The 121,896-nt window shown below is 37.5% G+C and overlaps 2 protein-coding genes and 1 long non-coding RNA gene across 6 annotated transcripts; 2 read left to right on the top strand and 1 right to left on the bottom strand.

Moving 5' to 3' along the window:
• Positions 1–3,555: 3,555 nt before the first annotated feature.
• Positions 3,556–80,514, bottom strand: ARHGAP29 (Rho GTPase activating protein 29). 4 transcript variants are annotated; one of them, XM_082476657.1, is made up of 23 exons: positions 80,380–80,514; positions 63,142–63,378; positions 49,710–49,844; positions 40,235–40,331; positions 39,794–39,866; positions 37,261–37,309; positions 36,691–36,828; positions 35,723–35,787; positions 35,188–35,298; positions 34,998–35,078; positions 34,202–34,390; positions 33,311–33,448; positions 21,176–21,333; positions 20,493–20,632; positions 20,108–20,212; positions 17,549–17,647; positions 15,750–15,889; positions 15,275–15,463; positions 14,868–15,005; positions 10,196–10,428; positions 8,645–8,975; positions 8,403–8,511; positions 3,556–6,251 (listed from the first exon to the last, which is right to left on the bottom strand). In XM_082476657.1, exons 2-23 carry the CDS (start codon positions 63,344–63,346, stop codon positions 5,368–5,370), a joined length of 3,807 nt encoding a protein of 1,268 aa, XP_082332783.1. In that variant the 5' UTR covers positions 63,347–63,378; positions 80,380–80,514; the 3' UTR covers positions 3,556–5,367. The 4 variants fall into 4 exon arrangements, with proteins under 4 accessions (XP_082332783.1, XP_082332782.1, XP_082332784.1 ...); XM_082476656.1 differs by lacking the exon at positions 80,380–80,514 and adding an exon at positions 68,635–68,771; XM_082476658.1 differs by lacking the exon at positions 80,380–80,514 and adding an exon at positions 68,631–68,765 and having other exon boundaries at positions 63,142–63,375.
• Positions 21,342–32,867, top strand: LOC309636606. Its single transcript, XR_014250100.1, has 2 exons — positions 21,342–24,742; positions 24,783–32,867. It is a non-coding gene; the product is annotated as an uncharacterized lncRNA (long non-coding RNA).
• Positions 63,390–68,683, top strand: LOC309656701 (uncharacterized protein; the record flags this gene model as incomplete). Its single annotated transcript, XM_082453418.1, has 2 exons — positions 63,390–67,816; positions 68,375–68,683. The coding sequence occupies exons 1-2, from the start codon at positions 67,685–67,687 to the stop codon at positions 68,681–68,683; spliced, it is 441 nt and encodes a 146-aa protein (XP_082309544.1). The 5' UTR covers positions 63,390–67,684.
• Positions 80,515–121,896: the final 41,382 nt, after the last annotated feature.

Genomic DNA, 121,896 nt, shown 5'->3' with positions numbered 1-121,896 from the left:
AAGAATATCCTCACAAAGTGCTTTTAACTTTACAATGGAGAAACCTGATAGATACTATCCTAACCAAGTGATCAAAGTTAATATCATCAGGAATGGGACAATTTGACATCGTGCACTTCCTGATATGATACAGTGAAAGAATACATCATTTTTGTAGTATTTTTGTAAAAAAAATGTATATCCTGAGTCTAATCATGAGGAAACATTAGGTAAACCCAAACTGAGAGACATTCTACAAAGTACCTGGCCTATACTCTTCAAAAGTATCAAGGACATGAAAGAAAAGACTGAAAAACTGTTCCAGATTGAAGAAGAAAAGAGACAGGACAACGAAATGCACCAGGTGATCCTGGACTGGGATGCTGGAGCAGAGAGGAACATTATTGGGGCGATCGGCAAAACCTGAATGTGGTCTGTGGATTAGATGGCATACGTCAATGTTAATCTGATTTTGATGGTCAGACTACGGTTATGTAGGAGTATTCTTGTTTTAAGAAAATATCACTAAAGTAGCGTTAATGGGGCATCATATCTGAAACTTTCAAATGGTTCAAAAATTATATTGGACGGAATCACATTGAATCTATAAATAAATATGAGGTATATGAACATATTTACAATATTGTGACTTCCAATCCATATAACACAGAGCACTCCATTTATTTAAGATCTCCTTAAATGCCTCTTGAGATAGCCTAAAATTTTTTCCATGAGGATCTTGTGTGTATATTGTTAGATTTATTCTTAGGTACTTCACATTTTTTATGCTATTGTTTAAGAGATCTTTCTAAAAACATTCATTTTCTGTTAGTTGCCGATATACACAAATACAACTGACTTTTGCATATTGATTGTGAAGGCAGCATCTTTGCTAAACTCTAGATGTTACTGAATTGTCTACATATATAATCATATCAACACAGGAACAATTTCCTGCCTCTGGGAAAGAAAAACCCAGAGAATTACGGTGACTATAACTTGTCATAAAAATATACAATGGCTGCCATTTAAAGAGATTTTTATAGTTGTACAAATACGGTGACATAATGTTAGCTGGGAATAGTGTAGCCATGGACCATCTTTAAATTAAATCACATCAGGAGGTAAGGTATGATTCTATTTGCTTCTGAGACCTCTAGGCAACAAGTCCCTTACAAGGATCATATCTTCTTTAGGTCTGTATCAAAAGAAATACATTGCCTAAGATGCACTCAAAGTAATTTTAAATACTTATAAATTCTAATTAAGTTCTCAGCATGTAAAACAAGCCTATCTAGGGAAGTTATGATCAACCCTTCACAAATGACTTCTTGGAAACCTGAACAATATGCTTTCCACAAGCTTTCTGGTGGTCTGGCAGCTCTGAAAGGACTCCTGACTTTTGCCCTCTCCCTTGGCTCACATTCTTTCCATGTTAAATAAAACAACTTCCTAAAGAATGACTGCTACCACATTACTGGGTAGCAGGGCACAGTGCACGCGAGGGTAATCTGGAAAGAGCAACATCTCAAGAGATACTTGCTTAATGTCCCAGGAAACCAGAAAGCATCTACAGACTAACAGCTTTAGCTGAACAAGATGCCAGAGAGCCCTAAAGGCAAAAAGGAGCCAGAAGTGGAACTCTCACTTGTGAGGTTTAAAAGTGAGGGGAAACAGAGAGCCCACTTGATTATGATATACTCTTTGGGTAGTCTCAGTAGATTAAAAGAAAATTAAGAGTTTAAAAGTGCATTTTCTACTGCGCGAAAGGTCACCAGCTGGTATTCCACACCCAGGTCAGTGACCTCTCTGCTCCTTACACAAGCGTGGCAGAAGGGACAGCTCACTCATGACATTACTTCTCCAGAGTCAGTGTGTTATGTCTCTGCTTTATGCTCCTTAGAAAGAAGATGAAGGACTTGAAAGCCTTGATGTGAGTTTTCCTAGTAGTTGCCATTGGGATTGGGCTGAGCAAGATGCTACCTGAGGACTTTATCCCGTGGTGTGCCCTACTCTTATTTTTGCTTTGTCCACACGAGAAAAATAAAGAAGATAACTTAGTGTTGAGATGTGAATTTGGGGGTTTATATGCTATGGGGAAATTTTAAAAAACAAACTCTATGTACATTATGAGGAAATTATGGAATAAAAAGTCTAAAAATTAAAAAAATACATTTTCTAAGTTTCAGTATGAAATGATGAGAAAGTCCTGGACATGGATAGTGGTCATGGTTGTGGAACAACGTGAATGTACTTAATGCCACTGAACTGTACATTTAAAACTTAGTAAAATTCTATGTTACGCATATTTTACCACAATAAAAAAATTTTAAAGGTGCATTTTCTATTGTTAAACACTACCTGATATTATTGAGTTGGCCAAAAAGTTTGTTTGGTTTTTCCCGTAAGATGGTTCTAGCAGCACTTAGTTGTCTTTAACTATATGCAAAACAATTTTGTTAGATTGTATTGCGACAGCTGTCATATCAGTGTGCATTTAAAAAAAACATCAAAATTGGTGAATTTTTGTGTACCCATTTAAATATTGAAGATGGAAGAAAAAAAGCAACATTTTCGGCATATTATGCTTTATTATTTCAAGAAAGGTAGAAATGCAACTGAAATGAAAAAAAAAAAAAGATTTGTGCAGTGTATGGAAAGGTGCTGTGACTGACTGAATGTGTCAGAAGTGGTTTGTGAAGTTTCGTGTTGGAGATTTCTCGCTGGACGATGCTCCATGGTCGGGTAGACCAGTTGAAGTTGATAGTGATCAAATCGAGACATTGATTGACAACAATCAACGTTATACCACGCGGGAGATAGCCGACATACTCAAAATATCCTAATCAAGCGCTGAAAATCATTTGCACCAGCTTGGTTATGTTAATCGCTTTGATCTTGGGTTCCACGTTAAGTGAAAAAAACCTTCTTGACCATATTTCTGCATGGGATTCTCTACTGCAACATGAAAACATTCAATTTTTAAAACAAATTGTGATGGGCAATGAAAAGTGGATACTGTACAATGATGTGGAACAGGAGATCGTGGGGCAAGCGAAATGAACCACCACGAACCACACCAAAGGCTGGTCTTCATCCAAAGAAGGAGATGTTGTGTATATGGTGGGATCGGAAGGGAGTCCTCTATTATGAGCTCCTTCTGGAAAACCAAACAATTAATTCCAACAAGTTCTGCTCCCAGGTAGACCAACTGAAAGCAGCACTCGACGAAAAGCATCTGGAATTAGGCAACAGAAAACACATTATCTTTCATCAGGATAACACAAGACTGCATGTTTCTTTGATGATCAGGCAAAAACTCTTATAGCTTGGCTGGGAAGTTCTGATTCATCTGCCGTATTCACCAGACATTGCACCTTCGGATTTCCATTTATTTTGGTCTTTACAAAATTCTCTTATTGGAAAACATTTCAATTCCCTGGAAGACTGTAAAAGGCACCTGGAACAGTTCTTTGCTCAAAAAGAGAAAAAGTTTTGGGAAGATGGAATTATGAAGTTGCCTGAAAAATGGCAGAAGGTAGTGGAACAAAACAGTGAATACGTTGTTCAATAAAGTTCTTGGTGAAAATGAAAAACGTGTCTTTTATTTTTACTTAAAACCCGAAGAAACATTATGGTCAACCATCAGAATCTGGCAGCCCTGTGTTTGAGACTTGACTCCAACTGTTACACCTGTGGAACCTAGAGCACATTATTTAACTAAGCGTCAGTTTCCTTATCCATAACACAGGAATAATAAAGTACTTACCTACCCATTATAGGCTGCTGTAAACTTGAAATAATTTATGTGGAACTTAGCAGAGTTCATGGCACGCAGAAAGGGCTCAATCAATGTTGGCTCTTATTTTCTTTTTAGGTTTTCATACCAATACAATTCTTTTATATTTTTTACAGTGAGGACTAAAAACAAGGCTCCAGCACAAAAAGATGGGTTATTCTTTCTTCCTAGTCCTTAATGTCATATAGAACTATATAACAACTTCCCATAAAATGAATTCCATGTTGTAGTCAAGGGACATATGAGCCCCAAGTGCTGACCACTAAGCCAATGGTTAATAAACCTTAAAGTCTCACACCCTAAGAGGCCACAATTTCAGAGAAACCACAAGAACTTGAAATAATTTAACAGGTTAATATATATATTTTTTATCAAGTATAACATGGTCATACAAAAGCATTTGTTACAAATATAATTCACACATATAAAAAGAGGGTATTTTATTTTTTTTCCCTTTTATATCCTATTTTACGCAAAATGACAAAACCAAGAAAATAACAGAACTATACTAGTTCTAAAAACTGGGAATTTTATGAATGAAATATATCCAATCATCTATACTTCCTCTCAAATTCCAAACAATGAGGCTTATTGAATTATACTTAGAATCAACTTAAATAAATCTTTGTATGATTCAGATGAAACATACATTGTCAATGGTTATAAACTCAGGTAGAAAAAATACATAAAATTATTCATAAGTGAAAACACTTCATACAAAAGAAATGTTTTTTTTAAAGAAAATCCCAGACAATATTAAAAGGAAAGGCACTGAATTTTAAAACATTGTTTTGGACTATTATATAAAATACCAAAAGGTTCAGAACTGTTGAACAACAAAAGTTTATGCAGAACAAAGCCAAGAAGTGAAAATTATTAAATGTATAATAGCTAAAACCAAATAAGACATGACTGAACTATACAATTTAGAAACATGTTTAAGTGCATTTTCTTTGTACAATTCAACTGACTATCACGTGTAAAATCTGGCAATTAATTAAAATGCAATTAAATACAGATTTGCAAGCCTTTTGGCCATTACGCAAATATGAAAAAGTTAAGTGACTCGCCAATTGAAAAATAAAAGGTTACACACATACCATAAAAGCACAAATGGTCAAAGATACACTATAAAATTGTGTGAAAAAACAATCATACCAAACAAAGATCTTTCAGGCACTTGCACTTGGAAACATTCCTTTTATAAATAAGCATGTAGTTTCACTTCAAAAAAATAAAGCTGATTTCCTCAATTGCACCTATTAGTTGAGAGCTGTATCATATATTAGGGATGCACTTAAATGGACCATATTATGGGGAATCAACTGAACTTTAAAAAACATGAGTCTATCTATTTATTCACAACTTCAAAAATACATATAATTCCAGTGAGGCACAGATGGGGCCCTATCAAAACATTCTGTCATTCAGTATAACCAACACAGGATAACACAACACAATGACAAAAAACAAAATCCACGATTTGGCAATCCTATACAAGAGAGGCTCTGTCAAAAATTTCTTCCAGAAAACAAATACACCACCACAAAACAACAAAACAAAAAAAGAAAAACTGAATTCTGACAACCCTACACAAACTGTGGGATTTCATCTTCAAGGTCTTCAAACTGCTGCATTCGTTTTAGCCTCGGTCTCTGACATGCTGGATGTACACCAGGTAAGTCACGCTCTTCAGCCTTCTCTTTAGGCTTGCTAACTGGCTGCACGGGACCAGCTGATGCATTTTCAGAACCGGGAACTGATTTCAGCGTGTGCTCCTGGGGAGCGTGAGTTGTGCAAGGGGGCACAGCTGCGGAGGTTGTCACAGATTTCTCCTCATCCCCTCTCCCACTAGCAGCAGGAGCAGGTGGTTTATAAAACGTGGTCCAGTGCTGGGGCTGCAGTGTTCTGGGTGCTCTGACAGGAGCAGGAGGGCAGGAGTCAGAAGACCGTCTCTCTGACACCTGTCTGGCTGACCTGATGGGGTCTGTGTATGGCTTACTGGTGGTGCTGAGTGGGTGGTCCCCACCACTCCTGATGCTCACTGACACTTCTCTTTCCTGGAATGCACTGGGCACAATCACTGCAGTCTTTGCAGTCAGGTCATTTTGTTCATACCGTTTCTCCCGAGTTTTCGGTAGAGGTTGCTGATCAAAGCCATCAAATTTGGAACAAACAATAGTTGGGGTGTCTTTTCTATTAACTCCTTCAAAGGTAGGATTCTTGCAAAACTTGTCTGAATTTACATTCCCCATATTTCTGCCATTTCTCTCATTAGGGGAGCTTGCAAGAAGTAGTCGTCTGTCTATAGGCAAACTTACAGGTCTAATCTTGGTCCTTGGAGTATGCCTCTCGACGCCATTTATTTCCTTATCGGACTTCAGAGTAGGCAGCTTGGAGGTTTTACAAACATCTTCCATCTTTTGTGATGCTGATTCAAGCTCTTGGTCTACAAGCAAACGCACTTTGTTGTCTGAAAAAGGAAAAGATTCATTTAAAAATCAAACTTTATGGCACGTAGTTAACAAGAGAGTCTAAATGAGTTATAGATGAACACCCTCTCAAAACAAGGGTCTTCGTATATTTTTTCCAAGTTATTGTCTGGTAAAGTACTCATAAAATATTAAAGGTGCACTTTGAATTAAAATGTTAGAATTCCGTATTTATTTAAATCAATATAATAAACAGCTACAAAATTCACTGCAGGTTAGTGAAAAAAAAAACCACACCTGCTGATGTAGCTTCCCTTATGTGCTGCGTATGAACAAGTATTTGCTGGCTGAAAGGGTTGTCATGATTTCAACAGGCAGATATTGGTGTATTACCCTCAGAAAAGTTACACCAATTTACATGCCAACCAAATGTAAGTATGTCCTGAATCCTAAGGCTTTTGCCAACTCAATCTGCTTTTCAGTTATGTTCAACCCACAGTGACAGCATATCATATTAAATGCCTTAGATGCCCTCATCTGATCAACTAATAAGTGGACTATAATATTCATCCTGTCTGATTAAGGTTGAATAGTTTAAGTAAAAAATGCCATTCTCCCTATTTGCTGTTTACTCCCAGACGTACTTTCTTCTCTTTCCTATCAAGTCTGGACCCATGTTTTCTCAAGCTGGGACCCTGAACTCCTTCAGACCCTACCCTTTTTTGTAGCATCTCCCCTAAAATATTCCCATTTCCGGTAAGTTCCAGCCTTCTGCTCATGCCCCTCTTTTGGGCAGCGGTCTGCAAACAGCAGCCCATCAGAATGACTTGACAGTCCTTACCTCATCTGACCCTTCTCCTTACCTGAGACTGCGGACCTCTCTTCTCTGGGCTTCCAGGGCAGTGCTCTCTTGTTTTGATTTCCCAGGTGCTTCCCCATGTGTATAAAACACCCTAAGGGACCTGACACACTGTGGTCAGGCCGTAGGCACCAAAGTGCATTCTTAAGTTCTAAGGGAAAAAACTTGAGTGTAATGGGTAAGAGTGCAGACTCTGAACCCCACCTGCCAGGTTTAACTCAGCTCTACCCCTTCTGCACTAGGCAAGGTAATCTCACTGTCCCTCAGTGTCTTCATCTGTCAAAAGGAATCATAATTTTATCTATGATGATATGTGGCCTAAAAGATCTAACCATGAAAAGTGCTTATTTATCTGGTATACAGTTAGCCCTTGAAAAATGACATTTATTTTTATTACTATTCCTAATTGGGAGACCTAGCTCACAGAATAGTGAAATAATCACAAACATAGGTTCAAACACTGAACACTTTATTGGGGCATGACCTCTGACATTACTTAACCTTTCTCAGACTGTTAGGCTATGGGTTGAACAGGGCTGTTACTACCTATTTATAGCACAGAATTTTTCTGAAGATAAAATCAGATAAATGGAATCAAACAATAAGCACGGTGCTTAGCACAGAGCAGGCAGGTACTTAATGAATGTTAGCTCCCTTACTTTTTAGACCTGTCAGGCTGTGATCACTAATACTTCATTACACTCAAATTTAAAATATATGGCTGCACTTAAAAAAACTGCAAGTTAGCTCTAGTGATGTACAGAATTATAGTAACAAGTGGAAGCCTTTCCACAAATGAATAGCTTGGTAGCTATCACTGCAACTAAAATTACCATACAGTGAATAAAATGATTACAGTCGAGGAAATTAAAAAGATATACACATAAGTGTGCTTAATGTGTTACAGGCAGGCGACAGGAAAAGGCATTTGAAAAAAAATTTTAGAGGTTTTTTTGAGTCTAAATTTTTTGAATTTTAGGAGTCTAGTTGACACCTTATGAGTAATGAGATCAATACAATGATCTATAGTAATAGAAGATGCTAATGAATCATCATACTGCTTAACAGATTTCGGCCTTGACTTTAACTAATGGCAAAAATAAAAATAAAAGAAGTTTTCAAAACACAAAACACACCTTTGAACTCCAAGATGTCTTTTTATAAGAAGGGCTACTGTAAAGAATGAAGGCAACTTTCTTAATGGCTGGCAAAGATGCACTTACTAATGAAGCTTCTTTCTCTGACTTCTCTCAACGCCACTCACCTTGGCTTTTAATCATGGTTTATCGGGCAGTTCTAAGTCAGCAAATAGGCATTTTACACGGCCACTCACCAGTGAGACACGCATCACATTTTTCGAATGCATTTTGCTTCCGTTCTGATTCCTCAAATGATGCAGTGGATTCAAAACTTTTGCTTTCACTACCTGCAGTATGGATATCCTGTTGATGGAAGAAAATTTTTAAACTGGAAGAAGCAAAACACACCTCAAAATAAACAGTTCAAAGATTCTTAACTTATTAATAACGTAAACATTACAAAGTTCCAACACAATTCCATAAGAGCAAAACTCACTTCCTTTGAAGAGAAAAACAGTGACTTCGCAGAATGTTCTGGATCTCTTTCTTCTGGTGATAACAGAGGCTTCGGAAGATAGCCTTGGTCAACCTGAGGTGCACCACCACCTGCACTACACACAGCTACATCTTGTGGCTGTAGGGACCCATCGAAGATCTTCTGTGAGTAGGTAATGAGGAACTCCACCAACCGCGCTTGATTTGAATAGTCAGCAAGAGAGGAGATGGTGATAGGAGCAGTTGTGGGCCTTGGCCTAATGAGACTTGGTCCAAATATCACCCCCAAGTTTCTGGAGTTCATTTTGTTTTCTTCTGCATGATCTACGACTCTGTGATGCAGAACACATAGAGCTGTATTAGATTTCCTTGACAGTAGTTTACTATGGGCTGGGAAGGGTGGAGGAAAAATGGGCTGCAGAAGTCTAGGGAAAGGATATATTTATTTGCTTAAATACTGACCACACACCAAGTTGGGTTTCACAGTATTAGGATTAAATTTAAGTAAGTAGAAGGAACCAGTACAGTTTTACCAGCAGAAATTTAAAAACACCCCTAAAAGCTGCTCCCACCTTTGTAAATATATATTACATCCTCCCAGGTCCATATGCTGGAAACTTTCTATCTCACTGCTAGTCCTCAAGCCTAGTTGAGCCTAAAGATCTCTCTGCTTTATTGCCAATCCCACTGCTCTGGCCTTACTTCAAGCTCTCATCACCTTTTATTTCTCTGGCTATTCAAAGAGATCCGAACTGCAGTAAATACCTCCCCTGCAACCTATTCTCCATATTGCTGCCATAAAGATCTAATAGGCAAACCTGAGCATGTTAAATTCCTGGCTTAAAATTCTTCACTGAGTACAGAAAGAAGACAGTCAACTCATCTGCCAGGTATGTATGACTTTACCAGGACTCCTCCAGCTCACTCTGTGCTACTGCTTGCTATATCCTGGCCTAACCAAATTACTTAAACGTCCTCAAAAGCAAAATGATCTCTTGTGCCTCTGTGTCTATTACCCTCTGTCTGGAATGCTCTTTTGTACATTCTCTGTCACCAAACCATTACTCAGTTCTTCAAGTCTGGCTCAGGGTTACCTTCTCTGATTCATGACCCCCTCTCCCCCATCTTCCACTGCATGTTGAGCAAAGTTCCATCAGAACAAGAATGATGCAGCGCTGCACTTGTGTGCAGGTCTGCCCCTCAAGCTAACAAGCACAACAGATTACAGAAATCTTGTATTTGCATCCTAATTTCCCCAGCCAGAGCCTGGCATGTAATTGGCATCTGAGGGAAAGATGCTGGCTGCATGAACATATATTCAATGTCTCTCTTTCCCTAACACATACTAGAAATGAAACATTCAATGTAAAAACACCACAAGAGTGTGAATGTACTTAATACTACTGAACTGTACACTTAAAAATGGCTAAAATGGTAAATTTATATGTTATGTGTATTTTACCACAATTTTTAAAAAAACCATAAAAGCAAAACCAAAAAACTGATCAATTATCCACCCACTAATCAATGTCTGTCTTATTCAAATTCTTACCGCTTAAGATGAACTATGAGGTAATGAAGGCTGTTAAAATTTGATGCTGGCAATTGTCTTAGAAGATCCTTGCTTTTTAGAAGAATTCGGTTTATTTCTATACACGTACTTGGACATTTTTTGTCCTCAGGATTATCCTTTTTCATCTCTTGTTCTTCATTTACATGTTGGATCTCTATTGCAAGGTCTATAAATTCCTTGTACAATCGGAATAAAATAAATGGTTCTGGGAGCTAAAGAAATAAAATTATGTTAGAAATATCATTCTGCCCATTTTTTCCCTGTTAATAACCTACTGAATAGCTACTGAGTGGTTTAGCATGTTCTTTTTAGAGTAACAGGACTTAAGGTCAATCACATTTAGAAATGTACATGTCTCATCACAAGGAAAAATACTTTTCTATTTCTTTAATTTTGTATCTGTATGAGATGATGGATGTTCACTAAACTTACTGTGATAATCATTTCATGGTGTATGGAAGCCAAATCGTTGTGCTGCACACCTTAAACTTAGACAGTGCTGTATGTCAATTATATCTCAATACAACTAGAAGAAAAAAAATTATACCCAAGAACAAGAAAAAAAAGAAATGTACATATGTTTGCTAGATGTGATCTATAAAGTGAATCCGATATCACCATACATTATATCTATATTAAAAATGACTTACCTGGTAATCAGTAAAACTCTAAACCTAAAGCCCCATGATATGATTTTAAAACTCTGATAGATATTCTATACCAATTACATTCATGACTGCCCCAAAGTTAGCATGATCTTCAACTATTTTATTAAAACAAACCCAGGCTAATATACAATATAAGTCAAATTAATTAGAAAACGCTTATTTTCTGTTGGTGTGGGGGAGAGAGAGAACAAAAAGCTATAGGGTGCTTGTGTTTTCCTTGGGCCAGATTGAAGATTAGCAAAAGACAATATGACTTACAAGAAAGAAACTGTCAACATTTTGTTTTCCAATTTTTAAATACCACTTGAATTGCCATAAGTAGGTCAAAAAAAGTTCCTCTCTCAAACTGTCAATGGGCATACCACCTTGATCTGTCTACTGGCATAACTGATTTCAATGATTCCACTGCTCAGCGATGGAAAATACAGCATCTCTCTGGCTAGCTGATGTCCTACAACATCTGTCGTGAGGTAGGCACCACTTCTCCAGTTTCCCCTTCTGTTCCCAGAGAGGGGAAGCCTTGAGATTAATTTCTACCTCTACCATCTTGGTCACTCTTGGAGCTTCAGATTTACCACATGGTAATGAGTAAATAAAGGCTACTCTCTTAACACTGTAAGAATTGAGCATGGCTTCCCACACTAAAGCTTTGGTCCCATGTATTCCTAGGATAAAATGAGAGCTGACAGTATTGGACCCCATTTATTTCCTCTCCTCGACTGACTAAAAGAAATAAAGCATGATTCATTATGAGATTAAAAGTCATTCAAAGATACTGTTTCTACTTCTCAGTTGAGAATCCTAAAAAATGTGATTGAAGAGATATCAATAGTTTCCTGGGCTAACGTGGCACATCCAACATTTGTAGCTAATTTCTTTCCCTCCTACAACCCCACTGAAATACAGTTAAGCCTGCAGGACTGGAAGAAGAGGAATGGGGACAGAAGTAACATTTCACAAGCTGAAGAGGAGGTGAACAAGTGCTCACTTAGCACTCCTGAGAAAGCTGAAATTCCAAACTGAGAACCAACATGATTTAGCGGATCCTAAGGAGACTCAGGGATTGTCAGACTAGGTCCTCTGATCTCGGGGAAGGGTGAGCTATCTAAACAGCATTAGATTTCTAGATCCTTGTCTCCACTCCATGCTCCTGAGCAACCTCAGAAGTCTGGGGATTTCTTCTCTGGGCAGTGTGAAACACAGGGTCTCTGGACGGGCAATGCCAAGCACAAGGAACAGGTGGGCAACTATCTTAAAATAAGGATTTAGTGACTGTATGCCTGCTGAATGCAGAGATCCTGGAGCTTCTGACCTAACATGGCTCCCAGAGTTCTGGAACCATACCTTTAGGCAGGGTAAGACCTTTCTCTTGGGTATCAGACAAGCCCAAGAGCAGAGAACTAGAGATACAGACATCAGGTACTTCCCAAACAGCTCTCCTAGATAACACTACAGTAAAGCTCAAAATCTTCAAAGCCTTCATGTATTCAAGAGCTTCTGGATAGATTTCAGTTCCCAAAGCTTTACTTTTAAGGAGACAACTATGGAAGACAGAGTCAAAATAAGTAGGGAAAAAACCAACTTGAAGGTCTACAACTGTGCTGTCAATATCGTGGCCACTAACCACATACGGCTACTGAGCAGTGGCAAGGTGGCTGCTCCAAACTGACACGTGCTCCAGATGAAAAGTATATACCACATTTCCAAGAGTCAGGGCCAAAAAGGCAAATGTTTCATTAATAATTTAAGAATATTGATTAGATGTTCAGATAATATTTTCAATATGTTGAATAAAATATTAAAATTAACTTCACCTGTTTCTTTCTATGTGGCTACTACATAATTTAATATTATATATAGGGCTCACATTATATTTCTATTGGACGGGGCTAGAAGCTAAGCAGAGGAAAGAATCCTCTTTAAAGAAAGCTACGGGGCTTCCCTGGTGGCGCAGTGGTTGAGAATCTGCCTGCCAATGCAGGGGACACGGGTTCGAGCCCTGGTCTGGGAAGATCCCACATTCCACGGAGCAACTGGGCCCATGAGCCACAACTGCTGAGCCTGCGCGTCTGGAGCCCGTGCTCCGCAACAAGAGAGGCCGCGATAGTGAGAGGCCCGCGCACCGCGATGAAGAGTGGCCCCCGCTTGCCGCAACTAGAGAAAGCCCTCGCACAGAGACGAAGAGCCAACACAGCCAAAGATAAATAAATAAATAAAATAAATAAATTTTTTAAAAAGCTACGAATATTTCAGGTAGAAGAGATGGTGCATTCAATTAAAAAAAGAATGCTGTAAAAGGGACAGAAAACCAGAATTCTTGGAAACTAAAAGATGATCTCAGAAATAAAATAGTTTACAATAGGAATGGAAAACAAAGTTGAGGAAGTTTCTTAGAAGGTGTTAAAAGAAAACAAAAACAAAAAGAAATGAAAATAGGAAAAAGGGAAACTAGAGAACGAGTGCAGTTGTTAAGTATCCAAATATAAGTTCCAGAAAGAAAATAGAGAAAAAATAGAGAGGAGGAAATGAGCAAGAAAATTAAAGTTCCAAGAACTAAAGGACAAGTAAGCAGAATGACAGAGCTTGTGGAGTGCCTGACACCACGGATGAAAATACACCCACATCAAGGCATACACTGGAAATTTTAGGATAATGGAGAGAAAAAGAAGATTCTACAAGCTTTCAGAGAGTAAACAATAGGCCACATAAAAAGAATCAGGAATGAGAAGGATTTCAGGCTTCAAAGAGAATTAAAAAACACCTTCAAATTTCTGAAGAAAAATAATTTTCAGCCTACAATACTATACACTTTCACAGTATTCCCATTCAGGAAAGCAGAATAAATACATTTACAGATCAAACAGTTTCAAATATTTACTCTTATTCCACCTTGCTCAAAGACGGGCATGACTAAAACAGGACAATAAATAAAAAACAGAAGACATGACACAGAAGACAGGTGTTCCCTCACAGAAGAGGGTAGAGAAGAGAGATCCCAGGATGACAGCTCTTCATCATATTAAAACGGACCCAGATGAAGAACAAAGCTCCTGAGATGGACACAATGAGGACCATCGTCACTATGCTCTCTGTAACTGTCTCTTCACTTTCACCCAAGGACAGAAAGTTTCACCCAAGGACAGAATGCAGCTGGGCTTGTCCCAGATCTTTTGTACTTGGCTTATCATGACAATGTGCTGCTTGTTTCTGTAACCCTTCCATGAACTGCTGCCTGAGCCGCTAAGGCCACTTACTTCACCCACAGAAGTGTTTTCTTCAGACCTACTCCTATAACATGCAGGTACAAGAGTGAGCAAAGAAAGAGAAAATATAGAGCAAGTCCACTCCCGACCACATTCCTGCTGAATTTCCAGTACCTAGCTTACAGGATAGCCCTGCCCCCCAACTAGGGTGAACTTCATGTTCCCTGAATGCATTCACACCTTGACTACTAACCTCCCACAATAGCTATTTTAAAATATCTATGAAAGTAAAGCCAAACTATGACCCAGACACTGTTCTACTGGCTGAATTCTTCATATAACAGTGTGAATGGTGGACTTTTCTTAAACAGCTAGATTTATGCTTTCTACTCAGTTTTCTAGAACTTAATGATATATTGTTTAGGAATACACAACAGGTATTAAAACTATTAAGAAAAGAGAGGGAGGTATTAACATGGTTAGGAAAGACCGCTGGGTAGAGCTGTGGGCTACAACTGGGGAGGGGCATACAGGGGCCTTCTATAAGGTATAGTGATATTTTATTTCCTTAAGCTAGGTGATGGAAAATGAGTTTTTACTATTATGGGTCTTTAAATTGTACATATATTTTATACACTCTTTGATCTGTACGTTAATAATTGGAAAGATATTAACATGGTCTATGTCAATGAAAACAATATGTGTGGCAAACGTTATCAGCAAACCGCAAATTATATTTTTGCTCTATTTAATGGTAAATTTCAAGGCTAAAAACTTTACCTGTCGAAGGTATAATTTCAAGACATCACAGATGTCATGTGAACTAAATTCTGAAATGTCTACCAAGTGCATTCCATTTTCCAATGCTTGACACAGTTTTTCAGTTTTTATTTTGTTTCCACATACACGATAAATTCCCTTGAGAAGAAAAGAGAAAAAATTTTGCAAAATTCTGCTTCAGTACAAATGATTAAATGCAGACCTCTAAATATACTTAATGTCTACTTCAATTCTAAATATTTTAGAAAAAAACTAGGACCAAATGAGGTAATATTTTCCAAATAAATCTGAATAAATTCAGTTATTTAGTAAAAACTGAGAGCATTGTTCTCCTTTAATGTCTCCTTATCATTAGAACAAATCACATTTACATTAAAAAATTTTTAATTTTAAAAGTTATAATGTACCTGTAGACATAAGGCTCTATTTTCAATCTCTAAGGCACATATTTTGAGTACAAAAGGGATGCCATCTGGTTCCTTTTTTGCAACTTGTGTGAATTCTGCTCCAAATAAGTGTATTTTCCCCAGAAGTTTCTGATGACCACAGATGATGACTAAATTTTCCAAACACTTTCGGTGACAAACAAGGAGACACTACAAGAAAATTAAAGTCTGAAATGGTTAACTCACCTTAAAACTATTCACAACTGGACGAACTACAGGTAGAGTGGTAACAGAACAAAAATGAATTTAAAAGGTATTACTTGTGTTTGAAATACATTTACTAGCAAAATGAAATATAAAATTATAGAAAATACACAGTGGTTCAATTTATTAAAAATACATTTGCAAAAGATCCTAATCGGTAAAATTAATAACAAAAAGCATTGCTCAAAGCAAAAAGCATAAAAGGGCTAATGTAATTCCAGAAAGATCTTACCTCTTCGCATTCAACACCCTGGAATACCACAATGCCTTCACAATCCCTGCACTTCGTGGGGGACCTCAGTTTGCGAAACTTGTGAGTGAGAGCTGCCTTTGACATCAAAGTTTTCTTAAATGTTCCGAGGGAATTGGGTCCTTGTAACAGAAGTAGAATAGTATGTAAGAACTGTAAGACTACAGAAAAATTATACCATATGATACTACATTTAAAAAAATCTTTAAATAAGATTACAAAAAGCTCTTACTATAATAACAAAATAAGCATCCAACTTACAGATCTCTTACAAGGCACACATATATCAAACATTTAAGCTACGAGTAAAAATCACCATCAGACAAATAAGATACTTCTAAAATAGCATGGCATAATGTTTCCAGAATCAGCGAATTTACACTGTTATTAACATGTCCTTTATTACACAGGTGGCATTACATTCTTAGAAAATGACCCTATGAAAGCTTGGAATAAAACTAGCTATATGAGGTTAGTGTGTCAGCATTATTTGCATTAAAGATAAAGCTATTCTCAATTCATTACAAAATTATAAGTAATACTAGCTAGTTATCTATCAATAGCCTACCAGAGGGCTTCCCTGGTGGTGCAGGGGTTAAGAATCCACCTGCCAATGCAGGGGACATGGGTTCGAGCCCGGGTCCGGGAGGATCCCACATGCCGCAGATCAGCTGAGCCTGTGAGCCACAGCTGCTGAGCCTGCACTCTAGAGCCCCCAAGCCACAACTACTGAAGCCCACGTGCCTAGAGCCCGTGCTCTGCAGCAAGAGAGGCCACCGCAGTGAGAAGCCCGCGCACCGCAACGAGGAGTGGACCCCGCTCGCCGCAACTAGAGAAGGCCTGCGCGCAGCAACAAAGACCCAACGCAGCCAAAAAAAAAAAAAAAAAAAAAAATCCTACCAGAGGTCAGATGTTCTTATACTATTTAAGAAAATGATACCAGAACAGGTATCTGGAGGTCTCAAATGAAGCCATTAACATGACTTCTCTTTTATATCCTTCAGCATCCACAACTTTCCCTGCCCCCAAGAAGTTCATGTATTTACTTTTCCCGCCTAGCTTCTTACACTCTTTCTTTCTTTCTTTCTTATTTATTTATTATTTATTTATTTATTTATTTATTTATTTATTTATGGCTGTGTTGGCTCTTCGTTTCTGTGCAAGGGCTTTTTCCAGGTGTGGCAAGCGGGGGCCACTCCTCATCGCGGTGCGCAGGCCTCTCACTATCGCGGCCTCTCTTGTTGCGGAGCACAGGCTCCAGACGCGCAGGCTCAGCAATTGTGGCTCACGGGCCTAGTCGGTCTGCGGCATGTGGGATCTTCCCAGACCAGGGCTCGAACCCGTGTCCCCTGCATTGGCAGGCAGATTCTCAACCACTGCGCCACCAGGGAAGCCCTACACTATTTCTTTTGAAGAGGCTTTTCTCATATAGAAATTCTCATGAATAGAATGTCTCATGTATTGCAACACTCTGAACAATTAAGTCACTATTAGATTTATGAAAGACCAAAATATCTAGCCTATTTTATCAACATGCTAATACATTTTGGCTCCACTGGTTTTGCTGTTTATTCTTATATTTTTACTTGTAACATTTGATTAATACATTATCAACCCATACTTGTATATAATTTGTTGGGATATATTTAAGTCACCATAATGCCTTTTTTTAAAATACACAGTAAAGGAATTCTTTAAATCATACTATTTTTTCCCTAATATCATGCAATGCTACTGATTCAACTGGTTTAGTGGAAACTTGATTCAGGTGAGTGTAATACCAGCTTCTGAAGGGGAAGGTGGCTCTCTTTCATCCAGATCATCTGCAGAAGACATGGTTCCACTGGATGGAGTTCGTGGAAGTTTTCGATGAAAGTCTCCTAAAAGAAAATTCATTGTAGAATTTAAGAAATGGGTAGTGACAACATTTTTTGAATAACGCAAGTCATACTATTATATTAGCTACAATGTAAACATTTGCTTCCATTCACAGACTTTGGATACAGGGGATTCTGATACTCTTGGGAACAAAAGAGAATTGAGCCAAATCTGACTTTTCCAAATAAATGTAAAATTGAGGATCACACATTCCAATGAACCTTACTGTCAACTTCTGGTAGTAAGTGCTAGAGATTATAAACTCAAGGACAGGGAGTATTTTCTATTCAAGCCTTATATCTAATGTCTGACAGAATAGCTGGCACAATGGTAAAGTTGTGATTAAATGCTTGTTGAATTAAGTGATAAAGAAATACTTACAATGTAACCTAAAGCTTTCTAAAAGAAACAAAAATCTACAAATATAGCAATACAATAGTACCGTCACACTTATGTTGCCAGTAAGACAGAAGACCAGGAACCAGGACCAATGATCCTGGCAGGGAGCAGAGCATGGGATACAAGCTGTCAGCCAAGGACTCTGCCATGTGTCTCAAAGCATGTTTGGAAGCAGCCCGACCAGGTAATGAGGTTTATTTGCTCCCTGCTGATATTACACACAGGGCTGTGTCTAAGTGGAGGGTTACACTTAACTCAAGGCCTTAACAGTCTTAGGTTCAGAGTTAGAAAGGGCTTTACAAATTATTAAACCACATCCTCTCTCTCAAAAGATTCCCCCCACTTCAAACTATGCTTAAAAGGTGGTGGTCTAGTTTTTGTTTTGAATGTGTCCCCCAATGACTAAGAAATCATGAGACCACATGTTCATTTTAGAACTATTCTAACTGTAAAATGACTTCCTTGTATTGCTGAGCAGAAACCTGCCACCTATAAATCCCAGCTCTTGGTCACATGTCTCCCTAAAGGAGCAAACAAGCACTCTGACTCTCACCCTTTTACACTTCAATGTCTGAGAACAGCTGTCACGTCCCCAGGTTTCCTCTTTCCCAGGCTGTGCATCCCTCAGTCTTCACCCATTTATCATGCGACCAGTTTCCAAATTTTTGTCTTTACCACATGAAGTCTTACAGGATTCCAAATAATTTAGAGCTGGCTCTAGACTGTCTCTTAATTCCTGGGGATAGCTAGAACCACTCTGTTTTTATAAAACTAATTACAAATATTCAGTTAAATATTTAGGAATGCATCTCCAGAGTGTCCCTGAACAGCAATAATTTTAAAGTAGGACTCAAAGTAGTTGCTGACAATCTGCCTATAAACCCCAGTACGGCATGGAGGTCATTTCTAACTTTAAATTCAAGGGCTTTATTTACATGAATAACATTTCTGTAATATGTAGAACACCAGAAAAAAAAAACAAAGCCTTGGACTCTGAGGTAGGTTAAATCCTAACTTATCTCCCGCAGTGCCAAGCTCTTAGGAGAAAGAAACTTAGCCAGGAAGAACAGGACTGGGAGAAGTCTCTGGTAGAAAAGTAGAGGAGGAAGAACATTGAAAGTAATAATCTCAAGGGTTCAAGTGACACCTTCTTCTCTTGCTAGCTGCATTACCTCTGGCAAGTCATTCTCTTTGCAGCCACTAAGGGAGAGTTCAAAGCATCTATTCTGCCTCTCTAAGGAGCATGAGACTATCAAAGTACCTTAAAGCACATTTATAAAAAATGAAATTATCACAGGCACAAGAATTGTTGTTAACTGTACAGTTCATTATAGTGATTAACTACAAAATAATCCAAAAGACAGATCACAGTTATGTTCATAAAATGGAATACTATATAGCATACAGTATACAGTATAAAATAAAGACAGCTTCTCATATCAATATGAATCTCAAAAAACAGATGCATGAAAGAAGTCACAAAAGAATAGTATGATTTCATCTGCATAATATTCCAAAATGGGCAAAGCTCAACTAGATATAAGTACTAAAACATTTAAAATAGCCAGGGAAAGATTAACAAAATTCAGGATGATGGCTCATCTGGGGGGTGATAGAGCAAGGTTATCAGGGAGGTATACACAGGGGCCTTCTAATATACTAATAATGTTTTATTTCTTAGGCTAGGTGTTGAATATATAAGGGTTTGTTCTATTATTTTTATTTAAACTGTACACATGTATGTACAAACTCCTCTCTATGAGACAGTTCATTATAAAAATAAGATAGTTATAAACAACAAGGATTTACTGTATAGCACAGGGAACTATATTCAGTATCTTGTACTAAACTATAATGGAAAGGAATCAAAAAAGTATATAGATATATACATAAATATATGTATAACCTAATCACTTTGCTGTACATTTAAAACTAACACAATATTGTAAATCAACCATACGTCAACTTTAAAAAAAGAAAAAGAAGGTAGTTAAAAATATCCCCCAAAAGGAAAATTTTAATCTGTCATTGAATTTTCACTCTAGACTTAAATACTTATGTACCTGGACTTATAGATTCAGAATCCAGAGATCTAGATTCACTGCTTCCTCCAGTGCTCTCAGAATCACTAAACATCCCAAATGTCCATGACCTTATAAAAGAAGGACCTTTAAGAAAAGAATATTTGAAGTCAAACTTGGCTACAGACAAATTTCATAAGTGTTTCAAAATACTGACATTATTTAAAACGAGACAAGTCAAACTTCTTTAACAGAGTTAAGCAACTGACTGTAAGACAAGCACAGTGCTCACAACTGTGAATAAAACCTCATAAGGTTACAATTCAAGGCCTGGTTTTTAAATTCCAGAGCTGCAATTCATTTAATGATCACATTTAAACAATTTGATCTTTCATAAATTAGTGCTCTCTTTAATGTGAAACACTACCTGATATGTCTGCACTGTTAGAGCACCTGTCCTCTTCCATCTTGTTAGAGTTGTCAGGAAGGCGCACAACATCTTCTAAAGAGTCGGAAGGTCCATAACCGGAAGTGTGAGGGGTATTTGTTAACTGTTTATTTACATTCCTAAGAAAAACCCAAATAAAACTCATCATTCAGAAGCATGACTACTTTATTCTATTTTCAGGAAAATCTGTTAATTTAATGAACAGAGTAGTTAAATTAACTAAATATTAGGAACAAACCATATTATACAGTTGAACTTCTTAAAAGAGATGTGAATAAAACTTATTAATCATTTGTATTTAATACAGCTGAAACACAGAAAAGAATAGCAAAAGTACAGTCCATTATTCATATCATGGTTAAACTCTTCTGGTATAACCTGTGTGGAAAATGTAGGTTGTTAAGTTTGTGGACATTCGAAATTGATATGACCATGATTTGCCATTCTCAAAGGATTTCTACATCTCAAAGAACTGAGCTCTGTGTTAAAATGGAAAGCTTTACTCTTAAGTGAGTCAGATCTTAAATAATATTTTAAAAATTCAGAAGGTTTTAAAGTCAATTCTACCAGTGTTAGAAAAAAACATCACCTGACACCAGATAGGAAACTTAGCAGTAAAGATTTTATGCCTTGAAATAACTTCACCTAACATTAATTCTCACCCATCAACTTTTTCCTCCTCAGCTGAATTCGTGGCCCTGACAAACTCACTGTACTCCTGGCCTGGGTCATAGAGTTTGGCACCATCACAGAGAGACTGTAAATTGTTCGCGAGGGAGGCAGCCTGCAGGTGTTGCATCTGGAAGAGGTTAACTGTTACCTGTGGGAACAGATAGAAACAAAAGGCAACGTAACTCATGTTATAGAGAATGCTGCGTAAATGCACATTTATTTCAAGTGACAGCACCAAGAAAAAGGTCACACAGTGAAGAGCTCAACAGTGAATCTCCTCGAGAGCACACTATGTTGCCTGACTCAGTACCAGGTCTAAATCAGAAAAAAAAAAAGAAAGTAGTTTTAATCCAATACCTAACAGCAATCATTTCTGGCAAAACTGGCTTTAATCTGAAACGTTTAAAAGCACAACTCCATGTCCCTAATGGTTCACAATTTTAGGAGACAGATATGTTTTTGAGGATCCCCAGCTCCGTACTGATGGTGTGACCACAACTGTCTAAACTGAAAAACATGGGGAAAAATATTCCAATCAGAACACTTGTTATTTTGACTTTCACTTCTTCAATCCTTTACAAATAGAAATGCTTTATACTTATAATGTGTCCTACAGCGCTCAGTTTTTATAATTAGGTACTATCCTGAGTCTCTTCAAAATACATTATTCCACTGAGTTTCTACAAATGCCTAAATATACTGTCACTACTGCCACTTATAGTAACAACAACAATAGCAGCTGGAGCGTGCTTACAATATGCCAGATCCATTCTGAGAGCTGTACATGAATTAACTACTCTCATGTTCACAGAAACCCAGGCTTCGGGTATACTACGACAAATAAACAGATGCGATCCCAGCCCTCATAAGAGTCTGCATTTTCCTGAGGGTGGTGTTGGAGAGAGAGGACAAACTAAGTAAATAAGATAATTTCTGGTACTGAAAACTGCTATGAATATGATATAATATTGTCAGGTTATGGAATATGACCAGGCATATGCTTGCAAAAGGGTACTTTTGACATGACAGTTTGGTGAAGGACTCTCTGAAGAGGTAACATCTGAACTGAGACCTGATATAAGACAGAGCCAGTGTGAAGTTTCAGGGAGAAGACCAATCCAGACAAACGGAAGAGGTAGTGCAAAGATCCTAGGGCAAAAGTGAGTAAGAAAGAACTTGTCATGCTCAAGAAGCAGATGAAAGGTCAGTGTGGCATTTCAGTTTGAGATGAAGCCAGAAGGGGAAGATGTAATCTAAACCAATGTAAGGGGTCTGGATTTAAGTACAACTGAAGGAAGCCAGTGAAGGTTTTAAAAGGGTGTTAAGAGCTATAACATGATCTGATTTATTTTTCTAAATGCCACTCCGGCTCCTGTGTGGGAAATGTGAATGAATGCCAAATTTCAATTGGCTTAATGTTGTTATTTCAAAGACTGCCATGTTTCCTCTTTCATCTCTCTTGATTATACCAGATGATATGTTGAACTTCTGATTAGCTTCTAAGTCCTTTCCAAGATAGACAGGCATTCTCCAAGGATAACTAAGAGTCAGCATAAATAGTATTTGAAAAGTGCACATAAATGAATAGCTTGTTTGTGCCCTCTTTCAAGGAACATAGGAAATGCAAACTGTGGATGGTAAAGTTTAAGTCCAGCAATTAGCTACAATCAGGGAATTCTCCAGTTAAAGGTAAACTGAACTTACTCTCTTGAGTAAAGGTAACTAACTGTATGTTCATTTTTAATACTTTTTAATAAGCTCTATGAATCTAGTTAGAAACACCAATAATTTAAAAAGCCAAATGAATATACTGGCATAATTGCTCATCTGTTGAATGTTTGTCTCTGGGTACTTATTAATAATAAAGACTTAAGCAATAATATATACTGGAAGCCCAATCTTAAAATCTCTTTTCCCTAAATGATTCAGCCTTCTCCCTCACCTAACAGAAATGCTAAAGATTGAGGTCCCCATGGGGTAGATCCTACGGGACTTGCTGGGCATCTTAACTGGGGTGGCTCATGGGTACCTCAACAACCATCATGCCTCTAAGATCTTTTTTGTCCCCCAATCCCTTCCTGAGTCAGGGACTTGGTCCTTTTTTTCTAGGTCCCCAATGTGTAGCACAGTGTCCTAAGTGCTTCATAAAGGGGAAATGACCAAATGAATAGTAGTAGAATGTGTTATCAGTCATGGTCATACTGAAATTCTGCACGTTTCCTGGTACTGCTCACTCAAGCACATAGGACTTCCAACTCTATGCCCAGCTTTTGTCACCTACATCTAATTTTTAGCTACTCCATGGGCACATAGATTAGCACACATTTTTCTGACAGTTGTTGAAACAGAATACGCCATAATATCAAATCAATGGGAACAGATTCTCCCATATAGATTAGCAATAATCTAAAAATTAATTTTTGTTCAATATAATTTTCTATCCTATATTTTTAAAAAGATAAATTTTTCTTGAATACTCTTTAAAACAAAAGGAAAAACTCTTGTGATAATGTTTCCCATTCTTCAAAGCCCATTGATTTGATTAGGTCTTTAGTGACTGACTTGGTAATTTCTCCTTTCTCTCACTTAGTAATGTAATTATGATTTACATCCCATACCCTTCAATACTTCATAATTCAAGACAATTTTGAATATTCAGGAGTAATTCTTGATATAATAATTCATGATATAACTTACAATTTTGCTGGGACATGAAACTGATTTGTGTATCTTCCTTAAGACAGTGAGTGAATATAACTGTGTCTAGCATCTTTACATCTCAAATAATTTTGTTTTCTCTGCAATGATATACACAATAACATATCCTAGAGTGAAAATAAAATTCTTTTAAAAACAATTGGAGAGATGGTGTTGAAAAATAAGTCACCAAAATCCCCCAATTCTCCTGCTTTGATGGAGAAGAAAACATAAAGAAATCTGAGAAAATTATGGCTCTTACCTGGGAAAAAACACCAATATTCAAGAACTCAATGTTGGATTTGCTATCTGCTTGGATCTTCATGTGAATAATGCCATACGGAATAAGTAAAACTGATTAAACTGGTTCAAAAGAACTCCAGCTAGTAAGAAATTCTGCTCACAAATATATATAGAGAAATTTTCTATAAACTGTCTCTATACATTACATGCTGCAGTAATTTTCAGGAGTTTGGGGATTTGTTCAAGTTTGGGGAACTTTAACCTCAAAGTCTACTTCATACACTGATATGTACTGCTCTCCAATTTTTCAGATGTATTAATTCTCTCCCTCTAAATAAATGCTAAACTCCTTGAGAGCAGGTATCTTATATTTCTTTTAAATAAATAGTAGGCATTAATAAATACAGATGTTATATACAAAATTAGGTAACTTCTTGTTTGTATCACATCAAATTAAAAGAAATCATAATTGTTGGATCACCAAATAGCATCACTTTTTAAGAGAGAGGTAGACAAGCAAGATTAAGCTCGTGAGAGAACTCAAAACCATGTTACATGAAGAAAAGTAATCAGATTTGGGGGTGTTTAGCCTGGAAAAAAACATCCAGGGAGAAAAGGTAATAACTATTTTTGGAAAAAAACATCCAGGGAGAAAAGGTAATAACTATCTTTAAATATTTAAAGTACTATCTTGTGGAAGAGGGATTATATCAGTACAGTACAACTTGAAAGGTCCACAAGAAAACAGATCTTTTTTTAGCTCAATATAAATATCACATTAATTTTGAAGCTGTTCAAATCCAGGCTAAGTAATCATTCAGCAAGACAGCATAGTATTTAGGAGCACAGGCTCTGAAGTTATTCAACCAGGGTCTATCCTAGCTTTACAACTTACATGCTGGGTGACCTTGGTATCAAGTTATTTATAACTTCTCTAAACCTGTATTTCCAAAAAAGTTAATGTACAAATACGTATTATAGGGGATCTTGTTCAAAATGCAGATTCTGATACCAAAAGTCTAGGTTGAAACCCAAGATTCTGCATTCCTCACAGGCTCCCAAAGGAATGAGAATGTGACTGGTCCAAGGAACACATTTTGAGAAGAAAGGCTTTCTAAGCTTTAGTTTCCTCATCAGTAAAATGGAGCTTAAAACAACGGTTTTTACCTAGTAGGACTCTGTGAAAATTAAATGAGTTAATGAAGGCAAAGACCTTAAGGCACTGGCAAGCACATAATCTTAGCTATCATCAGCTATTGTTTGAGGTGAAAAGGGCTTGTTAAAGGTAAAAGATTGGCTTAAATAATTTACGTGGGAATTTTGGATCCTTGGATTTTGTAATTCTTTTAAATAATTTTACTAAAATTGATTCTGTAAATTAACCACATATTAATTAATCAGAATTTGGTAAATAAATGAAATACAATCTTAAACACCCAGAAACATTTTAAGGAAGACTTCTGATTCAAATGGAATAAGCTCACTTCCCACAGTCTCTCAATGAATTTTCCTAAAAACCCTTGACAGAATGCATGGATTAGCTATCTGAGGGCTCTGAAAAGTAAATGGTAGCAGGTAGACTGTGGAAATAAACTACAAATCAAGGTATGACCAATTAGTGCTATGCTTCCTGTTATTTTTTTTCTGCTACTGTGTTTCCCAGCTAGTACACAGATCCTACTCCAATAAATGTGACTGAAAGAGTGGGGGAAATCCTTTGGTTTCTTTTGTATGTTTGTTTTCTCTCCTGCCCCAGTCCCCAAGCAACCCCCAAGCCCTAAGATGAAGTCCTGTGGCAGTGGCAGTGATGGCAGTAGCAGTAGAATAGACATCTAAAACTCTTCTCTATAAGCAGAGGGGAATTCTCTATAAGTAGATGAACTGTGGTCTGAAGAGTGAGGGGTCTGAAATTCCTGTTTTTTTTTTCTCTTTATCCTTCCCCTACTTGGCTCTTAAAGCAGCAGACTAGGTTGACTACAGCTTCCCAGCCAGAAGACCTAGAAGGGAGCCCTTAGGAGTTGAAGAGTGAACCTAGCTAGATCAAATGCCTGCAAAACTTTTTAAGAATCAACATTCAATATAGGTTACAAAGAAAACCCAGAGTCATATAAGGTAATATTGCAAATGTCTAGGATATCATCCAAAACTACTTGTCACACAAAGAACCAGGAAAATCTCAGTGACTCACAAGAGAAAAGATAATAAACAGATACCAACCCTGAGATGACTCAGCTATTTGAATTATCAGATAAAGACTTTAAAGCAGATATTATAATGGTTTCAAGAAATAAGGGCCAACAATATTAAAACGTGGAAAGACTGAAGTCTCAGCAGAGAATTGGAAGATATAAAAAAGAAACCAGAGGAAATTTTACTACTGAAAAATATAATATCCAAAACAAAAAATTTACTGGATTGACTGTATAAAAAATGGAGATAACAAAGGAAAGAGTGAGTGAACTTGAAGCTAGATCAGTAGAACAAGAGGAAAAACAGATTGGGGGAAAAAAAGGTCCCACATTCCTGTGGGATAATAACAAAAGGTCTGACATTTGAGTCTTTAGAGTCTTAGAGGAAGAGGGGAGCGTGTTACAAAAAAATATTTTAAGAAAAAATAGCCAAAAACTTCCCAAATATTGCAGAAGTCAAACTTGCAGATTCAAGAAGTTCAGGGAATCCCAAATAGGAGAAACTCAACAAAATCCACACCCAAATACATTGTAATCAAACTGTTGAAACCCAAAGATAAAGAAAAAATTTTGCAAGCAGCCAAAAAACCCAAAACAAAACAAAAAACAATGCATGCCACATAGGGGAACACTGATTCAAATGACTATAGATTTCTCATTGGAAATTATGGATGCCAGAAGGCAGTGGAATAACATTTTTAAAGTGTTGAAAGAAAATAACCGAATTCTATAACCAGTGAAAATATCCTTCCGGAATGAAGAAGAAGTAAAGACATTCTCAGATGAAAGACAACCAAGAGCATTCATCACCAGAAGACCAACTATAAAAGAAATGGGAGGGTTTCCCTGGTGGCGCAGTGGTTGAGAATCTGCCTGCCAATGCAGGGGACACGGGTTTGAGCCTTGGTCCAGGAAGATCCACATGCCGCGGAGCGACTAGGCCTGTGAGCCATGGCTACTGAGCCTGTGCGTCTGGAGCCTATGCTCCGCAACAAGAGAGGCCGCGATAGTGAGAGGCCCGCGCACCACGATGAAGAGTGGTCCCCACTTGCCGCAACTAGAGAAAGCCCTCGCACAGAAACGAAGACCCAACACAGCCAAAAATTAATTAATTACTTAATTAAAAAAAAAAAAAAAGAAATGGGAAAGGAAGTTCTTTAGACAAAAGAGAAATAATACCACAGAGAAGATGGAACTTTGGAGTGAAAGAATAATAACAGAAATGGTAAATATCTGGGTAAATGTAAAGACTATTTTTCTTCTCTTCTCTAAAATATGAGACTTTTGAAAACAAAAATTATAAGATTGTCTGGTGAGGTTTTCAATGTACATAGATGTAATATACATATATTAAGCACAGCCCAAAATGAGTAAAGGAACTTATATGGTGGTATCGTTTTTACATTCCACTTGAGCTTGGTAAAATATTAGTTCTAAGTAGACTGAAAAGTTCATATATATATATATATATCTCTAGTGCAACCATTTAAACAAAATACACTATACAAACAGATATAATCAAAGACCCAATAGATAAATTAAAATGTATACAAGAGATAAATTAAAATTTAGATAATCCTTTTAGATAAATTAAAATATAATTCTAATATATAAATAAAACAGATTAAATCTTTAATAAACAGATGAATTAAAATGTAATTCTAAAAAATTATCAATTTATACAAAATAAGGCAGCAAAAGGGTAACAGATGAAGGGAAACATAAGGTACAAATAGAAAACAAATAAAAAATAGTAGGCCTAAATCTAAACATATATTTACATTAAATAAAAATGGTCTAAACATTTCACTTAAAAGAGATCATCAAAATAGATTTTAAAAAAATCAGCACTGAACAATATGCTATATAAGAACTTCATTTAAAATATAGTGATTAAAAGTAAACAAATGGAAAAAGATATACCATACTAAAAATAATAAAAAGAAAACTTAAATACTTCTATCAATATTAAATAATGTAGACTAAAAGGCAAGGAAAATTACTGGGATAAAAAGAGACATTTCATAAAGATGAAAGGATCAATTCACTGAGAATATATAACAATCATTAATATATAAGCAACTGAGAGATTCAAAATATATAAAGCAAAAGCTGATAGAATTAAAAATGTACAGTATATTGAAAACTTCAAAACTCCTTTCTCGATAATTGACATAAATAAAAAGTAAATCATCAAGGATATAGAAGAAATAAATAACACCATAAACCGAAAGGAACTAATTGACATTTATAGAATACTCCAGCCAACAACAGTAGAACACACATTCTTTCAAGTGCACACACATGGAACAGGCACCAAGACAGACCATATCCTGGGTCATAATGCAAACCATAACAAATTTAAGAGAATTAAAATCATACAAAGTATTTCTTTCACCATAACAGAATTAAACTAGAAATCAATATCAGGAAGATATCCAGAAAATCCTCAAATAATTAGAAATCAAATAACAAGCTTCTACAATATCCACAGGTAAAATATGAAGTTTCAAGGGAAATTAGAAAATATTTTGAACTGTATAAAAGTGGAAGTATGTATAAAAATGGAAGTACAAATTCAAAATTTGTGGGATGTAGATAAGTAGTGCTTAGAGGGAAATTTAAATCATTAAATATTTGTATTAAAAAAGCAGAGGTCTTGATGAAACCTAAGCTTCTACCTTCAAGAAACTAAAAAGAATAGCCAAATAAACGCAAAGCAAGCAGAAATAAAAATTTAAAAAGACAACTAGAGAAAAACCAATGAAATCTAAAGCTGTTTCTCAGAAAAGATCAATGAAATTTATAAACCTGCAGCCAGACTAACCAGAGAGAGAGGAAGTGAGGGAGAAGGCACAAATTATCAAAATCAGGAACGAAAGAAAGGATATCACTACAGCCCACTGAGACACTGAAAGGATAAGAGTTATGAACAACTCTATGCACATAAATACAACAACTTAGATGAAAGGGAGGGACCTAATTCCACAAAATACCAAAATTCACCTAAAAAGAAACAACTAACTCAAATAGGCTTATATCAAAAGAAATTGAATACATAGTGAAAGATCTTCTAAAAATGAAAACTCCAAGCCCAGATGCTTTCACCAGGGAATGCCACCAAACATTTAAAGAAATAACATCAATTTTACACAATCTTTTCCAGAAAATAGAATAGGAAGGAGCATTTCCCAACTTATTTTATGAGGCCAAAATTACCCTGACTCCAAAACCACACAAAGGCAGTATAAGAAGAAAACTAAACTAAACAAAAACATAATACCAGTATCTTTCATTAACAGAGAAGAAAAAAAATACTCAACAAAATATTAGCAAATTGAATCCAGCAATATAGAAAAGGAAAAATGCATCATAACCAAGAGCAGCTTATCCCAAGAACGCAAGGCTAGATGAAATATCAAATGTAATCCATCATATTAAGAGACTGAAGGAGAAAAATTATATTATCATATCAGTCAAATGATGCAAAATAACCCTCATTTGATAAGATCCAAGATCTTCATGATAAAATTCTCAGCAAACTAGAAAAAGAGGAAATTCTTTAACATGATAAAAGGTATCTTTAAAAAAAACTTACAGCTATCATCATGTTTAATGGTGAGAGACTGTTTTCTTCCTAAGATCAAGAATAAGGCAAAGATGTCTTTTCTCACACTCCTATTCAACAATGAACTGTAAGTCCTAGCCAGTGCAATAAGAAAAAAGAAAAAAGGAATAGTTTGAAAGAAAGAAAGAAAACTGTCCCTCTTTGCAGACAACGTGATTTTTTATGTAGAAAACCCCAATGATTCTGCAAAAAACTTCCTAGAACTAATAAGTGAGTTTAGCAAGGTTGCAAGATACAAAATCAACATACAAAAATCATTTGTATTTCTCAACACTAACAATGAATAAATGAATTTGAAATTAAATAAGTGTGTGTATGTATGTATGCATAGATACATATACACATGTACACATAAATCATGTATGTATTTATTTATATCAATCACATTCACAACAGACCCCCAAATAAACACTTACATACATAAGCTTAAATCTAACATAACATGGGGAAGACTTATATGTTAAAAACTACAAAATGCTGATTAAAACTATCATTTACCTAAATAAATGGAGACACATACTGTGTTCATGGATTGGAAACTCATAGTTAAGATGCTATGTATATAGTCAATTCTCCCTAATCTGATTAAGATTTAACACAATTCCAATCAAAATGTTAGCAAGATTTTTTTGTAGATACAGACAAGCTGATTCTAACATTTTAATGAAAGTCAAAGGATCTGAAACACTCAAAACAATTCTGAAAAGAATAAAGTTGGAAGACTCACAGTACCTGATTTTAAGACTTGCTAGACAACACCACTAATCAACCTAGTAGTGTTTTGACAAAACGATAGACACATATATATATATCCATGGAACAAAATAGAGAAACTAGAAATTGAACTACAAAAACATGGTCAATTGATTTTTGACAAAGATGCAAAGGCAATTCAATGGTGATGGCACACAGTGTCTTCAACAAACAGTACTGGAACAAGTGGACATCTGTATTAATCATGTTTTCTTTTAAATTTTCTGTATTTTATGATGTTTTAATATCTTAAAAAGCTTGCTGGCTGGGGAGAGACTGCTCCATCCAATGCTAGCCAATTCTTAGCCGGGGAACAAGCATGTCTTTCATATGCAACTCCAACCATCTCTATCTAACTCTCACACACCAAGCCAATATTTCCCCCTGCCCTAAATCATCCCAGGGCCAGGTACCAAGCAATTGCAGGCCATCCCTATTCCCCAAAGCCCACTGAAATTACACAAACTAGCCAATCCTTTATTGCTTATCCTGTCCTGCCTTGCCTTTCCCCAGAAACCCCAATAAAGGCTTTATACTCAACTCTCCCCTCACTCCTGCTTCTGCTTCACCAAACCTGGTACCTTTATGGCCCTGTGTGGCATAGTGTGTTCCCTTCTCTCAGGAAATCTAAGTAATTCATTTTTCAATGACATTGACCTCTCCACGTCAACATTCAGTCACCTCTATAAATTAAAGTCCCGTGGGTATAATTTTAATACAACATCCATATGCAAAAAATGAATTTCAACCTATACTTCACACCTTATAAAAAATTAACTTAAAATGGATCATTTCTCAATGCCAAACTATAAAAGTTTTAGTAGAAAACATAGAAGTCTTTGTGATCTTGGGTTAGATGAAGCACTCTTAGATATAATACCAAAAGCATGACCCATAAAGGAAGAAATAAAGTTAGACTTAATTTCTTAAAACTTTCTGCTCCCTGAAAGACACTGCTGAAAGAATAAAGATATGCTTCAGACTGGAAGACAATATATGCCAGCTCAACAATAAGAAAACAAACAACTCAATCCAAAAGAATAGGCAAAACACAGATTGCAAACAAGCCCCTTAAAAGATGCTCAATATCATAAGTCATTCTAAAAAACACAAATTAAAACCACTACCTAAGAACAGCAAAAATATAAAAACAACAACTGACAAGTGTTGTCAAGGATGCAGAACAACTGGAACTCTCATACATTGCTGGTTAGAATGAAAAATGTTATGGCTACTCTGGAAAACAGTTTGGCAATTTCTTATAAAGTTAAACAGACATTTACCATACCACCCATTAATCTCACTCCTAGGTATTCACCCCAGAAATGTGAAAACTTACAGTTACACAAAAAACTGTAAATAAGTATTCATAGTAGCTCTATTCCTAATCACCCCAAACTGGAAACAATGCAACTGTCCAACAGGTGAATGGATAAACACTGTGGCACATTCATATAGTGGACTACAACTCAGCAATAAAAAGAAATGAACTATTGATACATGCGTAACACTGATGAATCTCAAAAGCGTTATGCTGAGTAAAGAAGCCAATCTCCAAAAGATACATACTATGATTGCATTTATATGACATTGTGGAAAAGACCAAACTACAGAGATGGAGAACAGACCAATACTTGCCAGGGATAAGGGGTGGGTGGAGAGTTTGACTACAAAGGGTCAGCTTGAGGAAATTTTTTTGGAGTGATGGCATTGTTCTGAATCCTGACTGTGACAGTAGTGGTTACACAAATTTATATACGTGTTAAAACTCGTGAAATGTACACCGAAAAAAGGTACAGTCATTCCTCAGTATCTGAGGGGAATTGTTTCCAGGACCACCCATGAATACCAAAATCCACGGATGTGCAAGTCCCTTATATAAAATAGCATAGCATTTGCATATATATTACTACGCACAACCTCCTGTATACTTTAAGTCATCTCTAGGTTATTTATAATACCTAATGCAATGTAAATGTTATGTAAATAGCTGTAAATACAATGTAAATGCTATGTAAATAGTTACCAGCGCAGGACAAATTCAAGTTTTGCTGTTTGGAAGTTTCTGGAAAATTTCCCCCCCGAATATTCTCAATCCATGGTTGGTTGAATCCATTGATGTAGAACCCGTGGATACAGAGGGCTGACTGTATTTTGCACATACATTTTTTTTATAAAAACCATGGTAAAGAGGCAAATGAAAACACCTGAGAACAGGATGCTTTGTCTTCAAATAAACCATTGGGTTCAATTTCAATATTTAGTTTACTCAAATTTTGAAGAAAGATCTCATACTGCTTATAGAAGTTCCAGGGATTAAATCCATTTTGTCAACCAAGCCGAGAAAGACAGTGGCATAGAGGCAATTTCAAACTCTCAGACTTCAGTTTTAACCGAACAAATCATCAATCCATGGAGTGGAGAACCAGATAAAAACAATGAAACTCAAACCACGTACCAGTATTAAAAACTGAGAGTCAACTTCTAAAGTCTAAACTTTCCATTAATCTCAGAAATTAAATCCCATAAGAATCATGACTCATCAAGCATTCCTCTCCCTTCTTCAGATACATAGACTTTTTTTTCCTCTTTAAAATAATGAAGAAATTACTTACAGCTTTAAGGGTAAGATCACACTGGAAAACAAGTTTTCGGAGTTGTGTTAAAATTTCTCTTTTGGTATTTTCTAGATCATTTCGTCTTTCTTCAACATTTGTCACACAAACTTTGTAGAGTTCATTTGCTTCTTCTACCTTCAGGAGTATCAGAGAAAAAAGTGACACTGGTTCACTGAATCTATATTTTAAAACAAATGCTTACTCTAGTAAGGCTTGACTTAAATAATTGAAAAGGCTTATGCATGAAAGTTCTGAAATATTCTGTATTTTAAGTAGAATATTTCTAAAGAGAAATATTCTGTTTTGGTCAGCAGTTCAAGGGCACTTGTCTTTCATGAACAGTCAAGTATGATTTACAATTAGTATACTGTTTGTCTATAAAATAAACATCCACTTCTATTTAATAGCCTTTTCTATTTATATTTACCATTTTCTATATAATCTTCTTACAGAATTTATCAGTTATATTTCATAAATAATACAAAGCTTCAGCCTAGTCTTGCTACCAGGTATTAGAATAAGTACACATATACACACAGTTGCCTAAATGGTGAACTTTCTGAACAATCAAGTAAAAAATATTAAACTACTGCTCTAAGATATATCTTTCACAAACAAACCCCAAAATTCAAAAGATAAGCAAAAATCTCTTAGCACAGTGGTTCTCAAAGTGTGGATCCCCGGCAGCAGCAGCACATGGGCACTCAGAAGTGCAGGTTGTCTGGGGCCAACCCTAGACCTGCTGAATCAGAAACTCTGCAGATGGGGCCCAGCAGTCTGTTTTAACAAGCCTTCCAGGTGGTCCTGACGCAGGTTAAAGTTTGAGAACCAAAGCCTTAGCAGATTATTGCTAATTCAGTAATAACAAATAACAAAAAAGATGATTACTTTTTGAAGAGCCTCTTCTTCCAGTCTTCGCTTTTTTTCTAGCTGCCTGTTGAGATTTTTTACTAATCCACCACTTGAGCACAGATGCTCCTCTTCTGCACGAAACATGGAAGATTTTGCTTTTTCATATTCATCTTGACGTTGCATGCACAACAATTTTGCCTTTTTAAGAGCAGTCTCTGTTTCAAGCTACACAGAAAAAAAAGAGTATTAAATACAGAATAAGAAAAATCCTAATGTACAAGTTTCTTTAGCATATTCAGCAAGACAGTTAAGACTGCATTTTAGATAACCTATAGAGTAAGATATGCATCTTCCCAGGGTAGATGCTTATAGACTGCAGATGATTTTTTTTTAAAGTCTTTTTTATTTTTATTTTTTTATTTTTTAATTAATTAATTAATTAATTTATTTATTTTTGGCTGCTTTGGGTCTTCATTGTTGCATGCGGGCTTTCTCTAGTTGCGGCGAGCGGGGGCTACTCTTTGTTGTGGTGCGCAGGCTTCTCACTGTCGTGGCCTCTCCTGTTACGGAGCACGGGCTCCAGGCGCGCAGGCTTCAGTAGTCATGGCACGTGGGCTCAGTAGTTGTGGCTCGTGGGCTCTAGAGCGCAGGCTCAGCAGTTGTGGTGCACAGGCCCAGCTGCTCCGCGGCATGTGGGATCTTCCCGGGCCAGGGCTCGAACCCGTGTCCCCTGCACTGGCAGGCAGATTCCCAACCACTGCGCCACCAGGGAAGCCCCCGCAGATGATTTTTAGATGTTCATAAATAGATGAAACTCTACTGTAATACTAACCATTTTATTTTGTTCCTGTTTCCAAAGTTCTTTTATTTCTTTCCTTTGTTTTTCCATTTCATTTTTCCTCCCAAGTAGAGGCTGGCAAGGGTATTTTTAAAAAAAGAAAGAGAGAAAAAAGCTGTTTTCTAAAGGTATACTGCTGTTGTTGTTTTTTTTTTGTAAGTATATTGTATTTATAAATTTTTACCTGCACAAATTTGTTGGCTTGGAGAGCTGCAATTGTTTGTTGTAAAAGGTGACTGCTCTCTATATCATTAAGAAGAGCATTGGTAAATAAAGACTGCAGTGGCATAAACTCCTAGAATTTAAAATTGAAAAGTAAATTTTCCAATAGAAATGTACTAGAGTTCTAGATCCTCCCCACCCCCACTAAACTTCTTCAAAAAGAGAAATTTTTAAGCTTAGATTTTTTTCAGAAAAATGACTATTCATAAATATGACCATATGAGAAAAATACTGAAGAAAATTAACGAAGTAATTCTAAACCTCGTTAGCAAAATTAGTAGCTAACAAGATAATCAACATTCATATAAAACTGTGGATTTCCTAGTTTCTTCATAATGGGTATCCTTATAAGTTTAAAAAGATTTTATTTTGTCAGTAAAAAGGTTATTTAGCATGTAAGTTCTTTCCTATGTTAAGTACAAAATTTTCTGATTTTGCAAGGCGCTCATCTGAGTAATCTCCCGGCACAGGACCCTAGTAGTTCACTGACCACTTACCTGTAGTCCAATGTTAGTTCTAGTTGCCTCTGCCAACTTGACAATATTTCTAGTGGACTCCAATTCTGAAAAGGTCAAAGAAGGCATCAGAAGGTAAATTCAACTTATTTTTTTCCCCCTCCATACTCTAAAATTATTTGTAATCTCCCAATTAAAAAGTGATCACAAATACTAGTCTGCATCATGATATGAAGTTATAATTCTTAATTGGAAGTACTCATCAAAATCAACTGGGAAACTTTCAAAATGCACTTGATTAGATCTCACTTCTCTGGGGGAATGGGACCTAGGTCTGTGTATTATCTGTTTCTAAGACTATTCAGGTGAATCTGATGCGCATTCCCTATTAAAAGCAAATAATGTAGTGGAAAGAGCATAGCCTTTGGGTAAATTCGATACTCTTCCAGTTACTACTATATGATCTTAGGCAAATCTGCTGACCTTAGGCAAATCCCCTGTCTCATTTGCCTCCACTGTAAAATGGCGATGAAAATCTTGTCTTGCCTACTTCCCAGGATTTGGTAAGGATTAAATGAGAAAATGGATGTTGAAAGCATTTTGTCAACTGTAAAACACTGGGAAAATATTAGCTATTAAGATGTTCCTTATATGTTTCCATTGCCTTCTGATCCGACAGCTACTGTTGTTTTTGTCTCCTTTAACCATATTATCTGATTGCATTTCTTTTCACCCACTAGAATATGACTTCTTTAAAGGCAAAGACAGTATACTATCTGTCTTGGTGCCCCCAGATCTAGTGGTTGGTCCACATCAATGTTCAATAAGTATATTTACTGTAAGAAGAGTCTTTCCTATTTTAAGAAGAGAAAATGGGCAATGATTTTATGTACTACAATGAAAGAGCTACTAATTTGGAATCATATTATTTATAGTCTGTAGAACATGAATCACAAACAATTCAGTTCTTACGTTCCAAAGTTAATCAGATGCCCCAAAGGGCAACTCACCCAAGCTCAGCTTCTTTTCAACCCATGCAACTATGTTCTTGGTATATTTTAACCATGTTTTAGCATATGACAAAGCCAATTCTATAGAGTTAGTGTTCTTTAACAGCATGCTGTCTAATTCTATAGGAGAAAAACTTCCTGAAAATAAAAATATCAAGGTAAGTATACATTAAATATGAGCTCACAACTCTAAACAAAGACACATTCATATCCTAAGATGTTCTTCAATGAAAACTGGTTAAAAAATATGTGACAAATTCATAATTAAAGGGTCACAGTTTAAACTGAAAATAATTGTAAATTTTATTTTTTAATCAATGTATATTTCTATTATTCATCAAGTTACAAGCCCTATATAATTCTTGATCAGTCTCTATCATCACATTATCTATCTACTCTAGCAGGTTTTTTTCCTTAAGTTTTATATGTAAAACTTCACACATCATTCATTTTATGTCTGAAATGAATACTTTAGGTTACTAAGCAAGGAGAGATTAAGTAATCCAAAACATTTATCAAAAAGTTAACTGTAAAAAGTTTGACTAAAGTTTTAAGTACCTCAAGCATTACCTTTTTCACTGGATGAGTCCACTGATTCCACAGAAACATTTTCAAAAGACTTAAAACATGGAAGAAAACAAATTTTAGATTAGAGCAGAAGATAACAGAACTTTGCTTCAAAATTTTTTCACTCTAATTTGTTACTCTGACATAATTCCTACTAAAGAATTTCAAGCATTTAGAACTCAAAGGGCCTGAGAAGTCTGTTTAAATGCCAGAACATTTAATAAGAATTATATAGCTTTTTACAACAGCAGTTCTCAAGGTCCAAGAATGAATAACCTCATTGTTTACTAACAGCATTAGTTAACATTAATGAATCCGTTCAAAACTTTAAATTCTGCAGATCTCAAAAATATTAGTCAGCAAGTTATAGAAGCAATCTAAATAGACTGCTATCTAAATAGAAGACAAAGACCTCTCTCTTTCAGCCATCTTTTACCATTTCATTGTATGATAAGCTGTCTCTGAAGGTCCATTGGATAGCTTAGTGCAGAAATTTCTATGATGATGGAAATGTTCTATATCTGCACTGTCCAGTAAGGTAGCTAATAGCTACATGTAGCTATATGAGCATTTGAAAAGTGGCTAATTTAAATGAAAATTAAAATTTTAATTTAATGAATTACATGTGACAAGTGGCTACCTTATTGGACAGTGCAGGAAAAGGTTATATACCGAAATTGTGAGGGTTTATATTTAGTTGGGCAATACGGAGTATGAAGGAATTCAATGCAACAGGAATCAAGTAAAACCTGGGTTTGAAGTCAAGCTCTATCACTTAGTAGCTGTATAACACTGAGCTATGTATTTATACTTATTTAACTTTGGTTTGCCCTTCCATAAAATGAGGATAAGAACAGTACTTCATAAGACTATTTTAAGGATTAAGATGATGTAGGTTTAGCACAGTGCATGGTTATCTATTAAGCACTATTAAATAAATGGCAACTATTATTTTAAAAGATATTTTTCAAAACTCTTCATTGAATGAAGTAATTTTATTAGTAGTATATCATCATGAATTTTTAGATTTCAATTTCTAGGGTAAATTAAAAACTGCAAAAAGGAAAAAGTATTATCCTATTAAGAATTAGTATACATGTGCACAACAGAAGTACACGAATAGGAGATATGATTTACACCTAAAATTTAAATTGTTTAGACCCCTTTTACACTGATATAATGTTTTATTACACCTTCTAAATTAGCAGCAAGCTTGAAAATATGAAGTTGAGGAAAAATCATAAATAACAGCAAAATATTTAAAGATCTTAAAATTCTTCATCATTCTGATATGGTTTCTACACTATCCTCCTTTAGTCCTTCAGTCACCAAATGGATGACTTCAGAAGTAGTCACAATTGTTTTCTAAATACTGTAGTACATATAACAAATGCCTTAAATAGTCATTCATATTTTGTATTATTTAAGAAAGATCTATAGTTTTTATATTATTTTGATATAATAACAGGTACTTGGCACATTTCCAAATATTTGTTGAAATCCTTTTGGATTCCAATCCTTTTTGGAAATCCTTAACAGGAAATGATCAACATATGTCCCTAATGCAGTTTGTTTAAATATCTTGCATTTGGTGAAAAAATTTTAGTCAAATGAAAATATTACTACTACAATTAGTATAAATCTTTAAAGCAATATTCTCCATACACTCCTAATGTTCTTTTATTTCATAGCAATTTTTCTTCCAATTAGGAATCAGAACCCCAGTTCTCTAACATACTTATAAGGATGCTCTCAGGGAGAATTCAGACCTTCAGTTCTGTTAATAAGTGTTTCATGGTAAGAAACAAACTGTAGGATGTGTGAAAAGATTAACACCCTCTTTACTTCTTTTATCATTTTTCTACCAGTCTTAAAATCTGCGACAATGTCAGGAAGGAAAAACATCTATGAATTACTTACTAAAATTTTGGACCATAGACATATAGGTTCATTACATAAGACACTATAAAATTACCAGCTATGTTTTTTTAAAAAGATGGTTCGGGACTTCCCTGGTGGCGCAGTGGTTAAGAATCCGCCTGCCAATGCAGGGGACACAGGTTCGAGCCCTGGTCTGGGAAGATCCCACATGCTGCGGAGCAACTAAGCCCGTGCGCCACAACTACTGAGCCTGCGTGCTGCAACTACTGAAGTCCATGCGCCTAGAGCCTGTGCTCTGCAACAAGAGAAACTACTGCAATGAGAAGCCTGCACACCGCAATGAAGAGTAGCCCCCGCTCGCCGCAACTAGAGAAAGCCCGCGCGCAGCAACGAAGACCCAACAGATCCAAAAATAAATAAATAAAATAAATTTATTAAAAAAAAAAAAAAGAAAAAGATGGTTCCACTTCAAAAGTACAATTAAATTTTTGGTCCAGAAACTGACCATAATTTATCATATTTAAAATGAACTGAGCTGTTTTTTTTGCTAAACTAAATGACTATCAAAGACTAATGCTGAGATTAAGATTAGGATATTATTAAAATATTAAGTTAAAAACATTAAAATCTTTGCTTTCATACAAACTTGGCCTACCTTACTTTCCCGGGAAACAGGCAGTCGCAATAATGAATCATTGCCTACATCTCCCATGAGGAAGTTTGTCAGGCTATCCAGGGGAATTTAAAAAAAAAAAGAGAAATGGAAATAAACAAGTCATGACACTGCTCTGTCACAAGCTTTACATTCAACATGTCATCTAGGTTAAATTTTTTAAAAGTAAGAACCTTAGAAATAAACTGCTAGGAATCTATCCACATAAACCACATATTCACTTGCAAATGGATGTTGCTTCTAAACAGCGATAAACACCTCCAAATACAGCAATAAAGCAACACAGAATGTAGCTTTTCTGCAGTTGTGATAATATTTCATGCTAGTTAATACTTTACTTTGCATGTATGTACTGAATTATTGTGACATACTCTCATTGAGACATCTAGGCCCTAATTCTTTAAATGACAATCCTCTACTTACATATTTCCAAAGGTAAAGGCCAAGGTTTCAATGGAAGAAAACACTTCTCTGAAGAGATCATTTTTGTTATCTTCATTTACTTCTGTGAAGTTCACAGCTTTAGGGAAAAGTTGGTTACGATAAATGAGGAGAAAATACTTTAAACTAGATTTATACAAAGTCATTTAATCCCATAAAAATCCACCATTACTACTAGAAGCATTAGAAGATTCAGAAACTGAAAAGCCTAATACACAAAATAAATATGATATTCAAGTTCTTCATTAAAGAAATCATACAAAAGAATCACCTTGCATAAAAGTAGCCAGCATTCCAACCTGACTCTTCCACACATTACATAATTTGACACATCTAAAAAGTGACTCAATGTGAAATCAATCGATCTTGAGTCACACAGTCCATGTTATACCAGCCTTCCCTCATTAAGAGTGCTCTGTGTTTTTTTCTCTTGCTTATTGCTTCACGGCATTTTTTAAAAACAGCTAAGTGCACTGTGGCTCACTTAAGTCAATATGAAGTACATTTTCCACTACAAATTACCAATATTTGAAGTCACATATACATTTGACATAGCATAAAACCTATATACAAAGCATACCAATTAGAAACACACAAAGCTTTAAAATTTTTCAATTCCTATTTATTTATACCCTTATTTCTTATAGGGTCTTGGGCTCTGAGGTCCATTTTAATTGATACATAGCTGTCTTTTGTTTATCACAGGGACAGTCTAACATTTTGCATTTTGTTAAAATTATGAAACATAAACTGAAAAAGGTTTCTTATCATAACTTCATCTGTATGCACCTTTGTTAAAAGCCCAGATACAATCTACAGAGACAAAATCTGAGGGTTGAATAGGTAAATTTTTTAAAGTAACTCATTCTACTCAGATTGAGTTCAAGGAGCAACCGGCTCCCTGTATCCCACCCTCCCTAGGATCCTTGCCAATAACTGGAAGGAGAGAAACCAAGTGGAGAGGAAGCTATCCTTTGTTTTAAAACAGAGTTGTTCTGAAGCTTGCCTGCACATCAGAATTACTTATGCGGCTTTAGAAACAAAGTCTGAGTCCCACCACCAAAGATTCAGATTTCACAGGTCTGGTGAAGCACATATATTTGTTCAACAGCTCTCCCAGGTGATTCTAATGTGCAACTAGGGTTGAAAATGTTTCCTGGAAAGCCAGGATTCCTAAGCAGGGATGAATTAAACCTTAAGTCTGGAAGCCTCATGAAATTACAACCAAGATTTTACACGCCTCTGTAGATATGAGGGGGTAAGGTCCACACCTTTCATCAGATTCTTCTAACTATCCCTGATACAAAGAAGAAGAAAAACTTAAGAACAGCCATAAATAATTTTTAAAATATTTTTTGATTTCTGCTCTGGTCAAGATGGAAAAACAGGCTTATATATCTGAAACAACTAAAAGAAATCTGTACAAAATATACAAAACAGCAGTTTTCATGACATTAGCTATCAGGCAACACAGAACAAAAATCCTAACAGACAAGAAACAAACATGGTGAGCTCTACAACTGCCCCAAGCTTACTGCCTAATAACACACAAAGATTTCTAAGCAAAGGAAACTACCAGAGATAAAGAAGGTCATTTTATAATGATGGATTCAATTCATCAAGAGGACATAATTTTATACATTTATGCACCTAATAAACAACTTCAAAATGCATGAAGCAAAAATTAATAGACCTGAAATGACAAATTCACAACTATAGCCAGAGATTTCAAAAACCCTCTCTCAATAATTGACAGAACATGTAGACAGAAAATCAGTAAAGGATGTGAAAGCCTTCAACAATACTATCAGCCACCTTGACGAGACCGACATATAAAGAACACTCTACCCAATGACAGCAAAATACATGTTCTTTTCAAACACACACTGAATATTTACCAAGATGGACCATATTATGGGCCATAAAACAAGTCTCAATGGGTTTAAAAGGATTCAAGTCAGGCAAAATATGTTCTGTGACTAGATGGAATTAAATTATAAAAATCTCTGGAAAAATCCTCAAATATTAGGAAACTAACACACTTCTAAATAAACCATGGATCAAAGAAGAAAAAGGGAAATTAGAAAGTATTTTGAACACAATGAAAATGAAAACACAACATATAAATATTGGTGAAGGTGGCGGCAGAGAGGCACAGAAGGGAGGTATGACAAAGGGACATGCATTACCTGGATTGTGATGGTTTCACAAGAGTATGCATATCAAAATTGATCAAATTGTACCCTTAATTTAAATATGTGCAGCTTATTTTAAGTCAATTATACCTCAATAATGCTGTTTTTAAAACTGCACTTGAAAGTAGACTTTAAATGTAATTTATAATGTAATACCAGCAAAAATGTAAAGCCTACTCCTATTTCCCAACTTTAACCTGTTAGACTTTAAAGAAAAAAATACTTTACAACACTTTGCAAAATTCTATAATTATTCTTCGTTTCCTATAAATATATTTTTCAAAGCACTAAACATGACTGGGAGATAACTGTAAGTAGTAAAAAGACTATTAATTTGAACCATCTTCAATCGCTATCTTCATCCCTACTCAAATGAGGTTACAGACATCTAATGAAAATTCCTATTATGGCCCTTGCCTCTACTTCAAAACAGTTCTATACTTCTAATATCTTTTCATTTTTTTGCTCCTGTCCAGTGTTTCAAAGAAAAGTCTTTGGCTCCTTTCCAATAATAAATCTTCCCATTCTCTCCCGCATTCTCCAAAACCCTATACCACCATTACTCCTCCCTCATAACTTCACTATTTCCTACCAACTGACATTTTTTCTTCTGCTACTAACAACATACCCAAATCTTTTCTACAGGAAAGAAATTAAATTTACCATATTTCTTCTTAAAGTTACCATCCTATCTAATTCAGCATTTCTTTACAGCTAAAACTTTATAAATAGATAATGACAATTCACCAGGATTTGGCTTTTCATCCAGTTTCATGGTTAGCAGGGGTTGGAAAACGTTTTCTGTAAAGGGCTAGATAGTAAATATTTTAGACTTTTCAGGACATACAATCTGTTGCAACTATTCAACTCTGTATAAAGTAGCCAAACATAAACAAATAAGAGTAGTTGTTTCCGATAAAACTTTATTTACAGAAACAGGCAGCAGGCCAGATTTGGCCCACTGGTAGTAGTTTGTGCACCCCTGGTTAAAAGGATGGGTTCCAAAGCCAGTCTGCCTAGGTTAAATCCTAAATCTGCCTCTTAACGAGGTTAAGTAACTTAACTGCTCTGTTCTTCAGTTTCCTCATTTATAAAATGGGGATAATAATATGTGTTTTGAGAAACACTGTGAAGATTTAATGAACTTAGAACAGAGCTTGTTACACAGAAAACGCTCAATGAATGTTAGTTATTTTCACTCAATACCACTGAACAACACTGTCAACAATAACCTCCAACTGTTTTAGTCAAACTTGGAAGTCTTTTTCCTTCTAAGTTTTCATCCTACTTCACTATTCTGCAACTCTGAACAACTCTACCACTTCATACATATGCAACCTTGGACAAATCACTCTATGTCCCAGCTTTCTTATCTGCAAAATGGGAGTTGAGATGATAATAATTTGCTGTGAAGATTAATGGGTAATCCATGTAAAGAGCTTAACAGCATCTGGCATACAGTAAGTACATCCTCAATGTATTATGTCAGCTATTATTAATACAAATATTAACCATTTCCTTCTATCTTGAAGCATTTTGCTTAGAAGCAATACATTATAGCAACTAGAAAATGCAAGGCTTCAGAGTTTCAAACCTGAGTTTAAATCTGACCCTTACCACTTCCTGTGTTACTCTGGATACATCACCTAACTTCAATTTCCCCATATGTAAAATGGCGTGTTACTGAAAGGAACAACTGAGAAACAAATGTAAAACACCTAGGGTACAGTGCTTGGTATTTAGTAAACATGAGCACCCCCATATTCTACATCTGATCTGTGCTTCATACAGTTGTCTCCACTCAGCTGGCAGTTCTCATCTGGCCTTCTTCTCTATACATTACCCCCAGAGAATCTCATCCACTTTCAATACCTTTAAGGGAATGAATCCTTAAACTACCTGTCTAGTTTTACCCTCTGAGCTCCAGACCCATATTTCCGATGGTCTGTTTGATACGTTCCTCCCCCTATTTCCCAATCTTTACCCACCAGCACTGCAATCTCAACATGTACCAAACTGAACTCTCATCTCTTCCTATCTACTCTGCTCCTCAAGCCTACTCTCTTCTGTACATTCCTTAGCTCATTAGTTTTGCTTCCAAAATGCCTCTAACTTTTTTTTCTTTCTTTCCATTCCCGTTGACACTGACTTAGTTCAAAGGCCATATTTTACTTCTAGTTTGGACTATTTAACAACCTGCTAAGTGGCCTCTCTCTTTCCAGTCTCTCCCCTCTACTAGCTGACCTTCGAAATCAAATCAAGATTTTGCTTAAAGTTTAAATAATTGTCTCCCTTGGGTTCCCTATTAAGTCACAACAATGAGCACTAAGACACATTTAGTATCTCTTTAAGAAAACACATGAATAGCTTTCATACATATAACCTATTAGAACAGCAACTTTCAAAAAGTTTTACCACAACCTTCGGTAAGAAATACATATCACATCATGACCAACTATACCATACACACATAATAGTTATCAGTTACATAACACCTACAAAGTTTCTGAAACATCCTTAAGTCTTATACAATGCGTGTTACGCTCCGATTTGTCTTTTCTATTCTCTTTCATATTTTAAAATGCTGGTTACCATTCACTAACTCGATATCATAAATCAAAGGCCAAAGTTTGAAAATCACCGAATTAAAAGATATAATTGAAGAAAATTTTCACCATTTGCACAGGGAAAATTCCTTAGGGAGAAAAACAAAACAAAAGCTACAAGATTTATAAACTGAAAACTTCACACTGCTTCTGAGAAACAAAAAAAGACAACCTGAAGAACTTAAATGCATACTATATTCTCAGACAGAAATGCTAAGTATATAAATTCTCCTTAATTTTATTTATAAAATTAATTATAAATTAACTATAATCTATACATTCATAAACTTAACTATAAATTAATTTATAAATTTACATATTTAACTCAAATCACCCTCAAAATACCAATAGGTATTTTTTGGAACTAGACAAGCCAATTCAAAAATCTTGACGGAAAAATAAAATCCTGAACAAAAAGAGTAATGGAAAGAGAAGCTACCCCAACCAGACACTAAAACATACTATAAAACCACAATGAAGACAGTATGGTATTGGATATAACTAAACAAATCAAGGGACAGAATAAGGTCCAGAAATAAATATATGTGACAATTTAGTGTGTTTATGCTAAAGATGGCATCTCAAACCAATGGGGAAAATATGAATTATTCAATAAATTAGCTAGAAACACAGATACTCTAGAATGTATCAAAGATTTAAATTTAATAAATAACACCATGAAAACATTAGAAGAAAAAACAGTGGAGAATGCTACTATAATCTCCAAGCAGGGAAGTCCTTCCCTAATACTCAAAAAGCATACAAAAGGCACATAAAAGATTGAGATAGAAATGCAAAATAAAACAAAATACCATAAGCAAATCAAAAGATAAAAAAACAAACTAAAGAAAATCTGCAACTTATATCAAAGATTAAGGGCTAATTTCACTTATATGAAGTTTCTATAAATCAATACTAAAAAAGACCAACTATCAAGAAAAAAAATGAATAAATAGTCAAGTCACATAAAAGGATGTGCAAATGACTCTGCAACATATTAAAAGATACTCAACTGTACTCAAAATGAGGCAAATGCAAATCAAATCTATACTGAGATACCAGTTTTTACTATCAGATTGGATAACCAGTTTGGTAACCAGCTTTGTTGGCAAAGGGGTAGGAAATCAGCTTCTTCAGCATGGCTATCAGAAGGACAGAACCTCTACAGAGGGCGTTTAGCAATATACAAAATATAAATGCACATGCGCTCTGTTCCAGTAACTACCCACGTAGGAATATACAGGGCTATTCATTGAAGCATTGTTTGTAACAAAAAAAAACTGGAAACAATCCAAACATCTATTAGTAGTGAACTGGTTAAATTAGTTATAGTACATCAGTATAATGGATTATCATGCAGCTTTAAAAAGCAAAACAAATAACAACAAAAGAAGACTTTTTATATACAGATAACTCAGAACAATGAGCAAGGAGCAGAATGCTACCCTTTGTGTAAAGAAGAGAACATATTGTGTTTGCTTCTATATGTGTATAATGTCTCTGGAAAGATACACAAAAAACCAGTAATAGTTGTTGCTTATCTAGGGAAAGGAATGGTGGCTAAGGTCTGAGGTAGAAAGACACTTCACTGTTTGAATACTTTTTTATACCGTTTGCACTATGAATCACGTGAATGAATTGCTTATTAAAAAATTAAGTTTCAAAACAGAAAGAAAACATGAGGTATCTACAATTTTGGATGCATAATTAAAGCTTATTTTTCTTTTTTGTTTCCAATTTTTAAATATAGGGCAAAATACAAATCATGAAAAACCTTAAAAATGGTCCTTTTAAATTATATTACAAATAAGATTTACCAGGATACTTCTAAATGATGAAAACACAAATACTAAGTACACAATAAACTACTGAGTGCTACGATGCCTTCATCTACTTCACAAATAAGCTGTATCTCTTTTACCATATTGCAAATATTTTGTCAGACTGAACTTCCTGCTTGGAAACAAGAGGAGACACAGGAAATACAAATCACTATTAGAATGAATGGGGAAAAGCTAAGGATTCTTCTTTTAAAGTTATTAAAAGGTAAATTCCACATTTAAAATAAAAAATAAGAGATGTTAAAAGATTCCAATTTTATTCCAATGCGCTTATTCTTATTATGCATAGGAAGTGGATAGATTTCATGCATTCAAACCTGCAGCAGCACAAATAAGATTAAACCTCCCTGATCTAAAGTTATTACTCTGTATATGTTATTTTTTTATGTTATTTTTTAATGGTTTGGTATATTTGCAAAATGCATCTGACAGTTGCAAGATCTCCAAAGCAAGTTAGGTTACCATTGTTTTTTAAATGTAATTAGGAGGTTAAGAAAAAATGATCACATTCCTGACAGCTTTCTGATCATAATATACAATAGTTTTTAAGTCTTCCTCTTTAATGTGGAAGTAAAAATGTACTTTTATAAGTTTTTTGAAAACATGAAAGTAGACAGTGTATGCAAAACATTTAGACTGCCACAAGATAGACATTCAAAAATGGTTTCTACCTCCCCCTTGCCTTTCCAGGGTTTGAAAACAAAATTACCATTCAATGAAAGAATTAAATAAGCTCCAATTTGACATCAATTTTCCAGGTTACTGAATATTTTTCATTTGGGGTATCAATGATATTTTTACATGGCCTCAACAATAAGATGGGGGGGTTATTTAAAAACTTAAACTTACACCAAAGAAAACACAATTTTTAAAGTTTTCTAGCATCATGGAGTCCCACTGAAACAGAGTTCCCCAACAACGAAGTAATTTTTAAAATTTCATCCAACAAAAAAGTAAAATCATAACAATAATTCCAAGGGTAAAGACAGTCTTAGAGGGAAATAATACTCAAAAGATTGCTTTACCTCAAAGAAAAAAAGATCTATAAGGCAGCTGAGAGGCCACTTTCTTCAAGTCTGTTTCTGGAATGTGGACATCAACAGACACACTCCTTCCCCAGGACATCCTGACTGCACACAATAGCTACTGACAACAATTGAATGAACTGTGGTCGCTATTTCCAAGCATGGAAATTTTACTATCTACAGACACAAATTTCCCTAACTTAAGTTAAATTGCACTTACAAACAATCTATTTTAAAACAAATTTGGTTACTAAGCATTTTTAAGAGTCACAACAGAAGCTATCCATTTTGAAGCCATCTACATTTTTTTTCAGTGCTTGAAATACAGAAAAAAGAGAACCAAGCAAACATGATTAATTTACATAAAAAGTAGGGAAGGCAGTTCTTAAGTATATGGACTATATTTTATTGACAAGGTTTTTATTTCCTCTCTCTGCCTCATCCCCTTGACACTTGCCCTTTGCCCTCTCTACATGTGAGTATGTTCATCAATCACATCCTGTTCTTCACATCCAGAGTTCTCATACAAGCACCCTTTATCACAGCGCCAATCCTCACTCTAACCCTGTTAATGCCCACCTGACCTTTGAGACTCAGGACAGGTAATCCCTCTCCCCAAAGAAGCCTTTCGTTTCCTTACTCAACCCATGGTGACTCACTTTTGTTAAACATTTGAATTCATATTACCTAACAGATTGACATTTAACTCTGACAATCACTTCCTAGAATATGACACTTTTAAAATGCCATAACATCTTTCTCCAGATCATCTCCCTACTTCTTTAGTGTTTCTCAGGTTCCTCTATCTTCTCTCTGTCCCTGGGATCGCACACTCAGTCCTCTACTTAGTCTGCACACTCTGAGTTGGCGTCATCCTCTTCCATCGCCACCCATAGACCAACAACACTCAAGTCCACGTCCTCAACTCCAAACTTCAACTTAATCCCTAACATTCAACCTGTCCTATGTTTCTTCAACAGCCATCCCCTCTTCTGTGACAAGCACATTGCACCTCTACCACACCCCAGCTTGTGCCTTAAATCAGACTATTAACCCTCATCTAGCCCATTATTTCTAACAATCTCCTAACTGAACTCCCTGGTTCCAGTCACATTCTTCTCAATCTTTATATAATCTTCACCCTCAATCTTTATATAATGCAGCCTAGGTTAACAGAGTCTAACAATTTTTGGTGGCAAATCATTTCATCAAAGGATAATGTCCCACTTCTTATTTCTTTTAGCACATGTAATATATACACACACACATATATATACACACACACATATATATACACACACACATACATACACATATATGATAAACTTATTTTCCAATTTTAGTTTCATTTTTCCACATTTGAAAATAAGGTCCCAATTAAGTCTTCTTTTTCTCCATTTGTTTCCCTCCTTTAAGTGGAATCACTACAAATGGCCATTTTCCAGCACCAACTGTCCTCAGATAACAAAGACTTTTTGTACCCTAATAACCTACTTCAAAAGAGCATACATTCTTTCAAAAAACTCAAAAATTGTAAACCTCAGTTGTTTAGTTCATTTCAGTTAGCATTTTTAGAGTGTTTCCTGCCAAATAAAGTTTTAATTTTTAAAAGAAAGAGAGTTTTAGGTGTGACTTAGTGGGGATATTTAAATACCAAAGTGTATATAACTCCTACTGATACACATCATATAGATGCCAAGAGAGATGGTTCTATAATCATTATAAACGAAAACGTATCACCTGGATCCTTTTTGCCCATGCCAACCCACTGTTAATATTATCTTTCTTACCTTTCACTTTTGCAGCAAGCATTTCTGCAGCATTTTGAAGATCAACAGAATTGAGGTTCTGATGTTTATTCATTACAGACTTTAAAACACGAAGAAGTTCGTCCAGACGTATATGAATGACTTCTTTAAAACAGTCTTAAGAAAAAAAAATTTTTTTTTTAGTTTGTTAAATCAACCATTTTGAAGCACATTTCAGGTAGAAGCAGTGGCTCCACAACTTTTGCCTACTGTATGTTCACTTTTATTTTCACTACTGCAATTATATGTAATTTATTTAGTCTTCAAAAATCCATAATCATTTTAATTCATTAAAGATTTCAAAGTCACTCACAGTCATGGTCAACTTAGCACTACCTTTTTCAGTTTTCTCGGTCTAAATGTGCTCTCCAGATTTCCCTTGAGGCAACTTTACAAGTTTTTCCTGTCTTACAGTTTTTACTATAATATACTTTTTAATATATATATGGTAACAGAGTTAAAGCCCTATAATGCCTGATATATTAACTCATATTAAATAGCACTTACATGTTAAGTTTCTACGTAAGAATTGACTCTTTGCATTAAGTTATCAGATGTTAGAAATGAGCAACTCACAGGCATATATATAAGGACCACCACCTGACCTGCACATCTTTAAAACTGTGATATAATTTACATACAATAAAATGCATAGATCTTTATATGGTTCAATGAAATTTTGTACTTTTTAGAAAAATTGAACTAATTGCCAATGACGAAAAATTGGGGGATCATTACAAAAGCTCCAGATTTATGCCTACTCTTGAAAAATCAAAATCTGGTTATACCAGGCCCACATCCTCCTTGGCCACAAGCAGCTGAAACAGAGCAGTACTGCTCTCTTAGGTGTGCTTCTTTCCCAGTGCCTACCTGCCTAGCCCTAGTCTGCTCTACCCATTTACAGCAGCCCTGGTCAGAGGGACACAGACAATGTTTTATAACCCCTGGAAATAAGGTGACCATATAATTTATCTTCCAAACCAAAATACTCTAGCAAGAGAAAAGGTGCGTACTACTCATAATCATGCCAGCAAACAGGCATATCCCTGGATCACCATCCCAGGCAAACCAGAAAGTATAGTCACCCTAACCTGTAAAACCCCTGAAGTAGGGACTTCCCCAGTGGTCCAGTGGTAAAGAATCCGCCTCCCAATGCAGGGAACATGAGTTCAACTCCTGGTCGGGGAACTAAGATACCCACATGCCGCGGGGCAACTAAGCCCACACACCACAACTACTGAGCCCGCGCACCACAACTACTGAGCCTGCGTGCCACAACTAGAGAGAAGCCCACACGCTGCAACGAAGAGCCCGGACGCCACAATGAAGAGCCCACGTGCCGCAACAAAGACCCGACACAGCCAAAAATAAATAAATAAATAAAATAATTTTTTAAAAAACCCTGAAGTAATCCTCAAAAGTTTGAAAAGACAACCACTTGAAATACAATACTCTGATGTAATGTTCATTTCTATAACCTTACACATAGCACTAGTGTTTAACAATGGCACATTTATTAAGCGCTTCCTATGTACTAGGCACTGTTAAAAGCACTTAAAACCTATTATCTCATTTAATTTTCACATCAATTCTATTAAGTAGATGATTTTTTAAATCTCCATCATACAGATGAGAAAACTGAGGCAAACCTAAGTTTACCAAGTCAGAATTTGAACCCAGAGAGTATAATTCTAGAAGCTAAGCTCTTAATACTGTCTCCCTATTGAAACAGCTTAAAAATCAAAAACATTTTTTAAAAGAGTGTTTTATAATTATGCAATTTTTTCCCAGAAATGTTAAAAGATAATCACTAGAAAGAAAAATTGTAGGATAAAAAACAAAAACAAGTAATTCTACTATCATCTATCAAATATTCCATTCATTAACAAGAGAGAGAAATAAGTAGTATAAGAGGAGCAGGCAAGGTGAGCGCAAGGTGGGGAGCTGGGTATATTAGGACAAAGAGTATCCCAGGAAGGGGTAAAGAAAGAATAGTTCAGGTAGTGATGGAAGGAGAGAGAACAGAGTGCCTTCAGGAAAAATGCAACTCATTCATCCAAAAATTTTAATAACAGAAAAAGAAACACAGGCGATTAGGTGCTGACTTAAGCAGCTCTGGAAATGACTGGAGTCTATAAGATTAAAGGCAAAGGAAATGCACATAAGCACTGTACTCTAGTTGATAAAGTGTTTTCAATGAAGATTCAGGTTAAAAATGTTGACATTGCTATACATGTATTCTGGAAGTGAACAACTAGGTAACTGGATGGTGGATGGTGGGAGCCAGGAATCTCACTGTTGGAATGGAAATTTACAAATAAGCAGGGCGAGGAGGCTATGATGATCCACGTGGTGATAGATTAGAGTTGGATACTTCCGTAAGAATTCATGTTTAGCTTAATATAGATATAGGTGGCTAGAAATATTTATAGATGTGTGTATATACACAGGTTAGTACACATACATATATTTCTTTTCTTCATCAGGTGAGACAGCCTAAAAGAAATGATGCCCCAGTAGCAACAAACACACCTAGCACCCTGATCTTGGCTTCTAATACCATTCTCCAATAAAAGGAACCAGGGCTCCTTAGAGAAATGGCTCGTTCTAGGACTGTGTCAGGAAATACACGAGATGAGTTAGGAGCATCTTGTAATGCCAGAAAGTAAGAGCTTAAAAAAAAAAAACCCTCACATTGAAGAGGGTATGCCAAGGGTGCACAGGAACCAACTGAAAGACCTCCCAATGGCCAAAGGTGGAAAAATTTGAGCAATAAATTTAAAAAGTAGCACTGGATTATAACTCAAAGTATAAAGTAAATATCCATGGGTCCATATTGATACAAATAAATGTCTGAATAAATTAATAAATGGAAGGAAAGAGACAACTCTCTTGTATAAAAGAATTCCAAATAATTTATATAGATATTTTGTCCTCAAGGAGGTGAAGCATGTGCACAGTGACTTCCTTCCAAAGAGTACAATATGGAAAGGGGGACGAAAAGATTAAACTAAACAAACTTGACAACTACTTCTTATGACAGGTGATCAAGGTCACCATTAACAGTGATAAATCATGTACTCTTGATAATGACATAAGAAATATGTCACTTTACATCTGTTAGCTTCTTCTCAGTATCCCACAACCCCAGTCTAATCATGAGAAAAACATCAGACAAATTCTAATCAAGGCGCATCCGGGACTTCCCTGGCGGCGCAGTGGTTAAGAATCCACCTGCCAATTCAGGGGACATGGGTTCAAGCCCTGGTCTGGGAAGATCTCACATGCCGTGGTCACATGCCATGGAGCAACTAAGCCCGGGCACCACAACCACTGAGCCTGTGCTCTAGAGCCCGCAAGCCACAACTACTGAGCCCGCGCTCCGCAACAAGAGAAGCCACCGCAATGAGAAGCCCGAGCACCACAACGAAGAGTAGCCCCTGCTCGCCACAACTAGAGTAAAGGCCGCGCACAACAACGAAAACCCACGGCAGCTAAAAAAAAAAAAAAAGGCGCATCCTACAGAATACCTGACCAGTACTCCTTAAAACTGTCAAGGTCATCAAAAATAAGGAAAGTTTGAGAAACTGTCATAACTGAGAAGAGCTTAAGGAGACACGACAATTAAATGTAATATGATACAATTCTGGAAGAGAAAAAGGACATTAGAAACAATTTATGGAAATCTGAATAAACTATGGGCTTTAAATAATAATAATGTATCGTTATTATCAAATACTGGTTCATTAACTCTAACAGATGTACCATACTAATGTAAGATGTTAACAAATAGAGGAAACTGGGTATAGGAGTATATGGGAACTCTCTGTACTATTTTCTCAATGTTACTGCAAATCTAAAACTGTTCTAAAAATAGTCTATTTAATAAATGAAATAGAAATGGACAAAAGATTTTAGAAATTTTATGTACTGTTGGAATTTTTCCCATAAACATATATTAATTTTATAATTAAAAAATTCATTTATAATTTTTTAATTCCTAAGGAAAATGTAAGCATGTAATTTCAAGAATTATCTTAATTAAATGATCACTATCTATTCTGTCTGTTTTATCACTGTGGATATTAGTTTGGTCGGTTTACTTAGCTGAGGCAATACAGCTTAGTGGTTGGTTAAAAGCATAGTTTCTAGAAACAGATTGCCTAAATTTGAATTCCAGCTCCATGGCTGATAAACCTTGGGCAAGTTATTTAACCTCTCTGTGCCTCATCTATAAAAAAAAAGAAGATATTGGTAGCTACGTCATAGGGTTGTTGGACTAAATGAGTTAAAACACATAAAGCACTTGGAACAGTGGCTGGAACATAGTAAGCCCTCCATAAATGTTGGCAGCTATTTTTTTTTAGTTTATACAGAAGTAGAAATAGGTTAACAACATAGGCTAGGTCTGAAATAGAATCAAGTAGCTTCGAAATGAAAGAAACTTCTGGGACAATAATATAATTTGAATACCTATAAAAAAGAATATAAATGTATTTTTTCCCAGTTTTGCATTGCAAAGTCTATCCTTTGTTTTATACATATAGTATATATATATGTATATATATATATATATATATATATAAAAAACTAAATAAAGCTATTTTATGGTAATACTTCTGCCTACTTGTCAAAACCAAGGCTGAATCTAATGTCATAAAGAGTTGTGCTATACTCTTTCTGAAGCCTAATCTATGTTAGTCTTAAAAAAGAGAAAGGTGGGAATTCTCTGGTGGTCCAGTGGTTAGGACTCTGAGCTTTCACTGCTGGGAGCCCAAGTTCAATCCCTGGTCGGGGAGCTAAGATCCCGCACAGCGCGGCCAAAAAAAAAAAAAGAGAGCCAGTCATTTCTATCCGCTACTGATGTTTCACAATAAAATCTACAGATACTAACATACTTAGGAAATAATAAGCAAAAATACTTTGTCTTATTTTGAGGTCTCAGGACAAAAGAACTTGATTTTTGTGTGTCAACATCATCAATATTCAAAATTAGGGTTGGATATTAAGCAAGAACTACAAAATACTAATGGTTTAAATGCCTAAATAAACCAAGTTAATAAATTCTGGTCTTCTCAGAGTCAAGGAAATTAACTATGTGGAATAAACATATTTCAAAATTATTACAGTGTTTTTGTATGTTTTAAAAACATATTATTATACATTTTTCAATGTTCCTAGTTTTAATTTCTAACACAGTAAATAGTAACAGATACAGCCCACAAAAGCAAAAACTTTTCTGGATTCTCAATAATTTTTAACAGCATAACGGGTCCTGAGGATTGCTGCTATAATTTTTCTTTAAAATCGCTGCAGAACATTCCAATAATTGTCAACATAAATGTTTTACCAATTTGAAATTCTTTTTTTCCTACAAGGAAGCCCTTATAAACAGATATTGAAGTTGTTTCAAAGCAAAATACTAGAAAACAATAACTGAGTTATTTAGTAAGAAATTTCAGAAGTATCTCAAATTACCCTATAAATAAGTCCAATTTTCTGTGATTGAACACATCTCTGAAGCCTATAAATCAACAGAAATGAACAAGACAGCTAAATTTAACAAGCGTTAATTACAAAGATTCATAAATTCTCCTATGTATTTGAGTAGATGAGTCAACTACTAGGACATCCGTATATTCTGATAATACTTCAGCTGGGACTCTATAAAATAGCAAGCCCTTAATTACATTTTATGAGTGGTAAAAATGTTCCAATGTTCTATTTTCTTATAGTAGAATAAAGCTACCTCAAATTATTTTTATGAAGCAAAAGCCTCATGAACCTTTTTTTAAGAAAGTTTTAAATTTAGGCAGCTCCTTCACCAACACTAAATATCCCCACATCAACAGCAGCAGCAATGAGCAAAGCAAAAGAGAGAGTAATTGTTCTTCCCTAATACAGAAGAAAGGTAAGTGGCTGATTGGTGTGGTAGAAAACAATAGATTTAAAGCAAGAAACCTAAATTCCAATGTTTGATCTGCCACTTGCTTGAAATGACCATAAACAAAACTCTCTGTTTCTCTGACCTCAGATTCATCATCAGTAAAACAGTTGTTGTGAATATCAAATAAATTAACAGAAATGAAACTGCTTTATAGTCTTAATGTATGTAAACTATTATTACTATTAAATCTGTAAACCATTCAAACTAAATATCTTTGAAAACAGAATTGTCTCACACAGAATTACACTCAGTAACAAATTACAGTATGGTCCCACAATATTTTGGCTAATGAAAAAGAGACATTAAAGTTAAATTTCAATTTAATTTTATATGTAAAGTCTAAATTAGTAAATTACTTAGAAATAAAATCATAATTAACAGTATATTTTACAAAAATATTTCTATACCTATCAAGTTATAGTATTTAATTTAGTCATATAATTACCAGATAATTTTTAAGTTTTATAGTGGCCACGTTATAAATGTAATAATTCAATTTCTACTACAAAGGTATTATATATGCAAATATTATAATGTTCAACCAGTCTTAACACCAGTTATATAGAAGAGTAAAACTCCTGTATCCCAATGTTTGCTTGTTTATCTACCATCCCTATACGGTAATCTGAATTTTAATTTATTGTTTCATTCATTTGTGCCATTTATTTTCTGCTTCATTCAGCTTATCAAGTGAGAACAGATTAGCCAGTTCCACTTTTTGGTTCTCATGCATTAACACAATACCGCAGTGTTTATATTGCAAACACTTCATGGAAATGCTTATGTAAATAAATGAAAAAACTACGGTGTTTTCCTTGATTTTTAAAAAACTGACAATAATTTTAAAAATCAGTCTTGTTAATTCAGCTTAACCCCTCTGGGAAAGCAATGAAAACAAGAAGCAAGGAAAAAGTTTCAGAACTTATCACTAGGAAACTCACTTTTTTTTTTCTGTAATGACTTCTGAATTTACAGGATAAAATGAAGCCTGAAGTGCAGCTTTCATTATCCAGCCACTTGGCGATTGTAAAAATAATAATAGCTGACATTTTAAAACACTTATTCTATGAGCTTTATATAAATGAATTATGAACTCATTTAATTTTCACAACTCAATAATGTAGGTACTATTACCTCCTTTTAGCAGATGTGAAACTGAGGCAGAGAATATAAGTAACTGGCTCAGGGCTATATACAAACAGTGGCCGAATGAGGATTCCACCTCAGGGTTCTGGCTCTAGAACTTTAACATGGTTAAAGAAGTTACAGCTTAATGACAGGTATACTCTGCAATCTGCAATTTAACAGGCTTTAACTTCCAATCAAATATGCCAGTTAACTACTGTAAATGGTAACATTATGTAAGCCATTCTAGGTAAGTGCAGAAGAGGAAAGCTACCTCCTAAGAGCTGGCACATGTGTAATAAATGAGCTACCTGTATTTCATACTTCATTCCTCAAGGATTCATTTTGTGCCTTCTAGGCACTAAGCCATAAACTACTAACCTTCATATTAGCTTTTCCTAAATGGTAACCATTGGAAATTACTTCTAGAGAGGTTTACTTCTGAAAAAACATAGCAGGAGGACATATCTGAGAGTAGCAACTTAATGTTTCCAATATTTCACAAAATATCTTGCACACTATAGAGGGTGAAAGTTAAGTAATAGTCAACAATGGTAAAATTAATACTCACTGGAATTTGCCTAAATAAATTTACACATCTTCCTGTATATTCATTTACTCTGGAAAAAAACCGGGGTAATCCACAAGACAGGATTTCAATTAAGACTGAAAATTTATACAGAACTTCCCTCTCACAACAGAAAATAATATTTAATGACATTAAAATTTTTACTTAGTTCCTTCTTTCAATAAAATTTGCTTTAGAAAGTTATATACCACTTCTGACTATAGTTCTGTCAAATTTAGGACCCAGAATTCATCAAAAGCTATCACTTAAGAGATCAGTTACATTTTTACAAATTAAAAGTGATACACTCAAATTAGAAATCATTTTTAATAATGAGAGAACTTAACTAGTTTATCTAAAACTGATGATAAAGTTTAATCTTCCTTTCTAGCCTATTTAAAAAACAAAACAGAAAAACAAGCCACCACTGTCACAACAGTAAACTTTTATTAAAATCCATTTAAAAAATAGTGTTACGTAATCAAAAAGCTACAAGAAGTATTAGACTAACTGCCAATTTTTCTTCAAATATATGTTATAATGGCAATGGACACTGCCAAGCATTAAGTACCAGACAAATTTGCACTACTCTTTCCAGCTCAATTAAAAGCCTTGCACTTTTCAAATTCCCCGATTTTGAACTTCCATGCATGGTGTTCCACCTGGGAATGGGAAGGTATGTCACAAAGAGAGAGTTTAAGATTACTGTATAAACTAGAAGAACATTTATGAATGTGTTCTTTGGAATTCAGAACACATTATTCCTCAGGGGGGCAACCATAAACCTGAACTGGTACTTAGACTGCACATACATTAATCTGCAGTGCTATATTTAAATACAAAGGACATATGCATAATTGCGTGCCTTCAGCATTTTAACATAAGATGAAAATTTTGCCCTGTAATTATTCATAATGCACCTTAATGACACTAGATGGAGATCTAAAACTTCAAATTCCACATCTGCTACTTATATAAGACTACAGGGTAACCTCCTCCTGGAAATAAGTAGCAGACAGAGAATCAACAAACTATCACTTACCCTATCAAAGTAAGCATGTTCATAGTCCTCTGATCTCCCACATTAAGCTCTCCACTTTTTGTAAATAAAAACAGTAGAGGACTTCCTTGGTGGCACAGTGGTTAAGAATCTGCCTGCCAATGCAGGGGGCACAGGTTCGGGCCCTGGTCCGGGAGGATCCCACATGCCACGGAGCAACTAAGCTCGTGTGCCACAACTACTGAGCCTGCGCTCTAGAGCCCACGAGCCACAACTACTGAAGCCCGCGCACGTACAGCCTGTGCTCCACAATAAGAGAATCCACTGCAATGAGAAGCTGGCGCACCACAATGAAGAGCAGCCCCCACTCGCCGCAACTAGAGAAAGCCCGCGCGCAGCAACGAAGACCCAATGCAGCCAAAATAATTAATTAATTAATTAATTTTTTTAAAAAAAAAAGTAGAGACAAAGTGCATACATATCTTAACTCTGTTGGGGGCAAAGAGTTCTTTGGCAGACAGTAATTTTCTCTAATCAGTTCATCAACACCTACTGCAATACGAGCTTCACGTTCTCACTTGGGAAAATTTCATAAACCCACACTTAAGAAAGTTATCATAAAACTCACATTAAAAAATCCTACAGACTGGTGGGAGGTGAATGTCCTCTAAAATGCATTATATAGTTTGAAAACAAATATGTAGCTGTTTTCTCCAGCCTTGAATTGTCAATATTCCGCACAACGTAGAATTTCCAACTCCAATCAATTTTTGGATCACAGAATTATAAAATCAATACCATCTGGTGTAAGCGCCTCATTCTTAACAAATTATTAAATGACTTAAGCCATATTCCAAAACTTGTTAATAGCAGAACTAGGCCTAGAACCTAGATTGTGTGATTCTCTTTCCTGAGCTCTTTCTGCCATTCCTTACTACCAATCTCACCAACTTGTATAAAATGCTTGGAAAGTGATCTGCTAGTTCAAATCAAAGAATGGCATGAAAGCTAAACATTCCAAAGGCAATTTGAGGGAGATTCCAAATAGATTCCAAGAGTTCCTATTTCTAGGTAAAATTTTCTTTAATTTGCTCTAATAACAACTTTTTCTAGGTTTTCTTTTCATGCTATACAAATCAAAAATACTTATAGCTCAAAAATTCATCTCAATATTCTCGAGATTGATAAAAGCCAAATGTCTATACCATCACTGTCTGATAGAAATCTCTGTAATGATGGTAATTTTTATAACTTCACCATCCAAAATGGTAGCCACTAACCAGAGGTGGCGAATAAGCACTTGAAACGTGGTACTGCAACTGAGCTGCATTTTAAATTTTAATTAAATTTAAATAGCCATATGTCTAGAGGCTACCATATTGGATAGTGCAGGTTGAGATAAACCCCAATGGAAAACAGAATTGGTTAATGAAATAATGAAAACTGAGCAGTGTTTTTATAGTACGTGCCACATGAAGCAGTTGAGATAGCAAGAAAAGAACACACCATTCTGCATTCATGACCTCTGGGTTCCAAATGAAACCACTATTTATCAGCAATAAGAGGTTGATGAAATCACATAATCTAAATTATATATACAACTCATCTGTGAAACAGGTCTAAAAGTACCTGCCTTTGTGGGGACTGCATGATTAAATACCGTTCGTATGTAAAAGTACTCTGTAAAATGTGAAGCACCGTATACAATTATATGTCATCTCTGTAACTAGCTTAGGAAAGGGAAATGTGGCTATAAACCCATCGCAAAGCTATTAACCTAAGCCTCGTCTCAACAACATGATTTAACACTTGAAGCAGTAGTCAAGTGATTTTGCACATCATTGCCTCATGACAGGTAAAGTACATAAAGAAAATGGTATTCAGATAACATCAAAAGGTGATTAGTATACCCACAGTCTATATTCTTAAAAGCTAACTTTTTAGCTTTTTAACAGCCAACTGACATGAGCTGAAAAGTAACAAACAATACCAAAAATTTGGCTTCCTTCTTTTAAGGAGGCAAAAGACAAAATACTGGCAAAGCCGCTGATACAATATTGACAAGGATCCCTCACTCCAAAATAAAAACAGTGGCCACAGTTTACAACTATGCTGGTACTAAAGAACAGCAGAAGTCCAGGGATATTTTTCAATACCCAGAGACAAAGGCATGGCCTATGTCTATGTCCAGTAACATATATAATAACACCACCTTAAATAGTTACAGAATTTAAACATTTTACCTGTTTTCCTGAAGATCTCATGTGATTGTTGTAATAATTCTATTAAATAAATAAATAATATGATACTCTAACAAGCTGAAAATCATGAGCAAAATTAAAGAAGCATATTATTATGTAGTATTTCTTGTCATCTATAATGAGGTTAATTTATATGTTTAACATACTCCCCTAAGGAAAACAACAAACAAAAAAGGTTCCATCAATTCAAATAAACTAAAGAATGTATTTCCAGATTTTGATAACAATGATGCAAAGAGAAAACAAATTCTTGTTAAATCCAAGATTTATTCTGAGATGGCATACATAAATCCTTTTAACTCTGACTGAAGAACCAAGCATTAAAATCAATCCAAAGATAAATTAATGAAAATACTCTGGCCACTGCCTACTAATGAGAGTTGGTTACCCAAAAGATGGTTTTTACATTTTTAAATTAATCTACCAATCATAAATGGCAAGCTTTTTTATTATTAGCAATATAATCAAGTCAAATTATGAAGTACTGGTTTTCTTATTAAAAGAATAACATCCTTTTGGATTTTTAATATTACATTTCTGTAAAAAATATATTTCCTTGAGTCGCATTGCTGTGCACCTGGAACTATCACAACATTGTTAATTGGCTATACTCTAATATAAAATAAAAGGTCTAAAAACAAATAAAAAATAAAATAAATTAAATAAAACAAGGAGACAAGTACAGACACACTCCTAAAATATATATATATATATATTTCCACACACACCCTTTTACCTCAAAAAGTAATCTCCTTTTGCTGTCTTATATTTATATATTATCAATTTTCTCTTTTGTTCTCACTTAGGATCAGCTTTCAGTCCTCTTTCCTCCTAACCTATGAACTGTTTACTCACAAATTAAAACTCATATAAAAAAATTGTGGAGATAAGGAATGGGTCCAACTTGTTTTAAATTACCATCATTTTAAATCTGTGAAACAAGGGATAAATATGTGAGATGAGGATTTCAAATGATATAAATCTCCTATGGAAAACAAATAAAAACAAACAGATATCCTAACTAAAAATCTTATTTATATTAATGAAAACCTATTTTTATTGATACATTAAATAAAATCAGATTTTACCCTAAAGTGAAGTAAATGATTTGTTAATTAATACATCATTTTAAATTTCAAATTCAAAATTAACCCAGCTACAACAAAAAGAGTACATTTTACTGTATGTAAATTAAAAAACAAATTTAAAACAAGTAACTCAGTTAAGAACAAGTCTTTATTACAAAGGTATGCTTCTTTAAATAAATGGCAGATGTGTCATTTTAGTATGAATTTGTTACCAGTATAATGCTTAATGTATTTAGAATATCTTTCCACACTAACAAGATAACTTTATTACCATTTAATTATCCATAATTAGACTTCAAATTAAGCTATTAAGCTATTAAAATGAACAGAAGTGTAGGTAAATTCTTTTCTAAAAACATACATATAGTGTCAAAAGAATGACTTATGTGATTGTCATTCTAAGGAAAATTCAAATACTAAAATCTTGAGGCTACAATTCAAGTCCAGGTATTTTGGGCATTTCAACTTGAAAATTACAATTAGGTTAGAAATAAACTCCTAAAAGCAGCATTTAGGACAAATAGAAGACATGGTTGCAGTTTCTGTTTTTCAGAACGTATGTCAGAAAATGAACATCTAATTTATAAACACAGAAAATATTTACGGAAATCTTATAAATGTCTATGAAGCCTCAGAAGGTCTCATATAAGTAACACTAGGAATCTTCATTTTTCTACATCCAGACATACCTTTATGAATATGGACTGAACTGCTACTTATTACAAAAGAATAGGAACTGTATGATTATTAATTACCATTGCCATCAAAATTAGATATAAAAGAGGCACGGAAAGTTGAAAGACTTAAGTACTAAGATCAAGTCAGGGAGTACAAATACATATAGCTCTTTACTTCAGGAGAATCAAGTCTCATGCTCCATTACCCATTTCTAACTAGACAGAGAATAAATTCTGTGATTATCTCTTAATTGAGGAAGAGAATAGCAAAACAGAATTAAGTTTGATTTTTGAGGAAAAAATTCACTCAAATCAGTGATTTTAGATTCTTTTAGGAACAATATTGAAAACTGAATCCAGGCAGAAATGTCAACAACGTAAATTAAAAACATCAGTCTGCTTATTAAAGACCAATCAATGCACTGTGTTACCATTAACAAGAAGGCTAAAATTCCAATTATCTAAAAATCTCCCATGTCAAATGGGTCCAACTTCTAAGAACCAAAGAATGATTTTTTTTTTTGTATTCTTGTTCCCTCACTTACCAAAGTTTCTACTATGTATTGCACTGTATCTGATTATAAAATACTTCACACTGTAAACATCAAACATTTGGAAAAAAAAAAAGAATAACTAAAGCAGAATACCCTGTTGCTACTACTGTGTATACACTTATCTGTAGCTAGGCTGGCATTTAAAATTTTACAAACTATTCAGTAAGAATGCTAAGAGAAAAGAGTTGACAAACCTGAAAGAATAGCTTCTTTCAAATATAGTAACACATGGGAGAACTTCCTGATATCATTCACCAACTCCTTGATGTAATCAGGATCCAAAATGGAGTTGGAATTTAAGGACTTGAGCCCCATTTCAGAAGTTGTAACATCAGTAGAGAGCTGGCCTGTTGACAAGACACGTTTTTTCTTTGTCTTTTTCTGTTTGTGAGCAATCATCCTTTCATATAACAGTCAAAAAACCAGAACTCCTTAAGGGGGTGAGAAAAAGAGAGAAACACAAATACTACATTAATCAGGAGACATTATACTAGATTTTCACAAATAGCCCAAAGCCCGCCTCAATATTCTATTTAAAACAATAACAACAACAACAAACCCTGTATTACTGATAAAGCAACTTCCGTTTATTAAGTGCCAATAATCTTGACAACTCTATGATATGCAAGCTACTATTCTCTTCATTTCACAAGTTAGGAACCTGAGGTTTGGAGGTTAAATAATTTGTTTAAGCTCTCAGCTGATAAATGAACTGGTACTTAAACCCACATCTGCCTTGTCACCAAAACCCATGCTCTTAATAAACTCCCTCTTAACTCCTAAGGTACAGAATTTTTTAAACTGTAAAAGTTATTTGGAAATGTCAATTAGTGGAAGAAAATATTCTCCCTCCATGACATCACCTTCAAAAATAAAGGTGAAATATGAGCTTTGAAAAAAGAAAGACCTGTTTTCAAAATCCCCCTCCATCACTTACTATGCGTGACCTGACAAGCTGTTAATCATCTCCTCACTTTGGTAAACTCATTTATAAAATGGAAATAACATCCTGACAATACCTACCTCATGAGATTATTGTAAGCATTAAAAGAGACAATGGTATAGAAGTGTCCAACACATAAAAGAAATTCAAGTACAGTATGTTCTCAATAATAATGTATTACTCATACACACAAACACATATTCTGGATTATCACCTTTCATGAAGAACATTTCTCTGCCGAAAACAAGTTCTAAAGATGTCCACTAATCTGACACACCTGGATTGGTTGAACAAATACATGTATGATCACTGGAGCAATATTTTTGGTAATTTCAGGGTCGTATAATAAAAACACAATCTTTGTTATGAGAAAGATTGAGAATTGAATCATTACTGAATACTTCCTAAATGTGTGACCTGTACAATTTGCTTACAGGCTGTGTGAAGATTAAAAGGGAACGCAAAGTTAAAAGACTTCGTATGTTAAAACACCTAAACCTTGCACATAGTTGGAACTCAAGAAAATCTTAGTTTGTTTCTGCTTCATCCTTACCTTTTACCTTTCTGGAATTAAAAGTCCTAATTTTGTTTGAAATCAAAAAGGAAATGACTGGAGGAATTAAATTAGCTCAAGCATTATCATTAAAACATTTTTCAAATGTTTGAGCTGAGATCAGAATGAGTAAACAAAGAGGAAGGTGTAGTCTAGCTGCTGTTACTAATTTCCTAATAATCTCTCCACATCCATTCTTGCCTCATTCCAAATGTAGTGAGTACATTTTCAAAACATGAATCTCATCACGTCATTTCTCTGCTCAGAACTCTTCCAAAAGACGAGAAGCTACCGTGCACTACAAGGCTCAGCCTGAGATCTGGCTCCTACCTACCTCTGCAGCGTCGTCTGGAGTCACAATTCCTACTCAACACTTTCAACACTCCTGCCACACACACCTCTTTCTCATTTTTCCAACAGTATTTGTTTACCGTGACCCACAGTGGAGCCAGTATACACATTAAGTTATGTTATGTTTGTGTGTGGTGTGTGTGTAGGAATGCGTAAACATAAAACAGATTCTGGCTAAGGAGCCAGGTGATGTACTCAGATGTTTTCTTTCCTATCCCATTTCATTTTTTAAAAAGCCGATTGCAACCCACCAAATTGGTCTGACTTATAATGGGTTCTGTCCCTACAACTTGAGAAACACCAACTGTTGGACTCAGGGTCCTGTCTATATGCAGTTCCATTTGCCTGGACTACTCCTTCCTCTTTGTTTACTCATTCTGATCTCAGCTCAAAGATCACTTCCTCAAAGAAACCTTCCTGGACCTCCCCTGCTCCCATAACCACCACCACCACCACCAAACTAGAACAGAATCTCCTGTTACATGCTTTATACCATCTTATACTGTTCATCACTGCACTTATCGAAGTTCCCATAGGTGATTCGTGTCTCCCTATCCAGACTGTAATCTCAAGGAAATCACAACCAATGTTTGCTAACCATGCGTTCTCTGCTTATAGCACAGTGCTTGGCACATGAGGGATAAACAACTCAAAACTGTCCGCAGAATGAGTGATGAATTTGCAGAACTAATAATGAATAATAATAAATAAGTAGTTTATAACGAATTTATAAACTTAAAAAATTTATGAAGTTTCAATTAATTTTTACAGAAATAAAAATGTTTAACTCTATATTGTTGCAGTGTTTTGAATGGAAAATAGAAACGGTTTTTAAAAATCTGTCTCTAAAATAGTATCTTAACCAAAAAACCAAGCATATGAAGTTGAGTAATGGCAAGAGTACATAAAACTGAAATCAAAGGTTGATTTCTATTATTGTTTCTCTACTTCTGATTATTAAATAAGGTGTCCTGACACGTCTTCAATGGCTTTTAAGATTCCTTTATTCAGTATTCTTATTAATCTCAAATTATTTCTGGAAATGCAATTTCTACATTTAATCTAGTTTCAAACCTATCTAACATTAATCCTTAAATGTGTAAATAACTTCTAAAATGAACTTAGGTGTAACAATAGTGCCCCCCAAATTGTCCTAAGTCTCCCCTCCAACAAAAACAAAAAAAACACTCAAGTGCCTTGTTTGGGCAGCTCTTTTACAAATCGTTAATTGAGAAGACTATTAGCCTAATTTATCAGTTTTGCAGCTTACTTAATAAAGTCACTCTGATTAATTTTGATGGCTTTTAGTTTAGTAAATTAGAAAATTGGTCATTGTCACTGGTAAAAAGATGGTTCTAAATTTTAAAGCATATATCACAAGCTTCGAATAAAACAATTCACCTATCTCAGTAAAAAAAAATTTATTTTAACTGTCGAATTAGTAGCCCAAAGTTGTAAAAAGTATTTCAAAAATGCTTGAATATATTTAGTCAAGACTAAGAATGTCTGTAAACGAACAAAAACGATGGGGAAGTGAGGAACTAAAAGGGGTTATACTCTACCTCTAGTCGGCATTACGGTGAGCAATGTACTACTTTTATTAATATACTTTACTACTTTTCATATTTCAAACTGAAAAAAGGAAACATTACAGTTGAAAAAAATGTTAACATAAAGTTAATCCAAGCTTTCACAAAACTGAACTATGATAATGAGAAAGTTTGGAGGTTATACACTTCCCGAGATCATCCACATTACTTTCTCATGTCCCAAAATGAACATCCTCTAGTTGGTGGTAACATAAAATGTAGTTACTAACAGATTGCAACTGGAAATTTAATTAAATGAGATAATAATATGGAAAGCACTTAGCACAACGCTTGGTTCATCACGAAGACTCAATAACTGTTAGCCATTATCACTAGCGTGCTTCACTGTGGGAGATTGTTAACATACATAAGTAATGAACAAAATGTGACTTCACTACAATATATCTGTAAATTGTGAGCAAGAAATATAGGACTGGAAACAATTCCAGAAACTTAACTGACTTCATGGAAGCCTACTAAATGGCTTCCAAGTGAAGTTTGAACTGTGCAAACAGACTGTTGAGCAAAATATTTGTGAAACTCTCCTAATTTTCTGCATCTCTTCCAACTCCAAACCATCAACATAAAATAAGCATTTTATCCACTTCGCAAAGAACTTTGTAGCAAAGAGAAAATCACTGTGCCAAACTACTTCCTCTATATGTTCTAAATTCTAAGTAATATGTGTATTAGAAATGTGAACACTAACTTCCGGTACCCTGGAATGTGGCTTTTCCAAGATTTCAGGAGCCTGTGTTAATCAAATGTTCTTGCCCCATGTTCCTCCTCCTCAAATGTATCCTTACAGAAGTATTTTCATTTTAGGCGCCTGGCTGCCTAATTGAAGAGTAAAACAAACCCAAACATCTGTAATTAATAGTTCCCTATCTTACTATTTCTACCTCAGGAAAAACTGCCATATATTTCTGAAATCTGCTACTTCAACAAATTTCTGATTGGTAAGACTCTATTAATACCTAGAGATGTTTCTTAAAAATCAGAAAAATTCATTCTGGAGGTCTTTGATTACGTTTTTTAAATGCACTCTTCACAAAAACAGAATGGGGCATGTTAAAAAGCTTTATCAATAATCTGCAAATACTAATTTCTAAAGAAAGGCGTGCAACGCACATACACTTCATTCCTGGGCAGTTAGAATTCAGCACGTTTAAAGAAGATGAAGCTGCCCAACCTCCCACGCCTCCAGAATGTCCAGCATTCCTGACAGGCAGGGCTCTCCAAAACTACCCAATGCCAAAGACCACGTTCCCCATCCCAGGATTTAAATACAGAATGGGAAAATGGAGCAACCAAAAAGGGCTGCAGGCACTGATAGCGATGGACAAGAGATACCATCTCGGAGACACCTGGAGAAAGAGGAAGGGGCGCTCAGCTCCCGCTTTTATCAACTAACAGTCCTCCTCTCCGAAGAGGTATGAGGCCAATTCCTTATTGAGGAAGAGAGTCAAAAAAGATGAATATGGAGACACAAGGCTCGTGAACCACTAGCGCTCCAGCTTGAAACGTCTCAGACTTGAGCTCACCCGTCAAAAAAAAAAGAGAGAAAAAAAAGTCAAGCCCCAAACACGTCCACAACGGATTGGGAAAAAAACATTGAGGCTGAAGAGGCCTCGGAACGAAACACCCCTCCCTCACAGGGACGAGAACAATGCACCACGGAAATCCTAAGATATCTCGGGACAGAGACCCAGTTGAATTGAGGGCTGCTGTCAGGGCGGAGGGGGGTGGGACAGCATCCGATCAGACTCTAGTGGTAGGGAGCACAGATTCTGGAGCAAAACTGTCCGACTTTAAATCACACTGCGCCAATTACTAGTCTGTGTGTTCCGACAGGTTTCCCCCGTGTGAAAAATTAGTTAAATAATCGTGGAACTCTCGTGAAGTTAAAATGTGTAGCGCTCTTAGAAAACTGTACGCCGAACGTGGGACGTGCTATGTGTTTGCTTTTACTATCTTCATCATCTGCTCAGGGCCACAGCTCGCGCCCTCGCCGCTCCTCCGCTCCTGCCGCGCCCGCCGCGCCCCACGTCCGGTCGGACCCCTCCCGGAGGATCAGGAGTTTCGGGGACACCGGCCCGGCCCGCCGCCTGGGCCCCCAGCGCAGCCCGCAGTCGCCTCCACTCCGGGCCGCCGCCTGGGCCGCCCGGACCCCAGACGGCAACTCGCGGGTGACCCCAGCCCCCTGCCGCCGCCGCCGCCGCAGCAGCGAGCGCCGCCACCCTCCACTCACCGCGGCGCTCCATCCCGCGTTCCGGACGCGGACGCCCGCCCGACACTAACGGCCGCCGCCGCCGCCGCCGCCGCCGCCGAGGGCTGGAGCTCGCCGCTCCCATCCCCCACGGCCCGCGGACGCCCGGCCAAGCCGCCGCCGCCGCCCCTGCAGCTACAGCCACGACCACGCCAGCCCCGGCCGCCCCGCCCCCGGCCTCGCACCTCCCGCCCGGCCGCGGCCCGCCCCCTGGGGCCCAGCCCATTGGCCCGCGCGCCCGGGGGGCGGGGACGGGCGCCTGCTGCAGGTGGGGCCGGCCGCTGGCTCTCGCGCGCCCGGAGCAGGCTGTCAGCTTCGCCCCGGCCCGCAAACTGTCCTGAGCCTTGCAGGACGTGTTAGCCGCCCCGTGCGGCTTGCGGCAGGACAGGCGGAGGAACCTTAGGAACAAGTCACCTGATGACTTCATCTGGCAAATCGGAATTTCTTGGATGAGCAATCTACATTTTTTATGAGGTACTTCTTTGACCACCTCGTTCCTCTCTCTCCAACTCCTTTACGAAAACAAAAACAAAAACAAGACCCCACACAGGTAAAGTGTAACACAGGCCTGGCTCCTTTCCGGAAGAATAAACTTCCTCAAAACCAGCCAACTACTCTGCCCTCTGTACAGGGTCGTATTTTCCACTTAGACCTATATTACTTCAACTGCACTCTCAAACTCGCTCAGAATGAGAAAAATTTCTGAGAAAGATGGAATAATTAAAGAAAGCAGCAGGGGCTGAAAGCTTCTACATCATTCTACTCACGAGAACAAGCCTCGTCATTAGTGATCTCAGTTCTGGAACATTCAGAAAGAACTGATGGAGAAACAGAGGGCACACGGGGAGGGTAGCTGGGGGTAGTGGTGGAGGCAGAGAAAAATATTATCGCGTGTGGGAGAAAGCAGAAAAAGACACGGGAGAGTGTGAGGAGAAGCAGGACGAAAGCGGGCTGCAGACACAGGGAGAGAGAGGGGCAAAACCAAGGAAGGCAGAAACAGGTGGAGGCAGAAAGAGAAAATATTGAGAAATAAAAGAGAAAGGAGAGACTACCTACTTACAGAGACAAAAAGGAAGTGAGCATGAGAGAGCCAACAATTGAAGTAGTGAGACAGGGAGAAAACACTCATTGGCACAGAGAAGAGGAACATCTCTCATATCTTTGAACCCTTATACTAAAAACAACGTTGGGGAAACAGCAAATTTAGCCCTTCAGGTGCTACTTGGAAAAGATAAATATGAAAATGCTCAGCGTCTTGGATATTTTACCTCCACACTGGAATTGTCAGACTCAACATACACAAATTTACCCCTTCAAACCCCAAACAGTACCAAGGACATGCCACAGGCACTAAGGAAACCTCAAAACCTAACTCTCCTTCTAACCACACTTAAAAAGAACAATGCACCATGGACTCTCACCATGGAAAATGATGATGCCCTGAACTGAAACAAACTGAGAGGTCAGAGGTCCCAGGGCAAAAGGGGGCTGGAGCATCCCAACCCTTATTAAATCATCAGGAAGATTTGGGGAAGAAATATAAGCCACTCAATCTCAAACACTCCTTTATATCTATTTTTAAATACCTGTATATTAATTATTTTGTACTTTCTTATTCCATTATCACCATTTTCTTAATAAAGAGGATTGTTTTCCTTATTAAAGTTGAACAATGTCGCGCACAAGATCCTCATGGGGAGAAAGCGTATGTGAGGTAGAAGTGGTGGTCTGACAGAGACAGAAAGGAGCACATGGGAGGGAAGGAGAGGAAAAAGCCGTGAAAGAGAGATGTGAGAAGGTGAGAAACAATTATGGAGAAGAGAGAAAGAAGACCAAGAAAGATGCAGAGACAAATGGAGGCAGAGAAAGAGAAAATAAGATACAGACAGAATAAGGAAAAGAGACAGAAATGATAGAGAGAGAGAGAAAGAAATAAGGAGACTACCCATGGACAGAAAAAGGGGAGACGGACACCTCTCACACCCAAACAATTCTGGACAAATAAACCCAATTAGGGCCCTAGGTTGTTACTTGGAAAGGATAAATATGAGAACCTCAGGCTCCTTGATTACCTGGGCTCTACTATCATTTTGCAGATAGTAGAGCTATCTTAATTTTTATTTATCGTAATTTCTTTTATCTTTGCTTAATTTTTAAAAACTTTAAACTGTGCCAAGATCAAACGCACTAAAAATGCTGGGAACACCTAACAATCAAATGTTCCTTCAAATCCTAATGGAGGAGAATGATGCACCGTGGACACTCACCATGGAAACCACTGATGACTAAACTGAAGGACACCAATGGGGGAGAAAGGAAAGGATTCTGAAGGCCATGGAAGGTAGAGGTAGGGTAATCCTCAGGGAGCTCAAGGGAGGAAAGTCTGCCCCTTGGATCTGCTCTGGGTTAATCTCAAGACCCTTCCCACCAGATCTACCTCTAAACCATCTCAAAACAACCAACTATTCTGCATAGAACCAACACAGAGTGAATCTTCAACGAATATTAGACCATTAAATTATAAGTACGGTTATCTGAGGGAAATTTTGAGAAGTCTCTCAATCCCAGTCCTCCTCTTATAGCTTTTAAAAAAACAGATTATCTGTCATCTTTTCTACTCTTTTTTCTTAGTAAGGAGGAATACAATATTTGGAAATATTAGCAAAAATGGTAGTTCACTTTTAAATTAAAAGGGTTGTTTTATTAATTCCCCCTAACTTGCATTTGTTTAAAGAAATTTTATGTCACACAAGTAAGTTTCAAGTATGAAAAGTACACTATTGAAACAATACCTTTCTGCAACTCCAAAATTCTTGGTTTATAATTAAATTATAAAGGGTTAAAAAAAAAAAAAGAAAAAGTAAAACCATCTGTATATCTATTGTAGAAGTCCAACATCTTAAAATTGTGTTTTTACCATTTTACGTTATTATTGTCTCAAGTATTTTTCCCTTCTAAAACAGAAACACATCCTCTGTGATATTGCTCTTCTGTCATTCTATGAAGCCTCAACTTGCATATTGTTAAAATCTTTTTCATGTGTTCTCTTCAGTGTTAACATAGGTAGTATTGCTATTTTTGCTGGGTAAGGATCTTCATATTCCTGAAGTTGATTCTGTAGTTTAGGTAGCCTATTTTTCATAACAGAATATGGTTCTAAAAACATTTTACAATGTCTGGAGACATCTTTGATTGTCACAACTGGGAAGGAGTTGTACTGACATCTAGTGAATAGAGCCAGGGACGCTGCCAAACATCCTACCTGCACAACAGAGCATGCCTCAGCCCTCCTACCTCTACCCCTAAGAAAGAATTACCCATCCCCAAATGGCCAAGAGTGTCAAGGTTGAGAAACTTGGCTCTAGACCCAATTACCACTTTATAAGCAATACAGAAGACAAGGGAATATGTTCAATTCACATCACAGGATGCACTCAGTAAAATCTAGACTGTGGGTCATTTTATAGAGCAAACAACAGTTTCTTAAACAAATAAATTGCAAGGAAAACGATGAAAAGAAAATCTCCAGATTTAAAAAAAAAAAAGTCTTAAAATTTGAAATACATCAAGTGCAGGAACAAATGAGATCAGACCTGCCCTTCCACTATATTGTTTTCAGACAGACTATAAACAGCACAGGACTGTGATCCTGGAGAGATGGGATCACAAACAAATGAGGTGATCCCTACAGTCACCCCAACTTTCTGCCTGGAGACACACTCTAGACCATGGCATGCAAGGAGGAAGCCAAACAGAGTGTGGTACTCTTGCTAGGTTGAGGAGAAAGGGATCATAGTTCAGGGAGACTGGGACAGCTGGAATCTGTAGGACAGAGTACCAGATAGGAAGAAGGTAGGCAGAGGAAGAGCTCCAGAAATTTGCATAGACAACTCTTTAATTTTCTTGCTGAATACAAAGCTATATAGGGTGAATCCCCACAAGGATAGACAAAGAATTTCCAGGGACCTGTAGCTGAACAATTCCCAGGGCTCTCGCAGGGCTGGGAGACCTCTGAGTGTTCATCAGCCAAAGTAGAAAGACCTGTTGAATACTCAAGGAGAGATCCCAGAAGGACATGTGTTAGTAGTATATCTAACCCAGCCCTACTAAAATAGTATTCTAGACTCACCCCAACAAATCTTCAAAACAAGCCTCATTTTGTAAATTTCTTTGGGAAAAAACCTGATATTTAAAACAAAAGTAATAACAATGTGCGTGGCATTTACAACATATGCAGGACAGCAAAAAGCATCACAATAGCAAAAATTAAGGGAGGAGGAAAATGAAAGTAAGGTTCTTACATTATATGTGAAATAGCATAATATTATTTGAAGGTACATTATAATAAGTTAAAAATGTATATTAAAATCTTCAGAGGTACAGTTAATAAGCCAACAGTGGACATAAATGGAATTTAAAAAAATTAATCCAAAAAAAAGGCAGGATAAGAAAAAAAAAAAGAACAGATGAGAAAAATTAAAGACAAACAACAAGATTATAGGCTTAAACCCAATCATATCAATAATTACATTAGATATAAATACTCTAAACACCCCTATAAAAAGGCAGAGATTGTCAAATTGGATAAAAACTTAAGACTCAACTACATACTGCCTGTAAGAAACAGACTTGAAATATAAAGACACAGATAGGTTGAAAGTAAAACCACAGAAAAAGATATACCACGCAAATACTAATCATAAGAAAGCAGAAGCAGATCTATTATATGAAACAACCTGTTTTACTAAGGATAAAGAGTAACATTTCATAATGATAAAAGAGTCAATTCATTATAAAGACATGATCTTAAAAGTATATGCACCTAAAAATAGAGCTTCAGAATATACGAGGAAAAACCTGACAGAAATGTGAGGAAAAACAGACAAATCTCAATGATAGTTAAGATTTCAACAATCCTCTTTCATTAACTGATAGAACAAATAAGAGAACAAATAAGAGAACAAACATATGGACACCAAGGGGGGAAGCGGGGGTGGGGGAGCTGGGGGGGGGAAATGAATTGGGAGATTGGGATTGACATATGTAACTAATATGTATAAAATAGATAACTAATAAGAACCTGCTGTTTTAAAAATTAAATTTTTTTAAAAGTAGATCAAATAAAAATGTGTGACAAGAAAAAAAAAAGAATAAGAGAAAATCTGTAAGGATATAGAAATTTTAAATAATACTATCAACCAACTTGACCTGATATACATTTATAGAAAATTCTACCCAACAACAGAATACACAGTCTTTTCAAATACACATAAAATATTCTCTAAGACCATATGTAGGACCATACAATAAGTCCCAATAAGTTTAAGAGAATTGAAATCATACAGTATGTTCTCTGACCCAAGCAAAATTAAATTTGGAATAAATAACAGTAGGATAATTGGGAAATCCCCAAATACTTGGAAATTATGTTTTTAACTAATCCATGGGTTAAATTTTCACAAGGCAAATTTGAAAATATTTTGAACTGAATAAAAATGAAAACACGATATTTCAAAATGGGTAAGTTACACAGTAAAAGCAGTGGTTAGAGAAATATTCAGCTTTAGTTGCTTTATTAAAAAGGAAGGAGGGAGACTTCCCTGGTGGCACAGTGGTTAAGACTCCACCTGCCAATGCAGGGGACACGGGTTGGATCCCTGGCCTGGGAAGATCCCACATTCCATGGAGCAACTAAGCCCCTGAGCCACAACTACTGAGCCCACGTGCCTAGAGCCCATGCTCTGCAACAAGAGGAGCCACCACAATGAGAAGCCCGCATTCAGCAACAAAGAGTAGCCCCCGCTCGCTGCAACTAGAGAAAGCCCATGTTCAGCAACAAAGACCCAATGCAGCCAAAAAAAAAGAAACAAATGAGGGCCTAAAATCAATGGTTTAAGCTTCCACTTTAAGAAGCTAGAAAGCAAAGAGCAAATTGAACAGGAAGTAAGTAAAAGGAAGGAAATAATGGTAAGAGTAGAAATCAATGATATAGAAGACAGATGACAGAGAAAAAAATGAATTCAACTAAAAGTTGGTTTTTTAAAAATATCAATTAAATAGATAAATAGCTTGCTGAACTGATCAAAAAGTAAAGAGAGAAAACACAAATTACTAATATCATGAATGAAATAAGGAACATCAGTACAGACCCTACAGATATTAAAAGGGAAACAAGAGAATGTTATAAACAACTTTGCCAAAAAGTTCAACAACACAGATAAAATGGAGAAATGTCTTGAAAAACACAAATAACCAAATCTAACACAAGAAATAGAAAATCTGGATACCCTTATATGTATTAAAGAAACTGGATTCATAATTTAAAATATCTCACAAAGAAAACTGCAGACCCAGATGGCCTCGCTAATGAAGTCTATTGAACCACATTAAATAGTCCTACAAAAACTCTCAGAAAATAGAGGAGGCAGGAAAACTTCCCAACTCATTTTATGAGGTCAACATTACTCTGATACCGAAGGCTGACAAAGATATTACAAGAAAACTACAGATCAAATTTCCTAACGCAGTATTAGCAGGTCAAACTCAACAATATATAAAAAAGAATAATACATTAGAACCAAGAAGGGTTTGTGCCAAGAATAAAGCTTAGTTTAATATACAATAGAGAAAAACCATGTGATCATCTTAACAGATGCACAAAAAGCATCTGACAAAATTCTTCAACCTTTCATGATTAAAGCAGTCACCAAAGTAGGAATAGAAAAGAATTTCTTCAACCTGATAAGAGACAGCTACAAAAATCTACAGCTAACATCAGAGTCAATAATGCAAGACTATGTTTTCCCCTTAAGATCAGGATCAATATTGTTACTGAAGGTCTTAGCCAGTACAATAGAACAAGAGAAAGAAATAAAATACACTCTGATTGAAAACGAGGAAGTGAAACACTTTATTACAAGTTGACATGTTTGTGCACCTCAAACATCCTAAGGAACCTATAAATAAGGTACTACAACTAATAAATGAATATAGCAAGGCCACAGATTACAAGGTCAATATACCATAATCAATTTTATTTCTATATACTAGCAACAAACAATTGGACAGTGACATTTTAGAAACTAATACCATTTATAATAACATCAAAAAACAAGATATTTTTAGGAATAAATTAGACAAAATATGTGCAAAATCCTAAATTTAAAACTACAAAACACTAGTGGCAAGAAATTTAAGAACTGGATAAATCAATAAGTATGCCATGTTCATGGATTGGAAGACTCAATACTGTTAAGACTTTAATTTCTCTCAAGTTGACCTATAGGTTCGAGCAAGCCCAAACAAAATCCCTCCTGGCTTTTTTATAGAAATTGATAGGCTGAGTGTAAAATGTATATAAATATGTAAAAAATCTGAACAGCCAAAAAATTTTTGAAAAAAGAACAAACTTGGAAGATTCACAATGCCTGATTTTAAGATTTACTATAGAGCTACAGTTGTCAAGACAGTGTGGTATTGGTATAGAGATAGACATAGATCAACAGAATAGAATAGAGTCTAGAAACAGACCCACAAATATAATCAGCTGATTTTCAAAAGGTGCTAAAGTAATTCAATAGGGGGAAAGATGGTCTTTTCAATAAATGGTGCTGAAATAACTTGATATCCATATGAGAAAAAAAATGATCCTTGATCCTTACTTCAGAGCATACCCTAAAATTAATTCAACATGTGTCATAGACCTAAACATATAACCTAAAATTATCAATCTTTTAAATACTGGAGTTGGAGGAGGCAGCTGCTTGTTTTTATAAATAAAAGTTATGGGGGGACACAACCACGCCCAACTGTTTATGTACTGTCAATAACTGTTTTTGCCCTACAACAGCAGAGTTGAGCGGTTGAGGTGCTGTAGCCTGTAAGCCTAAAATATTTATGATCTGGTCCTTTAAGAATATGTTTGAGGATCCCCATTCTAAAAGAAAACTTGGGAGAAAATCCAGGGAACAATTTCTCAGACACAAAAACCAAGAACCATAAAAAAAAACAACAAAAAAACTGGTAAACTGGACTTCATCAAAATTTAAAGCTTCTGCTTTTTGAAAGACACGGTTTGTGTTAAGCCCACAAACTGGGAGAAAATATCTGACAAAGGACTTGTATTCAAATTACATCAAGAACTCCTACAACTCAATAATAGAGTGAACAACACGATAAATTAATAAGTAAAAGATCTGAACAGACACTTCAAAAAAGAAGATACACAACTGGGCAATAAGCACATGAAATAGTGCTCAACATCATTAGTATCAGGGAAACACAAATTTAAGCCACAATGAGATACCACTAAATATCTACTGGAATTCTCAATTTTAGCTAGACTGAAATACCAACTTTGGTGTAGGAAGGATTTATAGCAACTAAAACTCCCACACACTGCTGCTAGACACGGTACACACCACTTTGGAAAATAGCCTGGCAGTTCCTTATACAGTTGAACATACATTTACCATACAATCCAGGAATTCTACTCTTTTATACACCCTCCCAAAATGAAAAATACATTCATCCAAAAACTTGTACAAAAATGTACGTAGCATTATAGTCAAAAACTGGAAACAACCCAAATGTCCATCAACAGATAAATGGTTAAACAAATTGTGATACAGCCTTACAATGAAATGCTACTTAACAATAAATATCTATGACATAGCAAAAAAACCATGGGTGAATCTCAAAAACATTAGGCCAAATGAAAGTCAGGCACAAAAGAATATATGCTGTATGATTCCTTTTACATGAAATTCTAGAAAAGATGAACCTAATCTTTAGTAACAAAAAGCACGAATGGTTGCCTGGTGACGGGGTTGTAGTGTGGGAGGTGGGGGGAGTTCCAAATGAGCATTACTTTTTGGAGTAATGGAAATGTTCTGTATCTTGATTACGGGCATTACATGAGTATATACAATTGTCAAAACTCACTCATAGTGTATAAAAAGCTGTTATCATTTTTTAGTGCTCAATGAATATTAGATAAGTAAATTAAAAGTAAAATTGTAGAAGGTTCTGTTTGAATAATCCCTCAAATTCAACTTCCTCTCTCCCTTAATATTTTTCAAAATATTTTCCATCTTCTTCCTTAGAAAGGAAAACTATGGTATTTGAAAACTTTCTCGGTGACAAATATTGGAACATTTTTTAAGAAAAAGAAAAAAACCTTATCCTAGGGAGGCAATATCATCAAATGGCTCTTTTGCTTATCAGAGTAATGATAAAGGCAAGGAAGAAAATGCAAGCCCTCCACAAAAATCCTCACCATATCGAAACGTGTTCCTGACCTTCCTTTTAAACCTCCTTGTTTCTTTACACATGAATGTGTCTTTCTGTTTTGTGGCTCATCATCATACTGGAGATGAGGTGGGAAATTAAAAACAGACAAAATAGCCTTCAAAGCAGAATCATGGAAGCTGATCAGTGACATCCTTGTATGGTATTAGAGATAACCAGCAATTCTGCCCCGAAGGATCCTTCTGCCTTCTGTGCTTATTAAAATCATTCTCTTAATTAACTTCAATCTCACACAAAACATCACTTCTTCCAAGAAGCCTTTTCATTCCCTCCACTGAAAATAAATCATCCCTTTAACTTTCCCATAGGACATTCAACATACTTTCCTCAGGTAACCCAAGATACTATGCCTTGGGCCCTATTTATTTGGAATTGTCTCCTTCTACCCAATAGACTGAAAGGTTCCACAGGACCTTGTCTAACACGGAGTGGGATCACACTAAATTTTCTGAGCGAATGCTGAATGTATCACCAATGGTACAGGAATGAAAATCTTTCCAGGGTACCTTCTGGGCATGAGCTTTGTTCAATGCAGTACTAACCACTGGGACCAACAGCAGTGGTTGTAGAAGCACACATTCCTAGGTCAAGGGCTTTTACAGCTGGGAAGTGAAGGTGCTGATAATTTAGGTGGATGTTCTATTTTAGGGAGGTGGGCAGAGCAGGAATGACCAGCCACCATAGATTTGCTGAACAGTGCTTTCTTCATCTCAGCCAAAGTTTTATCTCCTGCCAATTTGGGGAGTGAAACATTTTCAACCCAGGTCTATCTTACTTCCCTTCAAATTCACTCTAAAACTTTCCTCAGAATCAGGAGACTAAAGCAATTTGTACCATAAAGCTAATGAAGCTTAAGTGTCCGGGTTCCTCACTTGCACAGTTCCTACAATCAGGAAGCATTTCTAAGTATGCATTCTTGGCAACTGCCTATAGAAATCTCTGAAGAAAGGGATTTAAATCTCCAAGACTCATGATTTGATTTGTGATTTCTTGACTCATTCTAAATATTCACTTTCATATTTAATTATGAATTCTTTTTCTTGAACAGGAAACTCCCCTCCCTCAAACGGAACAAAGGGGCGAAACTAATTGTCAACAAAGAAGAGAAAAGGAAAAGGTAAATGTGAAACAAAAAGTTCCTTGGTTATTTTGGCTCCACCGTCGTCTTGGAACTTTCACCTCCTAACAGCTCCTAAAAGATCCACGTTAGAAATAGATAGAGGATGTCGTAAGATCAAACAAAACAAAACAAAAAAAACAAAATACCATCAGTGGGGGTAGTTGGTAAACAAACCTCCCCCTCGTTTCTAAAGAGGAGTGGTGATGAAAAAGCGAGATAGACCCTGGAAATGTCAGAGGGGCTCAAAGACAAGGAGAGTCCCTGGCTACTTTGTTCTGGCCTTCCCTCGAGCTGAGGTTTGGAACAGGAGTCCTGGGACAGCCTGGGAAACAAACTCACAGGGATACGCTCTCCTCTCCTCTTAGTAGCTGCAATCCCCAGCCTGTCAACTTCTATTTCGCAAAGCACAGGGCTTGCCCTAGGACCAGGCTGGGTTAGCGAGCGCGTGCGTGCGTGTGTGTGTTGTGTGTGTGTGTGTGTGTGTGTGTGTGTGTGTGTGTGTAGGACGGCTACAGGGGTGTGAGAGACAAGGGTCGGGTGGTGGGAGAGGGAGGGAGGAGTGTGAAGAGAGACAGAGATGCACCAGAGTAGGGCACTTGGGTAGAAAGGGGAGTGTTTCTCTACTTTTCATTCCCGACCCCCCAACAAAAATAAATAAATAAATAAACAGCTGGGCCTAGGTGAGACGAAGTGTGATAAAAGGTAGACAGGGAACACGAGGTGTTTGTTATTTTATCTCAGCCTTTGCATTTGTCAGACTAAAATTTCAGAAAAAGGCACCAAACTTCCATAAAGATCCCAAGTAAAGAAGACGAATGTGAAGACCCGGTTAAGGAAATCAAAAGGGGGGCGGGGAGGAGTAAAGGAGCCCCCGCCTGAACTCCGCTTAAAGGCAGATGAGGGCATGTGGTTAGAAAAGGGAGAGGGGCTACAGACGCTCAAGGGGGACTTGGAAAGGGAGTAAAGTCCGCCCCGAAAGCCTCTCCCCAGCGGCCGGGGCGGCGTCGCCTAACTGGGGACAACGGGGTCCGACGGTCCTTGCAACGCCCGCTCTTGCCCTCCCCGCTCCTCCGTTCCTGCCGCGCCCCTCGTCCGGTCGGACCCCTCCCGGAGGACCAGGAGTCCCGGGGACACCGGCCCGGCCCGCCGCCGCCAGCCCCCAGCGCAGCCCTAAGTCGCCTCCACTCCCTGCCACCGCCTGGGCCGCCCGGACCCTGGACGGCAACTCGTGGGTGGCCGCCGCGGGTGACCCCAGGCCCCGGCCGCGGCCGCAGCGAGCGCCGCCACCCTCCACTCACCGCGGCGCTCCATCCCGCGTCCCGGACGCGGACGCCCGCCCGACACTCACGGCCGCCGCCGCCGCCGCCGCCGCCGAGGGCTGGAGCTCGCCGCTCCCATCCCCCACGGCCCGCGGACGCCCGGCCAAGCCGCCGCCGCCGCCGCCCCTGCAGCTACAGCCACGACCACGCCAGCCCCGGCCGCCCCGCCCCCGGCCTCGCACCTCCCGCCCGGCCGCGGCCCGCCCCCTGGGGCCCAGCCCATTGGCCCGCGCGCCCGGGGGGCGGGGACGGGCGCCTGCTGCAGGTGGGGCCGGCCGCTGGCTCTCGCGCGCCCGGCGCAGGCTGTCAGCTTCGCCTCGGCCCGCAAACTGTCCTGAGCCTTGCAGGACGTGTTAGCCGCCCCGTGCGGCTTGCGGCAGGACAGGCGGAGGAACCTTAGGGATAAGTCGCCTTTCGCACCCTCCAGTAGGGAGCAGGTCCTTGTTGTTTAAGTGGACATTTCTCAGGTGGACATTTTGAATTCCTTCCAGGCAGGAATTTGGTCCCCAACTTGTTTAGTCCTACGCCTTCCCACACCCTCCTTCTCCCTTTAGGAACAAAAATACATTTTGTGCTTAACTTTAAAACTGCCACACTCTTTTCTGTCTTTGACTGATTGACATTTTCAGAAAACTAAATTACCCAAAACGTCAACTATTATGTACAGTACCAGGCTCGTGGGAGTTGCTCAATAAATACTAGTCGAATGCATGTCCCCCTAATCATGCTACTTGGTTCTTACCATTAAATGCTCCTTTACTGATGGGACTCATCAACGCTATAGGGAAAATGAACAACAAAAATTAAAGCATTTATCTAGATTTGGATCACACATCATAATGAAAAAAGTACAGCGTTTCTATTGAATAGTTAGAGTACATAGTCGTAACACGTAACTCTACCAAGAATACCCTTCCTGTCATCTATGCTGAGACATAGCAGGCACTCTGTGAATATTAGCTGAGTAAATAAGTAAAATTATGGGAAGGGAATTTGGAAAAGTTCCTCAATCTCTTCCTCCCCTTAAACCTTTTTCAAAATACATCAAACATCTGCCATATTCTCCACTCCTCTTCATTAGTTGGGAGAAATATATTAAAAAACATTCTCAGAGGAAAATGGTAACTCATTTTTGCAATAAAATAAATACGATTAACTGAGAATAAACATTAAAAATCTGTTATCTGCTGTAAATCAACTATAATTCAATAAAATTTTTTAAAAAGGAAAAAAAGTCTGTTATCTGGGACAGGAGGCTCATGTGTTTGGTAAAGGAAAGAAGAAATAAATACCTCCACCAAATCCTATAACACTGTCACAGCATTTACCCTTATAAGCCAACTTGTTTTTTACCTATAAATGTTTCTTGGTTAAAGTGGCTCAGGGTCACGTCTTTGGAGGATGAGGAATCAGAGACAAACAAACAAAAATCAGAGGCATAATTGGATGCTGGATCAATAAGGAAACATTCATGACAGACGGTGTAGTATTGCTATTTTATAATTATAGTATTTATTAATAACACATAACTACTCTGCCTATTGAAATGTTCTTCATTCTTTCTGTGATAGAGAGAATACAACCTCTGCTCTGAAGCCTTCTGTTCTCACTGAAAATTAGTCATCCCATTTAATATTATATGGTACATGGAACCTTATTCTTATGGCACTTTTGATTTTCATGCAGTCTTTTACTTTATACTAATACCAATGTTTATTTATATTAATTAGATTGTGGAGGTCTACAGTGTTATGTTACCTAAGTCTGTGTCCAGTACACAAAGGGTCCCTACTAAGTATTTCTAGAGGAATGTTTAGGGACTGACCAGTGTGTCCAGAAATAAAAATTTCTTCTAGGATGCATTTTTTTTTTTTTTACCTTAAGCTCTATTCAATTTGTTGTAACTAATGAAATCAAGTGCAATGGCCACAAAAACCACATGTCTAAGCAAAGACAGTCCCAGGTACCCTGTGCCCAGAGGTGAAGGGGCTGATAATGAAGGCAGATGTTCCACGTGAGTGATGGAGGTGGGAGCCCAGCCCCAAAGGAGAGTACAATGGACAGGTGCTCTTCCTGTCAGTCACGCTTCAGTGACAGCTTGTTTAGGAGAGCACAACATCATCCACCAGACAATATTTATTGAGTACCTCCATTGTGCCAGGCATTGTTCTAAGCACATGGGTTATATTAGTGACCTCTCAATCCACTTTCAGACTCTCTTCAACCATGGCTAAATGCCTGGGAGAGGAAAAGAGGTAACGGAAGTAGGCATGTTCCCAGTCACTGAGGCTGTCTTTGCCCCTCACTGCTGGAGCACTCAGAAAGAACCACGGAGAGCCTGATGGGCCACAGTGAGTACAAAGGCTCCAGATTCCAAAGTGGACGAAACTCACCAAGCAGGTTATTAATCTTGATTCTGTGATGGTTGTAATTGAGAAACAAGGAATCAATTCAGACCACATGCTGGAAATGAATGTGAAAGATGTTGTAAACATCCAAGAATTCTGTGTTGTCTTAAGGAGTGGGAACTGAGTAAGATTAACTGAAAAAAATAAAGAAAAACTCAAGTGAGTATATGGATATGATATCATACTCGTTTTATGTCTAGCTTAAGGTATTAAATTTTAAGCCCCAATTTGTTTATGTTATTTTAAGCTCTCTATAAGACATTTGATGACATAAACCTCTGTGCTTGAGTCACCGCATACCATGACTCTACCTAATGTCCTAACAGGTGTAAGGAAGCTCTGCAGAAAATTAATGATTGGTGCCAAATTATACTATTGGGCTAAAAATTGAATTATTGATATTGTTGTGAATAAAGAGATGATGATTATGATGATAGTAATACTAAGTAGCCCTCCCTGGTTTACTCTGTGCTAGACACTGTCTTAATTATTCTTTATATTTAGTAAGTCATTTAGTCCTCACAACAACCCTATGAGATACTATCATCCCTATCTTATGAATTAAAAACTGAGGCACAGAACAAGAGAAGTTCAATAAAGAGTTTCTTTCGGATTTTATGAAAATCGATCTTAAAATGAAGATAAATTTGACCATACTTTTCTTAGAAAAAGATAGTGGGGACTCACTCTTATTCTTCCTCTGCCTCTCTGGCCTTTTTGCTGTTCCCCTGATACCCCAAGGTCTCTCTTGCCTCTGCTGTTCCCTCTGCCTGGAAGGGGCCCCCCTGCCCCATATATGTGACTTGCTCTTTGCTCCCTTCCAGTCTCCGCTCAAATGTTCCATGTCATTGACGTGTTCCCTGACCGCTCTGTAGAAAAGAGCATTCCCCTCTTTGATACTCCCTAGCTTCCTTACCCTGCTTTATTTTTTTTACTACGATAGTTAATTTTATTTGTTCAAGGACTCATCTTGCAAGCATTAAACCAAGCCTGGGCTTTGATTCTGGGAGCCCAGATTCACATACTTAGGAAGATAACAGCAAAAACTGCCCCATGTACATGGATGAAAACTAAAGGCTCATGGTTAATCACACTGTAGTTTTTAAGTTTCTACAGCCTAGAAGCCAGAAGTCACCGGTCCTTTAGGTCCATCTGGATGTCCCACAGGGTTTCTGCACTTTTATTGAGTTGGGCAAACTTATCACTTACCCTGCTTTAAATGCCATAAAGTGCCATAACACGTATCCCTCTACTGACTTGGTATAGTTATTAATTATTTGTATATTTTTCATTTCCTCTCACTAGTGTGGAAATGTCAGTGCCATGATGAAAGGGACTCTGCCTGTTTTGTACACCATTGTATCCCTAGCCCCTGGAAAAGTATTTGGAATTAATCAAGAAATAAAATATTTGAAAGAAAATAACAGTACAGCCCAAATACTAGATTTATCTTTCAAAAAGATTAGTTTAACATTTTGAAAGTTTTAATCAGATAAGAGAAACATATTGCTTTGTTTGACAAAAATTTTACATTAGCTGCTTATAACCGACATACTAACACATGCCAAGTTTAATTACTTCACCTACTCTTTATCTGAAAGAACCATAAATAACTCTAGAATCTTAAATTATTTCCTTCCTTCTTTAAAGTGAAGGGGTGAACATTTTCTGCTATTGTTTTCTTTCATCTATTCCACCAGATGCTGACTAGATAAGTAAACAAATACTGCTACCCCTCACCTACATATTCTATTCAGTGGATGACCCTGTGCTTTGGAGTACATCATGTCATTTGACCCTCACAAAAACCTTTATGAGATGGGAAGATGAGATCTGTTTTCCCCAAAAGAATATTGTAATTTTCAGAGTCAGAGGATGTTAGAGCTCCTCTACTACATTCTCCTTTATTTTATTTAAAAAAAAAAAAAAAAGCCCAGGTGAGTTTTCCCAGAGATCACACGGTTAGTCACTGGCCTAAGTAGACTGGAACCAAGACCAGGGCTCTTTCTATACCAACTGATAAATTCAGGTTTTAAAATGTCCATAAGTCTATGAAATTAGATCAAAGCCCCTACCTGAATCACTCTTAATTTATGTGTAAATATTTAAGCTATACTAACATGTTTAAATGTGAATTTGTTCTGCAAATTTACTCCTATTATTTCAGAGGTCTGACTTATTAAGTTACTAAAAAATGATGGCCCTTAAAAAATGGGTGGCTTAGCATGGAGCCAATGAGGAGCTTGGTTTGCTCTTGAAGTAGAAAGTTGTCCTGAAGCATTCTGTAAAACACGCACAGATTACTGCCTCTCTCCTAGGGAGAAGGCTGGCTGGCTTCAGGAAGGAGTAGAGCCCAATGGAAACATTGCTAATCTCTTTCTTTATCTACACACTGAGCAAATATTGCTGAACCCTGAGAAACAATGCAACCACTAGGGACTTTAATGAGTGTTTATCTTTCTAACTGCGTATTTATATAGGGGTGGCTGCCTGTGGCACGCTTGCCAGTGGATTGGGAAGGGACTGCTTGTAAAAGCTGAAAAATATTTAGTTATATGAACCTGTTTCAGCAACATCTCCTTTTACGTTCATTCAAGAGGACATTACATTCCATAGCAACAGAAGAACTATTATTACTCAATCATTTAGATATCTGGATTTAAATGATTTTATTTTGAAACTCAATATTATTAATTAAATTAATATTGAAATTAACTCAATAGCTGACAATGTATGACTTAAATTAGAAGAAATGAAATACAGGAAAAAATAGTATTGTATGACTTAATAATCCTATAATATTGGCATCTTGAAATGTCTGTAAACTTTTGTGTCAAAGACCTTGAAAAATAGTAACTGAGAATCATTGATGGATTGACATCCTTTGCTGCTGATGGATTTGACATTCTTACTGTGCTTGATGACATATTCAGTTTAGGATGTTCATCAGTGTAATTAAATTTTCCTGGGAGCTACATGGTATTAGACTATAGGAGGTCACAAGCATAACATATATCCTACTAACCAAAAAGCTGATGAAATACCTGTTATGTAATATCACTGAAACCATCAGCTTAGTATACACAAGGTGGAGAACAGATGGAATGACAAACAAGCTATTAAGACAGTCAGTTGCCTTGCTTCGGAGTTAGCTCAAGCTGGGTTGCAAGGTGAAATGCTTTAGATCTTTCCTGTGAATAGATGAAGACAATCCTCATGGTTAGAATGAACAATATCAAGCTGACTTCTAATATCTTCCTTCTGGGTAATAACTAAGAACCAAGAGGAAAAAAAAAGAGTTCCACTCTGGAAAAGTTATTGAAAGATAAACAAGCTTACCAAGAAACCAGAATCTAAGGAAATGAATAGACCAGTAGACAAGAGGTCTTGATATAAACCTTGGAGTTACTTAGGGACTAAAAATTTAGAAGCATAGGATGTGGATCAAGGAACAGTGGATTCTAGAAGGACTCTTTAAATGTGTTTCACAGAGAACTGGTATTTAACTTACACAAGCTTTTCTTGAACACCAACAAGTCAGTGAAATGGAGCTGCCAATGCCAATGGCGTTGTTGTATTTGCGAACCAATGTTTGAAGTGCAATGAAAACTGAAGGGGCTTTTTGTAGTTTTGTAGGTGGTAGGTGGTTTGGTAGTGGGGATGGGGCAGGGCTATGGGGAAGGGGAAAAAATAATGGAGATAGCGATTACTGGGAAAATTTCTCAAGAACAAAGTAGATCACTGATTTATCAGACAAAGTGCTGTAGGCTGAATTTTATCCCCTCAAAATTCATATGTTGCAGTCTTAACCCCTAGTACTTCAGAATGTGACTGTATTTGGAGATAGGGTCTTCAAAGAGGTATTTAAGTTAAAATGAAGCCATTAGTGTAGGCCCTAATCCTATATGACTGGTATCCTTGTAAGAAGAGAAGATTAGGACACAGACACACACAGACCACATAAAATACAGGGAGATCAGGTCTACACCATGCAAAAACACAGAGAGGACAGCCATCTACAAGCTGAGAGACACCTCAGAAGAAACCAACCATGCCAACACCTTGATCTCAGACTTTTAGCTTGCAGAATTGTGAGAAAATACATTTCTGTTAAGCCACCCAGTTTGTGGTACTTTGTTACGGCAGCCATAATAAACATATAAGACAACATCGTTTAAGTTCCAGGAATCAAATAATAATACCATTAATGGGTTCTAGTTGGACCCAAGATAATTTCCTTCCCCTACCCCATAGAAATATTAAGTCCAAGTCTGGCTGAAAGTTGCCATAATCCAACTCTTTAAGTGGACCATTTCTTCTTCATAATATTCATGAGAAGCAATAAGTCAATATCACTCCTACTCTGGGGTGTAGGCCAGGATAGAGCATCATATCCATTGTAATATTATCATTAAAATCAGAAGGCAGGATGTTTACAAGCCTGGTGTTCTGTGAGTATTTTCAGTGGGAGGAGGCTGATTGGTTTCTGCTCAGAGTGGAAGGGATGCCCTGGTCTCTTCATTTGTATCCAGTAGAGGAAGATTTGAGAGTGGCAATTTTAAGGGTATAATTTTAAGCCACTGCAAGCAGTATTAGTGGCTAGTTAACACTAGTAATTTCATCACAGTGCTTGGTTCATAATAAGAGCTTGGTAAGTGTTAATTTACTTTTCTATTATTTTTGGTTCTATGGCATTTCACAGTGTACAAAGCTACATTATCTCAATTTATCTTCAAACTAAGTCAGTGAAATATGAGTTATTGTGATCATTCTTATTCAGATTTCTCATAAGAAAGCTGTATCTTAATGAGGGTAAGTTATTTACCCAAAATTGCACAATGAACTAATAGCAGAGATTGAACTCAAAGCAAGGTCACTGTCTCCTCAAGCAGGACTCTTTCCAATACCCCACTAGCTCTAAATAAGTTTAGAGCTGTAAGTTTCAAATAATCCACTGTAAGTTTAAAACAATCCACTTTAATCAAAAAACGACATATTCTGTATTCATCAAGTATTCTAGGTAGTAAAGAGCTTCGATATTTATTATACAAATTGTACCTATCCTACAAATACTACATGAATAAATACTTTGCACATGCAAATGGGCAGAAGAGGAGACTGTCCCCAAAACCTCCAAGTAAGTTACTTCTCACACCATTGGCCTTGGTCCAGAATTCCTAAAGAATGAGTGTTTTTTAAAAAAAGAATACTTAGAAGATACTTTTCCTTATATAAATACAGAGTTCCATCTACTGATACCCAGGGATCGATTAAGATCCAGTACTAATCTTTAGATATTCTATAGTGTATTTATTTTATAATACAGATAGAGTATTTTATTTTGAGTGTGTATATGTGTGTGAGATGGGGAGGCAACAACATTGTTCCTATAGGGATATGCCTTTTGATTCTTTATGCTAGACTTACAAGCAAACTTTTGGAATACAGTCCATTCATTGGATGGGAACTCCTTGAAAATTAAGAATTTTCGGAAAATTTGTTTATATTCCCCTTAAACCAATCCTTATATGATTCAGAAGGCACTTCAAGAATCTTGCATTGTCTACAAATGATTATTATGACACATGTGACATAGCCCAATGATAAATGCTCTCTAGATTCAGAGAAAGACTAACTAATAAGACACCAGATGATGATACAGTGTTAATGACATTACATAGGCGTTGCTATGCTATAGGAAATTCTATCAGAAACCATAATAGCACTGAATGAAGTCCAGCATATGCACTGATTGATGACTCACCCCACACTCTTTCCTTCTAAGAGAAGGAAGATGATAGAAGCCCAGTTCAGAGATGTTGAATTCTGAATGATGGAGGACCAATTATTACATGTGATATACAAAGGTTAGTTAAAATACAGGTTTAAAACTCAAAACCCTAGAAGTAGGGGCAAACTGAGAGAGCCAGGTCCCCTCCAGGAGGTATTCACTCTTACTTAGCTCCAGATCACTGAAGTCACAGGTAGGGTAACCAACCACATATTCTGATTTGCCTCAGGCAGATTCAGTTAATGCCTGTTGTTCAGGCGTAATTATTAATAGAGCCTCTTCTTACTCTCAGAAGTGTGCCAATTTGTACAATACAGTATACGGACACTCTAGTTATAGGAAAATTTAGGTATAGTATTGCCTGGTCTTTTGGTTTTTCAAGCCAGAGATTTGGGTTTTAAAGAACATCTTTGGATTTTTTTAATGTGGCCAACAATTTCAAATTTTTAAAAATTTTGTTCAGGTCAAGGAAAATTCATAAGGAGCAGGATCTGGCCTGGGAGTTGCCAGTTTGCAACCTCTAGGTTAAAACCTCTGGTTAATATGAGAGTGCTCTTTGGTTTGCCTTTTTGGAGAACATTTCTCTCTTGTAGCTGGTGACAAAGGGTCTTCGGATGTCTCCTACATGGGAGGGCCTTCTTGCTGTATGAAGTTCCAGTAGAAATCAGTGTGGAGTCAGGACATATGATATGAGCAGCTTAAGCCTGTTGTTCTAGGCCTTCGTAATGATTGTAGCTAGCACTTCCCATGTACTACATGCATTGCATAGATTATCTCATTTACTCCTCACAATAGGTCTGTGAGGAAGATATTACTATCTCCATTGTTCTAATGAGGAAACTGAGACTTAAGTGACTAATTAGTTTGAACAAAGTCACTTAGCTAGTAAGTGGTGAAACCAGGATCTGAACTCCTGACAAACTTAACTCCAAAGCCCAAGCCCTTTCCCTCTGTGTCTGCTGCTTCCCAAGGTAGAGAGATCAACTTTCTCTTTCCCTTGGGACATTTTTCATTTGAGTAAATCCTTTTTGACCTCTTGTCACTATGGAAAATTATAGTCTTGACTCTGGGTCTACAAGAAGACATTTTCTTGCTTTTATTCGGGCTTTAAGTCAGAGGTCCAGTGGTTCAGCTCACATCTCTGGGAATGGGGGACCCCAAAGGAGTTTAAAGCCAAAGTCCCACTGAGTCATAAGCAGTGTTCATTTACCAGGTGTCCCCTTCTACTCAGACCCTTTGAGAATCTATAGTGATGCTAGGCAGCTGGTCATAGATTTAAGGTTTCATAACCCCAGTCATCTCTGTATCCCATATCCATTTTAGAGATACAAGTAACAGATAGACCTCATCTAATGGGGACTAAGAAAAAGCATAGGATTTTCTTTCCATTATTAATTTGACCAAAGATTGGGAAATGTTTAACATGTTATACTGGGTTGAATAATCCCCACCCTCCCACCCCCTGCCACCTGCCAAATTCATTTCTGCTTGGAACTTCAGAATGTGACCTTATTTGGAAATAAGTTCTTTGCAGCCAGTAATTAATGAAGATTAGGTCATACTGGATTAGGGTGGACCATAATCCTAATCTGATGACTGGAATCCTCATAAGATAGAGACACAGAGACCTACACAGAGGGAAGGTGGCCATATAAAGATAAGTAGAAATTAGAGCAATGCAACTGTAAGCCAAGAAATACCAATGACTTCAGGCAATCATCAGATGCTGGAAGAGGTAGAGGATTATTCTCTAGAGATTTCAGAGGGAGCACGGTCCCACCAATGCTTTGATTAGCCAATGCTATCAGAACTGTGAGAGAATAAGTTTCTATTGTTTTAAACTATCTAAATTTGTGGTAATTTGTTACAGCAGCCACAAGAAACTTGTACATGTAAAGAAAAAATTGTGAGTGCTGTAATGCCCTTTCAGGATGCAGCAGAGGAATCTGTATTGAATATTTAAATTCAGAGTTCACAAGTCAAAAGTTCAAGTATTTTATGACCCACTATTAGTTAAAGAACAAACTCTTCAGAGAGGAAAAGTTCTCTCCCTATATAATACAAAAGCATCTGTGGAATTTCTACAGAAGACAAAAGGCATCCAGTATGTTGATTTAATATGGCTCAATTCTGTGCTAATCCTGACCAAGACTGGTTGTGTTAGGGAATCCCTCTACCAATCTACCACCATTATTCATCCTGTCCTAAGCTTGAAATCTGATAGAACTGGGGTGAGTCATAGGCACTGGAGTGTGCATTACGTGGTAGTTTTTTCCCATTCTCTGCCATATTTACCCTGTTTATCTGACTGGTATCTGACTCAGTTTCTCTCCTGGGACTATGATTCTGACAACATCACCAGCTTTTATTTCTCTCTAAGGGCAAATCCCTGCCTTACTCTAGCCTCTGGCTGGGGTCTGCCTCAAATTGGATGGACTCTCTGTATTGGGGGGAAATCTCTTATACTCTCAATTCCTGAAATGCCCATTGCCCCTTTTGAGGAAAGCTAGTCCCAGCTCCTACATTCTGACCTCAGCTGATTCAACCAAATTTGGATGTCTTATCCAAGGCCAGCCCATCCATAAGCCTATCAGTGTTCTATGAAGCAGTCTGGCAAGTGAGCTCTACTCAATGAGGGAAAAGATAAGCAACAGCACCAATAGGACCTTCTATGTTGGAGAGTTTAAATAAGAGGCCTTTGGAGAGCCCCTGCTGTTGGTAATACGGACAGAAGTTGAAAAGACACACAGAAAAAACAGACACAGAAAGCAGAAACCATGAGGTAGAAAATGCCATCAGTGAGGAGAAATCAAGAGATAAAAAGAGGAAATCGGGAAGTTGGAAGTAAGTGGCAAGAGCAATAAAAACAAAGACCAAGAGTAGCTGCATCATTGTAAAACTTGCAGAGCATTAGAGTCAGGCTGGCAGATGTCCAGGGGCGCAGAGGATAACCCAAACTGCATTGTATTCTGAAGTGGCTTCTAGTTCTTAAATGATGGTCTGGCCTCTGAAGCACAGCTGTGCAGCTGTTAAGAGTGTTCCCTGACTTTCTTACATTCTACATCCCTACACACCATCTTCTTATCCCCGTCTCCCCCACCATTAGCTGAGGTAAATGGGTCTCTATTCTTGAAACGTTAAAAACCATGCCATGAAACCACCAACTGCCACTGCTGAATTCCATTAGATTAGAATTCTTGGATACCAGTCCAGTGATCCTGAGTATCCAGTCTCCTGTGAGACACTGACACTTGGACTGCTCATTACTCTAGCTTGGCTAGGCCTTCTTACCCCCAGCTCTGCTGCTTCTCCTTTCCCCATTCTCTTGCTGCAAAAGCTCTGACATGCCTTGTAAATCAAGGCACATGGATTATGATAACACTGATCCCATTTAATAATGAAGTAATAAACTCTTGTGTTTGTTTCAACAAGGTGAGGTCTCATTTGTCTTTTACAGTGTTATGCATGTGGGTCAAGTATAACTACATCTCAATAGAATTTAAAGTTTCAGTAATTTAGAAGTAAAAGATTTGTGGTATTGTGTGTCTGGTTTATCTGCAATCAGAAATGGTAATGTCTAAAGATGTTAGAGGACTTGCAGACCCTATGTACATGTGTAATTTTGAGATACAATTATGAAGGGTCACATAGGGAGGCAGAACACCTCAATGTAATAAATTTCACCCCATCCTCTAATTCCCCTTGGGTGTTACACAATATGTTTATGTTTTCTGCATATAATAACACAAGTTCATTTTAGAAAATTGGTGAGAATTCTAAAATAATCTATAATATCACTACCCAAGATAGTGATTATTAATGCCTTAGTATTCCTCCTTTCAGTCTTTTTTTTGTGTGTTGATATATTTAAATGTTTTAGCAAAATTGAAATTTTTCTATGTACGTCGCTTTCTACTTCTGTTTGCTTGTTTTGTTTTTGCTTTTTTCCACTAGCGTTTTATAATATATGCATTTTCCCACGCCATTTAGGATTCTTCAAAAGCATGATTTAGTGTGACTACATAATAGTTCACTTTCCAGAAGTTCCTTACTTTTGCCAGGTCAGTTCTCTACCTTTTAATGTTTGTATTGCTTCCAATTTTCCTTGAGTATGAATAACACGATGGTGAGCCTCCTTGTACATAAAGCTGAGTCCACACCAATCCTTATTTCCTTAGATTAAATCCCTAGAAGTGGAGTTTTTGGTCAAAGGGTAGGCATATTTTTATGGGTCTTTCTACGTATTACCAAATTGTCTCCAGAAAGAATATACCTCTTCATAATCTTGGCAGTAGCATATCAGAATTTCCAACTCATCTCAGCAGCCCTTGATTTCTTTCTACCATGTGTTAGCATTAGTCCCATTGAGCCTCAGGAGTTCTTGCTGGGTCCTCTCTGAGTCTTTCTTCGTTAGGTTCTATGCTAATCCTCATCTCATCTCCACCATTTGTAATTGGTAGCCAGACATCCAAAGCTACCCCCTCTATCTCAAGACTGAGAAGGCTCCATTTGGGAAGAACATTAATGGCCCCTGCTGGACTAGTCAATGGAGTTCTGGAATGGTCTTTGGTTTACTGACTGAAACATAAGACCCAGGGGCTTCAGGGTCTTTGGGCAATGATACTCCCTGAATGCCCCTGGATGCCCCTCTGTAGCTCCTTCCACTTGTTTCACTTAGGCTTTTGAGTTTACTCAGGGGAGTCCCACCCTATACCCCACCATCAAGCTGGGATCTGCTTCCCCTGCATTACCCTTCCTGCCCCATTTCCTGGGGCTGGACCACTCACACTCTTCTCCACCTCTATTGGATAGACTTCCCTGGAAGATTTAGCTTTACATCTCACATTCCTCCTTCCCAACAATCCTCCAGACCATCTTACTCCTGGTCTCGGCCAGAGGCCGGTAAGGCCACTCCCTTAATCTGCTCCTCTATGTTAGTTGTCCCTTTGACTTTGACATCTATGAAAAGGGGCGGTATTTTCTATACCTTCTTGGTCTCTTATTGCCATCTTCTCCTCTGGGTTGCCACCTCTGTCCTACCTTTGCCCCTGACTCTGGTAAGTTCCTGTCACTTTGGCTCAGGGCTTCTTCTCTGTTTCCAGCATGCCCTGGCCCTTGCACTGCAAGTCCAGTGAGAAACTGACACTTCAAGGCCTTGCTTCAGGATATTAAGGGAGTGTACTAAATGTGCACCAAAGGGCTGTGGCAGTTGGCCAGTTTCATCTTAATAAACCCTATTTCATTCCCCAGACTTATCCCCTCCCTGCTCAAATTCCATTTGGTCCTTCCTGCCTCCCATTTGTTTAAGGTTCGTCTCTGGCATTGGCATCTTGGTTGACCTTCCCTTCTGGCCCCTGGCCCACCATATGATATTCTCGTTCATTACTTGGCTCTCCCCTCCTGCCTTGGCATTACTGGCCTGGTCTGGCTTCCCTATGAACTGTATCCATAAGCTGCCCTGGCAAGGATGACCTGGCATTCTTGAGGGCCCTGCCTCCTTCCAGGCTCTGGCCCTGCTCCAGAAGCTGTGTGGATAGGATATTTTAACCCCTCCAAGTTCAGTTTTCTCCTGAAAAGTTAAGGCCTAATACTTGAACGTGGGCAGCTCAGACTCAAACCATCCCTTTCCAGCAAACCCTTTCCAGGGACGTGCCTTGGGGAGGAATGTGGAAAATAGGGGCAGCCACTCAGATCTGAAGAAATTCTAAGAAACAAGCCATCAATCATTGCCTAGAATTCCCCGATCATGCCTCTATGGGATATTCTTACCCAAGTCCACATCATCAGTTACTGGGAGCTACAACAGTGCCTTCACCACATAGTTGGGATCTCCTCTCCTTGCTATTGCTGCCTGTTCCCTAAGTTCCAGTGACTTTTTCCTTAGACCTGCTGCTGACTCTCTGAATCCCACTGCTTCAAGGGTGGGGGGGGTGCTGGTTGCCTTAGTAAGTGCACCAGGTCCAGGGGCTATTTTACCAGAGGTAATGAGGAATACCAAAACCAAGAAGGTGAGGAGCTATCTCTTGATTTGTAAAGCCAAAGTACAAATCCATGGGGATAGTCTGGTCCTCTCTATCCACTCTAGCAGCTGTTACAGACTTGGCACAGAACCAGGAATGTGGATGTAGGGATACTGGGGAGAATCACTGTTCTTGTTTCTGGCCTATTTTATGAGCCAGCAGGCGAGGCTCATGGTGGCATTGCTTCTGGTCAAATTGCTTTTGATTAAAAGAAACCAAAACCTACTCAGAGTTCAGGCAAATGGAATGAGAGGAGGGACTGGCCCTTCTAAGGCAAACTAGCAGGGCAGTGGGGTTGATAGGCAAATTGACTGACGTGTCCAGGGGAGCAAGTCAGCCAAGCTCAAATGCCAGGCACTAAATGGACACTGGTCACTGGTCATTCCTCCCCTTCTGCCGCATGCTTATTCCTGCTCTCCCTCCTGCCTACACAAAGACTAGGAACTCCTGAAGTTCCTACTCCAGGAACTGCTCTCAACAGAGCCTATGTTCTCTCCCCTCCAAACCATGTTGAGGAATTATCAGAGCTTCTAATAGGATTCTGAGTCTCTCTCCCTTCCTGAATATTGCGCTTACTGTGCCCACCTAAGAGCTAACAATATCTCCTTGCCTCTCTTCTCTTTTCCCCTCTATTCTTCTCTCCTCCCCATTTCATGGACTGGGCCCCTCAGTGCTGTGAACTTAGCTTCTTTTCACCTGCATCATGGTGGGGTTCAGGGTGTAGAACACAGAGAGAGTCTGGGAGAACCAACTCATTCCCTTTAAATAACTCTAGTTCTAAAGAGGACTCTTCTGGGTCAATGGAGTACCTGTTGGCCATTTAGTTCCTAAATTCATAAAAACTTATCACTTAGTATTCATAGCCTCCCCTGCCCTGGAGTTTCCCATTCTAAGCTTTTTGAATCAAACTTTGTGGTTCCAGAGACACATATACAAATAAATTATTTGTGACAACCAATCATCAACTCTTGGAGGAAGTACGCTCACTGGCATTCTTTAAGCTTTACAGCATTGGGCATCAAGTGTATGAGGAAACCAAGACTCAGAGGTGATGTGACTTGCCCAAGGTCACATGAGTTAATGGTAGAGCTAGGACAAGAACTCAGGTCTCCTATCTTCAGTTCAGGAATCTTTTCGTTACCCTATCATGCCTTCCTCAGAGCTTTGTTCATCTTTGGCTTATGCAACACTCTCTTGAGTTGAAATTACTTCTATAGCTTAGAAATAGGCCAGTTGCCTGTTCAGCATTTTCTTTCTGGCTTTCTGCAGTGGAGCCTCAGAATACTATGATCTGCTAAATTATGGAACTGAAGTATCATGGGACTATCTTAGATCTGAACAGGTGTGTTCATAATCCTAAATCTGGAAAGCTCTTGTTGGTGTGTTCTCACTTAAGATGTAGTTCTACAGCCTTGGTTTCCAAAGGCTGTAGTGTCACAGTGCTTGAATGTGGATTATGGCTATGATGTCCTTGAGTACCCCTTTTTAAAATTCTGGGACCAGGTAAAAATACAATACGATTATCAAATCTTATGTACATTTCTGCTCTGTTCTTGTGAAGATTTAACTCACCTACATTTTATCTCCCATCATAGACATGAATGTAATAGTAAAATGTAGTAGAAAGGTGGTCCAGCATAAAGAGTAAGATGGTGGATTCTGAAGTCAAACAAATCTGGGATCATATCCTGACCTGGCCACTTGCTAACTGTGTGACCTTGGGTAACTTACATAACACTTCCAGGATCTGATTTTCTTGTTCATAAAATGAGTATTAGTTGAAATAATTATAAAAATAATCCATGAAAACGGATTAACCCTGGGTGTGGCCAAGAGCAAATGCCCCCCAAATAATGATTTAGTATTATTGCATTCCTTTGAACTACCTCAGTTTTCACTATATAATAAGAGCCTGAATACTCAAGCTACTAGATGAAATAATTGCATTTCTTTGACATATTGTCAATGCTAATATTTGTTCTAGTACCTTGTCCCTCTTTCTCTAGCTCTCTTAATTATTTTTACACTGTATAAACCTCAATTAAACATGGGCTTCTTCCAACAAACAGAAAGAATGATTAGTAAATTGCACTAACTATAGTTCTGTTTAATATTTTGATTTTTAAATTATGTCTGTCAGTTCAGATATTCATTTTGAATATGACCATTGAAACTCTTAGTTTAATTAAAATATTTGTATTAAGTGGCAAGACCTATAGGCAACATTTGATATGTTAATTTCAAAGATATCCATTTTACTAATTCCCTCCCCTTCTTTAAGTTTTTGGTCAAATCTCACCTTATTAATGGGGCTTACTCTGATCATCCCATTGAATTCTGCAAGCTTTCACCTTCACTCGCTCCTGCCAACCCCCCACCAACACAAACACTGGCACCCCTGAACCACCTTATTTTGCTCAATTTTTTTTCCATAGCACTTATCACCATCTAACATACCATGTAATTTTACTATGTTTATTGTAGGTTTCCACATGGACAGGGGTTTCCCTCTCTCTCTTTCATTAATATATCGCAAGTGCCTAGAATAGTGCCTGAGATATAGTAGGTGTTCCGTAAATACAGTAAATATCAGTTGAATGTTTGCTAAATAAATATACTGGCACATTTAATTAAAGTAAGTCTACTTAAACTATCAAATGATTATCTTCTATAGTAGAAATATAGACAAATCTCTGAGCCATTAACTTTTTAAAAAATTTTATTGAAATACAGTTGATTTACAAAGTTGTGCTAGTTTCTGGTGTACAGCAAAGTGATTCAGTTGTACATATCTATAAGAGTTTGCATTTGCTAATCCCAAACTCCCAATCCATCCCTCCCCACCCTCCTCCCCATTGGCAACCACAGGTCTGTTCTCTATGTCTGAGAGTCTGTTTCTGTTTTGTAGATAAGTTCATTTGTGTCATGTTTTAGATTCCACACATAAGTGATATCATATGGTATTTGTCTTTCTCTTTCTGACTTACTTCACTTAATATGATAATCTCTAGGTCCATCCATGTTACTACAAATGGCATTATTTCATTCTTTTTTATGGCTGAGTAGTACTCCATTGTATATATGTACCATCTTCTTTATCCACTTATGTGTTGATGGACAATTTAGGTTACTTCCATGTCTTGTCTGAGCCATTAACTTCTATTTGTCTTTCCATATTTTCCTACTAAACCAAACTAGACTTTAGTAATGGCTATTTACATATGTATGCACATATATATATATACATGTACACACATATACATGTATCATACACATATAAGTGCACATATATCACATATGTAAAAAGATAACTTTTGTTGCAATAACTTTTAAGTCTGTCAAAAGAGTATAATTGTTTTTTCTTTTTTTCTATTTTGAGGCAATGTTTATTTCTAAAAACATAGATATTTCTTAACATATCCCACAGAGCAATGAATGTCCTGGGGTGAAAGTCCAGAAAAACTTCCTTTTCAAAACTCCCAGAGTTGAGTCCAGTTTTGGCCAAGATCCAGTTAGACAACGGAATCATTTACCATGTTGGTGCTCGAATATGAAGCATCATTTTAGAGTGAAGCTCAGAAGGAATCTGTTTTTATCTAAAATAAATTTGTTTCTAGCTGCTTAGCCTTGGCAGACTGACTTGATTCATTTATTCATGAACATTCATTTTAATTAACTTATTCATTCCTGTTGTTTGTCAGGCATTGTGCTAAGTCCTGGTTATATATGATGTTATATATGATGAAAGGACAAAGTTCATTCCTTTAAGGAATATAATATAGGAGAAGTAACAGACAAGTAAAAAGGCAATTATAATGCAGTATAAGTGCCTCTGTATAGCTGACAACAGAATGATAAAGGAAAACAAGAGGCTAGGATATACTCACAATCTCTAAGTAATCCAGACCACTACCAAGTTCACCTTTAGACAGTCAAATTTTTGAGATTGGATCAGCCCTTTTGTCTGCTCTGAAATGGCAATTGTTTGTGGCCAGGAATAGAGGGAGCAAACTTTATTATTATTATTATTACTACTAGTAATATTACATTTTTAATGATAATGATGATCATGAAGAAAAGGCAGTTTACAGAATGAGAACTATAATCTTACTCATAATTAAAGCAATGCAAATTAAAATAATATTAAAATAAGAATGCAATAGATTTATGCAATTATTGAGCACTTGCTTACTGTGTGTCAGGCCTGTTGAAGGTGCTGGAGATAGAGCAGAGACTAAAGCCTTAAAAGTCATGGCTCTCAAAGAGCTTATATTCTTTTTGGAATAAACAACAAGAAATACAGCAGAGACATAAAATAAACAAATGAAAAAATAATATGTAGGTGCCTGTAATTAGAGTCCCAGCTGAAGCCCAGTTTACGGTGGGTCCACTGGGCCCATGGATCCAAATGGGGTCATTTCTTTTGTCTTCAAGTGTATAACTGAGATTGACAAACATGGAAGTTGGAGATAGAGAAAGTCAAGGGGATGAATAACAATGTTACAGTTTTGCTCCAGGGCTTTATTAACTACCCTGCTTGTCATAATATGATCTGAAAAAGAGAGCTGGACTTCCCTCAGAACATAATTACCTTGATAACATCATTCTGATCAGGCAAAAAAAAACAAGAGATAGTTAGCATTCTGGAGACCTTGTTTAGATACATGCACACCAGAGGGTGAGAAATAAACCCTAATAAGATTTAGTTTTCAGGGTCCAGTGGTCAACAGTGTGCTGAAATATGCCTCCAAAGTAAGAGACACATTACTGCATCTTACATTCTCTACTACAAAGAAGGAAGCACTGTGCCTGATAAGCCTTTTGGGTTCTGGAAGCAACATATTCTACACCTAGGAATATTGTTCCATGTCATATATCAGTGTCACAAAAGATTGCCAGCTGTGAGTGGAGCCCAAAGCAGAAAAGGGCTCTGCAGCAGGTCCAATGCAAGCAGCTGGGCTGCTTGGGCCATAAGCTCCAACAAACCTATACTGATCAAGTTGTCAGTGGTGGAAAAATGGAGTTTATGGTAAGTCCCAGTGGGAGAATCACAATACAGGCCCCTAGAGTTATATAGATGGTTGTGCCATCTGTAGCTAAACATTATGCACCTTTTGAAAAATAGTTCTTGACATGTTACTGAGCCCTGGTAGACAGAATGCTTGACCCTGGGACACCAAGTATCCAGAACTATCTATAAGTTGGGTTATTTGGGGCCCACCAAGTCATAAAATCAGACAGATCCAGCAGTAGTCCATTAAAAGAAGGAACTGGTACATCCAGGATTGAAGTCAAGCAGCACCACAGGGTACAAGTAAGCTTCCTGAGCAGACAGTCCAGAGTTCCATGTCACCCACCACAGTTATACCAGCATCTCTCCCTTAACTTGCACCTACCTATGGCTTAAGAGGGGGAGGGGGATCCCTGTATGACTAGCTTAAACAGAGTGGAAAAGCTTGAACTTGAGTTATGGATGAGTTGACTTTGCTTATAGGAACAAGCCAAAAATGGACAGCAGCTACATTACATCCACCCTCAGGGATGGACTTGAAAGAGAATGAAGAAAGAAAATCTCCCCAACAGGCAGAGTTGCAAACAGCACACCTGAATATCTACTTTGTGAAGAAGGAGAAATGGCCCAAGGTAAGAATGTATTTTTGTTATCTATTGCTACATTACAAATTACCTTAAAACTTAGCAGCTTAAAACAACACATATCTCACAGTTTCTGTGGGTTAGAAATCGGGTGTGGCTTGGCTGGATCCTCCGGCTTAGCGTCTCTCACAAGGCTGCAACCAATATTTCAGCCAAGCTGGAGTCTCTCCAGGCTCGACTGAGGAAGGATCTGCAACCATGCTCACTCATGTGCTTGTTCACAGGACTCAGTTTCTCACAGGCTGTTAGACAAAGGGCCTGGGGTCCTGGTCGCCTGTTAGCCAAAAGACTCCCTCAGTTCCTTGCCACGTGGACCTGTTTATGGGATAAATCACAACACGGAAGCTGGCTTCTATAAGAATGAGCAAGTAAGATAATAAGAGAAGGCAAGCAAGATGGAAGTCAGCGTTTTTTTTTTTTTTAAGATTTAATTCTTTTTAATTATTTATTTATTTATTTATTTATTTATTTATGGCTGTGTTGGGTCTTCGTTTCTGTGCGAGGGCTTTCTCTAGTTATGGCAAGCGGGGGCCACTCTTCATCGCGGTGCGCGGGCCTCTCACTATCGCGGCCTCTCTTGTTGCGGAGCACAGGCTCCAGACGCGCAGGCTCAGTAATTGTGGCTCACGGGCCCAGTTGCTCCGTGGAATGTGGGATCTTCCCAGACCAGGGCTCGAACCCGTGTGCCCTGCATTGGCAGGCAGATTCTCAACCACTGCGCCACCAGGGAAGCCCGGAAGTCAGCATTATTGAAACTAATCTTAGAAATGATATCCCATTACTTTTACTGTGTTCTGTTTGTTAAAAGTAAGTCACTAGGTCCTGCCCACACTCAAAAGAAGGGGATTATATAAGGGCATGAATACCGTAGGTGGAGATCATCAGGAGCCATCTTAGAAACTGCTTTCCACAATAGGTTCCTGCGCAATGGCCAGTAGTGACTGCCCATTAGAGCATTAGAATGGTGTACTGAAGGTACAGCTGCAGTGCCAATTTGGTGGCAATACCCTACAGGATGGATGCAGTGCCATTCTTCAGGACATAGCTTTTAGAGACCTCTTCATGAGACTATATCCCCTCTACAAAAAATACAAAGAGTAGAAGCAGGCATAATCTCACTTACCGTTACTCCCAATGACTTATACTGCTAATTCTGGGCTCTGCAGGGTTAGAAGTACTGGTCCTCAAAGGAAGTGCCCTCTAGCCAGGGGACAGAGCAAGGAGTCCCATCGAATTACAAAGTATAGTTCCCACCTTGACACTCTGGAACTTTTGTATCCAGAGACCAGCAGACAAAAAGTAAAATCAGGAATAATTGACCCTGATCAGCAAGAGAAATAGGGGTGCTTTTATATGATGGAGACAGGGATGAACACATGTAGATTATCCACTTGGTCACCTCTTGGTAATCTGCTACCCAGTTGTAACTATGAACAGTCACATATAGCAGCCCTGGTGCAGAAAGAATATGAATACCCTTCAAGGATGGGGGTTTGGATTCAACCACCAGGAGAGCCACGAGTACCTGCCAAAATGAAGGCTGAGGATGAGGGAGATTTAGAATGGATAGTAGAAGTAGGAAAGGATGAGTACCAGTTTTGACTCTAAGACTAACTGCAGAGATGGGACTATAGTTTGTCCCACTAACCTCCTCTTCTAAGTTTTTCCTGAGGAAGAGAGAACTATGGGAACCATAGAGGAGCTGCTCTTTGATCTTGTGTAGAGAAGTGGGTCTGTGAGGCACAAGGGGTGACTGTGGTGACCATGGAAGTGGGTTGTCAGATCTCCCTTCAAGAGAACTAGATGCAAGGAGTGTAGTGCAGCCTCCAGCCTTTGGATGCACTCTAGTGTTCACTCTGAGGCCACAGTTCCCCAGCCAATGACTGAGATGAGGGGGTACTGGAGCTGGGCTATTTCTGCCCAACATGAGACTCCTCTGATGAGCAGTCTTAGCTCTGGAGCTCTCCACTGGCCTGGCTGAAACTTCCTCAGAGCTGTATTGTAGTTGGAGGTTCCTCCTACCCAATTCTCCCCCCTCTTTTCTCCTTTCACCTATGTTAGACCTGCATCACAGTCTGAAGGCTCTTCCTGCCTATTCCTGCTTTCTTGCCCCTTGTATCCTTCATGGGCCCCCAGTAGATCTTGGGCATGTCTAATTCCCTCTCAGTGACTGCTTCTTCTACGTCCTTACCAGGACTGACACAAAACAGTGAGCTTATCCCTCGGAGTTCAGGGTAAAATTCCAAAATAGATTTCTTAATCTAGATAGATTTTAATCCAATGCCTGAGTATCCTAGATACAAATCCACACTGCAGTCCAACTTTCAGAGCACAGATTTGTACATTAACAAAAACTGTACAATTCCTGTTGCTATGGGCAATTAGACACGGTGCCCAAGCAGGTGACTCCTCACATGGGTAGATGACTACTGACTGGAGTCAAGGTAGGAGTGGCCGACTGCTCTCAATTCCTGTAGGGCAGAGTCTTGGTCAATGCCAAGACTTTGGAAATCTTGAATGCTAAAGGAAAAACTGAAATTCCATTCAAGCTTCATGATCAGAAAGAGAAACTAATAAATAACATGTTAGGTGAGTCAGAGAGCTGTCCTCCTTTGCAAGAGCTATAATCCACTCTGCAGGACATTTGTCTGATTAAAGGACTTAAGCAATTTATTTTAACAAGAGTGGTCAGCAGGCTTTCCAGCTACGAGGGTTACAAGTTAAATAACAGATGCCTTTGGGGATTCTTGGCTTGGTCTTTTATTTATCATTCAGACATTTCTTGCTAGAAAAAGAAAAATCCTTTCATATATTTAGTGCTCCACCCCTGCCTCCACACTTTCAAGAAATTTAATAGAAGTGCTGTGGGTGTTTGGTTTTAGAGACAATGGAGTAATTAATACGTTGGACAGATCCCAAATTAGGGGATAAACATGTGAAAAGCCAAGCCCCATTTTTGTTTGTTATGATAGAAAGGTATGTAAAACAAACCTCTTATACCAAAACATGTTTATTAAATACCCAAAGATTTTGCCTTAGATTTTTTTTATAGAATTAATAAATTTTTTAGTCTTTGTTCTCAGGAGCTGAGCAGTTTATTACTAAAAATGTGGTTGAACCCAAAGTTCTTTCAAATGGCAATGCCTCTATTAAAGCTAGAGGATGCTCTGGCTCTATTTTTATTAAACAACTTTTTAAAGCAGATGAGGAATAGCAGAAAAAGGACAAGAAAGAATATAGGCAAGTTTTTTAAAGTTGTAAAAATAACAGCTAATATTTGCTGAACACCTACTATATGCAGGTTTACAACGATTAACCCATTTATTCCGAACAAGAACCCTATAAGATAGAATGTCATTATTATCCCCAGTACCCAGATGAGAAAACCAAGAGAGATTAAGCAATGTGTCCAATGTCACACAATTAGATCTATACAACTCTAGGGCAGAAGTTGGCATACCCTTCTGTGAAGGGTCAGATGGTAAATATTTTGGGCTTTATGGGCCATATAGTCTCTGTCTCTCTGTTGCAACTACTCAGCTCTGTTGTTGCATCATGAAAGCAACTATAAATGATAATGTAAATGAATGGGCATGTCTGTGTTTCAATAAGACTATTTACAAAAACAGGTCATCTGGATTTGACAGGTGGGTCTAATCTCTATGAATCTTTTTTCCTGTTCTCAGGTGAAAGTGTTTTAAATTGTGAGGCATACAGGTTGTTTTTCAAAATAAATGTATTGGAGTCCTGCAGAGAAAATTCTAATCAAGTTGGAACTATCTAAAATACAAAGTCATTAATTCAGCAAATACTAGCTGAGTGCTTACTGCTGGGATGTTGGCAATACAGTGATAACAGATAACTTAGATGGAATTTACAGTGGGAAAAAAGACAAGTAAATAGACAATTATTGTTTTAATAGACTGTGACAAGTGCTGTATGATAGGGGCAGTGATTAGGGCCCCAAGGGAACATAGAGGAAGGGTAACTAACCTGGCCTGGGGAATCGGGGGCTTCTGGCAGAATGGGCCGATGATCCAATGCCAACTCTATGCTCCCACCACTCAACTCCATTCTCCAGGAGCAAAGGTTATTTGAATAAAACAGCTGGAGCATGGCTTTAGCTTGCTGTAGTCTCAGGCTCTTTAGAGTGTAAATGTCCCATGCACCAGGGCTTGACATTGTCACCCAAAGGTAAAAGAAATCCCCAGTTAATTTTTAAGGATCTTAGTAACATTGCCTTGAACCCCGACCCTCTCTAAGAGGCCATCGTGCTCACTCTCATTTGTTGTTCACTCCCCCAAAGAATAGCATGTAGGACAAATGGGTAACTGTGGATTGGCCTGCCAGTGGTTCTGAAACTTGACTGTCTATGAGATACTTACTTGAAATAAAGTTCTAGGGCCGTAATCGTAGAGACTGTGATTTAGAAGTTCTTGGTTTAGTGTCTGAGAATCCAGTCTTTTAACAAGCGTCACAAGTGATTCTGATGTGCATGAGCTATGTTTGGAAACTGCTGATCAGAAGGATTTCTAAAGTTGCTTTTAACCTTTCCAGCCAGCTATTCTGTGTTTATTGCCATGACTACATTTACAAACATCCTACCAAGAAGGAAGGAAAAATCTAACTGGTTTTGGGGATGTTTACCACCGTTTCTACCTTCCCATCACTGCCATATAGGGACAATGATTTGTGTGATAGGCTGTGGTGAAGGAGTCAATTTTGTTGCCCTAATATGCTGAAGAACGCTCAGGAGTTCCCCCTTGGTAGGTAACAGAACAAAAATGTGACTCTTGGATGGAGCGTGCTTGTGTGCTTACTTCAGGTGTGCTTTACATAGCAAAAGAGCAGCACCTGTGTATAAATCAAGCCTGGCAAAGCACAAGCAAGATTCTTTCTGCCCCCAGGTTCCGGACAGGCTGGGGTTTGGAGGTCTTCTTAGCACCCAAATTGGTTTAATGTCCCACAGGGTCACTGAGTGCCAGTTGGCAAAAGCTATATGCAGGGGAAGGAAAAGGGTAACGGATGAGGAACACACAAGAGAGGGAGTGTTAGAAGGCAATGAGAAAGAAAAGCAATGTTAGAGTGGCAGATTGTCTCCTGTTTCCTAATTCTGCTTTAAACATTCATCCACTTATTGAGTTTTTAGTCCTCTGGTACTCCAAAGACCTGGAATTTTCAGCTTCTATTTTTCCCCCCACCCTGGTACTTAATCAAATTTATTTATTTATTTATTTTAAAATCTCTATTGGAGTATAACTGCTTTACAATGGTGTGTTAGTTTCTGCTTTCTAACAAAGTGAATCAGCTATACATATACATATATCCCCATATCCCCTCCCTCTTGCATCTCCCTTCCATCCTCCCTATCCCACCCCTCTAGTTGGTCACAAAGCACCGAGCTGATCTCCCTATGCTATGCAGCTGCTTCCCACTAGCTATCTATTTTACATTTGGTAGTGTACATATGTCCATGCCACTCTTTCATTTCGTCCCAGCTTGCCCTTCCCCCTACCTGTGTCCTCACGTCCATGCTCTACAACTGCATCTTTATTCCTGTCCTGCCCCTAGGTTTTTCAGAACCTTTTTTTTTTTTTTAGTTCCATATATATGTGTTACCATACGGTATTTGTTTTTCTCTTTCTGACTTACCTCACTCTGTATGACAGAATCTAGGTCCATCCACCTCATTACAAATAACTCCATTTCGTTTCTTTTTATGGCTGAGTAATATTCCATTGTATATATGTGCCACATCTTTATCCGTTCATCTGTCGATGGACGCTTAGGTTGCTTCCATGTCCTGACTATTGTAAATAGAGCTGCAATGAACATTGTGGTACATGACTCTTTTGGAATTATGGTTTTCTCAGGGTATATGACCAGTAGTGGGATTGCTGGGTCATATGGGAGTTCTATTTTTAGTTTTTTTAAGGAAGTTCCATACTTTTCTCCATAGTGGCTGTATCAATTTACATTCCCACCAACAGTGCAAGAGGGTTCCCTTTTCTCCACACCCTCTCCAGCATTTATTGTTTGTAGAGTTTTTGATGATGGCCATTCTGACTGGTGTGAGGTGATACCTCATTGTAGTTTTGATTTGCATTTCTCTAATGATTAGTCATGTTGAGCATCCTTTCATGTGTTTGTTGGCAATCTGTATATCTTCTTTGGAGAAATGTCTATTTAGGTCTTCTGCCCATTTTTGGATTGGGTTGTTTGTTTTTATGATATTGAGCTGCATGAGCTGCTTGTAAATTTTGGAGATTAATCCTTTGTCAGTTGCTTCATTTGCAAATATTTTCTCCTATTCAGAGGATTCTCTTTTCATCTTGTTTATATTTTCCTTGGCTGTGCAAAAGCTTTTAAGTCTCATTAGGTCCCATTTGTTTATTTTTGTTTTTATTTCCATTTCTCTAGGAGGCGGGTCAAAAAGGATCTTGCTGTGATTTATGTCATAGAGTGTTCTGCCTATGTTTTCCTCTGAGAGTTTTATAGTCTCTGGCCTTACATTTAGGTCTTTAATCCATTTTGAGTTTATTTTTGTATATGGTGTTAGGGAGTGTTCTAATTTTATTCTTTTACATGTAGCTGTCCAGTTTTCCCAGCACCACTTATTGAAGAGGCTGTCTTTTCTCCATTATATATTCTTGCCTCCTTTATCAAAAAATAAGGTGGGTGACCATATGTGTGTGGGTTTATCTCTGGGCTTTCTAACCTGTTCCATTGATCTATATTTCTGTTTTTGTACCAGTACCATACTGTCTTGATTACTGTAGCTTTGTAGTATAGTGTGAAGTCTGGGAGCCTGATTCCTCCAGCTCTGTTTTTCTTTCTCAAGATTGCTTTGGCTATTCGGGGTCTTTTGTGTTTCCATACAAAGTGTGAAATTTTTTGTTCTAGTTCTGTGAAAAATGCCAGTGGTAGTTTGATAGGGATTGCATTGAATCTGTAGATTACTTTGGATAGTATAGTCATTTTCACAATGTTGATCCTTCCAATCCAAGAACATGGTATATCTCTCCATCTGTTTGTATCATCTTTAATTTCTTTCATCAGTGTCTTATAGTTTTCTGCATACAGGTCTTTTGTCTCCTTAGATAGGTTTATTCCTAGGTATTTTATTCTTTTTGTTGCCATGGTAAATGGGAGTATTTCCTTAATTTCTCTTTCAGATTTTTCATCATTAGTGTATAGGAATGCAACAGATTTCTATGTATTAATTTTGTATCCTGCTACTTTACCGAATTCATTGATTAGCTCTAGTAGTTTTCTGGTAGCATCTTTAGGATTCTCTATGTATAGTATCGTGTCATATGCAAACAGTGACAACTTTACTTCTTCTTTTCCGATTTGGATTCCTTTTATTTCTTTTTCTTCTCTGATTGCTGTGGCTAAAACTTCCAAAACTATGTTGAATGATAGTGGTGAGAGTGGACAACCTTGTCTTGTTCCTGATCTTAGAGGAAATGGTTTCAGTTTTTCACCATTGAGAACGATGTTGGCTGTGGGTTTGTCATATATGGCCTTTATTATGTTGAGGTAAGTTCCCTCTATGCCTACTTTATGGACGGTTTTTATCATAAATGGGTGTTGAATTTTGTCAAAAGCTTTTTCTGCATCTACTGAGATGATCATATGGTTTTTCTCCTTCAATTTGTTAAGATAGTTTATCACATTGATTGATTTGCATATATTGAAGAATCCTTGCATTCCTTGGACAAACCCCACTTGATCATGGTATGATCCTTTTAATGTGCTGTTGGATTCTGTTTGCTAGTATTTTGTTGAAGATTTTTGCATTTATGTTCATCAGTGATATTGGCCTGAAGTCTTCTTTCTTTGTGACATCTTTGTCTGGTTTTGGTATCAGGGTGATGGTGGCCTTGTAGAATGCGTTTGGAAGTGTTCCTCCCTCTGCTATATTTTGGAAGAGTTTGTGAAGGATAAGTGTTAGGTCTTCTCTAAATATTTGATGGAATTCGCCTGTGAAGCCATCTGGTCCTGAGCTTTTGTTTGTTGGAAGATTTTTAATCACAGTTTCAATATCAGTGCTTGTGATTGGTCTGATTATATTTTCTATTTCTTCCTGGTTCAGTCTCGGAAGGTTGTTCTTTTCTTAGAATGTGTCCATTTCTTCCAGGTTGTCCATTTTATTGGCATATAGTTGCTTGTAGTAATCTCTCATGATCCTTTGTATTTCTGCAGTGTCAGTTTTTACTTCTCCTTTTTCATTTCTAATTCTGTTGATTTGAGTCTTCTCCCTTTTTTTCTTGATGAATCTGGCTAATGGTTTATCAATTTTGTTTATCTTCTCAAAGAACCAGTTTTTAGTTTTATTGATCTTTGCTATTGTTTCCTTCATTTCTTTTTCATTTATTTCTCATGTGATCTTTATGATTTCTTTCCTTCTGCTAACTTTGGAGGTTTTTTGTTCTTCTTTCTCTAATTGCTTTAGGTATAAGGTTAGGTTGTTTATTTGAGATGTTTCTTGTTTCTTGAGGTAGGATTGTATTGCTATAAACTTCCCTCTTATAACTGCTTTTGCTGCATCCCATAGGTTTGGAGTCGTCGTGTTTTCATTGTCATTTGTTTCTAAGTATTTTTTGATTTCCACTTTGATTTCTTCATTGATCTCTTGGTTATTTAGTAGTGTATTGTTTAGCCTCCATGTGTTTGTATTTTTTACAGTTTTTTTCTGTAATTGATATCTAGTCTCATAGCGTTGTGGTCAGAAAAGATACTTGATATGATTTCAATTTTCTTAAACTTACCAAAGCTTGATTTGTGACCCAAGATATGATGTATCCTGGAGAATGTTCCATGAACACTTGAGAAGAAAGTGTATTCTGTTGTTTTTTTATGGAATGTCCTATAAATATCAATTAAGTCCATCTTGTTTAATGTATCATTTAAAGCTTGTGTTCCCTTATTTATTTTCATTTTGGATGATCTGTCCATTGGTGGAAGTGGGGTGTTAAAGTCCCCTACTATAATTGTGTTACTGTCAATTTCCCCTTTTTTGTTGGCTTCTATTTTAAATTAGAGCATTTGGGTAGAAGCAAAGCCACACACCCAGCAGGAGGATTTTCAACCTAAAAAAGTTTCTGGTAGCCATCCTGGATATTAAATGATTGCATTTGTCTCTTCAGAGGGTATAGGGAAGGGAGCATCTTGTTAGACTCTAGAAATGTAAATAAGATGATCTCATAGGGACAATCTTATAAAGGCAGCAAATGATCACATTAATCTCTAATTGTTCATGTAGATTGTTGATTTTAGAGATTTTAAAACATATAACATACGTATTAGAAATTCATGAGTCCCAGTTCTCCACTGTCATTGTAGTTCCTATTACTGATATATTGGTGTATTGGAAAAAATAGTCCACCTGTATGTTTTTCAATTTCTTTTTTGTAATATTTGTCACCCTGCTCCTGAGCACTGTAAAGGGCCAGCTAACTTTAATGAATAATTATGTCTTAAGAATCTTAGCTATGACCCCCAAATTGTTATTGAGGCCTTTTTGAATATTAAAAATGAAAATAGACATGCTTTCAACCGGTTTTGACACAGCAGAAACTTTCCCAAAAAGTCAACTCTTAATTTTCCATGCTTTGGAGCAGAGTGCAGTTTTTCCTCTTGCTCTGGAATGTCTTTTTATTCTAACATTTGAATAGGGATGTTTCTAGAATTCTAGGAATTCAATGGACTTTAAAAAAAATAATGTTGCCATTCTGGGAAGATCCAGCTCTGAAGAAATTGGAGAGCAAGCCAACTTCTCATTCTTAAAGATGAGTTAAATATGCAGGGGGAGGGAATAATGTCACAATGAAACTGAAAGGCAGATTTGTCATGGATTTGGATAATCAACATTTGGCTGTACTGAATGAGACAATTCAGACCTTGTTTTTCCTCAGATCATGCTCTCCTAAATGACTGCTCCAAGTGAAAGAAAATGCTCATTTTGACTATGATTTTAAACAAATTTAGTTATTTTTTTAAAGGACCAATTATTTTTATAGGCACCAGAGGGATCAAATTCAGTATTTGATTCTATCTTGTGTGTGTGTGTGTGTGTGTGTGTGTGTGTGTGTGTGTGTGTTTTGTCTTAGAATGGAAGAAGAAAAAATAAGGGATTATACTCCCCAACCTGGGAAAAAGGATAATTCCATTGTAGCAGTGAAATAGTTGATATTTTAATTTTCCCCTTCCCCTTTCTCTGAAATTGTCTCCTCCTTACCCCATCAAGGTAAATATCCCACAGTATGATCTGCCTGACGTGGTGATAGGCGAAAGGAAGTGAAAAGGATAGGCTGGTGATTTGTTTTTAGCCTCAGATCCCTACTGGAGGGAGGCAGGTTGGTTAGAGCTTTTCTTCTCCATCAATTGCTGATGGGTCCTCCTCCAAGAAGTAGCTCCTGGAAGGAAAGCAATTCAAGCCCTCAGGAGTGGAAGAGTTAAGTAGTTTGAGGAAAATAAATACATCTTGGTAACTCCAGATTGTCTCCAAATTTTATTTGTACATCGGCCAGTTAATAAAATCTTTCAAGGTATCCTTCTGTGCACCAATAATACACCCAGTCCTAATTCTACGACTTGCACAAAGCCATCAGAATGTTTGCTATTATTCATTTAAGTGTGCATGTGCAAACACACACACACACACACACACACACTATGTATATATTGTACAGTTTAGGACCCTCTGCCTCCCTAAAGGGGAAGTACTGAGAACAGCCATTCAACTGTTGCCTTAATAAAAGGTAAGAATTGGAAGGGATTTTGAATACCTTGTCCAAACTTTTTTCTCTATAGATAAGGAAAAAGCAGCCCAGAGAGGTTCAGTGATTCTTCCCAAAGTTACACAGCTAGTACCAGATACATGAAAGGCTAAAATCCATGCCTGGTATGTGCGCATGCATGTGTTTCTCACCACATCCAGGGAAGAAATATCCTGAGAGACATTCTGAAACTCATTAAAAAGTTAACCTAATAGAGGCTGAAATTGAGAGTGTCTTAATTAGTTATTAAATTTATTAAACCAAACCCTTTGTTGAGGACCCTCAGGTCACAGTCATATTAAAATATTTTAAGCCATATAAAAGCCTCAATTTAATTACTTGGTAGACATGCCAGCCTAGAAAGATGGGTTTTGGACCAACCTGTTAATAGACAGGAGCAAATGCTTAGCAGCTCCACAGAACGAGGCTGCCTGCCTGGGAGAGCTCCTGTGGCTGCTTCGGCTTGTCACAAGCTTCAGAGGAAGAGGAGTGATGAAGACTGTAGTCAGGCTTATTGGGTAAACGCACAGATGTGACCATTAGGAAAAATACTAACTTATGATGTGTAGGAGGATAAGATGGTAGTGATATTGATCAATTTATATTTGTTAAAGAGTCAAAGAAGACTAATTACGGTGTGCATTTGTAAGAAATCAAGGTGACGAGCAACTTGTAATTAATCTAGTTACATTCGTATGAGTGTCAGACAATTGTGTCCTACTTTCTAGCTTCTTTGATTGTTTTGGCCAGGTTTGGTATTTCTCATGGTTTCCTTTTTTCCGTTAACACCGTGGCTCTCAAAGAGCAGCTGTGAGGGTCCTCCAGATGGTTAATCTCCAGCAGTCTCAGTATTTCTTCATAGATTAGCAGGCAGCTGCTTATGGTATGAAGCAATGCTTTGCTTGCCATGCAATTTCATGCCCCTTTTTGTCTGCGCTGTACCCTCTGCCTGAAGAGCCCTGCCCCTCTTCTCTGACTCATGAGCTTCTACATTATACTTCAAAGACTAGGGTTAAATGTCATCTGTCTAGGAGGTTTGCCTGACCTCGAGGGGTGGTACAAATCTCTCCTTCCGCTCTACGTCATTTCTTTTAGCACATAAGCTTGTTATAGCATCTTTCAGATCTTATCAAAATCGCTAATTTACCTTCCTATCTTTAAAAGTAGAATGGAGGCCTTGGAGACAGTGACTGTCTTGCTTAGCTCTGTGGCTACAGGGATGGCCTGTGTGGGCCTTTAGTCCATGCTTGTCAAATACATGTCATTGCTTCACTGTTTATGGCTCACTCAATAGATGTGTTCATGGAATTTCTTCTCTGGTCTAAATTTCTGTCTTAATTCTTGGGCCCCACCTCCACCCTCATTCCCACCCCAGTGTCCTGAGAGCACATGAAAGGGTAGTGTTGACTTGAACTTTCACTGTACCTATTGTCTTTCCTTCAGGGTCTTTCTTTCCATTTATTCTGATGGAAATTTCGTGAGCATTGGCCAAGGTTTCCCTAATCCGATTCTAACTTTGTCTCATAGCCTCTTGATACCACCTTCCACCATACATTCTGACCACATCCAACTATTACACACCATTCGTCACAGTTCCCTTACACTTTCACAGTTCCCAGCCTTGGCTCAGATTTGGACCTCATTCATTTATTCATTCACACATATTTACATTTCATTTATTCATTCAGAAAGAGCACTTACCATATGCCAAGCACTGTTGTTTACTGTGTTCTACCAACATCACCCTTCTCCTCCTTTAGGAATTCTGTTCATCCCCTGATCTTCCCTAATTAGACCTAATTCTTCCTTCTCCTTCTCCCTCTTAGCACTTGTTTTCTGGAGGTCTTTTTTTGTTTGTTTGTTTTTAATTGTGTTTTGTTTGATGGTTAGTTTTTTGGTTTGGCTTTTTGCTCCAGCAAATGAGGAGCTCTTGGAGGACAGGGAGTGGTCTGCAAAGTTGTATTTCCCACGCAGCCTGGCATAGTCGTCTTTTTTTTTTTTTATAAATTTATTTATTTTTATTTATTTTTTTTGGCTGTGTTGGGTCTTTGTTGCTGTGCACGGGCTTTCTCTAGTTCCAGTGAGTGGGGGATACTCTTTGTTGCAGTGCTTGGTCTTCTCATTGGGGTGGCTTCTCTTGTTGTCGAGCATGGGCTCTAGGCGCATGGGCTTCATTAGTTGTGGCACACGGGCTCAGTAGTTGTGGCTCACGGGCTCTAGAGTGCAGGCTCAGTAGTTGTGGCTCATGGGCTTAGTTGCTCTGCGGCATGTGGGATCTTCCCGGACCAGGGCTCGAACCCGTGTTCCCTGCATTGGCAGGCAGATTCTTAACCACTGTGCCACCAGGGAAGTCCCCAGCCTGGCATAGTCTTCTATAGATAACCTTCCCACAGTAAAAAATCTCTTGAATTGAAAAATTAACAAACCATTAAGAAACCTATAGAGGAAGATTGGAAGGTTGGAGGCTTCCACAGTTCTTGCATGTATACCCTTGTTAACCTCTCCCACAGGCCACATAAATTGGTCACAATAAGCACAGTTGACGCATGCATTTCACCATTAAGTACAGAAATTTAATGCCACTGAATTTGTATACTTATGAATGGTTACAATGATAAACATTATGTTATTTATATTTCATCCCAATAAAAACCAGAAATGTTTTGCCCTGGAGTTAGGGAAATAAAGGATAAAAGAAGACAACTTGGAGGGCACTAGCAGGAAGGAGAGTTGTTTTGGGAAGGAGAGAAAGAAAGTCTAGAGCCTATCCTGACTCTGTTCTGTAAACTGCAGTCCAGTCTCCAGCTGTTGTAACCAGGAGGATGGGATGGATTTGTCAAATTACCTAAAAGATGGAAAAATGGCAGGATAAGTAGAGAAAGCTGATGTCCTCCCTTCCATTCTCCTGTGTCACATCTTCCATCAATCCTGGGTTTCTAGGCATCACTTCCCAACTTTGAATAATGACTTCCAGTGACATAGAAACATTTCAGCTCCCTTCAAGGGTTAATCATATTGCCACAGTTGACAACTGTGCCCTGTTATGATTGTTAGATATAGAGATAGCTATAATATTGCTCTCTGAGAGACAAGAAACAGTAGAAAATTTAGTCTTATAGTATATTAGTATACGCATGCACTGTATAGCACACATATACACACCCATACACACACGTGTCCAAACACATGCATTTATAAAATATTCATGTAGGTATATATGCATACATATTTAAACTTACTTTCTAAACAAGGATTTATAATTTTCTAAAATTACTCTAAATCCTTATGTTTGCCAAATATGACAGCATGATAGGGAAGGAATTGAGGCCCCTGTGCTATGTCTCTGGGCAAGCACAAGGCAGGAGGTGCGTTAGAGGCTGCTCTTTCTGGAAACAGCCCAGCACTTAAAGCTAACCCTGAGATCAACACCATCAGTGAGACGAGTTACAGGACTTCATGGCAGCGCATCACAGAAATTCAGGAATGTATCAAAGCATTCGTCACTCTGGTGGCAGGAAATGAGCTGAAAGAATTTAGAGAATTGCAATCACACATAATAGTGTTATCATTGGGAACTGTAGAATTTGAATTATGTGCATGCAGGCTTCTCTTTTTAAATGAGTTCCTGCAGCAGGTACTGCTTACAAGTGCTCAAGGAAAAAGGGGTTCTGGATAAAGTCAACTAGTGACTAGCTACCTACACTTGGACAAATGCTATACAGAGCAGCTAGGGTTGGTGAAAGTCAATTCTGAGCTATGTGTGCAACATTGGCAGCACTGCTGGGGGATTTTTTTCCCCTGGGGATGTCATGTCCTAGGACTACCATGCTGATGGGCATGCAATTACTGAGGCCTCTGCATGGAATAGTCTTTGGTCCACAGGTTTTCACTCCTCAGCGTTTATGAGAGCATGGCATATGTGTGGGAGGGGGCAGTGCAGACAGGTGGTGAGGGGGGTTGTGGAACTCACCAGGTCTCTCTAGTGCCAAAATGATCCGAGCTCCAGGTACAGCTCTTTTACCAAAGACAGAGACCAAAGTAACCCATAGCCTGGCAAGCCTCTTAATACTTCCTAAAGTTGGCAGATAATCACAATCACCAAGAAACTCTTTAAAAACACAGATTTCCTAGGCCCTATCACCCAAAAATTCTGATTCAGAAGATTAGTGCTGGAGCCCAGAACCCTGTCCTTTTAAAAAGTTCCATGGGTGGAACTTTTTAAATCCAATGTAACTATAAAACTATACATCAAAATGTAACTATGAACTCAGAAAATCAGTGGAACTTTTTGTAATCCAATAGGTTTGGGAACCATTAGTTTAAGTAATGGTCCATTTTTGCTAATTCTTGGTAAAAAATGAAAGATAAGAGAAAGAGAAAGATGGCAGAATGGGATTTGAACACTCTTCAGGGTCTTCAGTGCTCTTCTCTGCTGTGTGAATGTCCATGGCTCTGAAGTATTTACTGGATGATGAGAGGGGAAGCCTTGCAACCTGGAGACTGATGAAGTGCTTCATGCTAAAGAAAAAGAACCAAGAAGGGGCTTTGTGTAAATTGATGAAGATGATTTTCCTCTCTGTGTGGTTTGTCCCCAAGCAACAATTATGACTGAACAGCTGATCAAATCTAAATTACTCAGGACTAGTTCAAATCAGTATTTCTCCTTCTATGGGTAAGGGAGGATATATCCATTCCCCTTTTGTGGACATGGTCCTTCCCTCACTTTTCTCTCCTTTGACAGTATAGGCCTAGTATTTAAAGCTCTATAAATACCAAGTTAAAAAGTTTAGCAAAGACACAGTGATCAACAACCTTTTTTTAAAGCTTAAGAAAAAATGCATAAAAGCATTGTTTTAAATTCCAATGCCAACTCTATAAGGTTCTTGTTATTACTGAGTTTATTTTAATGAGATTACAAACCTGGTGGGTTCTGGTTTTGTACCAAATAGGTAGCCATTTGAATGGCAGCATGTGTACCACTGCTTCTGTATTTAAAGCACTGCATGGTCATGAAGAATATTCTTCATAAGATGACATTGCTGAGGGATAGCCTGGTGCCAGGCACACATGGTTCATAGGGCTGAATGGTTTAGAGAAGTCTGCAAAGGCACCACCCGTGAAACCTTGGAGCATCACTCCTGTCCCTCACTTCAAATGAGATTTCTTAAGAGGTTGAAGTGGAAGATATATAATATATTTCAAAGTCTCACTTTCGAATGCCCCAATTGCACAATTTTTCAAAAAACATTTGATAACTCACCTGGTTACCAAATATTTAAGAGAACTAGAATCAATTACCTCATGAAAAGAATTTTCAACTCTATACATACATAGAATTTATTTTAGTCACTCTAGGAAGAGTAATGAAAAAGTGGTAAATTACTATTTTACTTAGTTTTTAATGGGTATATCCAGAAGCAATCTTACCAGGATTTGTGTAACTCAACCTATATGCCAAATCAGACAGCCATGCTCTTTGCTCTGACATTATTTGGTAGGAAACAGTGTATAAATTTAGCAAGTCAATAAAATGCTTCTAAAAAGAATTATCTTCAAAAAGTAACTATAAACTTAGAAAATCAGTGGATACTGTGAAATGACAACATAAAACCCCAATTCTACTTCCAAATATCCTTATCAGCACCAAGAAATCCTCTGGGTGGGGAATTGTGTGAGTTTCTAGTGATGCAAAAAGGTATGAGACGTGGCCCTGTTCCAGTTGCTTACAATCCTGTTTGGAAAACAGAGCTCAAACATGAAAAAATGAAAAATAAATCATAGAAATTTTATCCAACCTAATTCTTCACAGATCATCTTGATTCTGACAAGAATGGCCTTGATGGAAAAAACATGAAGCCAGTGCTGGAAACACGGTTCAGACTGTTTCAGTGGGGTCTTCAAAGAAAAAATTAAAAGGAAGAGTTAACTAATTTACTTTATTCTGAAGTGCTTGGAGAACTTTACTTATGAATATCAGGATTTTTAAACTTTTAAACTGAAATAGTCACCATTTCCTGACAGAAGACTTCAATGTATCAAACACTTTACATACATTATTTTGCATCATCACTTCAGTCTTCAATGCAGAGATTATTATTATTATCATTATCTTTATTATTATTATTTTACAAATGATAAAACAAGGACTTGAACAGGTTAGGACACATAGTATGGTATGTGGGTACCATAGATACAAATAAGGGTATGGTTCACCCTTTTACACCCCTCTCTGTGTGAATCTACATGTGGTCACATGACTTGCTGCAGCCAATGAAGTGTGAGCAGAAATGATGTGTGTCACTTCTGGCAGAAGCTTTCATGGTTCATCGTGCTTTCTCTCTCTGCCATGAAAACAGCAACGTTGCAGATGGAGGGAGTCTGCTCCCTGGAGTGAAGACTATGTGGAATAGAGCCACACTCAGTCCATGATAGACATGTAGCATGAATGAGAAGCAAAATTGGGAAGCGGTAAGGCACTAATATTTGGGAATTATTGGTTTCTGCAGCAAAACCTAGCCTATCTTGATGGATATACACAGCAAGTGGCAAAACTAGGATTCACACCTAAGTCTGTTTAATTTTCAAGCCCTGGGCATAGCAGAAAGGTGCTTGGCACAAACTCGGCACTCCATAAATATTTGTTGATGGAGGAATGCGTATTTATTGCTCAGAACTGAACACAGTACTTCAGATGTGATCTGATCCACATAAGGATCATTAGGAATAAAAATACTCTTTTGACACTGAACATCTGTTAATAAGGCTTAAAGTGCATTAACTGTTTTTGGATCAATCATACTTATTTTTTTAACAAAAATGTATTGTCTATCTAACGTGTACAAAATGAGATGTCATGGATGATACAAAAATAAAAGGTAGAAATAATTGGCTCCTAGCTAGTCATGATTTTATGAGTGAGAGTCACACATTCATAAGCAACTGGGTCACAAGACAATGAGTAGAGGGTTGGAGAGAGTGTGTTGTTGAATGCAGACAGAGTGTGGAACTAGGAAGCCATGAGTTTCATTCATTCATTCTGCAAATATATGTTGAGTATCAACAATGAGTTGGGTCCTATGTTTGCGTCTGCAGATTCAAATTTAAGAAATACAGCTCCTGATCTCAAAGATCTCACAAGCTAGTGAGAGAGACGGATTTGATAATAGGGAATTACAATAACAGCTGTGATAAAGTTACTCAGGAAGCTGTGGTATATAGAGAAGGAATATGAATCAGCCTGGAAGAATCAAGGAAGGTTTTCCGGAGGAAGTGATCCTTAAGTTGATTCCTAACAGATGAGTGAGTATTGTATTATGAAGAAGGAAAGGGGATGTACCGGTGGAGAGAAGGAGAAATTAATTCATACCCCAGTGAACAGTGGGTGAAAAAGCCAGGCAGGTCACAAAGACAAGATAGTCTGAAAGAACATGATTTGTTCCAGGAGACAAGTAGCGCACTGTCTTAGCTCAGGCTGCCATAACAAAACAGCCTATACCAGGTGGCTTACGCAACAGTGATTTATTTTCTAACAATCTCATTGTGGGTTAGGGCTTCAACACATGAATTTTGAGAGCACACAAACATTCAGTCCATAACACACACCATGGCTGGAAAAGTAAGGTACAATTTGAAGAATAGTGGAGAAAGAAAATTGAGAGGTAAGAAGTGCAGAGTATAGCAGACACCCATTAGATATTCTTTCAGCTTGCAGTGATTCTCAGTTCTTTGTGAATGCCTTATACACAGAAGGGAGCCCCCAGTGGTCACACCTGTGCCATGTGCTCCTTCAGAGAGTATAGAGATTAACTGATTTACCCATGCTGGGCTAATCAGAATATTATTCCTGGGAATTTTGAAACTAGAAGTGAGGGACACAGAGCCTGGGAATCTTTAAGCTGAGTCACATTAATGACAATTCCGTAAAAAGAAGGACCACCACAAACTGCACAATTATAAGTAGTAGCCCTGGTTAAGGTTTTCAAAATTCTGCTGCTGACATCCTCAGAGCAGCCCTGGTTGGGGTTCTTCCTGGCACTTGGTTGTTCAATTCCTCCAATTCCACAAGCTTCTCCAATATCATTTCAATAAACTAGCCTCTCTTTTCTTGACTTAGCCAGAAGGTTTTTAAAAAACAGTTCCTTGCAACCAAAGGAATTTGTACTATTAGAGATTATTATATCATGATAGTGTGTTTGGATTTTACCCTCAAGACAATGGAGAGTCACTGAAGGGGTCTGGGAAGGGAATTAACATAATAAGACTTTTGTTTTGGAATGACCATTCTTTTGGTGGTATGGAAGATGAGTAGATTAGAATTACAGAGATTGGCTAGAAGGTTGTTGTAACATTCTAAGCAAGAAATAATGAGTTCAGGGGACTTCCCTGGTTGTGCAGTGGTTAAGAATCCACCTGCCAATGCAGCGGAAACGGGTTTGAGCCCTGGTCCGGGAAGATCCCACATGCCGCGGAGCAATTAAGCCCACATGCCACAACTACTAAGCCTGTGCTCTAGAGCCCACGAACCACAACTACTGACCCCGAGTGCCACAACTACTGAAGCCCATGAGCCTAGAGCCCGTGCTCCGCAACAAGAGAAGCCACTGCAATGAGAAGCCCACACACCACAACGAAGAGTAGCCCCCGCTCTCCGCCACTAGAGAAAGCCTGCGCAGCAACGGAGACCTAACACAGCCAAAAAAAAAAAAAAAAGAAAGAAAGAATGAGGTCAGACGGAATAGAGAGGGTGATTGGATTTCAGAACTATTGAGAAAGAAATAGGATCAACAAGGGCTTGGTGATCAAATGAAGGGGTAAGAACTGGCGCATTAGGAGTCAGAGATGATTGCAGAAAGTTGGGAAAATGGAAAGCGGTGCCATTCAATAAAGGAGGAGGACTGGAGCAGACTGTAACATGGAGAGAAATAGTAATCATTTAATTTGTAATATATTGAGTTCTGGGTACTGGTCAGATATACAGTCAAAACTCTCAGCAATTAGATTTAGAATTTAGGAACAAAATTTGACCTCTAGACTTAGGGACAATCAGTGTACAGATGGTTCATGCTAGTGACCGTTGACAGTGGATAAGAATACTTGGAGAGATGAGAAGAGCATTAAATGAGAAGGGGGAGATGAGAAGAGGGAAAAGGAACCCCAGGAAAATGTCAACATTGAAGAAAAAGAGGAGGGCAGGAGATAATGTTGTCCTAGAAGGCAAGACAGGAGAGAGTTTCAAGAAGGAAATTGACAACAGTGTCAAATTTCTTCAAGAGGCCAAATAAGGCAAAGACTGAAAATTCAATTGTATTGAGAAATTAGGAATTCATTGCTGACCATGGCAAAGGCAACATCAGTGGACAGTGTGAAACTGAAAGATACTGGAGTGAATTAAGGAGAGAAAAGGAGTGAAAAAGGTAAAATGCCAAGCATAGACCCCTGCTTTCAGTTTAAGAAGATTTGAAATTACATTGTTTTGGGGAAAAAGGGAAGATGTGGACTAGGAACACCTAGAAGGGTCAGAGGTGAGGTTAGAGATCTTAAAAGAATAGTGACTCCAATATGTACAAATGCATGTTCTTCTCCACCAGTGTTAAGTATAGGGTGGAGAAAGTGGTTAGTTGAATTGATCCAGGATTGGGGTTTTTTTCAGATGAGTATGTAAAAGAATGAGAAGAAATAGAATTGCTAGTATCAATTAGGCAAGAGAGAGATTGAAAGGATGTACCTTTGTCTTTTAAACTGCCTGGAGAAGGAAATGAGAACAAGATGAGACTGAGAAATTGGAGGTGGGGTGGAGGAGTCAAGGGGCTTAGCGCTTTTGATACAATTTAAAAATATGCATTGATAAGGTAAGGAGATGGGGCTCAGATAATGGAGTTTAAGATTTCAGAGATGGAACAATTCCAATTGATGACGAGATCTGGGGTGTAATCAAGAATGTAGAATAGAAAAAGTAGGTAACAGGTAAAGATTAAGGATCTGTGAGGCTAGGATACCTGAACACGTTTATACGTTGATGAGAAGAATACATTAGAGAGGAAGAGTGTGTCAGTCAGTAGGAAACAGATGACATACTCACATTAGTTTAATTTGAGGAAGGGACCATTTACAATGGTGTAGTTACAATATAGGGATCCAACAGGGGATTGTAGAGTACCCTGGGGGAAAAAAACAGTGGAACCATTACCTTAGATTTAAAGGGGGGGGGGGGTGGCAGACACAGTAATTACCAGAAACCAGAAGGAGAGGGCTGTTTTGAGAGGACAGTGACTTTGGTCAGAAGAAACAGCAAACCCAAGAAGACTTAGAGAAGAAAAAGTCAGAGAAATAAATACTCCGATCTCATGATCCTCCCTCTCTCAGATCTTCTGCTGGGGCTTCCCATTGGCCACACCCCCAGGGAGTAGAGGGCAAAGAAGCCTGCTGATACAGTTCATATAGACTTCAGCCTCCCCCAGCACAAGCAGGGTGGACAAGATAAAAGTGTCTCTAGAGAGGCAAACAGCGTGACTCAGATTAGTGATGTTAGAGATACAGGCTAGAGAAAGGCAAATCAACAGTGTGGATTTCTGACGAGGTGAGAGGAGATGAGATCCCAGTCTCAGATAGAAGAATGGGACTTAAATAGGAAAGATAATTCCTTTGTTATAAGAAGAGGGAATTAATAGAGGATGGGCTATAGTAGCAGATGGTTTTATGGTTTCCATTTTGTCTATGAAGCAGAGGTCATCAATTGAGATGACTGGAGGAAGAGATGAGAGTGATGAAAGGTTTGATGTTACCATTGGGGAACATCAGAGAAAGCCAACCAGAGAATTGTAGCAGGATTGCTGAACCAT

The sequence above is a fragment of the Balaenoptera physalus genome, assembly GCF_965194825.1.
Source record: "Balaenoptera physalus genome assembly, chromosome: 1".
NCBI lineage: Eukaryota > Metazoa > Chordata > Mammalia > Artiodactyla > Balaenopteridae > Balaenoptera > Balaenoptera physalus.
This window is presented reverse-complemented; position numbering and strand designations above follow the sequence as displayed.

Excerpts from the sequence above, each read along its gene's own strand:
- ARHGAP29 (XM_082476657.1), bottom strand. The coding sequence starts at position 63,346 with ATGATTGCTCACAAACAGAAAAAGACAAAGAAAAAACGTGTCTTGTCA. Across the intron at positions 40,332-49,709 it reads GCTTGCTGCAAAAGTGAAAG|CTGTGAACTTCACAGAAGTA; the intron begins GTAAGAAAGATA and ends TTTTCCCTAAAG. Across the intron at positions 6,252-8,402 it reads ATGTGATGCGTGTCTCACTG|ACAACAAAGTGCGTTTGCTT; the intron begins GTGAGTGGCCGT and ends TTCCTTTTTCAG.